Here is a 144,179-nt window from a genome sequence, read left to right on the forward strand (position 1 = left end):
ATGATATGTAAGCTAAGAAGCCTGAAATTTCAGATATATATTTGTAATTCTTCAAGATAACATTGCTTAATTTTTTGCATGGCTTTCTTTTGATTCTGAAACAAAATATCAACCTAAAGTTGTTGTTCAGGTTCTGGTCAAAAATAAAGTTAATCTTGAAATTATATTTCACAAGGCCACCAGTGAGCTACTGTGAGTACAAACAGAGCAGAATGTCCCCTGCATTGTGCCTTGTTAATGCCACCACAACATTTATATTGAATATTGTTGATAATGATAGTATCTGGAGAGCTCTGGAGTCAATTCCCAAGGTACATTACTTGGCATGATTCCAGTGTTGAAAGATTCAAGGACTTACTGTTTCATGTTATGTTAGTAACAGAGGTGAGTTCCCCACAGAAATCCATAACATTGGGCAACATATCTTGGATTTCTTTCCCATGCTGTAATTATGGCTGGGTAATGAGGAAAATATTTGTAGAGAAATACTTAATTAATCTTAGCACATGTTTCAAAGTGACATATTTTTATATTTAAAGGTGTGATGTAGACATAGAATACAATGAAATTCAAATAGGAGAATGAAATGTTAATCTTCAGATATATTTTCTTTCCATGATTTTCCTATTTATGTGTAATGCTTGTTTTTACATATATTTAAGAATTTACGATAATTTTATTGCAGTTTACTTTCAGCAACATTTGATTTTGTTACTAAATATTTATGATACAATTTGACCTATGTATAAGAGGCTTCTATAAATCCCACAATTACATGTTCTTTGCATTGGCTGGTGCAGCATAACTAACTACTTTCTAGGGGTGTGTACTAGCTGATAAATGGGTGTTTTTGAGGCATGGAAAGGAAAACATGGTGCAGTTTCGCCATTCGGTTTTGCCAGTGTGCCCTGTTTCATCTATACAGCAGATGTATCATATTCAATCGCAACAATGTTTACACAACTTGGTTTCATTATTTTTGTGTACTGTCTTTTGATGTATTTAAAGAATCATGACACAAGAAAGTAAAAATCAATGCTCAGTTGAGTAAGAATTTATAGTTAATTTAATGGCCAAAGCCTCACTTCCACTCTATATAACTGGGTGAATTATGTTATGAATCTTGCATTAATTGATGATAATATAATTGATTCATATATATCTGTGAAGGTTTGAAGCTGTAAGTAACCCAGAAGAAGACTATGTTCTTAAAACTAATCCATTCCTGTGAGTGTATATCTATTATAAGTTGGATCTTTTAGAGAGTAGGATATTAAGTTAAGTTGAGATATGACCCATGCCATTCTGAATCTTCTTGGAGCCCTTTATAAGAGGATAAAAGGTAGAAGGAAGACACAGGAAAAGCTCCAGAGCAATTGAGGGATAAGGACAAACACAGAGGTTCAGAGATGAAGCCACTGACCCAGAAGATGGAAGCAACAGAACTTGTGGGAAAAGGGAGTGACTTTTAGACATCACCATGTTCCTGATCATGTGACAGAGGAGTTGAGGATCACCAGAAGCTGGTCTTCAGTGAAAAGGTAATGTCCTGTTGATCCTTGATTTGGACATTTTCAAGGCCTCAGAATTGTAAACTTGTAAGCTAAGAAATTCCATTTCGAAAAGCTAACTCATTTCTGGTATATTGCATTTCATCAGCTTTAATGAACTAAAAGGGAATTTGGTGTTAGAAGAGTAGGCTACTGTGATTGCAAATACCAAAATTGCAGGAATGGCTTAATAACTCATTAAGGGGAAGATTCTGGATGATTAGTGAGTTGCCTGAAAGAAAAGACCAAAATTGCTTTGCAGAGACAGTTGGTAAAAATATGGATGCCCAAGGTTCTAAACAGGTCTGAGACAGAAATGATGAATGTGTCATTGCAAACTGGAAGGAGGGGACCCTTGTTTGAAAGTGTGGATGAATTTGGCAAAATTGAGTCTTGATATCAGTTGAATAGCAGAATTTGAATGTGATTATCTTGGATATTTGACCGATGAGAGTCCCAAATGATGTGGCAAGTGCACCCTGGCTTCCTCTTGCAGCTTATAGTAAAGTGTGAGCAGAAGGAGATAAGCTGAGAATTGAACCCATGAGACTGCAACACACACACACACACACACACACACACACACACACACACACACAGAGAGAGAGAGAGAGAGAGAGAAATTGATTGAAATCCTGAGGATATGGAAAAGGAAAGTTCTGAGAATGGGAGCGCCCAGGGAATATTGCTCTCTGAAGATTTAACTGAACATCATCCAGTCAGCCACTAATGTATGAGTAAAGATGGGAGTTGCAATGACCCAGGAAATATCTGTGGAAGATCTTTCTCCATGATGGGACCCCTCTATAATGCATTTGAAACAACAGGATTTTTGCAAGATCTACTTGTATGGAACCACTGTCATTCTAAACTAAAATGAATAGGAAAAGGACAGATTAATGGGAAAATGACTACAATGGCAGAATCATGGAATCTGAAGCCAGGAGCCAAACACATCTTTTCAGGCTGTGACTGTGGACCCACCAATATATGTGGACAAGGTGATTATGACCAAGTCCTTGCAGAGGGAGGGCCTTCCACCCCATTATTCAGATAATCAGGAGACCTTGTCTTCTTGATTGTTCAGAAAGAGGTCTGGTGCCCAGAATTCAGAGAAGGTGGGGTATACTCCCCAGGAACTGGGGAGAGGCTACCATACCACTGTTCTAAATGGGTTGAAATGTGTCTTGCATTGTGAAGTGTCCAATCACAGCCCAACCTTTTGAGAATGATGGACCACAGATTCTGGCCATCACCCCAATGCTTGGAGATGTAGCAGTCTTCAACCCCGTGTTGAGAGAGAGCAATACCACTGAGTAAGTCATTGGAAAGTTGGGGGTCTGCCACTCTATCAATATTTGAAGACAAAGGGTATTCTAAAGATGATTATCACTTCTTGAAATCAAATGGAGTTCCCCCTGCAAGATTTTGGAACTCTTTGGGACTGGTGGTCATTGTTTTCTTTAAAAATTTTCCCTATGGCAATGGAATGCTTACTCTGTGGCTTCTATGTTGGAAGAAGAGAACTTTTTCTTAGCTTCCCAGGTCTACAGCATGACGGGAAATTTGACCGATGACAGGTCACACCTGTAAATGATTTAGATGAGACTTTGTACTTAATATTATTACTTAAATTATTTAAGGATTTTTTTATATTGTGGTTGAATTAACGTATTTTTCTTATGGAAAAAAAGTCTTTTTTTGAGTCCAAAGGATACAATGTGATAGCTCGAGGTTTTATACATTCCAGAAAAGATTGTGTTCTTAAAATTCATTCCCATGGGTTTGGACCCATTGTAAGATATTTTAGTGAGTAGGGTTGTGTTTTAGTAAGTTGCTAATTTACAGTTCTATGGCTGAGAAAATGTCTCAATTAAAACAAGTTTGTAGAAATGTCCAATCAAAGGCCTCCAGGTAAAGACACCTTGGTGCAAGAAGGTCAATGAAGTTCAGGGTTTCTCTCTCAAGTGAAAGGGTACATGGCAAATTCAGTTTCTTTCTCATCTGGAAAGGCACATAGTGAACACTGTCAGGGTTTCTTTCTCATCTGGAAGGGCATGTGGGGAGCATGATATCATCTGCTAGATTACTCTCCTGGTTTCCTGTTCCTGGAAGCTCCCCAGGAGGCATTTTCATCCTTCATCTCCAAAAGTCACTGCCTGGTGGACTCTGCTTCTTGTGTCTATGTCATTCTGCTCGTCTATCTCTTAATCCTGGTTTTCTCTCTTGTTGTTCCCTTTTATAGGGTTCCAGTAAACTAGTCAAAGCCCCCCCCAGACAGATAGAGACAAGCCTCCACCTTATCCAGCTTAGCAAGTTTAAATGAATAATATTTTGAAAGAAATATAGAACTTATGATGCAGAAATCCATAAAGAATATTTCTTCAAACCTGATAATTTTATAAAAGCAGTGTCTTAAAATCCATAACTTTTCATGTACACAGAAGAAAGTTAAGGCTGGAAACATAAAAGAAATCAATTATCAAGGAGGGTAAGCCCTTCAAGAAGATGGGATTGGACAAATGAACTGTTTTCCTTTTGAGGGACAATGGGAGAAAAATGTGGCTACCATATTAGCAGATAAGTGGAATATTCTGTATACTTATTTTACAGAAAGAATAAACATTAAAGATTTGTTAAAGTACATGTTAGATTTATTAAAGCCAAGTGTCATTTGTTTGTGAAAGCTGATGGAATGCAATATACAAGAAGTGGAACTGCATTTATAAAAGGGATTTATTATGTTACAAGTTTACAGTTCTAAGGCCATAAAAATGTCCAAACTAAAGTGTACAACGATTTAAGGAGGGCTTATGTGTCTGGAAAACCTCCATAAGCTGGTAAAGCATGTGGCTGGTGTCTACTGGTTCTTTGGCTTCTGATATCAAACAGTTTCTCTGGGGACATTTTCTTTCTGCCTCCCTAAACATCTCTGTCTGTGTTCAGCACTGGTACTTGTCTATCTTCCTTTGCATCACTTAATTCCTGCCGTATCCTGTGGCTTCTGTATTTCCAAACAGCTGTGTCCGTGTTTTGAGACAATTGTTCTCCAAGTGTCTGCATATCAGGTGTTCTGGTTTGTTAGTTAACTGCTGCAGTGCAGAAATACCAGAGATAGATTGGCTTTTCATAAAAGGGGATTTAATTCATTAGTTCTTCAGAGGAAAGGCAGTTAACTTTCAACTGAGGTTCTTTCTGTGGGAAGGCACAGGGTGATCTCTGCTGGCCCTCTCTCCAGGATCTGGGTTTGAACAACTTTCCCTGAGGTGATTCCTTTCTGCATCTCCAAAGGCCTGGACTGAGCTGTGAGTGCCAAGATGAGGTATGCTGAGTTGCTTGGGCTGTGCTATGTTGCACTCTCTCATTTAAGCACCAGCCAATTAAATCAACCATCAGTCATTACAGTAGCTTAGCCAATTGCAGTTGTAATGAGCAATAGGTAAGATTCATGCACCATTAGCTTATTTCCACAGCAACAGAATTAGTCATGTTCACCTGGCCAAATTGCCACCTGAACTGAACTACCAGATGTTTCCAATTTTAAAGAACTCTAGTAAACTCAGTAATTCCTGCCTTGAATGGATAGAGTCACATATCCATTCAATCAAAAAGTTCACATCCACAATGAATGGATTATATTTCCATGGCCACAATCTAACCAAGAGGTCCCACACCCAACTGAGTGGGTCAATATCCACGAAAACAATCTAATAAAAGATTTTCACCCTGAAGCAATATGTGTTGCCCCTCAAGATTAGATGTGGATTAAACCATGGCTTTTCTGGGGTACATAATAGTTTCAAACATCACATCAATTTTAGGGCTACAGTTCTATTTGTGTAAATGATAGAGCTCTTGAATCAAGGGTTTTACATTCACTCTCATGATCTTCTCTGTATGTCTTCATCAAATGCTCAGAAGAAAATGTGGGCATGGCTAGAAAAACTTCAGACAACTTCACTATAGTCATGGTCAGGTTCATGTGTCAACTTGGCCAGATGGTGGTACCTGTTTGTCTGGTTGGGCAAATGCTGACCTGTCTGTTTCCATGAGTACATTTCATAGAATTAAATCATGATCATGTCACCTGCATCCACAGCTGATATCAAGTGTAATCAGCCAAGGGATTGTCTTCTACAATGAGTGACATTTAATCTAATCAATGGGAGGCTTTTAGGGAGGGTTCCAAGGGGATATCTCTCTTCTTTTCCTGCTTTGGCTGATGAGCCTCTACAATGGAGTACATCCAGACCCTCCATCAGAGATGTCAGTTTCACAGCCTGCCCTATCGATTTTGGACTCTACAGTCCCATGGTTATGTGAGATACTTTTGTAAATTTTCTATTTACAGATATTTCCTTTTGATTCTGTTTCTCCAGAGAACCCTAATGCTGTGGTGTACACTGGAAGAGAAACCACACAATTCAAAATTGCATGCCAATTTGGAGACTTTATTAGATGGCCAGGAATAGCCTCAGAAACCTCCAGGAAAGAAGATTCAGAGAGTAGCCCCCAGAGGCTTTCAAGGTGAGCTGATAAAGGCTAAAATCATGCTGTGGTTTTGCAGTTGCTAGCCAGCAAACATAATCATAGAAGCAGAAAAATACCATTAGCTGTGGCCAAAACATATCCCATTCCCCCAGTTCCCTAACATTGTTTATAGTTTAATTCTTTGGTGCTTTCCCTGCTTGGGCCTGATTTATTGTTCCTGGCCATCCACACCTAACTAATACAGCTTGGTACAGGAGTGCTTCTTAAGAAACAGAATCTTAAAAATAAGTTATTATGATTGGTTATCTACTCTGACTGGACTCAGAGACATCAAAGACTCTGATTCCTGTAATCAGAATGATGCTGACAATCCATGGAGTGAGTTGGCCAAACGGATTGTCAAAATACCATAATTTGATTTTTCCAATGATTTGCTTACATGAAGCCAGCCAGGCTCTGGGGATAATGTTCTTGACACCTTCATGAAGTTTTGTGGAAATAGGAGGTACAGAGATGTTGACTGTTTGTTGTTAGTTACACTGTATACATTAATGACAGAAAGGGATGCACTTAAGGCTTCAATTGAGAAGCATACGCACTGTCTGAGAGATGTAAACACTTCTATGAGTGTCCTCAAAGAAAATCTTACCTCATGTAGCTGTAGCCTGGAGAGCTCTGAAAACAAGACTCAGAGTCTTATTGTTAGAGTAGCAACTTTACAATATAACCTGAAGTCTCAATCTTGTATGGTGTCTGTGGTTAAAATGAGGACATTAATTGGAAATGAATGGAACCCTGAAAAATGGGATGGTGACAAATGGATTGATAAAGATGACAGGGGTGAGGTTGGAGCCCTAGTTCATGCTGAGTCTTCTCTAGATAGCCCTTTAACAGTCTGCCCAGAGGACATAGCTACCCCACCTCCAGCCTGCCATGAGGTATTGGCCACCCAACCAGTGCCTGAAGGGATAAGACCTAAAATGATTAATCCTGTTTCACCAGATGAATCTGTAAGTAAATGTCCTGAAGCAAATGGCTTGAAAGATATTTCTGATTCTTTTCATGACCCACCCCCACCACCTGTCCTTTATTCCAGACCTATAACTAGACTAAAGTTCCAACAGGCCCCTAACGGTGAGGTACAAAATATCACACTTGAGGAGGTATGTCATGCTCTAGAAGAACTGTGTGAGCTGTTAAATTTATGTAGACAGAAATCTGAGGAATATGTGTGGTAAAGGATTCTAAGGGTGTTGGATAATGATGAGAGTAATATAAGGCTGAATCAGGCTGAATTTATTGATATGGGCCCACTAGGCAAAGATTTGGCATTCAATGTTATAACTGGAGGTGTTAGAAAAGGTATTAACAGTTTATTTGGATTGTTGGCTGAAACATGGATCAAAAGGTGGCCAACATTACCTAAGATTGAAAGACCAGAACTGTCCGGTATAATGTAGATGAGGAGATCCAGAGGCTTAGAGACATTGGAATTTTAGTGTGGATTTATCGTGCAAAGCTTGCTCTTACATGCCAGGAATGTTCAGAGGATGCACCTTTTGCCAGGAGAGTGAGAAATAACTTTGTGAGACTAGCACTGTCATCACTGAAGAGCTCCGTAGTTGCTCTTCCCTGTAGAACAGATATTACTGTGGGGACTGCTGTCACTGAACTAGAATCCTTAAACATAAAGTGGATGACTGGATCCTGAGTTGGAATAAGCCAGGTGGCAGCGTTGCCTAATTTTAGTCACCAAAGACAGGGTTGGTGTGGCTGTTCTAATAGACAGCAAACTCAAAGCAGGAGTCAAAATAAGCTGACTTGCCGAGATTTGTGGCATTGGCTAGTAAATCATGGGGTACCTAGAGGTACAATAGATGGGCAGTCAATGAAACTCTTGTTTTAGCTGTATAAACAGAAGAGTTCTAGGTCATCTGAGCAGATTTCTAACTAGAACTGCAAAAACACAGAGTCATGGTGCCTTAATCAATTTTCAGACCTGAAATCTTTTGCAGACCCAGAGCCCCTTGAATGAAGGGGTGGCCAGATCCCTTTTGGGGAGAACCCCGTTACACTGCCACAAATTTATACTGTTAATCTTCCTCCAAGCCTTCCCCAAGAAGACTGATGGACTTTGACCAGGGTAACTGTGTATTGGGGAAAAGGAAATGATCAGAGTTTGGAGATTATTAGACACTGGTTGGGAAATGACGTTAAATCCAGGGGACCCAAAACATCACTTTTCTCCACCATTGAGAGTTGTGGCTTATGGAGGTGAGATGATCAAAGGAGTTTGAGCTCAGGGTCATCTCACAGTTGGTCCAGTGGGCCCCTGGATGCATTCTGTCGTTATTTCCCCAGTTCCAGTATGTATAATTGGAATCAACATACTGAGCAACTGGCAGAATTCCCACATTGGCTCTCTAACGTTTGGAGTGAAGGTATTATGGCAGGAAAGTTGAAGTGGAAGCCACTAGAACTGCCCCTACCTGGCAAAATACTAAATCTGATGCAGTACTCAATTTCTGGGGGGATTGCAGAGATTACTGCCACTCTTAAGGACCTGAAGGATACAGAAGTGGTGATTTCCACCAAATTCTCATTCGACTTTCCTATTTGGCCTGTCCAGAAGACACTTGGGTCTTGGAAGATGACAGTGGACTAATGCAAATTCAACCAGATGGTAACTCCAATTACAGCTGCTGTTCTGCATGTGGTATCATTGCTTGAGCAAATCAGTACATCCCCTGGTACCTGGTATGCAGCTATTGATCAGGAAAATCATTGTTTCTTGATAGATGGTAGTAAAGATCACCAGAAACAGTTTGCATTCAGCTGGCAATGTCAACATCATGCTTTCAGTGCCATACCTCAGGAATACATAAACTTTCCAGGCCTATCTCATAATCTTGTCCACAGGGGTGTTGATTGCTTCTCCCTCCCACAAGACATCACACTGGCCCATTATAATTATGATATCATGTTGATAGAAACTCATGAGCAAGAAGTAGCAACTACTCTACACTTACCGGTAACGCATTTGTGTGTCAGACTATGGGAGAGAAATCCGACAAAAATGCAGGGGCTTTCCACCTCAGTGAAATTTCTAGGTGTCCAGTAGAACATGTTGAGGTATCCCTTCTAAGGTGAAGTTTAAGTTGCTGCATCTGGAGTCTCCTGCCACCTAAAAACAGCAACAGTGCCTTGTTGTTCTCTTTGAATTTTGGTGACAACATATTCCTCATTTTGTCGTGCCACTCCCACCCATTTATTGAATGGTGAGTTATCAAAAAGCTGCTAATTTTGACTGGGGACCTGAACAATAGAAGGCTCAGTAACAGGTCCAGACTGCTGTACAAGCTGCTCTGCCACTTGTACCATATGATCCAGCAGATCCAATGGTGCTGGAAGTATCAGTGGAAAAGAGAAATGCTGTTCGGCGCATTTGGCAGGACACTATAGGAGAATCACAATGCACATCCTTAGAATTTTGGAGAATAGCCTTACCATCTGCTGCAGATAATAACTCTCCTTTTGAGAATCAGCTTGACCTGAGTTGCTTATCATAAGTTGGGTGTTGTCTGAACTATCAAGTCGTAAAGTTGGGTGTGTGTAGTGGCACTCCCTCATTAAATGGAAATGGTATATATGAGATAGGGCCAGAAGAGGTCCTGAAGTCACAAGTAAATTAAATGGGGCAGTGGCCCAAATGCCCATGGTCTTCACTCCTGCCACATTATCTTCTCATTCCCAGACAAGAGCTATGGCCTCTTGGGTAGTTTCTTACAGTGCATTGACAGAGGAAGTGAAAACTTGGACCTGATTTACAAATGGTTTGGCATGATATGCAGGTACCACTCAAAAGCGCATGGATGCAGCACTGCAACCCCTTTTTGGGGTGTCTTTGATGTAAAGTGGTGAGATGAACTCCTCCCAGTGGGCACAACTTTGAACACTTCTCCTGGTTATTCATTTTGTTTGGAAGGAGAACTGGCCAGAGGTGTGTTTGTATACTGACTCATGGGATGTTGCTAATGATGTGGTCTCAGACTTGGAACCACCATAATTGGAAAATCGGTGACAAAGAGGTCTAGGAAAGGGGTATTGGATAGGATTTTCTGAGTTAGCTAATCACATGAAGATATTTGTGTTACACGTGAATGTGTACCAGAGGAAAACTTCAGCAGGGGAAGGTTTTAAGAATCAAGAGGATAAGGTGACCTTTTCTGTGGATACCAGTCAGCCTCTCTCCCAAGCAACTCCTGTCATTGTCCAATGGGCTCATGAACAAAGTGGGCATGTTGATAGAGATGGAGGTTGTGCATGGGCTCAGAAACATGGACTTACTATCACCAAGGCTGACCTGATGGCAGCCACTGCTGAGTGCCTAATCTGCCAGCAACAGAGACCCACACTCAGGCCCAAATATTGCACTATTCCCTGAGGTGAGCAGCCGGCTACATGGTTGTAGGTTGATTACATTGGACCCTTCCCTTCATGGAAGGGGCAGTGATTTCATCTAAGTGGAATAGACACATACTCTGGATATGGGTTTGCTTTCCCTGAACACAATGCTTCAGCCAGAACTACCATCCATGGGCTTACAGAATGCCTTATCCATCATCACAGTATTCCACACAGCTTTGCTTCTGATCAAGGAACACACTTCACAGCAAATAAGTGCAGGAATGGAAATGCACTCATGAAATGTTCTGCTCTTACCATGTTCCCCATCTTCCAAAAGCGGCGGATTGATAGAATGGTGGAATGGCCAAATGAAAATTCAATGATGGTGCCAACTATGTGGCAATATCTTGAAAGGCTGGGGTAATCATCTCCAGGAAGCTGTGTATGCTCTGAATCAACGTCCACTATATGCTGCTTATTCTAGTTTGCTGGCTGCCAGAATGCAACACACCAGGGGTGGATTGGCTTTCAATAAAAGGTGAATTATTTAGTTAACATACAGTACTTCAGAAGATAGGCAGCTAATTTTCAACTGAAGTTCTTTCTCACATGGCAAGGCACAGGGCGATCTCTGCTGGCCTTGTTTCCAGGCCTCTGGGTTCCAACAACTTTCCCTGGGGTGATTCCGTTCTGCATCTCTAAAGCATGGGCCGAGCTGTGAGTGCTGAGATGAAATATACTGAGCTCCTTGGGCTGTGCTACTTTGAGCTCTCTCATTTAAGCACCAACCAATTAAATCAAACATAATTTATTGCAGCAGACATGCCTCTTAGCCATCTGCAGATGTAATCAGCAACAGATGAGGTTCACATGCCATTGGCTCATGTCCTCAGCAACAGAACCAGGTGCCTTCACCCGGGCAAGTTGATCCCTGAACCTAACTGCCACAATGCTGTTTCTCCCATAGCCAGGATCCATGGGTCCAGGAACCAAATGGTGGAAACGGGAGTGGCACCACTCACTATTATCCCTAGTGATCCTCTAGGAAAATTGCCACTACCTGTCTCTGTGACCCTGAGCTTTGCTGGTCTACAGGTTTTAGTTACAAAAGGGGAGTGCTTCCAGCAATAGAAACAACAACAATTCCATCGAGCTGTAGTCTAAGACTACCGCCTGGTCACTTTGGGATACTCTTGCCCCTGGATCAATAAGCTAACAAGAGAAATACATTGCTGACTGGGGTGATTGACTCTGACTATCATGGGGAAAAAAGCTTGCGATTACACAATGGAGGTAAAGAAGAGTTTTCCTGGGATATAGGAGATACCCTAGGGCATCTTTTAGTACTACCATGCCCTGTTAAAATCAGTGGAGAATTGTAGCAACCCAATCCAAGCAGGAATACCAATGTCTCTGAAACTTCAGCAATGGAGGTTTGGGTCACCCCACAAGGCAGAGAACTATGGTCAGCTGAAGTGCTTGCTGAGGGTAAAGGGAACATCGAATGGGTAATAGAAGAACATAATGGTAAATATGATCTATGACCACATGATCAGTTACAGAAACAAGGACTGTAATGCTGTTTTGCTAGTGCTTTAATGTGTTTCCGGTTATACACGTGACAGTTGAATATTGTTAGGTGAAAAAAATGTCTTTCATCTTTTTCTATATAGAAATTAGATATGGTTTAAGGTGATGAGTGTAGCTGCCAAGTTGACAAGAGATGGACTATCATGATCAGGTTCATGTGTCAACTTGGCCAGGTGATGGCAACTGTTTGTGTGGTTGGGCAAGTGCTGGCCTGTCTTTTACTATGAGGACATTTTATAGAATTAAATCATGATCATGTTGGCTGCATCCACAGCTGATTCCATTTGTAATCAGCCAAGGGAAGTTTCTTCTACAATGAGGGATGGGAAATCTAATCACTGGAAATCTTTTAAAGAGGATTTAGAAGAGACAGGCTCACTTTCTGCTTCAGCTGGTGAACCTCTCCTGTGAAGGTCCTCCAGACCTTCTATTGGAGTCATCAGATTCATAGCCTGCCTGTGCATTTGTAGTCTATGTTCTCATGGTCATGTGAGATGCCTTTATAAATCATATATTTGTGAATATTTCCTGTTGATTCCCTTTTGATTCTAAACCCTAATACAGAACGCATAATCCCTCATTCTAGGAATCAGGGAACAATTCTGGGGTTTCTGCTAATTGCTAAGTATGTCTCTTCAATTTTTCCATTCCAAAACTTGGAAAATGACCACAAAATGTGTATGGGAGCACACTGGAACCTCTGTGAGAAGCACCAGAGCTAAAAATCCATAAATCACCTGAGTTCCATAAGCCAGTACTTTGAATCATGAATGAGACTGATGATTTGGGTCTCAAGGCAATAATGCCACTTTGGAGCCAGTATCCATGAAATATCTGATTACCTCCTTTCCCCCAGTGTACAGTTATCTTGGTAAGATGCTGCAGGTATCCTTGGGGTAGGATGGGAGAAACAATAACAGTATAAATTTTTGAGAGTTGAAACAGGTTCATTCCACGAGGGTACCTGGACTTCTCCTCATTTAAGAGGGTCTGCATCTATGAACTGTCTCTTGTATTAGAACTGATTAAGGGCTTGTGACTCTATTTCTGCAATTTGAGTTAGACTTGGCTTATCAGGTTTAAAACTCCTCTACTTATGCAACTCAAACAAGAATTCAGTAGACTTGTCCTCCATTTTCCTCCTAGGTACTGGATGATCTACTAACGAATGCTGTGAGTCTGTTAGTCAGATTATTTTGACTGCTGCTTTGAATCTTCTGTCATAAAATTATGGTAGCCACACTTACTCTGTCTCTAGCAATTAAGTGCTGCAATGTGACTTCTGCCAACTCAGGATCTGAGCACCATAATTGTATTGCAGGATTCCAGCTCAGTGACAGGAGTTCCACAGTAATAAGTGACCTATTGAAAAGGCTGCACAGATAACTCTTCAAGAAGGATGAAGCTAGGTGCACAAATACATTCATCCCCGTCTTTGTAAAAGAATGCAACCACTAAACATTCTTGGGCTATATGACCAAGTTTTCCATGATAAATCCACTCTAACATCCCAATCATTCTAAGCCATTGGATACCCTCCTCCATATTATACCAGGACAATATTTTCAATCAATCTCCAATATTATATCAGGATGATATAGACAAAGTCAACCACCTATTGGTCCATGTTTCAACAAACCACCTAAACAGATTGCTAATACATTTTCTAACTCCTTATGCCACAACATTGAATACATAATCTCTGCTAACTGGGGCCATATCAATAAATTAAACTTGATTTAACTTCATAGTCCTTCCACCATTATCCCATGCCCTTAATCTCCATTCCCACATACATTCCTGATTTCTGTCTATCTATATTAGAAAACTCTTGTCATTAATTTGGAGTGTAGCCTACTTCCTCATGGGTCACACTTTGTACTTCACATTCGAGGGCCTGTTGGGACTTTAGTTCAGCTATAGGTCTTGAAGAAAAGAGTGGTGCAGGGTTGGGTAATTAAAAGAATTAAGTTTCCTTCATAAAAATTACCTTAGGGCATTCTATTGGAGTTTTATTTGGTAAAAGAGGGCAAATCTTTCCAGGTAGAGAAGTGAGGGCTAATTCCCAGGGAATATGGTTACAGATTTAGCAGATACTGAAGGGTTAATCTCTTTAACATAAGTTGGATGGAAGGCTCCTCAGGTCAGACTGGAGGTCAGAAAGCTATTTTCCCAACAGAGGCTGTAGGTTGTGTAGCTGTTTTCTCAGGGAAAAGCTAGAGAATGTGTGGTTATTTCCTTAGGGCATGGTGGATATGGGAGTGTTGTTTCCTCAGGGAAGAACTTTAGAGGCTTATCTAGCAATGACTCAGCAGAATCCAGTCTTCCAATGTCTCCACTACCATCATTATCAATCCATATTCCTCATCTCAATTTTCAAGAACACATTCTTTTCTAATCAATGCCTTTACTTTAATAAGAGACACTCCACAAGGTTAAGATTTAGTTGACATTGTAAATTTGCTACTCACATAGTGAGACTCAGGGTCTGATTTTCAGAGATCTCATGTCTGTGGCTGCAGGAAATAAAATTTTCTTTCAGGACACGTGTAGATTTTTTACATCTTCCATATGGCATTTAAGTTGCAAATTTGAAGCCTTCAGCTCATCCCTTTCTCTTATAACAGTATCCAGCCTATTCAAAACCAGCCAACATCATTATATTTCTTAACTCCACAAAATTTTTAAGATGTCCAAAACACTTTCACACAGAGCCTTGGCTCATATCTCCTAAGTGTACGGTTAAGAGAACCAAAGGGTGATATTTTGTGTATCTGTTTTCCTAACTCATGCCATGGACTGTCAGTGCCATATTGGTTATTGGGAATAGAATCTTTGGAGCTTTTGAATCTAATATGAGTGTAAAATCAATTGTAAAATCCCATTTCTAAGATTCTGTTTCTCAAGAATCACTCCACATGCCAAGCTGTATTAGTCAGGGTTCTCTAGAAAAACAGAACTAACAGGAGATATTTGTCAAAGTGAGATTTTATAAAAGTGTGTCATGCTACTGTAGGTATGAATGAGTCTGAATTCTATTGGGGAGACTATGAGCTAGCAAGTTGTATGGAGACCTTTGGTAAATTCCCCAGGAGAGACTGGCTTGCTGAAATAGAGATGAAAGTTCTTTCTCCAATGTCTGCTGATGTCAACAACTACCCCTTAAAACTCTGACTGACTTCTGGAGAAGATGGCAGCTTAGTAAGGTGTGCGCATCTTAGTTCCTCCTCCAGAACAACTACTAAATAACTAGAAAGAGTACAGAACAGCTCCCAGAGCCACGACAGAGACCAGACACACAGTGTACCCCAGTCTAGAACGGCTGGACCGGCTACAAGACTCTGCTGCAGTGAGGTCCCCAAGCAGTGCGCGCTTCCCCAGGCCACAGTGGCTGGTGGTGGGCCACCCTCCCTCCCTTCTTTCCGGTCCGGCTGAGAGACTAGGATCAGCGTTTCCCCAAGCTGCGGCAGCCGGTGACCAGAGCCCCTCCCACACACATGGCTTCCCGGGCCAGCTAGGAGCCTCAGATTGGTGGTTCCCCAAGCCGTGGCACCCAGCAACCAGAGACCCTCCCACACACGTGGCTTCCCGGGCCAGCTGGGAGCCTTGGATCAGCGGTACCCCAAGCCACGGTGGCCAGCAACTGGAGCCCCACCCACATACACAGTTTCCCGGAACAGCTAGGAGCCTCGGATCAGCGGTTCCCCAAGCTGTGACACCCGGCAACCTGAGACCCTCCCACACACGTGGCTTCCTGGGCCAGCTGGGAGCCTTGGATCAGTGGTTCCCCAAGCCATGGCAGCTGGCGACTGGAGCCCCTCCCACTCATGCAGCTTCCCGGGCCAGCTGGGAGCCTCAGATCAGCAGTTCCCCAAGCCGTGGCAGCCGGCGACTGGAGACCCTCCCCCACAGATGACTTACTGGAGGGAAAGGAAAAAGTCTCCAACAGTAGAAGAGACTGAGTCCAACCTAACACTCAGTAGTAGAGATTGAGTCCAACTTAACACCATTAATGAACAACTTCTGACTACTAAAAATAAGCCCTCAGGTCAGGCAAAACTGATCAAGGCAGAAGTTTCCTATTGGGCAAACTGAAAAAGAGGAAAGGGGGTGAAACAGAGCCTTCTGCAGCTGTTTCTGTGGAAGCTTGGCTACCTCTGGGCGAAGCTCTGGGATTACACAGGTTGCAACTGCCCTGAATGCAGAGGCAGGCTGCCTTCAGGGCTCTCTACCACCTGAACCTTCCCGGCGGGAGAGGTGAAACACAACTCAGGTGGAATCCCTCTCTCAAGGAATTCAGATCCCAGGACTTCACAACTTGAAGTCATTAAAACCAACCTACAACCTTTCCTCTGTCTCCATCACACACCCATCAATGAGAGTCTTCCAAAGTTAAAGGAGCCACAACATTCTTTGCTGGTGGGACCAGCAGACAGAAAAGCGCCACCTACTAGGCAGGATAAGAAAAACAAAGCCCAGAGACTTCACAGGAAAGTCTTTCAACCTGCTGGGTCCCACACTCAGAGAAATCTGATTAAATGCCCAGACACCAGCAAAAAATAACAAATCACACCAGGAAAATTGAAGATATGGCCAAGACAAAGCAACAAACCAATAGCTCAAATGAGATACAGGAGCTGAGACAACTAATTCTGAATATATGAACAGAAATGGAAAACCTCTTCAAAAACCAAATCAATAAATTGAAGGAGGGCATGAAGAAGGCATAGGATGAACAAAAAGAAGAAATGGAAAGTCTGAAAAAACAAATCACAGAACTTATGGGAATGAAAGTACAGTAGAAGAGATGAAGCAAACAGTGGAAGCCTACAATGGTAGATTTCAAGAGACAGAGGTTAGAATTAGTGAACTGGAGGATGGAACATCTGAACAGAAACTATAGGGAAAAGAATGGAAAAATTTGAGCAGGGGCTCAGGGAATTGAATAATAATATGAAGGGCACAAATATACGTGTTGTGGGTGTCCCAGAAGGAGAAGAGAAGGGAAAAGGAGGAGAAAAACTAATGGAAGAAATTATCACTGAAAATTTCCGAACTTATGAAAGACCTAAAAATACAGATCCAAGAAGTGCAGCGCACCTCAAAGAGAATAGATCCAAATAGGCGTTCTCCAAGACACTTACTAGTTAGAATGTCAGAGGTCAAAGAGAAAGAGAGGATCTTGAAAGCAGCAAGAGAAAAATAATCCATCACATACAAGGGAAACCTAATAAGACTGTGTGTAGATTTCTCAGCAGAAACCATGGAAGCAAGAAGAGAGTGGGATGATATATTTAAATTGCTAAAAGAGAAAAACTGCCAACCAAGACTTCTATATCCAGCAAAATTGTCCTTCATAAATGAGGGAGAAATTAAAACATTTTCAGACAAAAATTCACTGAGAGAATTTGTGACCAAGAGATCAGCTCTGCAAGAAATACTAAAGGAAGCACTAGAGTCAGATATGAAAAGACAGAAGAGAGAGGTATGGAGAAGAGTGTAGAAAGAAGGAAAATCTGATTTGATATATATAATACAAAAGGCAAAAATGGTAGAGGAATGTATTACCCAAACAGTAATAACACTAAATGTTAATGGACTGAATTCCCCAATCAAAAGACATAGACTGGCAGAATGGATTTAAAAACAGGATCTGTCTATATGCTGCTACAGGAAACACATCTTAGACCCAAAGATAAACATAGATTGAAAGTGAAAGGTTGGGAAAAGATATTTCATGCAAATAACAACCAGAAAAGAGCAGGAGTAGCTACACTAATATCCAACAAATTAGACTTAAAACGTAAAACAGTTAAAAGGGACAAAGAAGGATACTATCTACTAAAAAAAGGAACAATTAAACAAGAAGACATAACAATCATAAATATTTACACACCGAATCAGAATGCCCCAAAATACGTGAGGAACACACTGCAATTACTGAAAAGGGAAATTGACACATCTACCATAATAGTTGGAGACTTCAATTCCCCACTCTCATCAATGGACAGAATATTTAGACAGAGGATCAATAAACAAACAGAGAAAATGAATATTACAATAAATGAGCTAGACTTAACAGACATTTATAGGACATTACACCTCATAACAGCAGGATACACCTTTTTGCCAAGTACTCATGGATCATTCTCAAATATAGACCATATGCTGGGTCACAAAGCAAGTGTCAACACATTTAAAAAGATTGAAATCATACACAACATTTTCTCGGATCATAAAGGAATGAAGTTGGAAATCAATAATAGGCAGAGTGCCAGAAAATTCACAAATATGTGGAGGCTCAACAACACACTTTTAAACAACCAGTGGGTCAAGGAAGAAATTACGAGAGAAATAAGTAAATATCTTGAGGTGAATGAAAATGAAAACACAACATATCAAAACCTATGGGACGCAGCAAAGGCAGTGCTAAGAGGGAAATTTATTGCCCTAAATGCCTATATTAGAAAAGAAGAAAGGGCAAAAATTCGGAAATTAACTGTCCACTTGGAAGAACTGGAGAAAGAACAGCAAACTAACCCCAATGCAAGAAAAAGGAAAGAAATAACAAAGATTAGAGCAGAAATTAATGAAATTGAGAACATGAAAACAATAGAGAAAATCAATAAGACCAGAAGTTCGTTCTATGAGAAAATCAACAAGATTGATGGGCCCTTAGCAAGATTGGCAAAAAGAAGAAGAGAGAGGATGCAAATAAATAAGATCAGAAATGGAAGAGGAGACATAACCACTGACCTCACAGAAATAAAGGACATAATAACAGGATACTATGAACAATATTACACTAATAAATACAACAATGTAGATGAAATGGACAAGTTCCTAGAAAGGCATGAACAACCAACTTTGACTCAAGGAGAAATAGATGACCTCAACAAACCAATCACAAGTAAAGAAATTGAATCAGTCATTCAAAAGCTTCCCAAAAAGAAAAATCCAGGACCAGACGGCTTTACATGTAAATTGTACCAAACATTCCAGAAAGAATTAGTACCAACTCTACTCAAACTCTTCAAAAAAATCGAAGTGGAGGGAAAGCTACCTAATTCATTCTATGAAGCCAACATCACCCTCATACCAAAACCAAGCAAAGGCATTACAAAAAAAGAAAACTACAGAGAAATCTCTCTAATGAATATAGATGCAAAAATCCTCAACAAAATTCTAGCAAATCGAATCCAGCAACACATTAAAAGAATTATACATCATGACCAAGTAGGATTTATCTCAGGTATGCAAGGATGGTTCAACATAAGAAAATCAATTAATGTAATACACCATATCAACAAATCAAAGCAGAAAAATCACATGATAATCTCAATTGATGCAGAGAAGGCATTTGACAAGATTCAATATCCTTTGCTGTTGAAAACACTTCAAAGGATAGGAATACAAGGGAACTTCCTTAAAATGATAGAGGGAATATATTTAAAAAACCACAGCTAATATCATCCTCAATGAGGAAAAATTGAAAACTTTCCCCTAAGATCAGGAACAAGACAAGGATGTCCATTATCACCACTATCATTCAACATTGTGTTGGAGGTTCTAGGCAGAGCAATTAGACAAGAAAAAGAAATACAAGGCATTAAAATTGGAAAGGAGGAAGTGAAACTATCACTGTTTGCAGACGGTATGATACTATACATTGAAAACCTGGAAAAATCCACAACAAAACTACTAGAGCTAATAAATGAGTACAACAAAGTAGCAGGTTACAACATCAAAATTCAAAAATCTGTAGTGTTTCTATACAATAGCAATGAACAAGCTGAGGGGGAAATCAAGAAACGAATTCCATTTACAAGTGCAACTAAAAGAATAAAATACTTAGGAATAAATTTAACTAAAGATACAAAAGACCTATACAAAGAAAACTACAAGAAACTGTTCAAAGAAATCACAGAAGACCTAAATAGATGGAAGGGCATACCATGTTCATGGATTGGAAGACTAAATATAGTTAAGATGTCCATCTTACCTAAATTGATTTACAGTTTCAATGCAATACCAATCAAAATACCAACAACTTACTGTTCAGAAATAGAAAAACAAATAAGCAAATTTATCTGGAAGGGCAGGGTGCCCCGAATTGCTAAAAGTATCCTGAGGAAAAAAAACGAAGCTAGAGGTCTCACGTTGCTGAACTTTAAGGCATATTATGAAGCCACAGTGGTCAAAACAGCATGGTACTGGCATAAAGATAGATATATTGACCAATGGAATCGAATAGAGTGCTCAGATATAGACCCTCTCATATATGGACTTTTGAGCTTTGATAAGGCAGTCAAGCCCACTCACCTGGGACAGAACAGACTCTTCAACAAATGGTGCCTAGAGAACTGAATATCCATATACAAAAGAATGAAAGAGGACCCGTATCTCACATCCTATACAAAAGTTAACTCAAAATGGATCAAGGATCTAAACATTAGGTCTAAGACCATAAAATAGTTAGAGGAAAATGTAGGGAGATAACTTATGAAACTTACAGTTGAAGGCGGTTTTATGGACCTTAAACCTAAAGCAAAAGCACTGAAGAAAGAGATAAATAAATGGGAGCTCCTCAAAATTAAACATTTTTGTGCATCAAAGAACTTCATCAAGAAAGTAGAAAGACAGCCTACACAATGGAAGACAATATTTGGAAATGACATATCAGATAAAAGTCTAATATCCAGAATTTATGAAGAGATTGTTCAACTCAACAACAAAAAGACAGCCAATGCAATTACAAAATGGGAAAAAGACTTGAACAGATGCCTCTCAGAAGAGGAAATACAAATGGCCAAAAGGCACATGAAGAGATGATCAATGTCCCTGGCCATTAGAGAAATGCAAATCAAAACCACAATGAGATATCATCTCACACCCACCAGAATGGCCATTATCAACAAAACAGAAAATGACAAGTGCTGGAGAGAATGTGGAGAAAGAGGCATACTTATCCACTGTTGGTGGGAATGTCAAATGGTGCAACCACTGTGGAAAGCAGTTTGGCGGTTCCTCAAGAAGCTGAATATAGAATTGCCATATGACTCAGCAATACCATTGCTAGGTATCTACTCAGAGGACTTAAGGGCAAAGACACAAATGGACATTTGCACACCAATGTTTATAGCAGCATTATTTACAATTGCAAAGAGATGAAAACAGCCAAAATGTCCATCGACAGATTAGTGGCTAAACAAACTGTGGTATATACATATGATGGAATGTTGTGCAGCTTTAAGACAGAATAAACTTATGAAGCATGTAACAACATGGATGGACCTAAAGAACATTATGCTGAGTGAGACTAGCCAAAAACTAAAGGGCAAATACTGTATGGTCCCACTGATGTGAACTAACATTTGAGAATAAACTTGGAATATGTCATTGGTAACAGAGACCATCAGGAGTTAGAAATAGGGTAAGATAATGGGTAATTGGAGCTTAAGGGATACAGACTGTGCAATAGGACTGAATACAAAAACTCAAAAATGGACAGGACAAAACTACCTAATTGTAATTTAATTATGTTAATACACTGAATGAAGCTGCATCTGAGCTATAGTTTTTTTGTATGTTTTTTTCTGTTTTTTATATATATTTTTATTTTTATTTTTTTTCTATATTATCATTTTATTTCTTTTTCTGCTGTCTTGCTATTTCTTTTTCTAAATCGATGAAAATGTACTAAGAAATGATGATCATACATCTATGTGATGATATTAAGAATCACTGATTGCATATGTAGAATGGAATGATTTCTAAATGTTGTGTTAGTTAATTTTTTTAATAAATAAAAATAAAAAAACTCTCTGACTGATTCGATTAAATTCAATAGATAGGATTTTGTCATTGTGGAAGATACTCTTCTTAGTTGATTGTAGATGTATTCAGTAATAGATGTAATCAAATGGCTGATGATTTAATAAACTAGCTTTCTGGCTTATTAATTTCAGTCGTGAAATGCCTTTGCAGTAACAATTATACCAGTGCTTACAAGTTGACCTCTTCTTGGCAAGTTGACACATGATCCTACCATCATGGTGATCACAAGCTATTGCAACCAAGAGAAATCATTCTGTAGTCTGAAAAGTATCTGCATTGCACATCTGTTTTGGTTTGATAAAGCTTCCAGAATGCAATATACCAGAAATAGGTTACCTTTTTATAATGGCAATTTATTAATTTACAATTTATGGCTCTAGACCATGAAAATGCCCAAAATAAACATCAACAAAATAACACTTGGCCTATGAAAAAAGGCTGCTGGCATCAGGGATACCTGTGTCACATGGGGAGGCATATAGCTGTTGTCTGCTTGTCTTTGATTCTGAGTTTTGCTGCTTTCATCTTCTTCCAGTGACTTCCTCTTTGCATACTGAAGGTCTTATCTTAGGTTCCCTTGGATTTTTCTCTCTGTGCATCCTTGGCTTTTTTGTCCTTCATCCTTTCATAAATGACTCCAGTAAAAAGGATTAAGGACCACCTTGAGTGGAATATGTCACAAGTCAATTGAAATCCAACAGACAACAGGTCTGAACTTTCAGCAATGGATTAAAAGAACATGGACTCTTCTGGGATACATAAGAGCTTTAATGCAACTCAGTGTCCAAGAATTGAAAATCTCTTATATTCTTTGCCAGGAATTTGACTGACATTTTTGGTCTGAACAACAGTAGGCATCCAACAATAACAACACACACAGAATATATTTCATGGAACTTTGAAGTCAGGAAAGGTACAGTAGAAGAGATGAAAAAACAATGAAAACCTACAATGGTAGAATTCAAGAGACAGAGGTTAGGAGTAGTGAACTGGAGGATGAAACATCTGAAATCCAACAAGAAACAGAATCTATAGGGAAAAAAATGGAAAAATTTGAGTAGGGGCTCAGGGAATTGAACAATAATATGAAGCACACGAATATACGTATTGTGGGTGTCCTGGAAGGAGAAGAGAAGGGAAAAGGAGGAGAAAAACTAATGGAAGAGATTATCACTGAAAATTTCCCAACTCTTATGAAAGACTTAAAATTATAGATACAAGCAGTGCAGCATACCACAAACGGAATAGATCCAAATACCCTTACCCCAAGACACTTACTAGTCAGAATGTCAGAGGTCAAAGAGAAAGAGAGGATCTTGAAAGCAGCAAGAGAAAAGCAATCCATCACATACAAAGAAAACCCAATAAGACTATGCGTAGATTTATCAGCAGAAATCATGGAGGCGAGAAGACAGTGAGATGATATATTTAAATTGCTAAAAGTGAAAAACTGCCAACCAAGAACTCTATACCCAGAAAAACTGCCCTTCAAAAATGAGGGAGAAATGAAAACATTTTCAGACAAAAAAATCACTGAGAGAATTTGTGACCAACAGACCAGCTCTGCAAGAAATACTAAAGGAATACAAAAACACAAAATAAAGAGGTGTGGAGAAGAGTATAGAAAGAAGAAAAATTAGATATGACATAAAAAATCCAGAAAGCAAAATGGTAGAAGAAAATACTACCTGTACAGTAATAACAGTAAATGTTAATGGATTGAACTCCCCAATCAAAAACATAGACTGGCAGAATGGATTAAAAAACAGGATCCTTCTACATGCTGTCTACAGGAAACATGTCTTAGATCCAAAGATAAACATAGGTTGAATGTGAAAGGTTAGGAAAAGCTATTTCATGCAAATAACAACCAGAAAAGAGCAGGAGTGGCTATACCAATATCTGAAAAATTAAACTTCAAATGTAAAACAGTTAAAAGGGACAAAGAAGGATACTATCTACTAATAAAAGGAACAATTCAACATGAAGACAATCATAAATATTTATGCACCAAACCAGAATGCCCCAAAATACATGAGGCAAACACTGAAAACGGAAATAGACACATCTACCATAGTAGTTTGAGACTTCAATTTCCTATTCTCTTTAATGAACAGAACATCTAGACAGAGGATCAATAAAGAAACAGAGAATTCGAATATTACAATAAATGAGCCAGACTTAACAGACATTTATAGGACATTACACCCCACAACAGCAGGATACACCTTTTTCTCAAGTGCTCATGGATCATTCTTAAAGATAGACTATATGCTGGGTCACAAAGAAAATCTCAACTAGTTTAAAAAGATTGAAATCATACAAAACAATTTCTCAGATCATAAAGGAATGAAGTTGGAAATCAATAATAAGCAGAGTGCCATAAAATTCACAAATATGTGGAGGCTCAACAACACATTCTTTTTTTTTTTTTTTTTTTTTAAAGAGAGAGGGAGGAAGGGAAGGAAAGACAGAGAGAAGGAAGGAAGGATGGAAGGAAGGGAGACATCTTTAAACATTTTCTTGTTTTATTATATTTTGTTTGTTTGTTTGTTTCTTACATGGGCTGGGGCCGGGAATCGAACCGGGGTCCTCCGGCATAGCAGGCAAGCACTCTTGCCCGCTGAGCCACCGCGGCCCTCAACAACACATTCTTAAACAACTAGTGGGCCAAGGAAGAAATTACAAAAGAAATCAGTAAATATCTCGAGGCAAATGAAAATGAAAACACAACATATCAAAATTTATGGGATGCAGGAAAGGCAGTGCTAAGAGGGAAATTTATTGCCCTAAAGGCCTATATCAAAAAAGAAGAAAGGGCAAAAATTCAGGAATTAACTGTCCACTTGGAAGAACTGGAGAAAGAACATCAAACTAACCCCAAAGTAAGCAAAAGGAAAGAAATAACAAAGATTTGAGTAGAAATAAATGAAATTGAGAACATGAAAACCATTGAGAAAATCAATAAAGCCAGAAGTTGGTTCTATGAGAAAAACAATAAGATTGATGGGCCCTTAGCAAGATTGACAAAAAGAAGAAGAGAGAGGATGCAAATAAATAAAATCAGAAATGAAAGAGGAGACATAACCACTGACCTCACAGAAATAAAGGAGGTAATAGCAGGATACTATGAACAACTTTATGCTAATAATACAACAATGTAGATGAAATGGAAAACTTCCTAGAAAGGTATGAACAACCAACTTTGACTTGAGAAGAAATAGATGACCTCAACACACCAATCACAAGTAAAGAAATTGAATCAGTCATTAAAAAGCTTCCCAAAAAGAAAAGCCCAGGACCAGATGGCCTCACATGTTAATTCTACCAAACATTCCAGAAAGAATTAGTACCAACCCTGCTCAAATTCTTCAAAAAAATCGAAGTGGAGGAAAAGCTACCTAATTCATTCTATGAGCCAACATCACCCTCATAGCAAAACCAGGCAAAGTTATTACAAAAAGAAAACTACAGACCAATCTCTCTAATGAATATAGATGCAAAAATCCTCAACAAAATTCTAGCAAATCGAATCCAGCAACACATTAAAAGAATTATACATCATGACCAAGTAGGATTCATCCCAGGTATTCAAGGATGGTTCAACATAAGAAAATCAATTAATGTAATACACCATATCAATAAATCAAGGGAGAAAAATCGCATGATCATCTCAATTGATGCAGAGAAGGCATTTGACAAAATTCAACATCCTTTTTTGGTGAAAACACTTCAAAGGATAGGAATACAAGGTAACTTCCTTAAAATGGTAGAGAGAATATATGAAAAACCCACAGCCAATATCATCCTCAATGGGGAAAAGCTTGAAACTTGCCCCTAAGATCAGGAACAAGACAAGGATGTCCACTATCTCCCCTGTTATTCAACATTGTGTTCAAAGTTCTAGCCAGAGCAATTCAACAAGGAAAAGAAATACAAGGCATCAAAACTGGAAAGAAAGAAATAAAACTATTACTGTTCACAGATGATATGATACTATATGCCAAAAACCATGAAAAATCCACTGCAAAACTACTAGAGCTAATAAAGGAGTACAGTAAAATGGCATGTTACAAGTTCAGCACTCAAAAACCTATACTGTTTCTACACACTAGTAATGAGCAATCTGAGGGGGAAATCAAGAAATGAATTCCATTTACAATTGCAACTAAAAGAATAAAATACTTAGGAATAAATTTAACTAAAGATACAAAAGACCTATACAAAGAAAACTACAAGAAACTGTTCAAAGAAATCACAGAAGACCTAAATAGATGGAAGGGCATACTGTGTTCATAGATTGGAAGACTAAATATAGTTCAGATGTCAATTCTACCTAAACTGACTTACAGATTCAATGCATTACCAATCAAAATCCCAACAACTTACTTTTCAGAAATAGAAAAACCAATAAGCAAATTTATCTGGAAGGGCAGGGTGCCCCGAATTGTTAAAAGTATCTTGAGGAAAAAAAAACAAAGCTGGAGGTCTCACGCTGACTGGCTTTAATGCATAGTATGAAGCCACAGTGGTCAAAACAGCATGGTACTGGCATAAAGATAGATATATTGACCAAGGGAATTGAATAGAGTGTTCAGATATAGACCCTCTCATCTATGGACATGTGATCTCTGATAAGGCTGTCAAACCAATGCACCTGGGACAAAACAGTTTCTTCAATAAATGGTGCCTAGAAAACTGGATATCCACATGCAAAAGAATGAAAGAGGACCCATATCTTACACCCTATGCAAAAGTTAACTCAAAATCGATCAAAGATCTAAACATTAGGTCTAAGACCACAAAACAGTTAGAAGAAAATGTAGGGAAATATCCTATAAATCTTATAATTGGAGGCAGTTTTATAGACCTTACACCCAAAGCAAGAGCTCTGAAGAAAGAAAGAAAGAAATGGGAACTCCTCAAAATTAAACACTTTTGTGCATCAAAGAAATTCATCAAGAAAGTAGAAAAACAGCCTACACAATGGGAGACAATATTTGGAAATGACATATCAAATAAAGGTCTAGTATCCAGAATTTATAAAGAGATTGTTCAACTTAACAACAAAAACAGCCAACCCAATTACAAAATTGGAAGAAGACTTGAATAGACACTTCTCAGAAGAGGAAATACAAATGGCCAAAAGGCACATGAAGAGATGCTCAATGTTCCTGGCCATTAGAGAAATACAAATCACAACCACAATGAGATATCATCTCACACCTACCAGAATGGCCATTATCAACAAAACAGAAAATGACAAGTGCTGGAGAGGATGTGGAGAAAGAGGCACACTTATTCACTGTTGGTGGGAATGTCAAATGGTGCAACCACTGTGGAAGGCAGTTTGGCGGTTCCTCAAGAAGGTGAATATAGAATTGCCATATGGCCCAGAAATACCACTGCTGGGTATCTACTCAGAGGACATAAGGGTAAAGACACAAATGGACATTTGCACACCAATGTTTATAGCAGCATTATTTACAATTGCAAAGAGATGAAAACAGCCAAAATGTCCATCGACAGATGAGTGGCTTAACAAACTGTGGTATATACATATGATGGAATATTATGTAGCTTTAAGACATAATAAACTTATGAAGTATGTAACAACATGGATGGACCTTGAGAGCATTATGCTGAGTGAGACTTGCCAAAAACTAAAGGACAAATGCTGTATGGTCTCACTGATATGAACTGACATTAGTGAATAAACTTGGAATATGTCATTGGTAACAGAGACCATCAAGAGATAGAAATAGGGTAAGATATTGGGTAATTGAAGCTGAAGGGATACAGACCGTGCAACAGGACTCGATATAAAAACTCAGAAATGGACAGCACAATACTACCTAACTGCAATACAATTATGTTAAAACACTAAATGAAGCTGCATGTGAGGATGATAGAGGGAAGAAGGCTGGGTACATAAATGAAGTCAGAATGAAACATATGTGTTAAAGATTGAGATGGTATAATCTAGGAATACCTAGAGTGTATAATAATAGTGACTAAATTAACAATGTATAAATTTAAAAGATGTTTTTGCATGAGGAAGAGAAAAGGAATATCATTATTGCAGGGTGCTGAAAATAGATGATAATTAATATTTTAAAATGTTATGTTATGTGTGAGATTAAAGCAAAAATGTTTATTTGTTACACAGTTTATATTTTGACTAGTGTATTTCCTAATATAACTTATGTAGATAGTTTGATTGAACACCATAAGTACTTGGAATCTCAGGTAGGTCATGAGATTTTGTAGGTTTGTCCAGAGTGATGCCCCGATGAATCCCAGAGTGATTTGATCAGTCAGTGGAAAAGTGTTTGCAAAGCCCCTTTTGGGGATTGGTGAAAACGGGTAGAAATTCAACTTCCCCAAGTTAAATTCTTGATATTCTCACAAGCAGTGTGGACAACCAAAGCTGTAGACTGAGCCCCCAGTCTTGGGGTTTGTTCATATGAAACTTAACCCCACAAAGTCTACTTAAAATTTAAGCCTAAGAGTCAACTCCAAGAGAGCCTCTTTTGTTGCTCAGATGTGGCCTCTCTCTTCAGCCAACATGACGAGTAGTCTCACCACCCTACCCCTCTCTATGTGGGACATAGCTCCCAGGGGTGTGGACATTCCTGGCAACATGAGACAGAGATCCTGGAATGAGCTGAGACTCAGCATCAAGGGATTGAGAAAAACCCTAGAATGAGCTGAGACTCAGCATCAAGGGACTAAGAAAACCTTCTCCAACAAAAGGGGGAAGAGTGAAATGAGACAAAGTGTCACTGGGTGAGAGATTCTGAACAGAGTCAAGAGGTTATTCTGGAGGTTATTCTTATGCATCAAGTAGATATCATCTTGTTATTCAAGATGTAATGGAGAAGCTGGAGGAGACTGCCTGAAAATGTAGAGATGTGTTCCAGTAGCCATGTTTCTTGAGGATGACTGAATAATGATATAGCTGTCACAATGTTACTGTGTGATTGTGAAAGCCTTGTGCCTGATGCTCCTTTTATCTACCTTGTCAGCAAAGGAGTAAAACATATGGAATAAAAATAAATAATAGGGGGAACAAAGGTTAAAATAAATTTAGTTTGAAATGCTAGTGAGCAATGAAAGCGAGGGGTAAGGGGTATGGTAGGTATATTCTTCTTTTTTCTTTCTTGTATTCGTTTTATTTCTTTTTATATTGTCTTTTTATTTCTTTTTCTGAATCAATGCAAATTTTCTAAGAAATGATGAATATGCAACTAAGTGATGATATTATGAATTACTGATTATATATGCTGATGTTTTATTTGGCTTCTTAATTTTTTAATTAATAAATAAAATTTAAAAACATGTTCAAATTAAGGTACCAATAAAAAGATGTATTCTTGGAAGAAATGCATCCTACATCTAGGACAACTCTGTCAGCTGGGAAGTCACATGGCAGGCATCTGAGGTCCTTCAGTTCTCATGATCCATTGCTTCTAGCTTCTGATTACACTGGCTTCCAATCCAAGCATCTATGAGTCATTGCTTAGCATCTCTAGGAAAAACTCTGGATTTCTTCTCTTAGCTGCCCATGACTCTCTCCAGGTTCTGGCTGTTTCTGTGAATTCTTGCTTAGCACCCAGGGTATTCCTGTCTGGCTCCTCACAGCTACTAGAGGAGACTCAGGTAAATGGATTAATTAAATGGATTATTTTTTCATCTTTATTTTTTGAAAAGGCATACTGAAATCCAACACATTGATGTGATCAGTAATGGCAAAGTAATTGTGTCCAATTGGATGAGTTTACTTTATAAATTAATGGAAGAATTTCATTTATTTCTAAATAAGTCTTTAAGAAAAATCTGACAAACTAAGTCCTAATTTCCACCTCATTTCTCGTAAATTTTTGACATCATCTTCTCATCATATTATCTTCAAATTTACAAATAGAAATGAATATTTGGATTTTTAAATCTGAAAGTGTTACAGTGGACAGGACAAATCTGAGTACTACTCATTCATTTGCTACAATGCACATAAAATGTCTGTCTTTAAAGGCTGTAAAAATAAATTTTGCAACCATAGTCACATCACAATATTATATTAAATTTAAAGAATTAAATCATGCTATTTTTCACAAATAGTATTTTATTTCTGATATCCTTCCCCTGTCATCAAGACTGTTTCTCATTTAGTGGAGTGTGAAGAAAGGAAAAGTTATGTATTGGTCAGGGTTCTCTATAAAATAAGAGAATCAGAATTGATTCTAAAACATATATATGCATATATATGTTTCTAAAATATATATATACTCTAAAAATATATTTTTTATTCAAATTGATTCACAAAACTGTGGGTTGGGTAGTCCAAATTTTAAAAGGCAGAAATAAGCTAGGAACTCCAATGAAAGATTGTGATGAATTTCCCAGGAGACTAAATAACTGAACAGTGTAATGTGGACATGCAATCAGTCTTATACCATCAAATCCTAATAAGTATTAACCAGACAAACTTGTAATCTTCATGAAACTCTATTATTTGGTCTATGCAGAAAACCCATGGATCTTGGAGAATGACAGTAGATTATCAGAAACTTTTAACCAGGTAATGACTCCTATTGCAACTGGTCCTCCAGAAGTGATATCATTGCCTGAGAAAATGAACACATCCACTGGTACCTGGTATGCAGGTGTTAAAATCAAACTTTTCTCAAGTGTTGTTATTCGGAATGTCAGAGACAGTTTGCTTTTAGCTTTCATGGTCAACAATACACCTTCATTGTCCTAAACCAGGGGTATATCAATTCATTAACCTAATGTCATAATATAGATTTAAAGGCCCTTTACCATCTCTTACTACCATAAGACATCACACTGGGCAATTTTTTTGGTAAACATATTGCTTAGAACTGTGTGTAATAAGTAGCAACTACTGTAAATGTACTGGAATGGTATTTCTTGTCAGAGGGTGGGAGACAAACTTCATAAAATTTCAGAGTCCTTCCACCTCAGTGAAATTTCTAGATATCTGGTGGATTGGGCTTGTCAATAAATTCCTTTTAAGGTGAAGAATAAGCTATTACATCTGGCCTTTCCTACAGCCAAGAAAGAGACACAATGATGAATTTGCATTTTGAGGTTTTATAGAAAGCATAGTCCTCATTTGGGGTTACTACTCTGGCCCATTTCCCAAGTGACCAAAAAAGGTACTGATTTTCTGTGGGGACGATTAGAAAAAGAGGTTTGGCAACAGGTCCAGGATGCTGTGTAGATGCTCTTCCACTTGGGTCGTATGCTCCAGCAGATTTAATGGTGCTAGAAGTGTCATTGGTAAATATAGATGTTATCTGGAGCCTTTTCCAGGTCACCATATGTTCTGATCTGAATGTGTGGTGGACCCCAGAAAAGCCATGCCTTTTGATCCTCATTCAATATTGCAGGGTGGGAGCATTTTGATTGTTTCCATGAAACCACCCAATTGTGGGTGGTTAACTTTTGATTAGATGATTTCCATGGAGGTGTGTCTCCATCCACTGAAGGCATAGTTGCTTACTGGAATCCTTGAAAAGAGGAAACATTTTGGAGCGAGACCCTTTTTGATAGAGCCACGAGAAAATGCCAGCAGACACTACCATGTATGCCATGTGCCCTTCCAGCTGAGAGAGAAATGTTGAATGTCGTTGGCCTTTCTGAACCAAGGTATCATTCCCCAGATACTTTCAATTGGACATGTCTATTGACTTGTTTTAATTGGGACATTTTCTTGGCCTTAGAACTGTAAACTAGCAACTCATTAAATTCCCCTTGTTTAAAGTCATTCTGTTTCTGGTATTTTGCATTCCAGCAGCTAGCAAACTAGAATACCATAGGAGAATCACAATGTAAAACCTTAGGATTTTTTAGAGAAAAGCTTTTTCATCTTCTACAGATAACTACACTCTTTTTGAGAGACAGATTTTGTCCCACTATGGGACCTTAATAGAGATTGAATATGTAACTATGGGTTTAAGTTACTATAATATTAAATTACTTATCAGGAGCTTGGTGTTCTCTAACACACAAAGCCAAAAAGTTGGGCACTCAGAGCAGCACACCAGGACAAAATGCAAATTGTATGTACGTAATAGGCCTTTTTGGGAGCTCCTGAAGGCACAAATAAGTTACAGGAGTAAGTGGCCCAAATGCCAAGCCTTCAGTGTTACAATGTTACTTTTCATCCCTGACAACAACTAAAGCCTCTAGTGTAGTTCCTTATAATCAATTGACTGAGGAAGTCAGAATTTGGGCCAGGTTCTGCATGATATATAATTATCATCTGAAAGTGGGCAGCTAAAGGATTACTAGAGTCTTTTAGGAACATCCCTATAAGACAGTGTTGAAGGGAATTTCTCCAAGGGTTTAGAATTTTGAGCAGTGTGCCTGATATATTTTGCTTTTAAAGAGAAATTGTCACAATTCTGTGAAGGGGAAAATAAGAGAAGTCAAAGCAACAGCAATATGAGTAGACATGGAACACTGAAACCTGTGGTTTATGACAGAATATTAACTTTAGAACACTAAGTTGAGAAACATCCACTTGGTTATCATTCTAGTAAAGATAGAGCAAAAACATGCTCTTTGTACTGTAGTCATTACCCAAATAATGGAGGAAATGGTACTCTGTCTGCATGTACTGTTAGAGAATATGCATAAACAAAAAATATATTTCTGTGCACTCCCTGCTTTACTGAGGAAATAAATATGGTGCTGAACAAGCACCAAGGGCTCTTGTCCTTTGAGACATAAGTCCCCTGCCCTCATCTTAACAGACTCTTCTGTGTGAGTGTCTGTATTTTTCAGATTCATGGGGCCTCCTCAACCCCTCTTACTGACCTGGTCTTAGCAAGTGGTGCCCAACATGGGCACAAAGAAGATTTGCTGGAGCAAAAATTGAAATTGTCATCACGAATCCCCAAGTGGATTTAGAGGCCTTTTGCACCTGGAAAACAGAAACTAGAAGGCACAGATACTTTCAGGTAAAATCAGCAGTGTAATAATGGTAAATAATGATAACACTACTAAGTATCACCCCTATTTCTGTCTTATTAAATAATTACTTAAAGCAGGAGAAACAAGAGCCAATGAGGTTCAGTTTTTAGAACTTTTACCATTAATAGAGAAATATTGTTCCTGGTTTCCCACTCTTGGCAGTTAGAGTTAGGTGACCGGGAGTGATTAGAAAAAAGAGCTTAATAAATTACATGTACAGGGTGTGTCAGTTCCTGTAGCCTTCTGGCCCACTTGGACCATAATCAAGTCAATCCTTGAGACTTTTGCAAACTGAATAGGAGAAGGAAGATGAAGTAACTGACAACTTAGACAAACTAAAGGAGAACCTGGATGATTCTCTAAACCTCCCCTCTGTCCCACTATGAATTTTAAGGAAATTAAAGATGGTGAACTTGGTTTCCCTTCTCCTTTTCCTTCTATGGAAGCAAGTAAACATCAATTGACACCTGTTCAACAGGGAATTTTGCAAGCCCTCAAGGAAGGTGATTTAGATGATCTTCAGATGGTTTTCCCTGTAACAATCGATGAAAAAATTGCTCCAGGGCTAGATGCTAAGAATCCTGATGGGATTTATGAACTCAGGCATGGGCTCTTTCCTTTTAAGACTTAAAAGGAACTGAAGTGCAGTAGAGCAATATGGACTAATTCTCCATTTACTTTTGGATTGATACAAGGATTAGCTGAGGTCTCTCACTTGCCCATCGCTGATTTGGATAATCTAGCAAAAATCACTCTTGCAGCAGGAAAATATCTACAATTTAGAACTTGGTGGGGAGAACATGGAAATGATTTAGCTAACCAAAATTTAGTACATAATATTCTAATTTCTTTAGAACAAATTGCAGGGAGAAGGCCCTGGGGAAGAATTGAAGATCAATTAATCATGACAGATCAGGCCATTGACCAAGTGTGTAAATGCTGTGCGAAGGCATGAGAAAGAATCAAAAGCAAAGGGGAAACTTGGAATATGTCATTGGCAACAGAGACCAGCAGGAGTTAGAAACAGGGTAAGATAATGGGTAATTGGAGCTGAAGGGATACAGACTGTGCAACAGGACTAGATACAAAAACTCAAAAATGGACAGCACAATAATACCTAATTGTAATGTAACTATGTTAAAACACTGAATGAAGCTGCATCTGAGCTATAGTTTTTTTGTTTGTCTGTCTGTTTGTTTGTTTGTCTTTTGTTTTTTCTTTCTTTTTCCTTTTCTTTTTTATTATTATTATTATTTTTATTTTTTTCTCTATATTAACATTCTACATCTTTTTCTGTTGTTTTGCTAGTTCTTTTCCTAAATCGATGCAAATGTAGTAAGAAATGATGATCATGCATCTATGTGATGATGTTAAGAATTACTGATTGCATATGTAGAATGGAAAAATAAATAAATAAATAAATAAATAAATAAATAATAAAAAAGCAAAGCGGAGCATAAAGCCTATTTTCAAAAAATAGTTCAAGGAGGTAAAGAGCCTTATACTGAATTCATAGCTTGATTACAAGAAGCTATCACAAAACAAATTAGTACCTGAGAAGCAGCAGATGCTGTTCTACAACTTTGTGCTTATGAAATTGCAAATAAAGACTGTCAACAGTCTATAAGTATAATGAAAGGGAAAGTGGATTGAACAGGCTATATTAAACTTTGTCAAGATGTTGGGACAGAAAGTCATAAAATGGAAATGATGGCTGAGACTCAGGCTAGTATGATGGCTCAAGTGGTGGCAAGGTTAAAACTGAGTATTCCCTTCTAGGGAAAATGTTTTAATTTTGGAAAACCTGGCCATGTTAGGAAAGATTGTAGAAAGAAAACAAACAAGGGATTTGCTACAGAAGATAAGACAAAAATTCCAAACCATCTGGACCATGTTTCATATGCCAGAAGGAAAATCATTCATCTACTCAATGTAAATCTATATTTCATAAGGATGGTAGATTACTGCAGGGAAACTACCAGCAGGGCACACTCCCAGAACAGAACAAAAAGAGGGTATCTTCAGTTTAAGTCAATGATCAAAAGGTGTGATACTCAGCCAATACTTCGACACAACCTGGGCTTATCCACAGCCACTGTGCAAAGCACAGCAGCAGACCTCCCTGTGCTGAGCCTGTTATGTTATTCCCCAGGGAAGCACCTGTTTGTGTTAAAACAGGCATTGTCAGTCCTTTGCCATCAGAAACTGTAAGCTTTATATTAGGAAGGAGTTGTCTCAACTCCCAAAGGGTAAGATTTCATACAGGGGTTATTGATTCTGATTATGAGGGAGAAATCTTGGTTATGATGTCATCATCCACACTATGGAAATCTTCACCAGGTGAAGGTGTTGTCCAACTTCTTATTCTCATTTATGTGCCTGTGGGTAACAGTGGTCGGATACATAGTAGTTATGGCTTTGGAAGTATGGGGAAGGCTGGAGTGTTTTTAAATGAAAAAACATTTAGAATGTAGGCCCTTATGTGAAATAATTACTCAGAATAAGGAATTTAAAGGTATTATTGACACTGGGGATAATGTTTCTATTATTAATACTAAACATTGGCTATCTTTTTGGACACTACAAGAAGCACTGGTTTCCTTATTAGGACTAAGAACTCCAAGAATTGAAACAAAGTGTTAATATTTTTAATTGCCAGGGACCTGATGGACAAGCAGCTAAATTACAGCCATATGTTGGTGACTTACCTATTAACTTATGGGGCCATGATTTGCTGAAACAATGGCAATCTGAGATATAAATTCCTAAACCTAATAATTATAGTGAGCAGTGCCAACACATAATGCAAAAACAGGGGCATATTCCTGGATTAGGGTTAGGAAAACCTCATCACAATATAGTGGACCCTATTTCTCTCCCCTCTTATAAAAACCATAAGGGCCTAGGGTATTCACCTTTTCCATAGTGGCCACTGCTCTCACTAGCCTCTTAAATCCACTGTGTCCATTGCCACTTAGCTAGACAACCTCCACTCCTGTATGGGTTGAGCAGTGGCCTTTGTGAGCTGAAAAATTAGAGGCACTTCAGTTACTAGTTAAGGAACAATTATGCAAAGAACATATTGAGGAGTCTTTTAGCCCATGGATCTCTCCAGCTTTTCCTATTAAAAAGAAATCAGGTCAATGGAGGTTATTAACTGACCTCAGGGCTGTAAATGCGGTAATTCAGTCCATGAGTGCCCTACAGTCAGGGTTGCCCTCTTCCAATGATTCCAAAAAAATGGCCAATAATAGTTATATATTTAAAGGATTGTTTTTTTACTATACCTTTAGCTGTCCAAGATAAGGAGGAATTTGGCTTTTCCATCCCTTCTTTTATCAGTAAAGAACCTATGAAGAGATTTCAATGTTAAGTTCTACCCCTAGGGATGATGATCAGTCCTACTTTGTATCAGATCCGAACTATGCCACTAGAATTTTGAGTCCAGTAAGACACCAATATTCCAGATGTTATATAATCCATTATATGGAAGATATATATTCTTTGTGTGGCAGAAACAACTGAGGAGTTAATATCATTACATAAGGATCTAGAGAAGCATCTGACAACTGCTGGGCTTAAAATAGCCCCAGAAAAATTTCAAACAGTCACTCCTATGTCCTATTTATGATATGAGGTAGATGGAACAACTATAAAACCACAAAAGGTGCAAATTAGAAGAGACTCTATAAAAACTCTAAATGATCTACAGATGCTTTTAGGTGATATTAATTGGCTTAGACAAAAAGTGAGTATTGCTACTTATGAATTGTCTGATCTCTTTGCTTTACCCTGAAGAGATTCAAGCTTTAATAGTCCTCATTCCTGAGTAAGGAAGCCAAAAAAGGAGATAGAACTAGTTGAGCAGAAAATTCAAAAAGCCCAGTTAGAACACATTCACCCTAATGGTTCATTGCGATTTACAATCATTCCCTCCACTCATTCTCCAATGGGATTAATCATGCAAGGTGATGGATAGTGGAATAGGTTTTTCTTCCTAATGATGTGTTAAAATCTTAACTCTATATCTTGATCTTATTGCATAAATAATTCTTAAGGACAGAGAATATACTGTTCTTTACTAGGAAAGAATCCTTCTCAAGTGCTACTTCCTCTGACAAGGAGAGAATTAATGCATGCTTTCAGAACCATTTGCTATGGCAAATTGTTTTGCTGACTTTGTGGGAAAAATTGACAATCATTTCCCCAATAATCCTGTCATACATTTTCTTAAAAGAACTCAATGCATATTACCCAATATAACAAAATAAATCCACATGTAGATGCTCCTATTATTTTCACTGATGGGTCTAGACATGGCACTTCAGGATATTCAGGTTTTAAAGCAAAGAAAAATTTGACCCAAGGACATTCAGAACAACAAGCTGAACTCCTAGCAGTGATTACTGTCTTCAGTTCATTTCTCAGCCAGTTAATATTTTATGATTATTCATATGTGGTGTTTATGGTGCAATTAATTGAAACTGTTGTTATCAAGCAAAACCTAACCTACTTTATTTCAGCTATTTCAAAAATTGCAATCTGTTGTGTACCTTCATAGCCACGTCTTTTATATCACTCACATTTGGTCTCATATGACTCTTCCTGGCCCTTCAGCCCAGGGAAATGCATTAGCTGATAAACTAATTACACCAGTTTTAAGTGATGCCATACATTTTTATAATTTGACACATCTAAATGCTGCTGGACTTACAGCCCATTATCCATTAACTTGGGCTCAAGTAAAAAATATAGTCCAAACTTGTTCTTCTTGTCAAATCTTGAACAACCCAGTACAAACTGAACCAGGAGTTAACCCTAGAGGGTTAAAACCAAATTCTTTGTGGCAAATGGATGTTACCTATTTTGCTTCATTTGGAAAGCTAAATTATGTCCATGTAACTGTGGATACTTTTTCTGGCTACACATGAGCTACAGCACAAAAAGGGGAAACATCATGACATGTTAAACAACATCTTCTAGCTTATTTTGCAGTTATGGGACTCCTGCAGAACTATCAAAACTGATAAAGCCCCCAGTTACTCAGGTGCAACTTTTAAACTGTTCTTGCAAAACTGGAACATTTCACATTGTTCCAGTATTCATTATAATCCCCAAGGACAAGATATAGTTGAAACAACCAACCAGGCATTGAAGGTTATGCTCAGAAAATAAAAATGGGGAGATAAGGAAATTCCTCATACTCATTTACACAAAGCTTTATTTACCTAAATTTTTTAAATCCAAAAATTGATGCTACTGCTGTGGAAAAACAATATAAGCAGAATGAAGCAAATACCCAGAATGTTAAGGACACCATATAGATCTGGTGGAATGATCCTTTAACTAGTACTTGGAATATGGGTAAACAGTTAACATGGAGATTAGGGTTTGCTTGTGTCTTACCAGAAACAGCAGAGAAATCTGTGTGAGTGACTAGATGAAGAATAAAACAGTACCATGAGCAACAGGAAAAAGAGGAAGTTCTGGGTCAAAGGATAATTCTGTTCCTGATTCTGGGACAAGACCCCTCCAGCCATACAGATGGAAGGACTAAATTTGACCACTACACGACTGAAACTGACTCCAGGCACTAGAAATACAAGTCCACCAACATGTGGACAAATTCAGAATCTATGCCAAGATGCTGAACAGCAGTTTAAGAATCAAGGAAGCCTGTAACAGCACCTAACATGCTTATCTCTATGATGGTTATAATCACTGTAACTGTAAGTTTCCTACCTGTTGTTGCTACAACTAATAATACCTATTGGGTTGGTATTCCCAATCCTGCTCTGTTACACCATGTTTCTTGAAAAGAAAGCTCTCCTTTAATTTATATCAATGATTCCTCTTGGATGCTGGGACCTGAGGATTCTCAGCTCCTACCACATCCTGATGAAGAAGGAACACTATTTTATTTGTCTTTAGGTTTTTCCATACGGCCTATGTGTGTGGGTCTGGTGGAGGGTTGTATTAACTTGTCACCCCAAGCATGGCTATCTGTTACTCCTAAACATGGCAATGTTTTAGCAGCTCAGTCGTATATGCTGTCTGGTTTGAGCTTAAAGTTTTCTCTGAGTAATTTAACTAAGAATCCTTCTGATAGACCACCTTGTACTTATAGCCATGTATGGACACCTGAAAATGAACACATACGTTGGAAAAAATGTAGATGATCTTGTGGGGTGCGGTTACTTAATGGTTCCTAAGGAATTGTTTTGGACTGGTCTCCTAAGAGGTATGCAGCCCAGAATTGCAACCACACATCTAAATGTTCTTCTATAGAAGCTTTAAAGTGGCATGTGTCACAATATAGCGTATTTTAATCTCCACACATGCAGATCACCCCGTTACTGACATTGTATGGGTATGGTTTCTCCATTACCTCAACTAGAAAATGGACCTACACAATCTTCTTTATGTAAAATTCCTTTACGCTTACAGTCCATAAAAACTTTGGAATGGAAAATATTTTCATAATGAACAGTACAATTTGTCCTTTAAAAGTAACAAAACCATTTATTTATCAAGCTGTGGTTGGGATCCTTTTGTATTCTCTTTTTTTAATGTCCAATGTAATATTTTAATATCTCTTCAGGATATTTCCCCCTCACTACTTTCATTTTTGTCAGCATTTCATGGAGATTTTCATGAGTTTTCTCTCAGATGAATTCTAGAAAATGTATTTTGTATTCTTAACAGGAGAGTTCTATCTCAATGAAATTTCTTCAGAGGTAACTTGTAATTCTTGCAAATTGTATACTTGCCTTAATAATACCATATTCAATGCTAATAGTAGTCATATGATCTTGAGAAAACATGTTGGATTACAGATTCCTGTGAATCACACATGATCATTAGAATCCTCGCCAGATATGCAGGCATTATTATCTGTATTGCATCAAGTTTATTAGAATAGCCAATTTATAGGGTTACTAATTGCACCTGTTTTGGGTATTATAGCTTTAACACTGTTGCACCAGCATCAGCTGTTGCCTTACAACAAAGTATTTATACTACTAAATTTGTAGAAAAGTGGTATCCAAATGTTTGCTTGCATGGGGAAAGCAAACTAAAATTGAAAAAGAGATTAATGATCGATTAGTTGATGCTGAAAATGCTGTAATGTTACTAGGAGGGGAAATGGAATTCATAAAGCTACAAATGCACTTGAAATGTAACTGGAATAGATCTAGTTTTGGGTAACTCCGTATGTATATAGTGCTTCTGATATTTACTGGGAGAAAATTCACCATCATATAACTGGATATTATGATAATTTAAGCTTGAATATATCTTACCTCCAAGCATTGGTCTCTGATATACAACATGCCCATGTAGAATTTCTGTCCTCCTCAGAGGCTATTAACAGCATAGCAGATGGACTTCAGACTCTTAGTCCACTTACATGGATTAAAGGATGGGGAGGTGGGTTACTAAATAATATTGTAATATTATTTCTTTTTTTATTAATTAAAAAAAGAAAAGAAATTAACACAACATTTAGAAATCATTCCATTCTACATATGCACTCAGTAATTCTTAGTATCATCACATAGATGTATGATCATCATTTCTTAGTACATTTGCATCAATTTAGGAAAAGAACTAGCAAAACAGCAGGAAAAGATATAGAATGTTAATATAGAGAAGAAAATTAAAATAATAATAATAATAAAATATATATATAAAAAGGAAAAAGAAAAAAACAAAAACAAAAGATACAAACAAACAAACAAGTAAACAAAAAAACTATACTTCAGGTGCAACTTCATTCAGTGTTTTAACATAGTTACATTACAATTAGGTATTATTGTGCTGTCCATTTCTGAGTTTTTGTATCTAGTCCTGTTGCACAGTCTGTATCTCTTCAGCTCCAATTACCCATTATCTTACCCTGTTTCTAACTCCTGCTGATCTCTGTTACCAATTATATATTCCAAGTTGATTCTCGAATGTTGGTTCACATCACTTTACAATTAGGTATTATTGTGCTGTCCATTTTTGAGTTTTTGTATATAGTTCTGTTGCACAGTCTGTATCCCTTCAGCTCCAATTACCCATTATCTTACCCTATTTCTAACTCCTGCTGGACTCTGTTACCAATGACATATTCCAAGTTTATTCTCGAATGTCAGTTCACATCAGTGGGACCATACAGTATTTGTCCTTTAGTTTTTGGCTAGACTCACTCAGCATAATGTTCTCTAGGTCCATCCATGTTATTACATGCTTCATTAGTTTAGTCTGTCTTAAAGCTGCATAATATTCCATCGTAGGTATACACCACAGTTTATTTAGCCACTCGTCTGTTAATGGACATTTTGGCTGTTTCCATTTCTTTGCAATTGTAAATAATGCTGCTATAAACACTGGTGTGCAAATGTCCATCTGTGTCTTTGCCCTTAAGTCCTTTGAGTAGATACCTAGCAGTGGTATTGCTGGGTCGTAATCCATTCTGCCAGTCTATGTCTTTTGATTGGGGAATTCAGTCCATTAACTTTTAGTGTTATTACTGTTTGGATAATATTTTCCTCTACCATTTTGCCTTTTGTATTATATATATCATATCTGATTTTCCTTCTTTCTACACTTTACTCCATACCTCTCTGTTCTGTCTTTTCATATCTGACTCTAGTGCTCCCTTTAGTATTTCTTGCAGAGCTGGTCTCTTGGTCACAAATTCTCTCAGTGACTTTTTCTCTATAAATGTTTTAATTTCTCCTTCATTTTTGAGGGACAATTTTGCTGGATATAGAAGTCTTGGTTGGCATTTTTTCTCTTTTAGTAATTTAAATATATCATCCCACTGTCTTCTAGCTTCCATGGTTTCTGCTGAGAAATCTACACATAGTCTTATTGGGTTTCCCTTGTATCTGACAGATTGTTTTTCTCTTGCTGCTTTCAAGATCCTCTCTTTCTCTTTGACCTCTGACATTCTAACTAGTAAGTGTCTTGGAGAATGCCTATTTGGGTCTATTCTCTTTGGGGTGCACTGCACTTCTTGGATCTGTAATTTTAGGTTTTTCATAAGAGTTGGGAAATTTTCAGTGATAATTTATTCCATTAGTTTTTCTCCTCCTTTTCCCTTCTCTTCTCCTTCTGGGACACCCACAACACGTATATTTGTGCACTTCATATTGTCATTCAGTTCCCTGATCCCCTGCTCAAGTTTTTCCATTCTTTTCCCTATAGTTTCTGTTTCTTTTTGGAATTCAGATGTTCCATCCTCCAGTTCACTAATTGTAGCTTCTGTCTCTTTAAATCTATCATTGTAGGTATCCATTATTTTTTCCATCTTTTCTGCTTTGTCCTTCACTCCCATAAGTTCTGTGATTTGTTTTTTCAGATGTTCTATTTCTTCTTTTTGTTCAGCCCATGTCTTCTTCATGTCCTCCCTCAATTTATTGATTTGGTTTTTGAAGAGGTTTTCCATTTCTGTTCGTATATTCAGTATTAGTTGTCTCAGCTCCTGTATCTCATTTGAACTATTGGTTTGTTCCTTTGACTGGGCCATATCTTCAATTTTCCAAGTGTGATCCGTTATTTTCTGCTGGTGTCTGGGCATTTGATCAGATTTCCCTGGGTGTGGGACCCGGCTGGTTGAAAGGTTTTTCTGTGAAATCTCTGGGCTCTGTTTTTCTTTTCCTGCCCAGTAGGTGGCTCTCGTGGTGCTTGTCTGTCTGTGGGTCCCACCAGTAAAAGATGCTGTGGCTCCTTTTACTTGCAATCCGAATCTCACAGTCGGCCTGGGAAACCGCGTGTTGGGGGGCGTCGCCGGCCACCGTGGCTTGGGGGAGTGCCAGTCCAAATTGCCCAGCTGACCCAAGGCACCAAGCGTGGCGGGAGGGCCCCGCTATCCAACGTTCCCAGTCGGACCGGGAGGCCACATGTGTGGAAGGGGCCCCGGTCGCCAGCCGCCCTGGCCCGGGAAAGTGCGCAACCCTTGGGTACCTCACCGCAGCGGATTCTCTCTGCCCGTTCAGCCATTCCAGAATGGGGTACGCTGTCTTTTTGGTCTCTGTCCTGGCTCCAGGAGCTGTTTCATATTGTTTCTGTTTCTTTAGTTGCTGTTCTGGAGAAGGAACTAAGACCCGCGCGTCTTACTAAGCCACCATCTTCTCCAGAAGTCTGAATTTATCTACTCTTAATGAAGTAGCTGGAGAGGGAGCAGGGGGCCCTCAATGCCCTTCTGGCCCACAGTTATCCCGTCAAGCCTCTGCTGTGCCTCCGGCGGCAATCCAAGGCGGGCAGCGGCCTCCACATGGCCTCAATTGCCTATTATTTCTTTTTCACCTTTTAACCTGCACAGTCTTCTGATGTGTGCAAAGTGCCCTTGAAAGAATATTGCAGAGAGAGTTCACTAAAACTGCCTTCCAGATCCATCAAAAACAAAAAGGAGGAAATGAAGGGAAAATAAGAGATGAAGTCAAAGCAAGACTCACAACACTAAGTCCTGTCATTTATGGTGGAGTGTTAACTTTAGAACACTAGTTAGGCACAGTTGAGAAATATCCACTTGGCTATCATTCTGGTAAAGATAGAGCAAACGTATGTTCTTTGTCCTGCAATCATTACCCTGATAATAAAGGAACAGGTCCTCTCTCTGTCTGCATGCACTGTTAGAGAATAAGCATAAACAAAAAAATTATTTCTGTGCACTTCCTGTTTTACTGAGAAAATAAATATGTTGTTGAGCAGGCATCCAGGGCTCTTGTCCTTTGAGACATACTGAGTTGTTCTCAGCAGTTGTGTTTGTATATTTATTCACAGACTGTCACCAATGATTGGCTGGATGATCAGGGATTTTAAAGGACCATGAATAGACAATTGGTGGCATAGAAGTCAAGGAGGATATATGTCTGTAGCAATTTCTGAGTGGGAAAAACATGAAGATATTAATGTTCCATGTGAATGCTCGCCAAGGGGCATTTTCAAATTAAGAAAATATTAACAATCAAATAGATAAGAAGGCCCATTCTACGGATACCAATCAGACAATTTATGCAGACATTCCTGTAGTTGCCCAATGGGATCATGAAAAAGTACCTGCAATGGTGAGGATGGAGGTTATGCATGGACTTAGTAGCATGGACTTCCACTGACCAAGACTGACCTAGGTATAGACACATTAATTGCACAATTTGCCAAGAGAATACTGTATGACTCAGTCCATGCTATGGCACTATCCCCAAAGTGGTCAAGTTGCTACCTTCTGATAAACTGATTACATTGGCCACTTGCATCGTGGAAGTGGCAGCATATTTTTCTAACTGGAATAGACACAAAAACTGGATGCAGTTTTACCTTCCCTGCATTCAATGCTTCTGTCAAAATTACCTACCATGGGATTACAAAATGCATTATTCACCATTTCAGTATTCCATACAACATTGCTTCTGATCAAGGAACCCACTTTACAGCTAGTGAAGTACAGCTATGGGTACATGCCATTGAATACACTGTTCTTATAATATACCCCATCATCCTGAAACAGCTAGCTTGAGAGGACAGTGGGGTACTGTAATTAAAGACTCAATTACACTACCAAATATTGGCAATACCTTACAGGCCTGGGACAATGCTCTTCAGAAAGCTCTTTATGCTATAATCAATATCCATTCTATGACACTGTATATCTATAACCAAGACACAGCACCAGAAAACAAGGGGATGAAATTGGAGTTTCATCAATCACTATTGTGGCTAATTATCACTAGAAAACTTTTGCTACCTAAATCTGGTGTACAAGTCCTAGTTCCAAAAACTGAGTGCTTCATTAGGACACATACTGATGATTCCACTTAACTCATAGTTAAGACTGTCTCCTGGCCACTTCAGGTTCCTCTTGCCTCTGAGTCAGAAGACAAAGAAGAGAATTACTGTACTGTATGAGGTTATTGATCCTGAATATCATGTGGAAACAAGACTGTAATGCAAATACACATAATAGGTAAATAGTTTGTCTAGAATACAGGAAATCCCATAGTGTGCTGCATACTACAACCATACCCTGTGATTAAAGTCAATGGAAAACTGCAACACTGTAATTCAGACAGGACTACTAATGATCCAGTAACTTCAGAATGAGTCAAAGACTCAAAGCCAGATGAGTGTAAAGGGAAAGTGAAATAAATAGTAAAAGTAGGTAGTTATGAATATGATATAAGACCATGTGGCCAGGTACAAAACTGAGAATGATCTTTTTTTAAAATTTTTTATTTGTTTTGCTATAACTATGTATGTATACATGCATAAATCAAATATCTTTGTTTTCTTCCCTATCTTATCCCCTTACATGACATGTGTTGTATTAGATTCTTGTTTAAGTTATAGGATTTTATGTTAAAGAATGAATGTTATAAAAGGATTTTCATCCTGCCTTGGGTAGAGTTAGCATTTCCATTTGTATGCAATTGGTTGTGTACTGTTAGGTGGAAGTATGAATGGTATGGCTTTTACTTAGAGATTACATATGATTTAAAGAGAAGGGTATAAGTTCTCAGTTGAGAAGGAGTAGACTGTAATGATTAAGTTATTTGAATGATATGCAAGAGTAATTTATTTTAATATGGATGAAAATATCCACATTCTTTCTGTATTCTACGTCCATCATTTAAATACAAGGCCCAGGAAACAAGCTCCATTGATCCAGTAGTGGTGGCTAAATGAATGAAAATAAATCATTGTTATTAAAAATCTACATATAGTCCTGAAGTAACCCTCTTATTTTGGTAAATATTACAATATTCAATAGATATGGCTAAGCATGCTTTGTGAGTTGTCTTTAGTTCTGCAGCATTTCATTAACCTTTTTAATTTTGCTAACTGGGCTAGCTCCCAAACCTGAAGCTTTCTTATGCTGATTTGGGAGATAACAGAGAAACACAATTGATGTGGGGCATCTCTGAATTTAATCTCTAGGCTTTCCAGGTAGGACATGTCCTACTGAATAATCAGAGCCACTCACTTCATGGCCAGCCCCTACTCTAATTGGGTATTTCCTTTTGAGAAATACAAGTCATGGATGCAATGGAGCTAAAAAATATCCTTATACATGTTTTATCATTTCATGTATATAATTAGAGAAAAAGATATTAAAAATATCCCAAGGTTTTATGGATTTTTCACTTACCTCTTCCAAACGTATTTTTCTTTATTCATTAAGGATATGTTTTTAGGTTTTTTGAAATCATTAAATTCTATTGGTCATTTTATCATTGTGTAATTTCCATCCTATCTTTCATAATGATGAAAGTGTGAACGTTTATTTTATCTAACATTGATAAATAACAATGCTTTTGCTCTTTTGGATTATCAGTGCCTATTTTATGTAGTTTCAGCTTTTAATTTTTATGCTCATTGTTTGCTTATTTAGTAAGTTTAATATTTTATCATGAAAATTGATACTTAGGACACTTTTTACCAGCTTACATTGTGTTTTTAAAGATTTATTCTATGCTTTTAATCCCTTTTCTTTACAGAAATTAAATCATGCTTTTGCTAAAATTCCTTTTTTATACCTCTTTTTGATAGTTATATATGATAGTACTCGTTTTAAGATTACTTCATGTTTACAATACATATTTGACACATTTAACCAAACTTACATTAATCAGTTTTCCTTGTTGTGCAGTTGTGAAAGAATTTGGAAAATTTTTACTATGATTCCTCTTCACTTTTATATTATACACTATTGTCTTGAAGTACAGAATAAATTATTATTCTAAAGTTATTATTTACCAATAGACATTAAATCTTATTATTTTTATGTTATATGTGATTCCACTGTTAATTATGTTAAATATTTGTTTAAGATCAATGTTCTTTTAAGTTTACCCCTTTTGTCAATGATTCAATGACTCCCTAACTTTTCTTTTTTGCATCCTTCTGTAGTAGTGACCTTTAGGTGTAATCTTAAAACTGTAAGAGAGCTGTGATTGTGTGCTTTCAGTCTCACAGAGGAACAATATGTAAATGTGAAGTGTGCATGCACCCTGATATGAATAAAAATTCATCTTCTGCCTCAGATCACCCAGATATGAATAGAATTTCATCTATTACCCCAGACTTGGAGGCACAATGTGGAAGTTTCATAGAGGATGTAGATTCTAAAGAAAGTAGTAATCAAATGAGATAAGGAACTTTTCACCCAAGATGATTATCTTTCTTTTTCTCCAATGTAAAAAATTTTCAATTTCTCAATATAAAAGCCAATTGAAATATCACTAGGAGGGGAGACATTTGAGAATGTTCCCCTGTTCTCCCACTGGTGTAAATAAATCTTTTTCTCCTTTTTAGTCCATTTCATATGTCACACATTATCTGAACCCAGATTTGGGGGAGGCTTATATACAATTTGGCACCCATCATGGGACCCAATGTCTGAATGATGTGCTGCTTGGTGGAGTTCTGGATCCCCAGTAAAAAACATTTATGAATCTTACCTGGATGACTGGTAGAGAAACTTTTCTCCAAGAGCTGGATGAGAAAGTTTCTTGCCTGGTGTCTCTAGGATGCCAGAAGAGGCTGACTGTGGAGGAAAACAGGACTGATGTGTAAGTGCAGATTGCAAATTGTACATACAAATATACACATTTGTATGGGCCTGGTTTGTTTTGTTATTCAGTGACACATGAATTCCTGCCAAAATGTAAGTGGAAACTACATTTGGAAATTCATTTCTGGAAAGGAGAAATCCCTGGTATAAAGGGAAAGTCACTGAATTTAGTGCCTATTTTAGATTTGATTATTGAGGTGTTCAGTAGCACATAAATTCCTGCCAAAGCTGTTTTTGGAGGATATAGCCCTGGCATAGGAAAAGATATTGAAACTTGATACTTACATTTTGGCCTCAGTTCTTGCTTTTTAGTTTTTTTGGCTTGTGTTTTATTTTGTCTTGTTTTGTATCAAAAGTTGCCTAAAGAGTATTTTAAAAAGAAAAATATAAGAACAATCTGAGTGAGAAATTCTTGGAAAATAAGAAGGTTAATCCTTTAAATTTCATTCTAGAGAATTGGGAGCAATTTGGGGGTAAGTGTTTGACAGAGAAAAGCATGAAACTTTTGTGCAAATTTGGCCTTAGTATGAAATAGAGGATAAACAAAACTGACAAATTAAGAGGACAACAGATTATAATACTATTTTGCAGCTAGATTTATTTTGTAAGAGACTGAACAAATGGGACAAAACTCCATATATTCTGTGTTTATGGCTCTAGCTCAGAATGGAAAACTGAAGGGAAAATTTGGGGGGCATGGCAGTTTACCTACCAACCAAGCTCGTAGTCTCTTCTGCAGAGATCCTGAGCATTCAACTGTAGAGGAGATAAAGGAAAGTGCCAGCTCCCAAGTTAGAAAAATGCTGGTTGAGATTCTCAGCCCACAGATGATTAAGGCTTTTGAACTACAGATTGAAAAAATGGTGACCAAGAGAACCCATGGGCTTCTTGATCCAAAAAGTAAGAGCTAAAGTCCCTGTGCAGTTCCTTCTGACTCCTGCACTTCCCCTCATCCTCCTGTTAGTCAGCCACATTTGTACTCCCTTATTCCTTCTCACCTAAGTCTTTGACTTTAGACACTCCCTCCTCTTCCTCTCTTTCTGGCTCCTTGTTAAAAAGCTAAGGCCAGTGAAAGAAAGAAATAAAATGATGTAAAATACATTAATATTGGAACAAAATAAAAACTTTCTCACATTGCTTTGAGTTTCCAGCTTGTTATTTGCTATGTGGAGTTTGGGTATTACCATCCTACAGTCATGTGAGACAATTCTTATAAAAATCTTATAATATTTACATATACATTGGTTCTGTTTCTTTAGAGAACACTGACTAATTTACAGGGTAGATTGTGGTGTTTTGAAGCTGTATGTATCCCAGAAAAACATGTTCTTAAAGTTAATCCACTCCTGTATGTGTGAAATCATTGTAAGCAGGACATTTACCCACCTCAATCAGGATGGGACACAATCCTATTACTTGCAGCCAGTATAAATGAAATTAATTCAGACAGTGACAGAGAAAGCAAAAGACAGAGAAACCAGAGGTTTAAATGAAAAGAACCCAGAGGAGAAGTGAGATACCAGGAGACACCACCATGTGCAATGTCATGTGCTATGCTAAGGACCAGGGGTTGTGGTCAGCTAGCCTCAGAGTGCCAGAGTCTTGTGGAAAAATCATTGTCTTATTGAGGACTTAATTTGGACATGTTCTTGGCATCAAATCTGGCTTAAATTCCTTTTGTTTAAGCCAAACTATTACATGATATATGCTTAAAGCATCCTAGGAAACTAAAACATATTTGAAGAATGCATACAAATAAAATATTACAACCACATTATATTTATGTAAAATGAATAAATAAGTTATGAAATCAATTACTTTTTATCAATGCATGAAGTAACAAATGTGCCTGTGATAGTAAGAACCTGTTATACACCATAGGAAAACATAAATTATATACCACAGAAAAACATGGTCTTAAATTTAATCCACTCCTGTGGGTATGGACACGTTGTAAGTAGGATTTCTTTTGTGAGTAGTATCTTTACTGAAGGTCTCACCCACGTTATTCAAGTTGGGTTTTAAATCTCTTTACTGAAGTCCTTTATAAGAAGATGGAATTCAGAGAAAAAGACAGAAAGTTTTGTTTCTAAATGAGATCATGCAATACTTGCTTTTTTGCTTCTGGCTTTTGTTTTTACCTCACCAAATGTCTCACAGGTTCAGTCACATCATTGCATGCCTCACAACTTTGTTTCTTTTTGTAGCTGCACAGTGTTCAATCATTTGTATAGACCATTGTTCATCAATCTTCTTCTCAGGCAGTGCATCTTTCAGCCAACTCCATCTACAAGGCCTCATATATAATGTCCAAAGTTAACAGTCCATCAACAGTCTAAGTTCTCAATAATTTCATTGTTCTCAAGAGAAAGATAGCCAATAAACACACCCTCACCAAATAGAAAATTCAAAACTCCCCCTAAATCTTGCCCTTCCCTGCATTATATATATCCTTGATATTGCTGTGGCACTGTTGATGCTTTCCTGTTAAACATAGCTCATAGCATACAATTTTCTTCCTATACCCTGAAATCATACACTATTTGTACAAGATTCACATCTTTACAGTAGTTCATACTAGAAGTCATTTATATTTGTAATGTTAATCTGTGGGACACATGAGTCTATATAACCCCTTTCAATCATGTTCACTTTCAATATGGTAATATTTATAGACCCACCATTGAACTACCTTCACTCCTATCTATTCTCTTACAGACAAATACATGATCATCATGGGATATTTTTACATATTTCTCACAGTTTTTATATATGAAATAATAAAAACATTATCTGAGAAAAACAACCAAATTGTTCTAATAAAACTGTGCTTGGCACAGGTGTATCATTTCTGAAAATACTTGTAACACCATTGGATTCCACAACTTATATGTTACAGGAGGAAATTCCAAGTTGAAGCAGGGATTGGGGCCATAAAGTGGCTGGCTATGAAAATGGTCCATCAGGAAATTTATTACCTAAAAATCCTAGAGATTAAAAAAGTGGAAGTCACACATGTGTTTTCACAGTGAACTCCCAGGTCAGGTATGGATGCTTCAGGTTTGAGAGCTGACCCTGTTTAGGTAAGAAAAAGCATGATGAAAGCATGTAGAACTGATGGCAACTCACAAAGCATGTTAAGCCATGTTTATTGAACAGATGTAATGTTGATGAAAATAAGAGAATTACTTCAGTACCATATGCAGATTGCAAATAATACTGTTTTCTTTTCATTCTCTTAGTTACTACTACAGGATCAATAGTAATGATTTCCTGGACTTTCTCAAGAAATGATGGAAATAGATTCTGGAGGGAATACAGACATTCTATTCATTTTACAGTCAACTTCTGTCGGAGACCCTTCAAAAACCACTCAAATGTTCCAAACTTCCAAATAATGGATGGTAGATTTATTACGAAGCTCTCTTATTAAAAACAGACTATTATAATGTAGGGACTGAAGAGTTGACTCTAAAATAAATAACAAAAATAAGTCCTGCAACATAGAGGGATCAACCTATCCAGAACATCACCTAGTTACAGCTCCTTACCCCTTATTATTGACAACCCCTTCCAACATGAAAAAGTTAGAATAGACATAGCCCAAATACCCCTAAAGAGTAGAAAAATGATGAAAGGTGATGGTGGAGTTATACAGAGAAGGTTGGGTTTAACAAATGAATATGATTGCTGAATCATTATATTTATATTTCATTTAGACTTCTTTATCTTAGAACATCTAGAAGTAAAAACTTAATATTGTGGAATTGTAACCCATACCAAACTCTGAAATCTGTTCTACAACTAATTGTTGTGCTGTGCTTTGAAAATTATGGTTTTATTGTATACATTATCTCTCACAAAAAAAAGAAAAAAGTGATGATAAAAAATATGTATTCCTTCTAGCTTTCAATGTTCTGGAGCAACTAGAAGAAAAAATCTGAGAAGATGTTATGGTAGTTCATGATTAACTTTATAATCTTTCCTGTAACTACTTGTTGAGGAGTACTTTGAAAATAATTGCTTTTTTCTTTCTTTGCTTTGTATATATGCTAAAGTATACAACAAAAAAGTTTTTAAAAATCCAATTATTTAAGCTTTCTATCACCTTTCATCTTTAGTTTTTATTTATCCAGACCTCATATAGGCAGAAAACAACTTGATAATAAATTCATAAAGCTTTTTAACCTGTGTATTTCCTTACAATTACAGTATTCATGAGGGGAGAAGAGACAAAGATTTTACAAAATAAAGGAAAAAGGAAGAAACTTATGCTTTGGTTTAGATCATAGCCAGACATCTATATATTTTATGCTCAGAACTCACAAGTGATTACTTTAAAATATGCTCAGGTGGACCATGGTGGCTCAGCAGGCAAAGTTCTCACCTGTCAGGCTAGAGACCTGGGTTCAATTCCTGGTGCCTGCCTATGCAAAAAAAAAAAATATATATATATATATATATATATATATATATATATAATACAAAATAAATATATGTTTAAATATAATATATACATATGTATTGAAATATATATTGAAATGTATATATGTATATTGAAATATATACATATGTTGAAATATAATCAGCTTTTTGATATTTGAGGGATTCATATCAGAAAAAGCTCAAATTTTCAATAACATTATTTTCAACTACTAAATAATACCAGGAATATGTTAGTTTACACAATTAAGTTGTAGCTTCTAAAATCTAGTTCAAAGTTCTACTTATTTAAATGTAGCTTTTTAATTTAAAGTTACTACAAATGTCATCTCTTCTCTGGCATCTTCTTAGGTCATACTTTATCTGTTTGCTCTTTACATTTTTCCAGTATTTATATTCCTTCATTACCACTGTCTTATACCATGCCCTAGTACATTCATGTTCCAACTAGAATATAAACTTTTTGAAGCTAAGAATTAGGTTTTCCCTATTTATGATAGCATTTACTAGCAGAAATACACTGACTGTCATTAATAAAGCCACTACAAATTCAAATTCTTCTGCACACTGAGGTAACAAATGACCAAGTAAAAAGTACAGATTCTTTGAAATCCAGGTAATTAAGGTTATTAAAAAATCCAGTTATATTTCTTACTGAACTTAACTGATTTCTTAAATAGAGTATACTTGAAACATCAGCATAGTCTTAATTTCATGTACTTTATGTAAGTATTATTATTAGGTACATTGTTTAGTTTCTGTAACTTAACTTGTTTAATTAGGCTACCTTATCAGTAAACTTGTATAAATTTAGGGAGAACATATTCAAACAGAACAAAATCACATTTTTCAATTAAAAAGGCATCATAAAATTCCTTTTATTGGAGGTTGAAAAAATCTCTTTATTTTCATAATATCTTAAATATACAGACAAGTTTAAAAGTACATAGGCTATTAAGTTCTGGAAAATAAACTGCAATTGTTTAGATTGTTCCAAACCTAACCCAGAAACACTTTCCCATATCTTTCAAAGATCTTTCATTTTACTTACTGAAATTTGGTAATCAGATTTCATTCACTTACTCCTATTCCACAGCTATTTATATTTTAATAATGATCTGATCATTAGTTACCATTGTAAAGGTATTATTGGAAAAAAATGTTAACAAACCTTAGCCTGTTCTGTAGCATTTTTATGCTTACCATTTCTAATCTCCAGACCCAGTGGAAAATAAATTCTAAACCACAACCTACCATATCTTTCCATGCCTATCCCTGTACCCATAACTGCTTTAGGTGGCTAGGCCTTCAGACAGGGTTATGTTGGGCAGAAAGAAACCAGGCTTGATTTTGAGCATTGAATTGAAAGTTTTAGGTGATGGTTATGGAATTTTGAGAGTTCCATGAGAACTAGAGAATAATAGTTGTTCTTTAACTATTCCCAATTATTACATTTATTTTAATAAAAGCTGTGACTAAGACCATTGTAAAAGGTCTTTACTTTTTCCAGAGACAGCCATTTGACATTTTTCTTCTGCCTTAATGAAATTCTAGGGGTGGTTTCTTTCTAATGTCCAGGTTTGCTTATAATAATTGTAAAACTAAAGCTTTGAATCTCGCCATTCAGGGAATTTTTTCTTTTTTTACTTTTTTGCTTCAGAAGTAATAATTTGCATATTTATATATTTGTATCAGGCACCTAATTATTTCCAAGAAATTCAAATACAGCTTTTTACAAATTTTCTTATTTGTTATTACTATCTGGAGGAATGAGATTATACATTGACTAAGCAAACAGACACAAATAGAAAAAACAGAAATTTGCAGAAAAATTTTAACTATAATATCTTCAATTTTACTGAAAATCTAGTATTTTCATTTAAGTCTTTTTGAGCCCAGATTATGTTATGTTATGCTATGTTAGAAATAAACCTTTTTTTAATAGACTCAACTAAAATATTTTAACATTTCAATACAGTCCAGAGTCCCTTTTTTTAAAAACAGAATTTCTGTAATCAGTAACCAATTAGGAACATTTAACCAATACAAATGCAGGAACATACCAACCAACAAATTCAAACAGACATTTAATACTTATTATATTTAAGTTACACACCATTTAGTAACTAGACCAAACATGCCAACTAACAAGTAGGCATCAAACAGTTAACACACCACTTAACAATTAAACAAATATTAATTCTTACTATACTAGGTAACACACCAGCTAGTATTTAAACAGACCTACTTAATTTGATTAAATACCAATTAATTGTTGAATTACATTCTTTAAGGAGTATGGTCGACATAAAAAATTAGGTCAGGACCTCAAACCCTTTACAGAACATGCACCAAACACATCAATTAATTAAACAGACATTAATCATTTAGCACACTAAACTTACAATTAAACAATACTTAGGTAACAACACACTAGCTAACACTTAAACAGACCTACTGTTTAAATTTCATTTGAAACCAATTACTTGTTGGAATAGATCAGGACTTTAAGCACTGTATAGTATGGTACCCCAAAACAGAAGGTGTAGAGGTCAGAGCAAAGGGAATAGTTCTGGAAGCATGACCCAGACCTAGGTCAAGGGGACTCAAAGTGCCCACTTTTTTCCCAATCCATTTTTACCCTGATGAACCACTTACCCAGTCAGATGTCTGGACATGTAACTGGAGACAGTTTCTGTCTTTGGAGCTTTCAAGGTGCCAAAAATCTCAGGAGTGCTGACAGAACAGAGAAACCCGGTTGATGAGCCTTTAGACTGAATTCAGTCCAGCAGCCACAGAAGTCTTGATTACCTGACTTCCCTGCTCTCTTGGGGCTCCAGACCCTTGGGCATTCACCCCGTCTGGGTCATCAAACTGTTACTGGAAAGAGTCCATGTATTCTTTTACCTGAGGCACTCAATACCCAATTCTCAAGACACTAGGGATTCAAAGAGAAAAAAACTTTATTACTAGACATATGTTAGAAAAGTAGATGGCCTATCAGCCCAAAACATGTCTCCCTGAATTGGAGTAATTCTGATGGTTTTATGAGAGAAAGGATGGGCAGAGCTTAGGATAATGAGTGCAGTGGTTCCAGGTGATGTTGTTAGAAGTGATCTAACTATGCATAGATTAATTACATACTTAGTCACAGTATGTATGTAAGAAAGTGGTGGAATGAGGTATAGGTGAGTTTTAGGTTAAAGTCAGCTTCTGCTCATGTCAGGGGCATATTTTGGTTAGATCCACTCTTGGTTATACCCTGGATTTGGGGTTGGTTAGTTCTGGGCTGACCCAAGACCCATCATTAATAAACATTAGGGGCTGTCTTCAGTGATTGCAAGACTCTAAAGTTGAAAAACTGGATAACTGGGTAGAAATGAAGGTTAGCCATAGGGTTTCTACAATCAAAGTGACTGAAAATAAGGGCTATACCATCATTATCAGAGACCAAGGCAGCTGGATTACAATTTAGAGATTGCAGTAATTTCCCTCTGTCTACCCCCAATACACCAGAAAGCAAAAAGGAATAACTATATAATGACTATTTAAACAAAATCATTCTTTAATTCCTGATTTCTTGGTTAAAAAGTGAATAAGGCAGTTGATTGTGAATTGTTATGTATTGATCATAAGCCAATGTTACCATCAGAAAGCACAGCCCTAAACAATCAAGTCCACCTGATACCTCATCAAACAGAGAAACAAGTCTCTTTATCTTGGTGAGAAGGTGAGTTTATTTAAGATGGATTATCAAAGAACTGAAGGAAAATTTTCCAAGGCCAGTTCTGAGTGGGAAAGCTAAAAAGTATGGTTTTTATAACCCCAGTCAGACAAAGAAATGAAGAATGTCCAGAAGAAAGCAAAAGAGGAAAAAAAAGTAGAACAGCAAAAACTGTTTGGTCAACAGATCCTGCTATCTTGTAAGCCCCTCTTGTTAACTATTTGGGTTCTTTATTTTGTCCTTCAAAAGAAAGGAAGATGCTGATATTAGCTCATGTGATGTTTCATTCCCATAAACATAGCAAGGGAGGGTTTCAGGGAATGAGGGTAAAGTTTTGAGATAAGACCAACAGCAAAGTATTTCAACAAGTGCTTTTTTATGTTTAAAATTACTTCAAGGCTGCTTGCATGGTGCGATTATGAAAAAAATTGTAGGCACTGGAGACTATACTAAACATTTTAACTAATGCATTATATGGAATATTTTCTATCTATCCAGTTATTACCTATCCCATTTTGTGTGACATTTTATTATTCTTAATAAATGGTATTTTGTAGGCATTTCTTATAAAAGGGTAGTGGACTGAGATCCATTTTCTGTAACTGCTTCTTTGCTCAGCAAGGGCAAATTTCTTAGATTAATCTGGAAGATGCTTTGGACACAAGCCCACAGATACAATACCAGCAATAGCAAAACAAACTTACGGCAAACAAAATAAAATCGAAACTGTTAAGAGTTCTCTTCCATTTCATAGGTAGGTTCATTAAGCAGCCAGAAAATGAATTCAGTTTACTATGATCTTTAGCATGATCAGAATCATCCTGCATATGATCTAATATTGAAGAGGTTTTCTTATATTCATTTGGTATATATGTACAGTTCTTAAAGCCAATGAAAGCACAGTTTCCTTCTTGACTGCAATCTGTAGATCTAAAACCATCCTATTTTGAAGGACAACTTTTCTTATTTGGGTGACTTCTTTATCTAACACACTCAGGCCTTTTTTGGTGGTATGCATAAACTGAGCTGTAACTTTTGGGAGAGTATTAATCTGTGCAAGGGCATCTAATTAATGCATCCCTCCTGGGAGGAAGATAGTCAAAGGCTATTCCTCCAATCATAAAACTCTCTTGGCCTGGCTTAAGTATAAAGCTTTCTTATGCAAACTTAAACAAGACTCTTAAGGTTTTACATTACTCAGTGTTTCAGGTAGGTGTTTAAGCATTTCCCTAGGCATAAAGGGTATCCAATAATGTATCTCCCTATCCAATTCAAAGGCAAACATTTTCAGCTTAATCATTATACCATTTTAGGCAATTTATGGAAGAGTAATTTTAAATCAGCAGGTGGGCTACTTGAGTAGGAGGCATCTTCTTTCATCTCTGTCTTCTAGGGCTGGCTGTAGCTCTAAAGAAGAGTAAATGATTAGCAACACAATGTAAATTCCTCTCATTTAGGGGTGGCTTTTTACCAGAAAAACCTGTGGATTCTTTTGACATTTGTGCTCAATAACAAATTCCTGAGACATTGGGGTTTCAGTGTGAGAGAAAGTTCATTACTAGGCATGTAGTAGGAGAGCAGATGGCATAGAGATTCAAAAACTGTTTTAGAAGTTCAAGGATTTTAAGGATTTTAGTAAGGAGAAATGGTGTCATTTCAGATAGCAAGTTCAAAGCAGAAAAAAAGACAATATTATCATTGCAATTTCATTAAGAAAACACAATTTGTAAGAAGGGAAAGCAGAGCTATCACTTCAATACTAAAGGTACAAACTGAAAGGAAGGGAGACAAGCTATATTTCAATAGCAGAGTCTAGTTGATGACCATTTACAAATGTCCAGGGTTGAAGGTAGTTCGTGGCTGACTTCAAATTCTTCATTAACATTAAGTTTCTGCCTTAACAAAAATAGGACCACATAGAGGAAATAACAGCTGTTACATTCACAAAGGCATGAGGTAAGTATTTTTTTACAATCATTTCAGATATTAGGGCAGTTGAATTATAATTTAGGGATTTCAGCTATTTTCTTCTATCTTCTCCAATTTAACAAAAGATAAAGGAATTTCTATGTATTTATGACATAGGGCTGGAGAGTTGATATATCCCTGAGGTAGGACAGTGAAAGTATATTGCTGACCTTGCCAGCTGAAAGCACTGTTTTTGGTGGTCCTTACTAATAGCTATTGAGAAAAAAACATTTGCCACGTCAATAGCTGCATACCAGGTACCAGGGGATGTATTGATTTTCTCAAGCAGTGATACCACATCTGTAACAGCAGCTGCAATTGGAGTTACCACCTGGTTGAGCTTACCATAATCCATTGTCATTCTCCAAGACCCATCTGTTTTCTGCACAGGCCAAATAGGAGATTTGAATGGGGATGTGGTGGGAATCACCACCCCTGTATCTTTCAAGTCCTTAAGAGTGACAGTAATCTCTGCAATCCCTCCAGGAATATGGTATTGCTTCTGATTTACTATTTTGCTTGGTAGGGGGAGTTCTAGTGGTTTCCACTTGGCCTTTCCCACCATAATAGCCCTTATTGCATGAGTTAAAGAGCCAGCGTGGGGATTCTGCCAGTTGCTCAGTATGTCTATGCCAATTGTACATTCCAAAACTGGGGAAATAACTACAGGATGCGTCTGGGGGCCCACTGGAACCAGTGTGAGATGAACCTGAGCTAAAACTCCATTGATCACCTGGCCTCCATAAGCCCCTACTCTGACCGGTGTTCCAGAATGACATATTGTGTCCTCTGGAATTAATGTCACTTCTGAACCAGTGTCTAATAATCCCCGAAATATCTGATCATTTCTTTTTCCCCAATGAACAGTTACCCTGGTAGAAGGCCATCGGTCTCCTTGGGGAAGACTTGGAGGAAGAATAACAGTATAAATTTGTGGCAGTGTAACAGATTTCTCCCCCAAAGGGACCTGGCCTCCCCTTCATTCAAGGGGCTCTGGGTCTGTAAACTGTTTCAAGTCTGGAAACTGATTAAGGGGCCATGACTCTGTCTTTTTGTAATTCAGGTTAGGCTTCTGTTCACTTGACCTACAACTCTTTTGTTTATAGTGCTCCAACAAGAATTTAGTAGACTGTCCTTCTATTGTATTTCTAGGTGCCCCATGATTTAATAGCCAATGCCACAAATCTCTGTATGTCATATAATTTTGATGCCTCCTTTGTGTTTGCTGTCTATTATAATAGCCACTTCTACCCTGTCTTTGGTGATTAAGTGCTGCCACCTGGCTTCTGCCAACTCAGGATCCTGTCATCCACATTGTGTTTAAGGATTCCAGCTCAGTGATAGCAGCTACTACAGTAATATCTGACCTACAGAGAAGTGCAACCACAGAGCTCTTTAGGGAAGATGGTGCTAGTCTCACAAATTTATTTCTCACTGTTCTAGTAAAAGGTGCATCCTCTGGACATTCCTGGGGTGTAAGAGCAGGATTTGCATGATAAATCCACTCTAACATTCCAATCTATCTAAGCCTCTGGATCCCCTCATCTACATTATACTAGGGCAGTTCTGGCATTTCAACCTCAGGTAATGTTGGCCACCTTTTGATCCATGTTTCAATCAACCACCCAAACAAGCTGTTAACACCTTTTCTAACCACTCAAGCTATAACATTGAATGCAGAATCTCTGCTTAGTGGGCCCATATAAATAAATTCAGCCTGATCCAGCCTTATATTCCTCCCACCATTATCCCACACTCTTAAAATCCACTGCCACACGTATTCCCTTGATTTCTGTCTATATAAATTGGAAAACTCACACAGTTATTTTGGAGTATAATATACCTCCTTATGTGTGATACTTTGTACCTCACCTTTAGGGGCCTGTTGGGACTTTAGTCTAGTTATAGGTCTGGAAGAAATGGGGTGTGGTGGGGGTGGGTCTGAAAAGAATTATAAATATCTTCCAAGCCATTCACTTCAGGGCCTTCATTTGCAGATTCATCTGGTGAAACATGATTAATCACTCTAAGGCTAATTCCTTCAGGAGGAGGTTGGGTGGCCAATTCCTCAAGGTAGGCTGGAGGTGGGGCAGCTATGTTCTCAGGGCAAACTATTACAGGGTTATCTAGAGAACACTCAGCATGGCCTAGGGTTTCAACCTCACCCCCAACATCATTATAAATCCATATATCACCATCCCATTTTTCAGGGTCCCACTCCTTTCCAATCAATGTCCTCACTTTAACGACAGACACCATGAAAGACTGAGATTTCAGTTTACATTGTAAAGTTGCTACTCTAACAATAAGATTCCGAATTCTGATTTTCAGAGATCTCAAGTCTACACCTACAGGCAATAAGATTTTCCTTCAGGATACTAATAGAAACTTCTACATCTTTCACAGGGCACTTAAGCTTCTCATTTGAAGCCTTAAGCCCATCCCTTTCACCCCTTAATGTAGCTGGTGTATCTAACAACAACCAACCAACATCTCCATAACTCTTATTTCTACAAAGCTCTGTAAAGGTGTCAAAAACATTATCCCCCAGAGTCTGGCTTCCTGCAAGCAAAGCATTAGGAGAATCGAACGATGATATTTTGACTATCTCCTTTGCCAACTCACTCCATGGATTGGGAGTGTCATTCTGATTATGGGAATCAGAGTCCTTAGTGTCTTTGAGTCCAGTCAGAGTAGAAAACCATTCATAAAAACCCATTTTAAGATTCTGTTTCTTAATAACCACTCCCAGTACCAAGATGTATTAGTTAGGGTTCTCTAGAGAGACAGAATCAACAGGGAACACTTGCAAATATAAAATTTATAAAAGTGTCTAATGTGACCACAGGAACATAGAGTTCAAAATCTGCAGGGCAGGCTGTGAAGCCAATGACTCTGATGGAGGGTCTGGATGAACTCCGCAGAAAAAGCTTGCCAGCTGAAGCAGGAATGGGGCCTGTCTCCTCTGGTTCCTCCTTAAAAAGCTTCCTGTGATTAGATTTAGCATCACTAATTGTAGAAGACACACCCCTTTGGCTGATTACAAATGGAATCAGCTGTGGATGCCACTGACATGATCATGACCTAATCCTATGAAATGTCCTCACTGCAACAGACAGGCCAGTACTTTCCCAATCAGATAAATAACTACCACAACTTGGTCAAGTTGACACATGTCCCTAACGATGACATACCCTAAATACCTTATACAGCAATTAATGATTTGAACCTTTTTGAGACATTTTATATCCCTAGTATTAAGAAAATTTAGAGTTTTAATAGTAATTGCATCTAAATCTTTTACAGTTTTTCTGGCTATCAAAATATTGTCTATTTTTTGCAAAAGGGCACATTGTTGCAGTTGTAGTACATGCACATCTTTTGCTAAGAATTTTCCAAAGAGCGTGGGAGAATTCTTAAATCTTTGTGGCAAAACTGTCCACATAAGTTGCTCCTTAATTTTAGGGTTTGGGCCCTCCCATTCAAAAGTTAATATTTCTTGTGATTCAAAAGCCAGAGGTATGCAAAAGAAAACATTTTTTAAATATAATGCAAGGAACCGTTTGAACTTACAAGTCAGAGTCATCATTAGAGTTTAAGGATTAGGCATAACTGAATAAATGTTGTTCACATTTATGTTTATAGCCATAAAATCTTGGCCAAACCTATATTCTCAGTTAGTAACAGGTTTTAAGATTGGGAGTATAGTCATGTTATATAGACCCTGGCAATGTCAGATGAGGCCAATTTCTTTTAAAGTTTTCATTACTGTTTTAATGCCTTTCTTCACTTGTAATGACAAAGGATATTGCCATACCTGAGTTCAATTTGTTTCTACCCTGAACTAAGTCTTTCCTGGATGAGCAGTTATACCTTTTCCCACACTGGCTGGTGACCATACCTCAGAAGAACACATTGTATTATGTAAGTTGGTACCTGCATTTTACCAGATTTTTCAGGTTATAAAAGGGTAGCCAGCAGATACAGTCTTTTTTATCTGGAGGCACTTGGATTTGTATTTCTCCTTTTTAAAACACAACCTGAACATTTAATTTAGTTACTAAATCCCTTCCAGCCAGTGTGTGTCAGTTTGAATCTGTTATGTACTCCAGAAAGACCATGTCTTTTTTCTTGATTCAGTCTTGTGAAGGCAGCCATGTTTCTTTTAATCCTGATTCAATATTGTGAATCATAAACCTTTGATTAATGGTTTCCATGGAGATGTGACACATCCACCTGTGGGTGGACACTTTTGATCACATGGAGATGTGACTCCACCCACTCAAGGTGGGTTTTTATTAGTTTACTAGGGTTTTTAAAATAGGAAACATTTTGGAGAAACCTCAGAAGCAACAGAGCCAACTAGAGATCAAGCACTTGGAGATGCAGAAAGATAATGCTCCTGGGGAAGCTGTTTGAAACCAAAAGTCAAAGGATGAGCAGAGGCCAGTCACAGGCCTTTCCAGGTGACAGAGGTATTCTGGATCCATCAGCCTTTATTGAGTTAAGGTATCTTTACCTGCGTGCCTTAGTTGGACATTTTTTATGACTTTTAGAACTGAACACATAGTTTATTAAATTCCCTATCTAAAAGCCATTCTATTTCTGGTATAATGCATTCTGGCAGCATTAGCAAACCAAAACAAAGTTTATAGAACATCCAGAAACATACAGAAATCACTGCAATACTCTTTCCCAATTTTACAATATGAAGGCATCAGAAGCACCCTAGGTGTATTTTGGCCATACATTCCAACTATCATAATTTTCTCATATGTCTCAATGACCATTTGCTGGCTTATCACAGAATAAATTGATTCTATATCAATGACAGAATACACTAATTTGCTTCCCATGCTAATCTTCACCTGAGGTTGCTGGTGGGAAATTGTTATAGCAGAAAGAAGTTCTGCCATTGCCCTTGGGCACCCTTAATCAGAGTTTTCTAGTTCAGATCCATAGGCTATTAATGCCATTGCATTTTTCTTCTTCTTTTTTTCTTCTTTGTCAGTTTGGGACAGTTTTTTTTCCAATATCTTTCCTCCCTGAAGTAAGCACATTTATCTTTACCAGATTTCTCCTTCTTATTCTACCTGCTGTGATTTCCTTGTGACAAATTCCTACTAAGGACAGTTTCCACAAGGTCAGTTTGTTGCATTGTTTGCCATTTTTGCTAAGCTTGTTCCCAATAGTTGAATATCTTGAAAGAAATATCTTTAAGCATTGACATGGGCATTTCAAGCCCACCTGCTAAGTTCTGCAATGTATGCTGAATATCTGGAGCACTCTGAGATAAAGATCATGTTAATTATTCTGGTATTTTCTGCACTTTCTGGATTCATATCACAAAATCTGTGATATTCTTCAAAGGTTCTTTTTTTTACAAAAACAGAGATCTGCATTATTCTCCCACTGCACCTCCAATGTTTTGTTCAGAGATTTCTGTTTTAGGGTCCCATTCTAAGGCCGATAAAAATGCAGGTCTTATAGTGCTCTAAGATAATTCATTCCCCAGGGTCACCAGGATCCAAGCAAGTATCCATCTCAGGGATTGCAGAATTTGCAGAAGCTGTGTTAACAGATTCCTGAGGTTATGCCTCTGCTAAGCTGTCTGCTACCTGTCTTGCTTTATCTATCACCATTTATCTTTCTTCCAAGGTCTGTAACACATTCATCAATGTCTGATACTGGCTAATTTGGGGTGTGTGACAAAGATGTACAGTGTTTTTCTTTTTTGGCTTTGATCAATCCTGTAAGCAGGCATGCTATTTCTCCAATTTGACAAGTCTGATGTTTAAGGAGTGTGTAGAACAACATTGTTCTTCAAGAGTGTCTCACCTCATCAACTCCTATAGGACCTGATATATTGAAAATTGCCCTATCCCAGAATTCATCACACCTTGACCAAATTGTACACCACTATGGGTGTGAGAGGGGGTCTCACTCATCTAACAGGATGACATAGGGGTGCTAGGAGGCTCAGACAGGCTCATAGATGTCAGAGGGATATGTACTGCAATGCTGTCAAACCTAATAAGTGAGGTGTTGCTCCACCCCCAGTTGCCAAGACTATGGGAAAGATGATGTTTCTGCACCCACAAGACTATGGGAAAGATAGTGTTTCTTGCACCAAGCAAGACAGGTGGAGAAGGTAGAGGGAATGGGTTAAAAAGAAAGTTATCCAATGGGTACATTTCACAAGTGAAGATTTCATGGAAGACTTTTAATACCTGTTTCTTTTCCCCTTGGACCTATCTCATCTCAGAGTTTCTTTTTCAAAACCTCATGATGTTTTAAGGCCTCTTATATATTTCCTTTTATGTTGTATCAGGCTCCTTCCATACAGCTCTTACTTTGAATCTCCAATGTACAGTAAATTAGATCTTTTTACAATGTCTTTATCTTTACACAACCCCATAAATGGTTGAATATATGGCACTTCCTCTAATCTCCTTTATTTCTTGCAATACATTTCTAATTGATAATCATCTGGAGGCCAATTCTCTGGCCACCCCATCCCTTTGCTTACTTTATATTGTGGCCACACAGAGATGTACAAATGTACTAACAATTCCTTTTTTAAATGATATTCTTCAAATTTAGATCAATCATTAGAAACAATTCCTAAGGAAAATATAGCTGGCCCACTCTGAAAGTTTCCCATGCCTGGACAATACCAACAGAAATCACAAGCTTGAGTAGGAACTCCATAAACACAACTGGTTCCCTCACACAAATGTAATATTCACAACTGTGCAAAATCTAAAGAGGAACCACAAATCCAGGGTCATGGATAGTGAAGCTCAAACCCACCAAATCCATTTGCATTATCTCTGGATCAACTTATGCAAAATCAAAAGGATAATTACAAATTTGGGCTCATGGAGAGTGGGGCTTAAACCCACTGAGTCTACTTGCATGACCCCTGGATCAACTTAATAGCCTTTTACATAAAAGCCTAATTGAAACAGAAGAAAGCAAACATGACAAACAAAACATCACACACCTAGCACAGGGAAAGTATTGATTGCAAAGTCACCTTCATCTAGATAAGTCTTGTGTCCATTCAGGTCAGGTGTCTCCACCCAGTCCCTCCAGTCCCAGGCCTCCAAGAAAATTTCCTAGGTAGCTGGTAGTACTGAGCCAAGGGACCCAGAAAAGAGCCCTGTGGCTGGCAAGACATGGATCAAGGTTGCACCTAAAGCAGAGAGGCTCCTGCTCCAGTCATCAAATTGTTACCATCAGAGAAACATGTTGCTAATTAGCCAGGCCCATCTGATCCTGAACAAAACAGAGGAACAATTATTTTTATCTTGGTGAGGAGGTGAATTTGTCAAAGATGCATCATCAAGGAACTGTTGGAAAAACTTTCCAGGGACAGTTCTGAGTGGGAAGTGTGGTTTGGGCTTTTATAACCCCAATCTGACAAAGAAATAGCCAGGATCCAGAAGAAACAAAAGAGGGGAAAAAAGTAGAAGAGGAAAAACTGCTTGGTCAACATGTCCTGTCTCTTTTAGGCCTCTCTAGTTAACTGTTTTGATCTTCTCCTTCACAAGGAAGGGAGGTGCTAATATTAGTTCATATGATATTTCATTCCTGCAAGCAGACCAAGGGAGGGTTTCTGGGAATGAGAGTGAAGTTTTGAGATAAGGCCAACAATGAAGCCCTATTTCAACAAGGGTTTTTCATGCTTTAAATGACTTCAAGGTGGCCTGAGTGAAGCGACCATAAAAATAACAAATACTAAGCATTTTCACTAAAAGATTTTATTGTGTACTTTTAAAAATTCCTCCAGCTTTCAACTGCAGCCATGAATAAGAATTCTTTGGTCCCAAAAGTAATAAAAACAGAGGGAGCTGGTGTCATAGGAAAAACAGAGGTGCCACTGTTGTGGACCTACCTCTGGGGGAAGTAACTGCTTCCACTTAGGACTAGGCCCTTAAGAAGGAGGAGCCAAGAAGTTGGTGGATGACCACAGTGCTGTTGACAGGGACCTGTTTATCTGGAAGACCAAGAAGTTCATCAAGAGCCTGGAGACAGCCTGCAGCAATGGAACAAACATAATTTTGTTGATTATTCCTCTCAAAGACAGTTTCTCACAAGTGGCAAAAATGTTAGTAGGTAAGTTGTGAACTACATATAACATTAAATCACAGGTAAATTGCCTTTCTGTCCTCAGAGCCTTTACATTTGTAAAAAAGTCTAAAATTTTATGACAACGTATTTCCAAATGATCTGCTTATTTACTGTGGAACAATTATGATGGAAGAAGGAAAAGGAAAAAAAGTCAACACTGACTTTTGCCCTTTCAAACCAAGTAATGGGCCACTGTATTTGTGTGACAAAATCCAAACAGGAATTCTTACAGTGCTACTTTCAGATATTAGCAAGTTTTACTTCATTGTAAAAGCTGATAATGGTGCACTTTTTGGCACACACCAAGTAAACACAGGAAAAGTCCTGCACAAATTCACTGTGGATCTCCCAAAGAAACATGGTAAAGAAGGTCAATCTGCCTTGCATTTTGACAGTTTAAAAATGGAAAAAGAACATAATTATTTTTGGAAATTAACTGAGACTGTTGTGAAGCTGTTTTTTTTCTAAAAAAATGAATGTGACTCGTCTCATTTTTGCTGGGTCAGTTGACTTTAAAACTGAACTAAGTCAATCTGACATGTTTGATCAGATATTGAAGGAAAAGCTAAACATTGTTGATATCTCTAGTGGTAGTGAAGTAGGGAAAACTATGAACACCACACAAGAAAGCACCAGAGCCTCTGAGAAGTGGAAACGCTTTTTATTGCTGACAGGCTCAGAGGACTTCTGTCCAAAGTCTGAGTGCCAAATATCCTTTGTCTCCAGATTATACAGGCTAGCAAGCAGGAAGTACAAACCAAAACTTACAGGACAGGAATTACCATGGGAATGGACAGGGATAGTGTTATAAGCTCTGGGTCAGGGTTGATTTTTCTTCTTTGGAAAGAAGATTTCATCTTGCTATGTAGGTAGGCCTAGACATTCCTGGACATGACTAGGCAGGTGCAGCAGATATTTTGTTTCACTAACACTTTTAGAAAGCATGTTTTTATATATTTTTGAGAGTACACAAATTCATAAAATCATTTCAGTAAGGAAATACAGCAATAATACTGAAATCCCTCTTATGAATTACCTCATTACCCCCTTTTGATGATATCATTCATCACATTTACTTCATTGATGGGTTGGGAGCTTTGTAATTTTCACTTGATCCCCATCATAAGGTAGCATTTTTAGTCTGATTATTATGCTTTGCTCTAGATAGATGAGATTCCCAACTGGGACTGGGAAGTTGCTTCCCCATCTAGCTATTCAGTTTTTATCCAATTATGGAAGTTGTCAGGTCCCATCTGCTAGGTCTGGGCTAAGAGGTGGTTGCATTTACTTTTTCTGTTGGCATCATTTCTCTTGCTTCCCATGGCCATTAGTCCCCCATATTTGTTCCTCTACAGACATAGCAAAAGGAAACACTTATGGAGGAGCCTATCTGTTCTGCCAGCTGAAAGAACAGATTTTGTGTGTTTACAGGAATTACTGGGGATTGTTCTGCATTTTGTTACAGAAAGAATGGAACACCTGTAATATGTATAAATTATAAGAGCTCTTGGTTCTTTTTATATAAATGGTGGGACCATTGATGGCTTTAGGGGACCACTTTACTATGGACTTCTTTTCCCTACTGGGAATCATGAATATTTAAACTGGTAAGATTAGTGAGAGTGCAGTGTCCTGCCCTGCAACTGGGGGGTACTTGATGTTACTTGAAGATATCTCAGGGGGGTTCTATTTGGTATAGCATACAGCAACTGGTGGTACTTAGTGCTTTGTGTAGGAAGGTACCTCAGGGGCCTCCTCTTCATTGTAACACACAATGTGTAGCCAGGTGAATGGCAGGACAAGCAACAGAAACATTGAAGAATAGAGATACTACTTGTTGACTTTTGGAGCAGTGGCTCTACTTACTTTTGTTTCTTTTTCCCATTCTCAGAATTTTAATTCTACCACAGTTTTGTGCTTGGGTTTCTTAAGATCTTGACAGATGCAGTGATGGTCTTCCCCAGGGTCACAGATGAAGTATGTGGTCTGATTGTAGGTACAGAAGCCCTTGGGGATACCCTGGAAAGTGTAATGGGTGTGGAATACTACGGTGAAAGTGATTGGCCACCAACAAGCAGCATGGATGCACTCATAGCAGGAATCCAGGATGGTGATCCTGAAGGGACAAATGGAAAAAGAAAGAAGGTTTAGGGATAAAAACAGTATTCTGTAACTTATATAGGAAAGGAGGAGTCACTTGGATATGGATAATACCACAAAATTAAAGTGAAATTAGTTTTGGGGAAATAATGAAGATGGATTTCTTCTGCAAGTGCTAAAATTGCTAGATGCCTGACAAATGCAAACATAAGGATAAAGAATGTTAAATTACAGGCATAAAAACTATATCACTCATTTCATGAGAGACTAAGTAAATACATGACTACTAAAACAGCTTCTCAAGCTTCAGGCATGTATAGATCAGTCAGCCCTGGAGTGACTAAAGCAAGGCTCAGTCAGAGATTTCCTCATGTTTTGGCTGTGCATAGACCAGCCAGTTCTGAAGTGACTGGGGCAGAGCAGGTGGGTTCTTTATGTAGGGTCAGACATAACCGGTTTTCTGTGTTAGCCTGGTACTTCAAAGATGAGGTTGAGCTGTTTCCAGGTTTAAATTGGAAGTGGTGAATCCAGAGGACAATCTCAGCAACGTTGACAGCTGTAGGGCTGGAAAGGAAGACCATCTAGGGCCCTAACCAGGTGGGTGTTAGTACCTCATTTTTCCAATCTTTTACCCAGACTAGTGCCCTGGGGAAAAGAAGGGCACAGGGGGTATTAATTGTAGTGTGAATCTTTCATTTACCCAGGTGTACAGCTGAGACATGGTGGAGCTTAACCTCTGGAGTTGCTTTCTTAAGGTCAACTCTGAATTGTGCAATATTTCCTGAGAGTTCTTTTATCAGTGGTGGAGGCTGTCTGAACAAAACTTCAAAAAGGAAAAATCTGTTTTGTTTCCTGGGACTGCATCTTACTCTTAACAAGGCTATAGGGAGAATATCAGTTCATTTTAGGTTGGTTTCCTGACAGTTTCTTCAGATGTGATTTCAGGGTGCAGCTCATTTGCTCCACTTTTCCTGAAATTTGCAGCTATATGCTGTGTGGAGATTCTACTTTGTGTGGAGGATTTTGCTGAGATTTTTGTATAATTTGGGCCCCAAATGCCTGTCCATTGTCAGAGCTAGTGGAGCTCAACAGGCAAATGTGGGTCCATTGTCAGAGTCCATGGAGCTCAATAGGCCATTCCGTGGAATGATTTCCTTGAACAAGAACCAAATTATTTTCTGGGCTTTCTCTGATTTAGTTGGAATGGCTTCCATCCATTCTGAGAAAGTAGAGATTCCTACTAACAAGTAATGGTATCTCCTTGCCCAGGGAAACTCTGTGAAGTCTACATGGCAGTTGTCTCATGATTTGAATTCTGGAGAGGGGGGTTCCAGTCCTTGTTACAGGTTGTTTTGAGCACAAGTTACACATTTATCACAAACTGCTCAGGAGAGTTGATGCAGTCAAGGAATGTAAAAAGTACCATTGAAGAAACTGCTCCAAGGTTGCTTTTCCATATTGACTATTTTCATGAACTTTGCAAAACCACCACTGGGCTGAGTGCCTCTGGTATTGCTAATCAACCATCCTTGAATTTCCCCATCCATTCAAAAAGTGGATACCTCCTTCTTGGTTTAGCCAGGTATGTTCAGCCTTGGAATATTTTGGCTGTATGCCACTTATAGGTTCAGGCAGGAGTACTGCTGTTAAGGAGGAGTGGGTTCCCTTAGGGCCACTGCCTTGGATATTTTATCAGCCAGATTGTTCCCATGGGCTTCTATTGTGTTTCCTGACTGATACCTGTGGCAGTGGGTGATGTCAACATTGACAGGGGCCCATGCTGCTTCCAGGAGGGTCAAAATCTCTAGCGTATGCTTTATTTCCTTTCCCCCAGCATTAATCAATCCTCTTTCTTTTTCTTTACAGGGCCCCATGCACCTGAGCAATGTTGAAGTCATACCTCAAGTCAGTGTAGATACTGATGATGGAATTTGATCCTAACAGCAGGGCTCTGGTGACTGCTATGAGTTTGAATGTTTGAGATCAGGTGCCTACTGGGAGGGGTCCAGATTCTACCATTGAGTTCAGGGTTACTACTGCATATACTGCTTTTTACATTCCATTTTGAACAAAACTGCTGCTGTCCATATAGTATTCTATGTCAGGGTGGGATAATGGCTGGTCCTTTAGATCTATTCTGCTAGAGAACACTTCTTACAAAACGTTTATGCATTCATGCTTAGACAGGCCTTCTCCCATTGGTAGGAGTGCAGCTGTGTTTAGGCTGTGTATGTCCTCCACTTGAATTTTTGGGTTGTTGCATAAAAGGGCCTGATATTTCAGCAGCTGGGAAGTGGAGAGCCAATGCTGTAATTTTTGTAGGAGAACTACTTTGGCTGTGAAGTCAGATGTTGGCCAAAAGCTAATTTTTCAAATCATCGGTTAGGATAACAGTGGTGTCTATGGCCCACAGACATGGAAGCCATCCTTTGGCTACCAAATCTAACTGCTTCAACAAGTAAGCTACCAGACGACCCCAAGAGCCTAGTTTTTGGACGAGGACCCCTGTGGCTGTTCCCCATCATTCATGAATGTACAGGGTAAAATATTTGTCAATGTCTGGGAGACCCAAGTCTGGGACTTGCATGAGTTCCTTTTTTAGAGTTTCAAAGGCTTTCTGTTGTTTGGTTCCCCAGGGCAGGGGTGAATTTTCAGCAAATCATATAGCCTCATATAGAGGATTGACAACTCCAGCAAAGTTAGGAATCCAGATGTGGCAGTATCCTGTAGTCCTTAGGAACTCATGGACTACTCACCAAGATGTGGGTGTAGATATTTGGCAAACAGCTTGTTTTCTTTCAAATTCCAGGTGCCAGGTATCTTGGGCAATGGGAGATCCAAGGAACTTTACTCATTTTTTGCAAATTTTGGCATTTTTTCTAGAGGCCTTGTAGTCTGTACGATTCAGGTGGACCAGGAGTACCTTTGTACTTTCTAGACAGTTTTGTGAGATTGTGTTGGCTAAGAATAGGTCATCCATATATTGGAGCAAAATACTATTATAGTTTTTTGTAATGAAATTCTTGCAAGTTATTCCCTAGGGTTTGGCTAAATATAGTGGAAGAATTTTTAACCCTTGAAGCAGACATATCCAGATGAATAATTGTTTTCTTCTAGTGCACGGATGTTCTCATTCAAAGGCAAGAATGGATTGGCTAACTAGTGCCAGATGAATGCAGAAGAAAATGTCTTTAAGGTCAAAGCAGGAGAAAAATGATGTTGTTGCAGGAATTAAGCTCAAGAGGGTATATGAGTTTGGTGGTATGGGATGTAAGGAAAGTACTTTGTTGATGGACCACAAGTTTTGAACAGGGCAGTAATCATTGGTGCCAGCTTTTTGTATTGTTAAGAGTTGTGCTCCACAGGGACTGACATTCCCACAGAATACCATGAACAAGTAAGCAATCAATATGTGCCTGAATTTCCACTGGGGCTTCTTGGGAGACTGGATATTGTTTAAGATGCACTAGGGTAACTCCCAGGAGGAATTCCATGAGGGACAGAGAGGCATTTGATGTTAGCCCCGGTGAGCTGTTTTCTGCCCAAACAGAAGGATCAACTCCTGGCATCTGTGGATGGTCAGGCTGGTTTCAGTTTTCTTTGGCAAGAAAAGGTGTCACTTTTCCATCTGGGGGCTGTCAGGGTCACCATGGTCTTTCTCCCTGGGTCCTGGGCCCTTTAGCATTAAGAGATATTCCCCTTCTGCATTGAAGCTTATTTGTGCCTGGGATTTTATCAGGAGATTTCAACCCAGTAGGGCACTGGGCAGCCAGGAAGGTAAGTAAATTGATGAGAAACTTCACTGGGTCGTACAGACACTTACAGGCTGTTAAGAGGAAATGTTGAGCCGAGCCACCAGTGGCTCTAACAATGGTGGCTTGCCTATTAGTTTTTTGCCCAATTTTTGTGTGACAACAGAATGTTCTGCACCTGCATCTATCATAAAGTCTATCTTTTGGCCCCCTACTGTCATTATGACCATGGGATTTCCAGGGCTGAGTGTGAAGGGGCCCAGTCTGTCTCAGTCTGAGTTTTCTTCAAGGGCTGCTAGACTTACAAAATCAGTAGCACTGGGTTCTCCATTGCTACTGGGATCTTTGTCACCTTTCTTCCCATCATTTGTTGGGGAAGTCTGCTTTCCAGTGTTATTGTTCCTTATAGTAAGCACATGGCTTCTTCCCAGTGGAACTGCTCTCCCATGTTCTCTGGATGACCCCCAATAAGTGGGTGTTTTATCTTCTGACTCTGGTCACTTGAAGATTGTGGATTTTGAGAATGGGGCTTTCTGGTGCCCTGGGTGAGCACCACAGCAAGCAGATCTGCTTTTTGCTTTAGTTAGCAATCTGCTTTTCTCCATACCTCCTGATCTCAGTGCATGTATACTTTTGCAACTACCTCAAGGAGCTGAGATATATCATTCCAGGAAACCCTTTTAAATTTTGCAGCTTTCTCCAGATGTTGGGTTGGGCTTGCCTGACAAATGCAGAGTTAACAAGTCTTTAGTTTTCTGGTACCTTGGAGTCAAAAGTATTGTACAATCTAAAGGCTTCACAGAAGCATTCACAGAACTGGCTAAAGGCTTTGTCTGACTTTTGCAGGACTTCAGTGGTTTCTGACCTATTTATTGCTTTTATGCTCCCATTTTTCATGCTTTGAAAAGTGCATCTTGATAGAGATTTAAATTGCTTTTGCCAGCTTCACTGTTTGTGTCCCACTGTGTGCCAATATCTGAGAAGGACTTTTGAGCATATTGGGATCTGTTCATCATCCTTGCAGGAGCAGTTTCTTCTAGCCACTTCAGGGCACCTTGTGAAATCTCTCTCTGCTTTTCTGTGTTGAAGAGGGTAATGTAGAGCTGATGGCAATCTCGCTACATTGGCCAATGGGTCTGTATAACTGACTGACATAAGTCGATCATAGCCTGAGGTTTCTCAATGTAGGAGGGAGTGTGTTTTTTCCAGTTGATGAGGTCAGTGATTGAGAAAGTCTAGAAGACAAGTATTGGCTGACCTTCCTGCAACTGGCCAACTGGATTGTATTAAAGTGACCCTAGAGTTTCTTGCAGGGGCAGTTACAGAGTTCCTGAGGTGCCACACATTTTGCCAACTCAGTATCAGAGGTTCCAGGTATGTGGAATTTCCTGGAAGGGATTCAGGCAGACTTGGACCAGGAGAGATGGGAATCAATAGCAGAGAGCTGGCTGGCGTCCCTGATGAGATGGAATTTTCAGTAGAGGGCATCAGGGCACTGACATTTTTTCTGGAACCACAGCCAGTGCTTGAGGCAGAGGTCAGGAAGCTGGAGCTGAGTACAGCAGGGGTAATGGTCTTCATTGGCAGCAGGGAGGAATGGAAGTTTTTCTGGGGTTGAGGATTTAGGAAAGAGGGGGTAAAGAGTCTCTGTCAGTGATGGGGAGGGTGGCCTCTTTACCCCTTTATCTTGGCAGCCTGAGGGTGGATCTTTCATTGTTGACAGTGGGGAGTTCTCCAAGGTCAGGAGTTTAGTGGCAGCTCAGACTAATTGCTTTGTGACAACTCCTTCAGGGAGTGGGATGTCCAGGTCGGTGCAGGCTACCAGGACTTTTGCATGGCTTTCAATGCAAGCTTTTAGTTCTGGTGGTGAATTATAAAGAAATTGGAGCCAGTAATCAATGTACAGAAACTGTCAGGGTGGCCAGGTTGTGCTGTGGCAACTTAGCAGACAGCTCAGATAAGTTGGGTGTCGAATGACCCCTCAGACAGTCATTCAACTCCAAAAGTGGGCTAGTTCAATTGGCAAAATTTGCACAACTCTTGGGGCTTAAGCTTTACTCCATAGTCTTCAGTGAATCCTTTTTTGAAATTCTTAAAGAGGCAGGCTAAGGGGTGTTTGTTTCTGTACCATCCATACTGATCCTCCCAGGGCACCAGACAACAGATGACTAAACAAGATGACAATTGCTTCATCCATCTCTGACTACTTTCTTGGAATTTAGGGAATTTAGGGTTCTCTTGGCATGGGCCAGGTTGGTATAAAATCCCAATCAAGACTCTGTTTTTGAGATGGCCACCTTAAGAGCTAAATGAGGACACACAGACCTTCAGATTGGGACATGCAATTTGTTTTATGGGTGACACAGCACTGAAGCCTCAGGACAGAGCCATGTCTCATTCACATGCTTTCACATACCAGGCATTCAAAAATATGACAAATTATGCTGCCTCCCAACATCAGAGTGTATCTAACTGCCTCAGCTTCTCCTCTGTCCAAAGGGAGTTCATCCCAGTTAAGGAGGTTCAGTCTCCTCTTCTGCCTGAAAGGCAGGACCTCTCTGTCTCTATACATGATTGAACACCCATTCTTACCAATCCAATGGGTGGAGTTCCAGTTAAGTTCTCAGGGCTGCTGAAATCCTTCCTGAGTCCAGGAAAGCTGGCATCCCATTTCAATCAAGTGATTTTGAACCAGAAGAAAAGTTTCTGGGGATGCCCAGGGATGATCAAGATCAGTCTATGGCTCGGGTCTCTCTGTAGATGGGGAGGGGACACAAGAGTGTCTCTTCTTTGGGGTATGGAGCTTCTTGGCCAATGCACCAGGAATGTAGTAGGTAAAGACTCTGAACAACACATAAGAAAGCACCCAAGCCTCTGAGAAGTAGACAAATCTTTTATTACTGGCAGACTCAAAGGACTTCTTTTCAAACTCTGAGCATCAAATATCCTTTGTCTCCAAATTATATAGGTTAGCAAGCAAGAATTGCAGAAGCAGAACTTGCAGGATTGGATTTACCATGGGAACAGACAGGGGCAGTGCTATAAATTCTGTGGCTCAGGGCTGATATCTCTTATCTGAAAAGCAGACATTTTGTCTATTCAGGCAGGCCTGGACATTCCTGGGCATAGCTAAGCAGATACAACAGACTTTTTTTTCACTACTTCTTCCAGAAAGCATGTTTTTACACATTCTTCAGAATACACATATTCATGAAGTCATTTCAGTAAGGAAATACAGCAATAATACTAAGGTCCCTCTTATGAACTACCTCACTAGTGAAAATAGTTTCAACCAAGCTACTGAATAATAGACTGAAGCTCTCTTCAACGTGAAAGTTATTTGAAAGAATAAAGTATCAGGATGATATTATGAGGAAATCAGCCAAGATGCAGGCAAGTACTGCTTGGGAGTTGAATATACACTAAAGGCTTTGGAAATTGGAGCTGTATAGATTCTAATAATCTGTGAAAATATGGACATAATGAGATACTTTTTTTTTCCAAGGCACAGATGAAGAGAAAATTCTCTAACTCCAGAGCAAAAGAAGGATAAATATCATTTCACAAAGTTACAGGACAGAAATAAGAGCTGATTGAGAGCATGCCTTTGCTGGAATGTTTTTAAGCTATAAAAAATTTGGAGCTATGTTGAAAACTGTCACAGACAGGTCATGAGAAGCACCTCTGTTTATGAAAGGATTTGATGGAATTGGAGGTCTCTTGTCATACTGACTCTATACTAGGGAATGAAATACCAGGGAAGGGACATTTTTTTTTGCCTTCATAATTACTAGATAGTCAACAAGGGTCTAGCAAACCGTGTCTCACACTCCAACATCCAATGTAAGGAGCATTCCTGTAATGGAAACCAAAAGGATCCCTGTCTTAGAATGGGAATATTTCCAGAATTTAATCCATGAACATTCAATAGTGAAAAGAAAACCCAAGAAAAATTATACCCAACCCTACACTTTGGTTTTGTCATGATGCAAATGCAATAGCATGCAACTAAATTCCTAAGATGTCACTTGGGAATAATTTTAAAAAGAATCCAAATGTTTACATTTAATATATCATAAAATTTATTGCACTTGTATTTTACGGAAAAACTAGTTTTTAAACCTTCATACATAGAAACAGAAACCTTAATTGCTCTAAAGCTTCAAAAGTTAATAGAACTGCAAACATGCTGGTTTGCTTATTTTGATTGAAGGAAAATTAAATTAATGCATCTTACAGTGAACCATTTACATGACATTCTCAGTTTAGACTGCACAAGAAGAAATATATGTAGGGAAGCATTGAAACTAATTCTGTCTGGGTCTCTGTTTAATGTTGAAAGGGTGAGCTAAAAGGAGGCAATTTGAATTTCACTCTCTTACACCACCTTACCCTCCAGAGCATCAGTTTCAAGGATATAAATTGCATTTGCAACTTAAATGACTTCTTGATTATTTGGGCCAGTGCAGTGTTTCCTCTATCTGTTTTGCTGGTGACTTTGTGCCTAGGGGTTGGAGCCCTTAGTGTCAATTGCTTTGTCAAGTGGTCCCATAATCCTAGAATCTTAGAAACCAGTTTGAGATGGGTATGATGGGATTTCTGTGCTTCCACTGGGATTGTGAGAAATAAAACATGTAATTTAAACTGAATTAAAGGAAATTAAAGAAAATCTTATTTTACTTTGCTTGGGTCTCTCCTTGGTAAAAGGGAGGTAATGATTTTTTCCCATGTGTTGGATAGCATGAGAATATGTGACTGTTTTGATCTTGAAAACTGAACTGCGAGGTTTTCAAAAAAAATGACACAGAAGACATGTAGTACTGTACATGTAATATAAACTGTGTACTGTTTGATTTTGCTAGCTGCCAGAATGCAATATACCAGAAACAGAATGACTTTTAAAAAGGGGAATTTAATAAGTTGCTAGCTTACAGTTCTAGGCTGAGAAAATGTCCCAATTAAAACAAGTCTATAGACATGTCCAATTTAAGGCACCTGGGGAAAGATACCTTGGTTCAGGAAGGCCAATGATATTCAACAATTCTCTCTCAGCTGGAAGGGCACATGGTGAACATGGCAGCATCTTCTGGCTTTCACATGGCTCTACCAAAAAGGGACTCTCTCCAAAATGTTTCCTCTTTTAAAGAATCCCAGCAAGCAACTCCACTTTCAGTGGGTGGAGACACACCTCCATGGAAATCATCTAATCAAAAGTTACCACCCACAACTGGGTGGGTCACAACTTCATGGAAATAATCAAAGTGCTCCCACCCAGCAATATTGAGTGGGGATCAAAGGGCATGGCTTTTCTGGGGTCCACCACAGACTCAGATGGGCACAGTGGGGTTGGAGATTCTGTTCAAATATGAAACTTATAAGGACCTTTCATGAGAAATTATGGGAAGGAGTGGTGGAAAAGGGAGGAGTGGGAAGGGATGATGCACTGCTTTTCACACCAAGGAACTAACCATATTGGATACAAAAATGGGCTTGAAAACCTGAAGCTTATGCTTCATGGTCAGCCTGTAAGTTGGACTTGAATTCAGAGGATATGCAAGGTCATGACATGGCTGAGATAATGACAGTGAACAGTGTATATGGTGTGCCCAGTGTTAGCAATAGAAAACCCTACCAATTGGACTTTGAAGGGCCAAGAGTTTAAAAAGTCAATTGGTATCACCCCAACACTGACTAAGATAGTGGAGTTTATTTGGTTCTCAAATTGTGTACTTTTAACACTTTAGTGCTTGACTACTCTTCTTAATTGACTCTTGACTTAGAAATTTGTAGATTTACTGGTCTGAATCAGCTCTTTTATATCAGGTTAAAGGTATGTTATCATTCCAATGACCCACTGCACTTGAGTGAAGGGAGTATGTTTTTATATGTAAACATTTTCACACTGTATTCTGAGGACCAAATGACTTTTTGTCAAAGTATTATAATCTGAGGTCTTAACCCTTAATGTGGAAAATCAATTCTTTGATATTCACTGATGCAGGAGACTTCACTGGAACATGCTTTTGCTTTAGATTCTGCTGTTTGCTTGCAGAAAAACCAAGAGCATGCAAACATACTCTCTTCTCAGCAGTATGTTAAGATCTTGCCATTGAAAATGGTCTAACATGATATGACAAGACCAGATAAATTGGATGTAAAGTTACATTTTTAAATGTTTGTATATTTAGGGTATGTAGCTCCTTTTGTAGTTTTAATTTTTACTATTTCAGTTTGGAAAAGATGCCAAATTTTGTATTTCTTAAAGTATTCTTTTTGGTGACATATTTTGCATTATATATTTATGTGTATGTCTATATATACTAATAAGTATTACACTTAATGGAATGAAAATGTTACTTTGCCTTTGTAGCCTCTGCAGAGAGATCCTATGCAGTGAAATCTTGGTGTTGTACAGAAATGAAGAAGCATGTTAAACCATACTTAAGAATAAAAAATAGCAATTAAAATAAATACCTTATGATACGTCCAATAAATTGAATAGTTTTATTCACTGCCAGGAAATTGATCAACATTTTGAGATGAGAATTAAAGAATAACAGATATGCAAGAATTACAGCACATTCAGAAAATAGTACATGGCATTAGAAGGACATAATGATATGCTAAGCAGTGATGAGATAGGAAATTATAATGAGGTTAGACTGAAGTGAAAGCATATTTCTGTGTAAAATTAATGAAGAAATGTTCATTCAATTTTGGCTTAAATGTGACATGTAATACAAAGAAACAAACAACCTGCAATTTACATGAGTTACTTTCCAGTTAATCTTATGTTTAAATTCTTATTATAGCTTTTCATATTATGTAATATTAAAATTGACAAAGATAAATAAATACTGTGATATTTAGAATCAGAAATGTTCTAATGCAAAATACACACCTCAGTACTCATCTTAAATTTGCTATAATGTTCTTAAAATGCTTTTCTTTAATAGACAAATCGTAAAGTGGGAGCAATTGCATGTCAGTACTAAATATGAGAATTAATGGAAGAACTGTTAAATTTAAAATGTTTTCAGATTGCTCAAGCATTGGTTAAGCTAGACACACATTTCACTTGTCTCATAGGACTTCCTTTTTCACACCAATCTATTTTGTGTTCTTTTCTAGCAATGATCCCATTCCAGTAGTCCTTTGGGAGCAGAGACAAAAAGAACAGCAGGAGGTATGCTTGAGGTAGGTATAGCTTGTGTGCCATCAAAAACAGTGCTGCTGTTCAAAGGCTTGGAAAGGGTGAAGCTGCTGATCCATCAGGCACTGAGGAGAAAACATTGCTCTAAAGATCAGTCTCTCCTCTTGAAATATAGTGAAGTTTTCCCTGCTTGCTTTCAGAATTGTATGGGGACTTTGATTCTTGTTTTCTTTCCAGGTTCCCCCTATTGGTATAGGAATGGTCATCCTTTGCCTGTATGTTTTATTGGAAAAGAAAGCTTGCATGCCCTTTTAGGGTCCAAACAATAAAGCATGGTGGTGTGGAGCTGGATGTATCACCAAGAAAACACATTCTTAAACTTTATCCAGTCCTGTACGTGTAAACCCTTTGTAAGTAAGACGGATAAAAGAGATTATTTCAGGTGAGGTGTGGTCTACCTCAATCAGGATGTGCCTTAATTCTGTTATGGGAGTCCTTTATATGCAGAATGAAATTCATACAGCTCCTGGAAGCAAGAAGCTGAAGGTAAAGTGAACCAAGAAGGTAGAGCCCAGTAGAAGCTGTCGTATGTATTTTCATGTGACAGAGGAGACCAGGACTAAGGTGCATCAGCAGTCAGACATAGAACACTACAGTCTAAGGGAGAAAGCTTCACATTGATGACACTTGATCTCAACTTTCTCCCAGCCAATACATTATATGCCTTTTTCTTGACTAGTCAAAGAAATTAAATACACTTAAAATTTTTTATTTTAACCACATTCAAACCTACAAATCAATGGTTTAAATTATATTCATAATGTTGTGTTGCCATCACCATCATCCATTATCACAACTTTTCCACCATTTTGAACAGAAGCTCTGCTCCAGTTAAGCATTAACTCCCATCTTTATACCCAACTCAGCTCATAGTTACCTGTATTCCATTTTCTGACTCCATAAATTTTCATGTTCTAATTGTTTCATATGAGTAAGATCATGCAATATTTGCAGTTTTGAATCCTGTTAATTTGAGTTAGCATGATGTCATCAAGATTCATCCTTGCTTAGCATGTATCAAAACTTCATAATTTATTGGTTGAATAATATTTCATTGCATCCATATACTATATTTTGTCTATTCATTCATTTGATGATGGACACTTAGGTTGCTTCTATCTTTTGGCAATCATGTATAGATACCTTTTCTAGTGCTTACTTTCAATTCTTTATAGTACGTACATAGTAGTGAGATTGTTGAGTCATATGGTCATTCTATAATTTAACTCTCTATGAAACCACCAAACCATTTGCCATGGCAGTTGAACCAGCTCTATTTTGTATTCCCGCCAATAATGAACAAGTACTCCCTCACTTCCTAAAAAATTGTCATTTTCTGTTTCATCATAATAGGCATTCTAGTGGGTGTGGAATGGTGTATCTCTGTACTTTTGATTTTCATTTTTATAATGGTTAATGATCCTGGACATCTTTTCATGTGGTTATCAGTTATTTGTATCTTTTCTATGGAGAAATATTTATTCAAGTTTATTGCCCATTTTTAATGATTTTTGTCATTCACCAAAGCCAAAAGATTCACCAAAGCCATTTGTTAAATGATTCTTTCTCAATTTAATGAATTTGGCACCCTTTTCAAAATTAATTGACCATAGATATGAGGTTTTATTTTTGAATACCCAATTGAACTCCATTCGTCTATATGTCTGCCTTTGTGCCATTTCAATGAAACAAACTGAAATCATATAGCTTGCACTCTAATCACTGTGGAATTTATTTAGAAACCAACATCAAATATAAATTTCATATTCTTATATAGATTTTCAGATAAAGTACAGGATATCATTTAGGCTTTTCAGGGTAATTTGTAACATGTAGCTAAGCTTGCATAAGAATACTCTCCAGAGTGACTTCCTGACTCTATTGGAAATCTTAGTCACTAAAACTTTATTTTGTTTCCTTTCTTTTTTCCCTTTTGTCCAAAGCATTGTCAGTCCCATGATGCCAGGGAGACTTACACCTGTGGAAATCATGCCCATATAGGGTAGTTACTAAATTTAATTGCAGAGTTTGGCTTAGAGAGAGGCCATATCAGAGAATCAAAATATTATCTGGGGGTTTCTTGGGCATAAATATAAATCAGCTTAATTTTGCCATTATGGAAATAACGAGATAAGCAGTTTTTAAAATTATCATTTTAAAAATTATACTGTAATTTATCAACACATTTTCATATAAAGATCCCAAGTATTTCTACTTTTTTTCAGGCTCTGCACATGATCCTGATGTGCATTCAAGTTTGAAATCCTCAGAGTTAGTCACCTACTTTCTACTGAATTATAATTTTCCTTGTATTTTAATTCAGAAATGATCCTTCTAATTAGAAAACATAACAGTACTCTCAAATATTTTAATAAATTGGAACTTTTTTAAGTGACATTGAAGGTTCACACATTCAAAGTTTCCATTTCTCAATATGAGAAGAAAATCAAGGATCACCACACATCTGAGGAGTGGATCTCTGACAGGTAGAGACTGGTTCAAGAATACAAGAAAATTGTGTTATGTGCTTGGTCTTAGAAAAATAATTCCAAAAATCTTTTTGGAAGATTAACATAGATAAGGTTTTTCATATATTCCTGTGTGGGATGGATGAAAAGATAGAAATTCATATGCCTTAAAACAGAAAAAAATACCCAAGGGAAGCAGCCAATGTAGTTGGAAATGGATAATTCTGAGGAAGGAGGAATGCAGGTTGTTGCTAGAAAAGAAATATTGCTCACTTTTACATTGAATATTATAAATCATTTTAGTACCTTTTGTTTGGATAATTTTATTACCATTTAAAAGAGATAATGGAAGTAGTACAGAATGCAATTATATGGAGTAGGTGGTTTGATTACAGATAATTAGTTGTATCTGCAACATTTCTGAGGGAAACATCCCCTTACCCTTTCCAAACACATTCATCCATAAAGGGCAGCAGAACAGAGTGTTCACTTTCTCTTGTCCTTTCTTCAGTTGTCTTGACGGTGGAGGAGATCCTTCCTTAAACAGATCAGAGGGAGCACAGAACATAAAGAGCATGACTATGATCATGGGAATGATACAATGCTCTGTGAGTTTACCTGGTTAGGGTCATTGCTATACCACAGGAGATAGGCTTCGGCTGGTCATTCCCCTATGAGGAACCAAACGTGTGAATGGCTGTGTTACTTCCTCTTCTTTGGCAGAGAAGAAAATACCTGAGTCTTTTAGTGCTGAGCATGCATTTTTCTCTGTCCTTAGGCAGATACAGAACCTATAATGATGGTTTTTATTTAGGTTTTGAGTTTTGTTCTAAAACAAAGCAAGTTTCCTCTCAGGCTTATGCCAACTACAGAAAACATTTGTCACATTTCAGCTTCTTTAAGGGTTCATTTTCTTACATGACCCCTCCATTCTCTTCTGTGGTTGAAGAGGCCTTAATTATTTTCAACACCATTAAAGAGTTAGTTTGAGAAATATCCGTCATCTGTAACTTTTGAGGTTTTTAATGTCCTATGTTGGTGTTCTGCCAACAAATTGCACTGCATAGTGCACTCTCTGAAACCTCATTTCTATTCTATTGTCAGCTCTGGGTCACAAGATTTTCTGGGATTCCCATATTATTCATTAGGGTCACTGAGCTCCTGAGGTTGCTTATTCTTGTAATTTTCTCCCTATTGTCAGTGCTAAAAGCATGAGAATTTTGACATTTCCTTCCTAAACTCAAAATAGTTCCTTTCTTCTTGAACTACCCCAAGAGTATAGAATGTGGATGTAGATTGGAAGCAGGAGACCCAAGTCTGCCTCTGAAAACCAGGAGAGGCATGGTAGAAACCACTTCCTCAACAGGTCAATGTTGAAGGCTAAGTGAAGGGGACAGCAGAAAGGGAAAATCCAGAAATCTCTTCTGTGTGCCCAGACTAAATTTTCTACATCAGACCTTACATCCCAGGCTTTTAACTCTGCCTCCACCCTCCTCGCCAAACCCTGCCTGCAATTCAGTTTGCATCACAAAGGGGCCTCTGTAACTTTATGCTAATTCCATAACTACAGGACTGGCTTCTGACATCCTGCCTGGAAGGCATTGCCCACCAAAAGTATCCCTCCATCTTACTGATATTAATCCCTGTAAAGCCAAGAGATATTAACAGTTTGTAGGCGAATTTATTTGCCTCATGATGTTTTGATTATTGTAGCTTTGTAATAAGTGATATGAGTCTCCCTATATAAACTCATTATAAGTGGTTTTTCTATTTCTACAAATTCTTTTACAGCTCAGCAATTATTTCTACCTTCTTTTTTCTTGCATGCTTGCTGCAATAAAATATAAGCAAAGAACACTTAAAAAGTAAGTTGCACAAATATCTTCACTGATTAATATAGCTTTACAACTGCTGTGTCAATGGAATTAGTTGAAACTACCAAGGCTGAATGGGGAAACTCTTCTATATGTTTTGATGTGATGCCTTGAAATGCCCTGTTATCAGCTGGTGCATACTCCTGAAAAGAAAACAGTTATGCTTCACAAGCCAATGCAAAACATAAAAGTGTGGGTTTTTCAAAATTCTATTATGAATTTGTTCAAGGTATGTGATAAATATTTAGTGATAAGATCTGAATGTTACAGAATAGATAGCATAATAAATATTATGGGAACCCATACATATACATATAAATAATTAGTTATGCTCAAAGGAAAATTATTGGATGAAAATATATGTCAAGATTAATAACAGGAGTGAGTTTCATTTTCTTCTTTGAATTTTGCTGTTTTCTAATTTTTATAATGAACAAATACTTAATCCTATGATAGTGTCATACTTTTAAGTATAAATTTAATTTTATGGCAAAAAATGTGCTTTTCCATTCCTGGTCATTAAAGATCTTAATTCAGCACAGGGTAATCTGCATATTTCTCTATAAGAAATAATGTCTGTATTACCCAGTCAAATATTACCAGCCCTCAAAAAGGAAAAAAAAATATTGTCAAAATTTTGTGGTTTCTAAGAGAGAAGGAATTCTCTGGTTCAAATGTAACATTCATACATTAGTCTTTGAAATCATGTCAAATAACCTTAGAAATCAGGCCCAGAGATGGCTGACTGGGGCATTATAAGCAGTCGTCAATATAAGAAGTTCTTTGGTATTATCAGAGTTAAAGGCAGGAAAATGTTTCTGTTCTTTTGTTCATAGAAGCTCATTCATAAATTTGTGAGATGTGATTTCAGAGAAATTGTCCTTTTGATCAGGATCTGAACAAATTTGGGATTGATTTATTTTACCTTACCAAAATACAAAACTATTTGTACAAAAATTTAAAATAATTTATTTTAAAGAAAACTAATGTTATAGCATAGAAATGAGCAGTTTCTTAAATGTTTACATATTGGATATGTGGGACAAATTTGATGTTGACAAATTTCTTAAACAGAAGATATTTGAGGAAGATTTTTACCTATTGCATTATTTTTTCAGTTAGAAGGTATTAGATTTGAACAAATAAATGAGGATAATATTAGAAGAATATCTATATCCATAAACATATCATTTAGGGCTTACCTAAATAATACCAAAATTAAGGAAAGAGTGATGTAGAATTTGTGAAATCAGAATGTATCAGGAATGCACATATGTTGAAAATATAATTTATTGAAGAAATTTGACTTTAAGCAAAGTTAAAACACACATAATATCCTTTGAAAACTAATGATAATATGTGGACTATAATAATAATGAATTAATATACCCAGTAATGTGGTGCATTAAATTATTATTATCTTTACTTATTTATCAGTTTTTTTGTGAGAGTAATTTTAAATAGGAATAGAGGATGATGAAAATATTCTTTGGATTCAACCAATTATTGTAGAATTAAAGAGCCAACACAGTAGTTCACAGATGTTTGAAGGTGCTTACAGTGCTGACAGAGAGAGCAGATGCCTAAACATGGGCAGAACCCAGATGATGCAGATGTTTCCATGAGGCACTAAGCAAACTGGAACCCAGAGTTACTTCACAGAGGAACTAAGTGAAGGCCCACAGATGCTTAAAGAGGAAACCGTTGGCATCAGAAGCTGGAAGCAATGAATCAGGAATTGAATGTTTGACTTATTTGTCTTCAAATTTTTAATAGACAAAACTTGTAAAGCTAAGAATTCATAATGAGTCTTACTTTTGTGAAATCTCATAAATTTTCATCACGTATTGTTGCTAATATTTCCTTTAAAAATTCCTATACGAAATTTGGGATTGTGACGTTACCTCTCTCTGCTATTCAAAGTTTATGTAAGAAAATAGTTTTCCCCACTTTTCAGGTATTTGATTATATAAAGTTCAACCTATGTTTTAGGCAAGACAATGCTTAAAAACTCTTCTTAACTGACTCATCATTTTTCATTAATTTATTCATATATAAATTAAAATCTTCATTATTTTTCTTTATAGTCCAAATTTATGTGAAAAATTTAACAGAAGTAACAATACTGTATACATTATTTCATTATTGTATCTTTATTTGAAATGTATGTTTCACAGGTATCTATATTTTTTGTAATTACTCTGTGTTAATATTGCAATGAGACACATCTTTGACTAGCATTTATTTTTAAATCATACACTTTGTAAATATATGTGAAATATAACATATATACAAAAAAGCAATAATTTTTCAAATACATTTTAACAGGTAGTTACAGAAAATATTTCAGTTTGGTATGGGTTACTCTTCCATATTTGTATGTTTTTCCTTCTACAGCTCCAAAACACCGGTAATTAAGTGAAGTATCTTTAGTGATTCAGCTGTCATATTTGTTAAATTTTATCTTCCCCTTATAACTCCTGCTTCTCTTCTGAGCATACTTTCAATCTACAGGGGTCTTTAGGTAATGCCTACTAAAGTTTCATTTTGAAAATGAGTGTCAACAATATTCTAGAGGTTGGTGAGGCTGGCTCCTCTGGTTTCATAATTTATCTGGCTTAGGAACTTCCTGTAAGTTATAGGTTTCAGGAAAGTAAATTCAGTGCATGAAACTTTTATAGAATCTCAGTTAAAGCCCCAGGACTTCTTTAGGGTTAACAGGAATGAAGTTAGTTGGGGTATGGCAAACCATAACAATTAGCAATATAACTTGAATAAAAATAACCTCCAGAATAGCCTCTCAACTCCATTTGAACTCTCTTAGCCACTGACACTCCACCTTATAACATATATTTACCTCCTTTTAGTTTGGAAGGCATTGCCAGGAACAGAGTGTCAGGGCAAGACTATCACTGGGGGTCATGTCCCATGTTGTCAGGAGACTTTCACCCTTGAATGTGATGTCTCACATAGGGGGAAGGTAATAATATCCTTGCAGAGTTGGGTTTATAGAGAGTATAGCAATAAAAGAGGTTTTCTGGAAGCAACTCTTAAGCATAATCATAGGCAGTTTGAGCTTTTCTGCTACCAAAATAAGTTTCACAAGGGCAAGCTTCAAAATCAAGAGTTTGGTTTCTTTTCTTGGGAGTTCCTACTGTTTGAGAGACTATCAGGAGTTTCCCAGGTGGAAAGACTTAACATTTCTTTATTTTTCTCCAGTCTTTCAAGGGACTGTAGCAATACTTTTTAATTATCAGCCCACCATAGTCTTAGTTGTCTCCAGGTATTACATTAAACTAACCAGGATTACCAGGCTTTGTACCTGTTTTAGGCTACAGGTGTAAGGTTAGTCAGAATACAGGACAAAAGATGATAATGCATGTATTCTAGAGCTTCAGCTACAATATCAGACCAAAGATAGGGAGATTTTTGTTTCTAGAACTTAAATTTTCTGTAACACACAATCTAACTCACCCTGTATAGACCTCATTTAATCAATCTAATCATACACATTTTAACTAATTTTTCATCTTGTACATTTATTGTGCCCATTGTTATATATTTTAGGCTTCACATTTTCTGGCTTTTTAATGCACTGCACTGACCATACTTTAATTATGTACATTTTATTGACTTAGAAAATGTATCTGATAGTCTGTTTTTGCAGTGATGATCAACATATTCTATAATTTAGCAGGCAATACTAAATTCAGGAAATGTTTAATTTTTCATTAAATTAGAATATCCCACCATTTTATAATATATGCCAGTGAACAATTATGTTGCATGCAACATAATGTTGGAAAAATAAAAAGCTAGACTATTTGTATTTTCCCCCTTATCTCTATATGAATTCAGAAAATATTTTATGTAAAATATGGTCTGAATTATTGTTGTATATATAAATACATATATATTCATTTATTTTTATTAGATATGTTAAAGTTTAGAGAGAAGTCACGTGTAAATTGTAGAGTTCCAATAAATCCTCTGTTAACACATTGTATTATTGTGATAATTGGTGTGGTAATATTATTTCAATTGTGACATTAATTGCAGTCCAATGGATTACCTTAAGATTCAATGTTTGTATTGTAAACTCCTAGTGATATATATATAAAACTGAAAATTTCCTCTATTTACATTTGAAATCTTTTTCATAGTACTATATCATAAGTCTATATATTGCAAAATTCCAACTCTTTAAATAATGACAAAAAATAAGTACTGTATGACAAAATATGAACAATAAGTTTTGTTTGCAGATGACTGATTTTCCATAATAATGATAAAAATTAAATTGTGTTTACTGAGTATCTAGTGAATGCCAGATATATTCAAATGGTTTGAGGTCTATAATTAACCTGGCTTATTCTCACAAGATAATTCTCAGGTATCGGCAGTATCTAAAATTTAATCTCAATGAATGGAAATCCATCATCCTATTTGTTCAGGCACAGACTTAAAGGTAGTCCTGGTATTTTTCCTATGCCATACATCTCACATTCAGTCCATCAGCATATCATTGATTGTCTCTATAGAATGTATTTTGAATGTGACTATTTCTCAACATCTCCTTTGCCACCACCCTGGACAAAAGAGCCAATATCTCTGCTTTTAATTATTAATGATGTCTTCTAGATTCCTGCTTTCCATTTATTTCCCTTGTGCTTAATCTTACTGTAGGAGCTAGAGTGACAGTAACAAAAAAACTAACTTGGATCATGTCACATTTCTTCAAAAAGCCTATAAGATTTGCTATCACACTAAAAGTAAAATTTACTATTTTGACAAGAGCCTCCATACCTAAAATTACCTCCCCCCTCCTTGCTCCTATCAACTCATCCTTTATCACTGAATATCTTACTCTCACTTTGCAGCAGCCACATTGACTTTCTCAGGCTTCCTGAGATGTATGTTAGTTCTCATACTACCTGGAATTTAAAAAAAAAACTCCCTGAAATTCACTTCCCCCAGATAACTGCAAGGATCTTTTCTCATTTTCTTTCTCTTAAGGCCAGGCCTTACCATCTTATTGAAAATTGTCCTTGCTCATATCCCTCAGCCTTGTTGTATTTGTTTTCTGTAGCAGTTACCCCATCTAATATTCTATAGATTTTGCTTATGCCTTTTGTTTCTTCTCTGCTTTTCTCCACCTATGAAAGCCCTATTAACCCAAGATTATTGCCAATTATTTTCAGTTCTGTATCCCTGTTCTAGTTTACCAGCTGCTGGAATGCAATATACCAGAAACAGAATGGCTTTTAAAAGGGGAAATTTAATGAGTTGCTAGTTTACAGTTCCAAAGCCAAGAAAATGTCCCAACTAAAACAAGTCCATAGACATGTCCAGTTTAAGGCATCCAGGGAATGATATCTTGGTTCAAGAAGGCCAACACTGTTCAACATTTCTCTCTCAGCTGGAAGGGCATATGGCAAACATGGCAGCATCTGCTGGCTTTCATGTGGCTCTACCAAAAAGGGACTCTCTCCAAAATGTTTCCTCTTTTAAAATATTCCAGTAAGCAACTCCATCTTCAGTGGGTGACGACACACCTGTATGGAAATCATCTAATCAAAAGTTACCACACACAATTGGGTGGGTCACATCTTCATGGAAACAATCAAAATGCTCCCACTCAGCAATATTGAATGAGGATCAAAGGGCATGGCTTTTCTGGGGTCCATCACAGATTCAGATCAGCACAATCCCCAACATCTAGAAGGATGCCTCAATAAAAGTATTTGAGTGGCTAAATTTTACAGATGATAAGACAGGCAGAGAGAGATTGCAGAATTTGTTCATAGTCAGGCAACAGCTTCAAGAACATAATCACATTATATCCCAGTCTGTTTTTAGGGCTCAAATTCTTCATCCCCACTCCATGGCATGACATTTTTCCTATAAAAAACACTCTTATTAGAATATTTATGTCAGTGCATACACTACATTATGTAAAATTGGGTCTTCATTTAAAAAAAAAAATTAAACAGAAGTCCTCAAAGAATGCTTGTTTGTATATGTTTATTTTTTTGGTGAACTTAAAGATTTAGGGAGCAATCTTGAATAATATGCAGATTTCAAAAAAATCCCCTTGTTATTAACACCATGCATTAATATAGTAACATTAATTTTAATTATAGTCCATGGTTTACATTACAATCAATGTCCCTACTGTACACACCTCTTTTTAAATTTTGTATATAAGTATAATCTTAAATTCTCCTTTTCAACACATTTGAAATCCTTTTGTTCATGGTGCTATGGTACAATCTTTGCATTGTAAAATTCCAACTATTTGAATAATGACAAACAACGTAAGACTGGCATATTCTATAATAAAATATGAACAAGAGCATTGTTTATTGCAAAGGATTGATATTATATAATAATGGTAAAAATATATATTTATTGGGCACCTACTGAGCGCCAGGCTATATTTAAAGAGTTTCAGATATGTAATTATCCTGGCTTATCTTCATAAAATAACTCTCAGATAGGTACTGGTAGTATCTAAAATTTAATTTCAATTAATGGAAAGTCATCCTCTCATTTCAGGCAAAGACTTAAAAGTAATTTTGGCATTTACTTTATGTCATACACCTCACATTCAGTCAATCAGCATATCATATTGATTCTTTCTACAAAATGTAATTGGAGTGTGACTTTTCTTTTCTATACCTCCTCTGTGGTGTACACAACATCTTAAAATGGAAGTAGCAATATGGGGAATTCTTTATTATCAGTTGAATGAGGAAAAGAAAATTCAAGCCTGATTTATAAAGGTAATAAAGGTATCACTCATAAGTTCACTGATGCAGCATGTGGCTCTTCCTGGGGTACCCCAGAATGAAAATTGTGAAGACGAATCTTCCAAGTTGGTAAGACTTTGAGGAGAATAACACACAGTTCACTCTTATTGTAAGGTGTAATGTCTGGAGGTGCATTTGTTTGCTGATTCATGATCTGTCTCTAATGGTTTGGCTTGACTGTCACCAACATGGAAGCAACATGATTGGAAAAGAAATTGCAAAGAGATTTAGAGAGAGATAAGTTAATAGATTTCTAAGTCAGAAATAAACATGTGGATATTTCTACCTCATGTGAAAGCTCAGTAGAGAATGATATCAACAGAGAAAGACTTTAATGATTAGGTGAATAAGATGGACCATTCTGTGGATACCAGTCTGTTTTTTTTCCCCAGCTCACTCCAGTCATTGCCCAGTAGGCTCATAAACAAAGTAGCTATGGTGGCAGGGATAGAGTTTATGCATGTGTTCAGCAACATGGACTTCTACTCACTAAGGAAGACCTAGCTAAAGTCACTGCTTATTGTGTGATCTGCAATAATTAGAGACAAAAAATGTGTCCCCCGTATGGCACCATCCCCCCAAGTGACCAGTTTTTTTAGCTTTATTTTTTGTTTTTATTATTATTTTTTATTAATTAACAGGAAAAAAGAAATTAACACAACATTTAGAAATCATACCATTCTACATATGCAATCAGTAATTCTTAACATCATCACATAGATGCATGATCATTTGCATCGGTTTAGAGGAACTAGAAACACAACAGAAAAAGATATAGAATGTTAATATAGAGAAAAGAAATAAAAGTAGTAATAATAGTAAAAAAAAAAAAACAAAGAAAATCCTATAGCTCAGATGCAGCTTCATTCAGTGTTTTAACATGATTACTTTACAATTAGGTATTATTGTGCTGTCCATTTTTGAGTTTTTGTATCTAGTCCTGTTGCACAGTCTGTATCCCTTCAGCTTGGAGAGGATGCAGAGAAAGAGGCACACTTATCCACTGTTGGTGGGAATGTCAAATGGTGCAACCACTGTGGAAGGCAGTTTGGCGGTTCCTCAAAAAGCTGAATATAGAATTGCCATACGACCCAGCAATACCATTGCTAGGTATCTACTCAAAGGACCTAAGGGCAAAGACACAAATGGACATTTGCACACCAATGTTTATAGCAGCGTTATTTACAATTGCAAAGAGATGGAAACAGCCAAAATGTCCATCAACAGACGAGTGGCTAAACAAACTGTGGTATATACATACGATGGAATATTATGCAGCTTTAAAACAAGATAAACTTATGAAGCATGTAATAACATGGATGGACCTAGAGCACATTATGCTGAGTGAGTCCAGCCAAAAACTAAAGTGACCAGTTTTTTAAGTGGTGGCAAGTTGATTGCATGAGACCACTTCTATCATGGATGGGACATCATTTTATTTTAACTGAAAAAGAAAATTGCTCCAGATAGGGGTTTACTTTCCCTCCCCAAAACACTTCTGCCAAATTTACTGTCTTATTCTCTATCATACTATTCCACACAGTATTTGTTTCTGACCATTGTACCCAGTTCATGGCAAATAAACTGTGGTAAGGGCATTCAGTCATAGAATTCAGTGGTCTAACCATGTTATCCATCATTACTGATAGATAGAATTATGGAATGACGTTTGAATACTCAAATACAGCACAAACTGGGTGGACATAGCTTTCAGTAATGAGAAAATGTTCTCTTGAGGCTGTACATGCTCTAAATCCACATCCACTTTATGGTGCTGTTCTCCCATAGCCAGAATTAAAGGGTCCAGGAATCACAGGTTGGAAATAGGAGTGGCAGCACTATTACCCTATTCATTCACTAGAAAAATATTTGTTTCCTACCCCTGTAACCTTAAGCTCTGTTGGTCTATATAGGTCTTACTTTCCAAAGGAAGGATGTTTATGCCAGAAAGTACAACAATAATTCCATTAAACTGGAACTTATAACTGTTATCCACTCACTTTCTGCTCCTCTTGCCTCTGAATCAATAGGAAAGGAAGGGAATCAATGTAATTCTTGGGGTGATTGAATCTTATTATCAACGGAGGTAAATAAGAGTTGGCTGGACTATAGAAGATCGCTGAGGGTATTTCTTACTATTGCCATGCCTTGTAGTTAAATTCAATTGAAAATTGCAACAATCCAATCCAGACAGGACTTTTAATGGTCCACATATTTTAGGAAAAAAAGGTTTGTCAGCTCTCCAGTAAAAGAACTACTTTCAGCTGAGGTTCTTGCTGAGGGTAAATAGGAATCATGTAATAAGTAGCAGAAGAAGGTAGCTATAAATATTAGCTACAACCGTGTGACTAGTTATCAATAAAAGGATTCTAATGTTTATATTTCTTCATTGTTTTGTTATAAGTTTGTTCATAATTATATATAAAGAAAATATATTTGTTTTCTTCCTTATCTTATCATCATATCACATGACATAATTGTATTAACCTCATGTTGAAGTATTTAACTTATAGAATATAAAGTTTGAGTGAATATTACCCAAAGCCTTGCACCTTATTCTGAGAAGGTAGTGTATTTCAGCCTTTAAGGAATACAGTTAAATATTGTTAAGGAAAAATATGACTGTTTTTATTATTCTTAGTTAGATAGATAGTTTTAGTTATATAATCTTTTAGTTAGAAATTATGTATGAGTTAAGGAGATGTGGATGAGTACCAACTTGTGAAGTGAGGGACTTTGATGGTTAAGCTTATGTGTCAACTTGGCCAGGCCATGGTGTCCAGTTGTTTGATTTTAGTGAGCACTGGCCTGATTGTTCCTATGATAACATTTCATGGACAAAATGATCAGTAAGTTGATTGCATCTTTGGCTGATTATATCTGCAATCAAATGTGGAGATTACCTTTCACAACTAGAAAAGTCTCATCCAATGAATTTAGGGCTTTAAAAGGAAAGGTGGAAAACTTCTGGCAAAGATGACAGAGTAGGGAGCTGAAGCACTTACTTTCTCTTTCCAAACAGCAAGAAAACAGGCAGGAACTGTCAGAAAACAGTTCTGGATCTAGATGACAGAGTAGGGAGCTGAGGCACTTACTTTCTCTTTCCAAACAGCAAGAAAACAGGCAGGAACTGTCAGAAAACAGTTCTGGATCTCAGAAGGGGATGAAAATATTGTGAAACATCCAGGGAAAAGCAACAGGAAGAGGTTGAGAAGCTGTGGCAAAGAACTGTGAGTAGCTTCTTCTGCAGGAGCAGCTGGCACTCTTCCTGCTCTCTTCAGGCAGATTACTTTTTGGTCCAGTCCCTGATTGCTTACTGCAGACAGAAAAGGATACAAAAGTTCTCTTCCTCTAGAATTGGAGTAGGACAACTGAGCAGGGAACACAGCTTCTGATTAGCAAATTCAGAGCACTAGGCCCTGGCTCTGAGCCACTATTTCAATATGCTCTGGAAAATATGAGCTCAAGCCATTGTTTTAACAACACCCTCAACAAAGGTAGTCAAGAGTTAAAGAATCAGTACCTCTGTAGGGCTGTGATGAACAGTTTTCTGAAGGGCACCATCTTTAGGGCAGGCCACGAACATAAACCTTTGAATAGCCTTTACAAGAGCTTTTTCGTTTCTTTCCTGACACTCTTCCCAGGGCTCTCTGAGTATGATCTACACGCCCTTTATGATTTCCTAGACTGCATTAGTAGGGAAATCCTAACTTGGGAAAATTTTTTCCAGGGTGATTCTTTTTCCAGAATTTGCCCTCCAAGCAAAAGCAGCTAGAGGGAATGAAAGGAGTATAAAAAAAAATTTATAAAGGGAAAACCAAAACAAACAGGAGAAAGATTTTCAGAGAAGGGACATAAGAGAGGATGATTCAATTGAACAAATAGCACAATCTTAAAAATTGTACCACATATCTAGAGAAAGAATCAGATGAAGAGCTGAAAAAATCTGAACAGTTAAACATGGGCAATTTTAGAGGTTTAGAATAATTTTAAACAAGTGCAAAATAGAGCTTTAATGCAAATCCAATCAACAGCAAAACCCCAGGTAAGAGAGAAACTGACCTTCAGAGTTAACTCATCAAGATAATCAGATACCTAAATTTCAACAAAAAGTCACAAACCATACTAAGAAACATGGTGACATGATCCAAATGAACAAATTGTAACTTCAAAATTTGGAACAACTAATCAAAGTTGTTCAAACAAATGTCCTAAACCAATTCAAGGAGACACTATAATATATGGTTAAAGAGAAAAGTATGTTAAGAAGACATATGGTAAGCATAAAGAATGGCTTGAAAGTATAATAAGAAGTACAACAGAAATTGGAGAGTGAAATGTACAATAGACAAGATTAAAATGACACTAGAGGAATACAATACCATAACAGATTTGAATCCAGGCAGAATAATTGGGAGACAAGAAGACAGGGCTTCCAAAAACTTACAGACAGAAGAACAGATAGAGAAAATAGTAGAAAACAATTTTAGCAGGGTTTCAAGGATTTGGATGACAGCAAAAAGTGCATAAACATATGCATTGTGAGTGATCCAGAAGAGGAAAGGAGAAAAGGGGAAGGAAGAATGTTTGAGGAAATAATCACTGAAAATGTACAAACTCTTATGAAAGACATAAATATTCATGTCCAAGAAGTACAACATACTCTAAACAGAGTAAATTATAATAGGCCTACTGTGAAACATTTATTATTCAGCACGTCAAAAAAGAAAGATAGAGAATCTTTAAAGCAGTAAGAAAAAACAGATTCATGTACAAAGGAACAACAATAAGACTATTGATTTCTCGTCAAAATCTATGAATGCCAGAAGCCAATTTTATGATATATTTAAGATATTGAAAGGGGAAAACTGCCAGTCCAGAATTATTTTCCAGTAAAACTCCCTCAACAATGAGCAGGAGTTTACAATATTTACAGATAAACAGAAACTGAGAGTTTCATCAAGAGTACCTCCCTACAGGAAATGGTAAAGGAAGTTCTCCAGGCTAAAAGTAAAAAACAAGAGAGAGAGGTTTGGAGTTGAGTGTAGAAATGAAATTTATCAGTGAGGGTAAGTAAAAGGGTGATAAGAAAGAAGAAAATAGGATATGGCATAAAAATCAAAGGATAAAATGTTTGAGGTACTGCCTTTACAATAAAAACATTGAATATTAATGGATTGAACTCCCCAATCAAAAGATACAGATTGGTAGAATTGATAAAAAAAATGATCCAACTATTTACTATCTAAAAGAGACCAGCCTTAGACCAAAAAACACACTATTCTGAGTAAAACAAGTTATACACATAAGGGAAAATATTATGTGATTCCACTTTTATGAACTAATCATAATAGGCAAGCCGATAGAGTCAGAATTTAGAATATGAGTTACCAGAAGATATAGATTTGGATGAGAGAATTGTGAGTTAATGTTTAACTTGTATAGAATTTCTATATAATCTGATGAAAAAGGTTTTGAAATGGATGGTGGTGATGGTACTACATTATTTTTCATGTAATCAACAGACCTAATCTATAAAAGTGAATATGCTTGAAAGAGGATACTTTAGGATATATATGTTCCTAGAATAAAAGTTAAAAGACAAAACATAAGACTGCACTGCACAGTGCACTCTACTGTAGATGATGGACTATAGTTATTAGCACAAGTTTAAGAATGTTCTTTTATGAATTATATTAAATATATAATATTAATACAAGGTTGTTATAATGAAGTGGTATATGGGAAAACATCTACCTAAGGTAAACAATGAATGATATAACTAGTTTAATAACTTTTCATCAATTGTAACAAAGGTTACTACTGTTAAAAATGAGCAGTTATTTTTAAAGATGTTATAATTAACAGTAGCAAATGATCCATACTGATGCAAGTTGTTCTTTGTGGGGTAGTGTAGGAGAATCCTGCATTTCATGCATTATTATTTTTGTAAATTCACAACTTCTCCAATAATAGAAAAAAAAATAGAAGCAATGAATTCAGTAGTCAGCAAAAGAATTTCCATCTCAAATTCGGTCAGTTTTTCTCCTGGAGAATTAATCAAAGATCTTCATTGCCATTCCCATTAGAAGAGGAGGAGAATCAGTATGAGCAGTAGGAGGAGAAGGAGAATGACATGGTGTGGATGATGATGATGGGGAGGTGATAGAGGGAAAAGTGAAGGTTCAATAAGAAAATTAATTAGATTAGCTATATCTATAAGATTCTTTAGTTCCATTATATTTTCAAGGCACAAAATTTGAAATTCAGTGACATAATATACTGGCAACTGTAGAGTTAGTTAGAAAGAAATTATTTGGAGCCACTGTAGTGAATAAGATTTAAAAGGATATATGGAACTTCCATTTCTACTTAGAATGTAGAAATCTACAAAGAATGTTTCCTTAACCTTAACAATTTTAAAAAGTCAGATCATCTACAAAATTAAACTTTCCATGAACCCACAAGAGAAATGAGGTTGAAAACATCTAAGAAATCAGGATACCATTGAGAAAAAATATGTCATAGAGGAACAGTCAAATGAATTGTTTCATCTTTGGCAGATGGTGAAAGAATGTAGACAGTACAAGAATATAGACAATACAAGCCCATAGGAAGAATGCAGATAATTATAAAGTATACTAAAGACAAGTGAGGCCTACAGTGTCAGTTGCATAAAGCAGATATTCTTAGAACCAAGGGGTTTGCTTTCATTCCCAGTATATTTTCTGTAGCTCTCTATCAAGTGCTCATAAATAGGACATAGGGTAAGTTGGGAGTACTTCAGTCAAGATCACTGTACAACCTACAAAATAAAAAAAAGTCTTCATCCTCTCTTATTAAATGAGGAACTGCTATTAATTTACAAATTATAATTTTATTCTGCCCTAATAATAGGTAAAATTTATTGAGATACACATCATAGAATAGTTTCTGCTTTCTGAAAGCATCAATGTAACATTAAATATTAACATTATTATACCCTTTCCCTAGTTATCCAACCAAAGCCTAAATTCTGCAATAGATTCTTTGCAAACCCACTTACTTACAAAATACCTATTTCTATATAGCATGTGTTCTTTCTCTCTACAATGAGAAATGAAACCAAATTTTTCAGCTATATGTGGCCCTGAGGTATTTTTCTAAAGAGCATTGACCATTACTAGGCCAAAAGATCTAGTGGAAAGGACAAAATCACCTACGGATACATGAGATATTTCATCTTAACGACATAATCTATTAGTTGGTGCACAAAGTAATTCTATAAATATAACTTTTAAAAAGCACAAAACACAATATAAGAAAAAAAGAATCCCATCAACAGGGTTATTAGTAGAGCCAATATACATGAGAACAGATTTATTGAGCTTCAAGATAAACCAACAGGAATTAACAAAACAGAAAAGACTTTTTAAAAAATTGTGGGGAATAGCATCTGAGTGCTGTGGGACAATATCAAACATTTAATATTCATAAAGACAGAAAACTATAATAAGAATAAAGAGGGGCATTTCCAGGCAAAATGGCAAAGTATGTAGTTCCAGGACTCAAGTTTATTAAGCAAAACAACTATAATAGTTATGTAATAACTATTCTGAAATTCTAGAGACCAGAGCCAGAATACTGCACAGCATATAGTGAAGAGGAAGAGGAAATGTCTGATAAACTACAGTAAAGGACAATAAAGTATTCTCTCTGTGCAGCAGCTATAAGCACCTGATCCCCACTATAATAGCAGGCTGACTTGGGATCCACTCTGTGTCTAACTCACTGGTGACAGAAAGGGACATAAAAACCCTCTTGTTTCAAAACAGGTGTGGGCACAGTTTTTCAGGTTCTAGTTTTTTATTAGTGATTTCAGATCACTGGGGATTTAGCTCTGATGGCAGCAATTGTTTCACCCTTGCCCCAAGGAAAGACAGAGACTCTCTTGTTTCAACCTTCCCTGGATGCAGCATTGGCTACTTCACCTCAAACCTATAAGAGATGATTAAGTGAGAGACTGCATTTACTGGGCAGATCAGGAAAGTCCAGCCTTGGGGAGCTGGTGGAAAACCTCTTGGAGTCCTTTTTGATCCCATCCTGGGGTATTTGGAGCTAGTCGGTGCACCCTTCATGAGTTTCTGATCTTATTATGACTGGGAAATACTGACCTGGAAAATCTTCTCTGAGTTGACCCTCAAACAAAAGCAGCTTTAGATAGTGAAAAGAGAATAAATTAAATCATAGAAGCAGACACACTTGAAAAAAAGCCTGCCAGCTTCAAACAGAGAAGGTAGGCTGTCTCTCAAAGAACAGAGATGACAACAAAACTCCTGTAAAGAGAGGAATACAAAGGAATTAGCAAGCAAAATCCTAAGACATTGCAGAACCTCAGAAAGGCAGTTGAAAACCTGCACTTTGCATTCACCACAAGCAAAAGCTCATCATTAGCTGGCTAGAAAACCAAGTAATAGACAACTAAGAAATAAATTCTAGGGTTAGCATTTTTAAACATTAAAAATGTACACTGTGCAATAAAAGAGTGTAAAATAAATAAAGAAAAAGAAATCCTTTGGCCCACTCAAAGGAAAAAGATAAAAATAGAGAAAACCCAAATGAAGAAATTGAAAATGTGGATATACTGAAAACTATCTTTAAATATTTATCTTAAAAATGCTTTAAGAGGACATCTGGGAAGATGGTAGAATAAGATAGGTCAAGTTCACCCTTGCTCCAAGGAAAAGCTAGAAAAGTGACTGAAAAATAAATGAAAAAGCAATTCCAGGCTGTGAGTGACCTGTGAGGGTCTTCTACCACATAGTGATGCCTTAGCTACAAAAGCTGAAGTACTGAGATGCTGAGAAACAAAGACCAACCAGCTAGTACCAAAAGCCTAATGCTCCCCTTTCTAAGTGTAGGCCTCAAGCCCTGAGGAGTACACAGACAAGGATATGGGGACTAGGAAGTAAGCAAAACCATGTTCCTTGAATGTATCCTACCCATACATACCAATCCATTCCACGACCCATGACCCATGACCCTCCACACCCCATGCAAATGAACCCCACCTACTGCCTGTTCACTGCACCCCATGCACCCAAGCTCCACCTCCTTGCACTCTAAGCACCCCACCCTGAATGTTTCAGTGTATACTCATCTCAACCCCCTGCCAAGCACATGTGCATATGTGTCCTGTGCATGCACAAAACCCCAATCTGGCATGTCCCTGCCTTGTGCATAACCACACCTTTGTCCTGTTCCCCCCAACCAGCATGTCCCACACTGTCATTTTCCTGCACTGGTTTGTTCTACACTGTCACTTCCCTGCACATGTGCACACCCTTGACCCAGTCTCCCACAATTCCCATTATATGTGCACATGTGCCCCACCCCAACCCATATCCTGCAAGCACTATGAACTGCTCCCCACCTATGCACACACCTGCATCCTCATCCTGGATCCCCTGGACCCACTTCCCCTGCAAAAACTTGCACCTATGCCCTGATTTCTCTGCAGCTGCCCTCTATCTGCTTCCTGATACCTGTGACCCCTGTACTACATACACCAACCTTCAACCTCTTCACACAACAGTCTCTGCACATCTGCACAGCCCCTCTAATCCACCTCCCACCATGTCCCCCCTCTATGTCTCCAATATAGTGCCCTGCTCTTGTTCTCCAGGCCCTGCCTGAGCTACCTCCTAACTCCACAGTCCCAGTACAGTGTCTGTGTACTCCCACAAGCACATACCCCATGCTCCCAGGCACCAATGCTGTACACTAGACCCATGCAAATTCCCATACAAGTTTTCACATGCCACACAATCTGCACCACATCAATCCTGCAAATGCAAAACTTTAAACTACTGAAGGACATCCCAAAGTAATCTTATCAAGATACTTAACATGCCTCAGAGGCAACAGAAAAGTACAAAGCATATAAAGATGCAGAGAGATAGAGACCAGCTTAATGAACAAATTAAAACACTGAAGGAGACACAGAATTTTAAACAAACTAGTCCAAGATGTTCTTATATCTCTATTAAATAAAACCAATGTGTTGGTTAATGACATAAAGGATATAAAAAAGACACTAGAAGAACATAAAGAAGAATTTGAAAAAATAACAGAAAAACAGAAAATCTGACAGATATTAAAGATGCTGTAGACCAAATAAAAATATATTAGAGAAATGCAACAGCATATTTCAAGAGGTAAAAGAAAGAATAAGGGAACAAGAGAACATGACAATTTATTTTGAGTATACAAAAGAGCAAATGGCAAAAAAGATGGAAAATTTGAACTGGATTTCAGGGAAGTGATAGACAAAGTAAAGCACACAAATATAGGAATCATCAGTGTCCCAGAAGAGGAAAAGGAAAGTAAAGGGTCAAGAAGATTAGTTAAAGATATAATGGGGGAAACTTTCCAACCCTTATAAAAACATAAATATGCAAATCAAAGAATCCAAACAAACCCCAAATAGAGTAAATCCAAGTAGGCCTACTCCAATACACACACTAATCAGTCTGTCAAATGTTGAAGAGAAGCAGAAAATCCTGGAAGTGGCAAGAGAAAAATTATCAACTACGTACAGGGAAATCATATATGAATGAGTTCAGATTACTCAACAGACACTATGGAGGCAAGAACACAGTGGCATGACATATTTAACATACTGAACAAAAAAAACATTCAAACAATAATTCTAAACCAAGCAAAATTTTCCTTCAAAATTAAGTAAGAGATTGCAATTTCCACAGTAAAGCAAATGCTGAGAGAATTTCTCAAAAAGTAACTGACCCTAGAAGAAATACTAAAGGGAAATTTGTCACCTAAAACAAAACAAAACAAAACAACAACAAAAAGACAGGAGAGAGAAGTCTAGAAAAGAGCACAGAATTGAATAGTACCAGTAAGGGTCACTTAAAAGACAAAAAGAGAAAGAGGGGAAAAATATAAAGATTTGACAAATAAAATCCAAAGGATAAGATGGTGGATTCAAGAGCTACATTTACAATAATAACTTTGAATATTGGCAGAATAAATCCACTAATTTAAAAATGCAGGTTGTCAGAATGAATCAAGAAATATGATACAGCTGTATGCTGCTTACAAGAGACTCATCTTAGACCCAAGGATATAAATACATATAAAGTGAAAGGATGGAAAAAGGTATTCCATGCAAGCTATAATCCAAAGAAAGCAGGAGTAGTTATACTAATATCAGACAAACTAGACTTTGTATGTGAAGAAATCATAAGAGACAAAGAAGAACTCCATGTATTAATAAAAGGGACAATCCATCAAGAAGGAATAACAATCATAAATGTTTATGCTCCCAATCAAGGAACTCCAAATTGCATGAGGCAAACATGGGCAAAACTGAAAGGAGTGATAGACATTTCAACAATCATAGTAGGAGAATGCTCTATCTCCTTTATAGATAGAACAACCAGGCAGAGAATTAAGAAGAAAATAGAGCACCTAAAAATTTGATAAATGAATTAGACCTATCAGACATCTATACATTGTTACACCAGGATACACATTTTTCTCTAGTGCTCATGGAATGTTCTCCAGGACAGATCATATGCTGGGACAAAAACAGGTCTTTCAAAGTTTAAAAAGATGGAAATTATTTTAAAAAAAACTTTATCTGGTCACAATGGAATGAAACTGGAAGCCAATTATCAGCACAGAACCACAGCTTTCACAGAAACGTGAAGATTAATAATTCACTCTTAAAATAGTGGGTCAAAGAAGAAATTGCTAGAGAAATTGGTAACTATCTGGAGGCTAATGAAAATGAGGATATGATATAACAGAACTTATGGGATGCAGCAAGTGCTGTGCTGAGAGGGAAATTCATTGCCCTAATATGCCTATATTAAAAAAGAGGAAAGAGACAAAATTGAGGGCTCCACTGCTCACTTGGAGGAACTTGAGAAAGAACAGCAAACTAAACTGAGAGCAAATAGAAATTAAAACAGAATTAAATAAATAGGAGAGGAAAAGAACAATAGAAAGTATCTATAAAATCAAAAATTGATTCTTTATTGAAATGAATAAATTGATGGAAACATAGGAAGGTTGACAAAGACAAAAAGAAAGAGGACACAAATAAACTAAATCAGAATGTGGGGGTCATTACCAAGGACACTGAAGAAATAAAAGAAATCATAAGATGATACTATGAGCAACTACATGCCAACAAACTAGACAACTTAGATGAAATGGACAAATTCCTGGAAACACACAAACAAGCTACACTGACTCAAGAACAAAGAGAAGATCAAAACAAACCAATCCAAATGAAGAAATTCAATCTGTCATAAAAAAATCTTCCTGGAAAGAAAAGCCCAGGACGAGATGGCTTCACAGGTGAATTCGCCTCAAACATTCCAAAAAGGACTAACACCAATTCTGCTCAAAGTTATCAAAAAAAAAAAAACAAAAACGAGGCAAAAGGAACATTACCTAACATATTTTATGAAGCTAACATCACTTGAGTAACAAAAATTGGGTAAAGGTTCTATTAAAAAGAAAAACTACAGGCCAATCTTCCTAACAAAAATAGGTGCAAAAATTCTTAACAAAATACTTGCACATTGTATACAATGACATGTTAAAAGCATAATACACCACAACCAAGTGGGGTTTATACTAGGAATGCAAGGGTAGTTCAGCACAAGAAAATCAATTAATATAATATAACACATTAACAAATCAAAAGGGAAAAAGTGATCATCTCAATTGATGCTGAGAAAGCATTAGACAAAATTCAATAGTCATTCCTGATAAAAACACTTCAAAAGGTAGGAATCAAAGGTAACCTTCTCAATATGATAAAAGGCATATATGTATGAAAAACCCATAGCCAGCATCATACTGAATGGTAAGAGACTGAAAAGCTTTCACCTAAGATTGGGAAAAAGATAGAATGTCCACTGTCACTAATATTATTTAACATTGTACTATAAATTCTAGCTAAAGCAATAAGGAATAAAAGAAATGAAAGGCATCCAATTTGGAAAGGAAGAACTAAAACATTCGCTATTTGCAGATAACATGATCCAATACTTGAAAAATTCTGAGAAACCCACAGCAAGGTTATTTGAGCAAATAAATTCAGCAAGGTGGTGGGATATAAAACTAATGTACATAATTCAGTTGTTTCTGTACATAACCAATGACCTAACTGAGGAGACAATTAAGGAAAAATTTCTATTCAAAATAACAACTGAAATAATCAAGTCTCTAGAAAGAACTTATCTAGGGATGTAAAGGACATGTGCATAGAAAACTACATAACATTTCTAAAAGAAAGAAAAGAAGATATAAATAGGTCAAAAGACAACCATACATGTGATTCAGTGGTAGAATGCTCACTTTCCATGTGGGAGACCTGGGTTCAATTCTTGGACCATGCACGCCCCCTTCCCAGAAAAATACAAAACAATTATACAAAAGTTAAATATAGTTAAGATTTCAATTCAACCTAAACTGATCTATAGATTTGCTCCAGTAAGAATAAAAATTCCAGCAGCTTAATTTGAAGACTTGGAAAAGCTAGCTTTCAAATTCATTTCAAAGGGAAAGATAACATGAATAGTTAAAAATATCCTTTAAAAGAAGAATGAAGAGGGAGGATTGACATTTCCTGATATCAAAGCTTACTATAAAGGCACAGTGGTCAAAACAGCATGGTACTGGCACAAAGATAGAAGGATTGAACAGTGAAAGTAAATAAGAGTGCAGAAATAGATAACCAAATCTATGGTTAACTGATCTTTGACAGGGCCCCCAAATCCACTGAACTGGGACAAAATAGTCTTTTCAATAAATGGGCAAGAGAGAATAGGATATCAATAGCCAAAAGAATGAAAGAGAAACATTACTTACACCCTGCAAGATTATCTCAAATTTGAACAATACCTAAATATAAGAATCAGTAATATAAAAGTCCCAGATGATAATGTGGGGAAATGTCTTCAAGACCTAGCAGTAGGAGATAGCTTCCTAAATTTTCACCCAAAGCACAAAAACAGAAAGAAAGAAAGAAAAAAAATAGATAAATGGGAACACTCAAAATTAAAGTGCTTTTGTGTCTCAAAGGACTGTCAAAAAGGAAAGAGGCAGCCAACTCACTGGGAGAAAATATTTGGAAATCACATATTGGATAAAGGTTTTATACCCTGTATATATAAAGAAATCATACAATTCAACAACCAAAGAACAAGAACCCAAGTATAAAATGGACTAAAGATGTAAATACACATTTTTTCCAAAAGGTAATGGCAGTTGGCTAAAAAATAGCATATGAAGAGATGATCATTGTCATTAGCTAAAAAGGAAATGCATATGAATACTGCAATGAGATACCACCTGTGCCAATTTGAATCAGTTGTGAACCTCAGAAAAGTCATGTTCTTTAACGCTCCTTCAGTATTTCTGGGTAGGAACTTTTTTATTGTAACCATGGAAATATCACCCACCCAGTTGTGCGTGGTAACTTTTGATTAGATGGGTTCCATGGAGATATGTCTCTGCCCATTCAAGGTGGGGTTACTTACTGGAGCCCTTTAAGAGGGAACCATTTTGGGAAAGCTTTAGAGCTCATGCAGCCAGAGACCTTTGGAGATGAAGAAGAAGAATTCCCCTAGAGGAGCTTCATGAAATGAGAAGCTGAAAGAGAAAGCTAGCAGACTTCATACTGTTCCCTTCTAGCTGAGAGAGAAACCCGAAACTTCACTGACCTTTCTTGAATGAAGGTAACCTCTTATTGGTGCCTTAATTTGGACATTTTCATGGCCTTAGAACCTGTAAACTTGCAACTTAATGAGTTCTATTTTTAAAAATCTGTCCTGTTTCTGGTATCTTGCATTCCAGCAGCTAGCAAACTATAACACCCCTCACACCTATAAGAATGGCTGCTACTAAACAAACAGGAAACTACAAATGTTGGAGAGGATGTGGAGAAATTGGGATCCATATCTACTGCTGATGGGAATGCATAATGGTACAGCCGCTATAGAAGATAGTCTGGCAGTTCTTCAGAAAACTAAATATTGAGTTTCCCTATGACCTAGAAATACCACTACTCCAGTAAATACCCAAAAGAACTGAAAGCCGTGACACAAACAGACATTTATACACCAAGGTTCATAGCAGCATTAGTCACAATTGCCTAAAGATGGAAATATCCAAGTGCCCTTCAACAGATAAGTGGGTTAAGAAAATGTGGTATACACTTATGATGGAATATTATGCAACAGTAAGACAAAATGACATCCTGAAGCACATGACAAATTGGATGAGCCTTGAGGACATAATGCTGAGTGAAACAATCCAGACTCAAAAGGATGGCTACTGTATGAGATCACTCTTTTGATCTTCATAAAAGTAAAACCCGGGGCTTACAATACAAAATATAGGGGACCTAGAGACACGTGGAAGCTTGAGATGGGTTAGCAGTAAGCTAATGAGGTTGAATGTAATTGGGAATTGATAGAAGTGAAGGCAGTTCACTAGTTTAAAATAATGTTAGCACAGTGAAGGTGAACATGATTGAAAAGGGTTGTATAACCTCATGTATCTCTCCAATTAGCACTACAAATATAAATACGTTCTTGCATGAAGTATTGAAAAGGTATGAGTCTTGTGCAAAGAGTGTATAATCTCAGGGTATATGGAGAAAAATGCTATCGTATGCTGTGTTTGCATGGAATGTGTTTAATACATTATGGGCTGTGTTTAACAGGAAAGCATCAATGGTACCACAGCAACACCAAGGGTACCTAATAAGGGGAGGGACAAGAGTTAGGGGAGGTTTGGATTTTCTATTGGTAAGGGTGTGTTCATTGATTATCTTTCTCTTGGAAACAATGGAATTATCAGAAAATTAAGAGTGTTAATGGAGAGTGACTTTTTGACGTTATACATGAGATCCAGTAGTTGGAGGTGGTTGAAAGATGCACTGACTGAGAAGTAGATTGGTGAACGATGGTGTATACATATAATTAAACATTCTGCTAATACAAAAATGAACGAAGTTGTGAGGCATGCCACATTGTGAAAGAACTTGTAAGACACTTAGTGGGGCAAAAAAAAGGCAGAAACAGAAGACAAATATTGTATGATCTCATTTAGAAAATACTTATAAGGAAACTGGACCTTGTATTCTAAGGTCTTATAGGAGTCACACTTAATCCAGATCGGTTATTGTTATATATGGATTTTTGAGTCTGTTTTATATATGTAGAACCGAGTATAAAGAGATAAGAATTAAGCCAACCAGGATGGGCATAAGGTAATTCAGAATTCAGGGGTAAGGTAGGCATTGTGTGCATTTTAGACCCTCACCTACTCTTTGAGAACAAAGGAAGAAAAGTTTCTTTGGTCAATAACCTAAATTTTCTGAAACATATAATCTAACTTAACCTGTCTCATTATCCAAACACAAGGAGCCCAGGATAAAACGGGAGCCTTTAATCCTGTGTAGCTTAATGTAATGGTTGGATACATCCCAGGGTATATTAAGCAGATAATCAAAAAGTATTGGCAAAGTCCCTTCAGGGATGGGAGAAAAATATGTAACTATTGAACTTTACCACCAGGGAAATCCAAGGTACTGCAACAAATATTAGGGACATCCAAATCAATAGGCCAAACCATTGAACTTGAGGCTTTTTCTTGTGAAGCTTATGTATGTTGCAGAGATCTGAATTAAACTCTTTAATATTTAGAATTATACTTACTATGAGCAAAGCATAGTAAAAATTGTCTTCCAAGAGCATATTCTAGAAATTTGACACCCTCAATTCTTTTTTCACATGTAAATATGTAAACCATGGAAGGACATCAAAACGACTGAGAAAATATTTGTTCTCTTTCAGATAAATTAGCTTTAATATACTTATAAGGAAACTGGACCTTGTATTCTAAGGTCTTATAGGAGTCACACTTAATCCAGATCGGTTATTGTTATATATGGATTTTTGAGTCTGTTTTATATATGTAGAACCGAGTATAAAGAGATAAGAATTAAGCCAACCAGGATGGGCATGCTCATGCATTTTCGTTGTATCCTGAGGTAAAATAAAGCAACCTAAAATTTTTGCTCCAGTCCTGTTTAAATGGAAATTTCTCTCAGAAATTGCATCTCAAGTATTTCAAGGGCCTCATATAATCGCAGGGAGATGAGACTATTTCTTGCCTTTCATCCTGATAATGCCACAGCACCTCTTCCATTGAGGATCACTGATAATGCAACATTTGGTCATCCTTAAGGAACAATTTCCAAGGAAGATTGCTTGGCATGATTCTAAGGATAAAAGTTCAAGGACTAATACAAACATGTTAGGTTTGTAACAGAGAATTGCCTACCCCTTAGAAGCCACATATATTTTGACATGCTTGTTTATAATTCCTTTGTGAGGCTCTTTTTTTCTTTTACTGGATAACAGAGAAGGTATTTCTAGTGAAATACTTAATTACTCCATAGCAGAAAGTCCAAATTGTTAACCACCAGGGATAGAATAGAACATTTTTCATAATGATTTTTTTATATAATCAAAAGAACGACATGATCTTAGGAGTAAACATTACTCACTACACAAAAATTAGAATTCAACATAATTCAAAGAAGAAAATAAAAGTCATTTATAATTATCAATCTTTACATGTCTTCCAACTATTTTCTTTCCTGTCTATGTTTATTTATATATAAGTAAGTATGCATTTGTATAATTTTATCATACTGTATTTTCAGTAACTTATTCTGATTTTGTCACTAAATAATTATAATACCTTACCTAAGTTCGATTAGGCTTTTTAAAATGCACAGTTACATGTATTTTGCATTGGGTTGGTGCTCTGTCACTCACTACCCTCTAGGAGGGTAGTACTGATGAATGGGTGCTTTTAAGTTCAGGAGAGAATTTATTGGTGTGTATAAAGAAGTAAGAAAATAATATCTATGATTTGCATAGACAAATGTTTGCTTTTTTTTCCAAAAAGTTAGTGAAGCTGAGAAAGGTTTATTTGAATATTAAAATGCCAGCATTGATTTACTTGGCAGAGATAACCTTGATTCAAGCAAAATGTTAAGTCTAAAGTGATAATTTAATGCCATTTTAGAAGGTACTGCTTGCTACTCACAAAATCACCATGAGTGAATTTTTCTTCTCAATATTGAAATTGGTTTTATAACCATAAAGTGTAATTTTAAATAATATACATAAAAATTGAAGAAAAATGATTTACAAATGAAATTTTATCACTTTTTAAATTTTATTACTTAATCTTCATTGCCTGGATTCCAACAGTACATCTCTAAGAGTAAAATGATTTTTGTGGAGGATTGGAAGTGAGAAACAGCAAGTGAACTTAAACTCCTTGCCTTATTTAAAGTAGGATAAGAAAACATTTTATTAAACACTTTATCCCTGTCCAATATTCAATTTGATTATTATTTTTGAAGTTTCTATTACTCCCTTTACTTTTTTCAATTTTTGATTCTTGTGTTTTTAAGCTCTATCAAGAATTTTCATTTCTTTCTGACAAATTGGCTCTAGTATTATTTTATACTAACCATTGTATCTATGGAATGTAGAGGTCTTCAATGTCTAATAATATAGTCACAGTTTTTATATACTTATATTCAGAAGATATATATCTATTCATCCTTGTACTTTTCACTTGTCTCATAAATATTGCACAATTGGTTCAAACTTTTAGTTAATTCACAATAATTCTGCCTTTTATTGAAGTGTTTAGTCCATTTCCATTTAAAATAATTATTGATGTGCTATTTTTAATTTATGCCATCCATTTTTAGCCCTTTGATCCTTCCCTTCTGGCTTGTTCTGTGTTAACAAAAATGTAGTATCCAATTTTGTATATTGCATTTTTGAAGCCATACTTCTTTTTATTATGTTGTTAATAATTACTCTAAGGGATAAAATTCCTTATATTAAATTATTTTAGTGTACTTAAGCTCAATATTGTACCACTTCACACAAAATATAAGAACACTAAAACATTTGACTTCCATTTATTTCTTGTCATCTCTGCCATTGTGCCATTTATTTTACTCTCATATAAATTACAGATGTGAAAGTATGTTATTATTATTGTCATACATGCCTAGTTTTCTTTTGCTGAATTTCAAAATATTCCCAATGCCTGATGCTTTTCATTTCTTTTGGCAGAGTTTTTCGGTGATTTTCAGAAATTTTTCTTCTGAACATCATTTCTATCTATCATATCATAAATTTTTCTTCTGATTTTATTATTTTTCATCCTAAAGAATTTCTATTGGCTCTTCCTCTACTGCTGGATTTTGGCAGTGAATTTTCTGAAGTTTCATTTATCTACTGTCTCTATGTCACCTTGTTTTTCTTTATCCTTGCTTTTTAAGAATATTTTCATTAAATATGGAATTATTCTTCTTTTTCCTTTAGACACTTCTTAGATTTTCTTGTCTTCTAATCTTATAGTTCCTTATGAAAAGATCATCATAACTGATATATTTTCCCCTGTAGGTAATATGTTCTTCCTGCCACATGTGGCTGCTTTTAAGTGTTTCTTTTTTATTCTCATTTTTTTATTAATTAAAGAAAAAAGACATTAAGTCAACATTTAGAAATCATTCCATTCTACATATGCAATCAGTAATTCTTAACATCATCACATAGATGCATGATCATCATTTCTTAGTACATTTGCATCGATTTAGAAGAAGAACTAGCAAAACAACAGAAAAAGATATAGAATGTTAATATAGAGAAAAAATAAAAATAATAATAGTAAAAAAAAAGACAAACAGACAGACAAAAAAAACCTATAGCTCAGATGCAGCTTCATTCAGTGTTTTAACATGATTACTTTACAATTAGGTATTATTGTGCTGTCCATTTTTGAGTTTTTGTATCTAGTCCTGTTGCACAGTCTGTATCCCTTCAGCTCCAATTACCTATTATCTTACCCTGTTTCTAACTCCTGCTGGACTCTGTTACCAATGATATATTCCAAGTTTATTCTCTAATGTCAGTTCACATCAGTGGGACCATACAGTATTTGTCCTTTAGTTTTTTGCTAGACACACTCAGCATAATGTTCTCTAGGTCCACCCATGTTATTACATGCTTCATAAGTTTATCCTGTCTTAAAGCTGCATAATATTCCATCGTATGTATATACCACAGTTTGTTTAGCCACTCGTCTGTTGATGGACATTTTGGCTGTTTCCATCTCTTTGCAATCATAAATAACACTGCTATAAACATTGGTGTGCAAATGTCCGTTCGTGTCTTTGCCCTTAAGTCCTTTGAGTAGATACCCAGCAATGGTATTGCTGGGTCGTATGGTGATTCTATATTCAGCTTTTTGAGGAACAGCCAAACTGCCTTCCACAGTGGTTGCACCATTTGACAATTCCACCAACAGTGGATAAGTGTGCCTCTTTCTCCGCATCCTCTCCAGCACTTGTCATTTTCTGTTTTGTTGATAATGGCCATTCTGGTGGGTGTGAGATGATATCTCATTGTGCTTTTGATTTGCATTTCTCTAATGGCCAGGGACATTGAGCATCTCTTCATGTGCTTTTTGGCCATTTGTATTTCCTCTTCTGAGAGGTGTCTGTTCAAGTCTTTTTCCCATTTTGTAATTGGGTTGGCTGTCTTTTTGTTGTTCAGTTGAACAATCTCTTTATAAATTCTGGATACTAGACCTTTATCTGATATGTCGTTTCCAAATATTGTCTCCCATTGTGTAGGCTGTCTTTCTACTTTCTTGATGAAGTTCTTTGATGCACAAAAGTGTTTAATTTTGAGGAGTTCCCATTTATTTATTTCCTTCTTCAGTGCTCTTGCTTTAGGTTTAAGGTCCATAAAACCACCTCCAATTGTAAGATTCATAAGATATCTCCCTACATTTTCCTCTAACTTTTTTATGGTCTTAGACCTAATGTTTAGATCTTTGAGCCATTTTGAGTTAACTTTTGTATAGGGTGTGAGATACGGGTCTTCTTTCATTCTTTTGCATATGGATATCCAGTTCTCTGGGCACCATTTATTGAAGAGAGTGTTCTGTCCCAGGTGAGTTGGCTTGACTGCCTTATCAAAGATCAAATGTCCATAGATGAGACGGTTTATATCTGAGCACTCTATTCGATTCCATTGGTCGATATATCTATCTTTATGCCAATATCATGCTGTTTTGACCACTGTGGCTTCATAATATGCCTTAAAGTAGGTAGCATGAGACCTCCAGTTTTGTTTATTTTCTTCAAGATATTTTTAGCAATTTGGGGCACCCTGCCCTTCCAGATAAATTTGCTTCTTGGTTTTTCTATTTCTGAAAAATAAGTTGTTGGGATTTTGTTTTTTTTATTGCATTGAATCTGTAAATCAATTTAGGTAGGATTGACATCTTAACTATATTTAGTCTTTCCAATCCATGAACATGGTATGCCCTTCCATCTATTTAGGTCTTCTGTGATTTCTTTTAACAGTTTTTGGTAGTTTTCTTTATATAGGTTTTTTGTCTCTTCAGTTAAATATATTCCTAGGTATTTTATTCTTTTAGTTGCAATTGTAAATGGGATTCGTTTCTTGATTTCCCCCTCAGCTTGTTCATTACTAGTGTATAGAAATGCTACAAATTGAATTAGTCATTCAAAATCTTCCTAAAAAGAAAAGTCCAGGGCCAGACGGCTTCACATGTGAATTCTGCCAAACATTCCAGAATGAATTAGTACCAACTGTCCTCAAACTCTTCAAAAAAATCAAAGTGGAGGGAAAACTACCTAATTCATTCTATGAAGCCAACATCACCTTTATACCAAAACCAGACAAAGATATTACAAAAAAAGAGAAGTACAGTCAATCTCTCTAATGAATATAGATGCAAAAATCCTCAATAAAATTCTAGCAAATCGTATCCAATAACACATTAAAAAAATTATTCATCATGACCAAGTAGGATTCATCCCAGGTATGCAAGGATGGTTCAACATAAGAAAATCAATTCATGTAATGTGCCATATCAACAAATCAAAGCAGAAAAATCACATGATCATCTCAATTGATGCAGAGAATGCATTTGACAAGATTCAACATCCTTTCCTGTTGAAAGCACTTCAAAAGATAGGAATACAAGGGAACTTCCTTAAAATGATAGAGGGAATATATGAAAAACCCACAGCTAATATCATCCTCAATGGGGAAAAATTGAAAACTTTCCCCCTAAGATCAGGAACAAAACAAGGATGTCCATCATCACCACTTTTATTCAACATTGTGTTGGAGGTTCTAGCCAGAGCAATTAGACAAGAAAAAGAAATACAAGGCATCAAAATTGGAAAGGAAGAAGTAAAAATATCACTGTTTGCAGACAATATGATACTATACGTCAAAAACCCAGAAAAATCCACAACAAAACTACTAGAGCTAATAAATAAGTACAGCAAAGTAGCAGGTTACAAGATCAACGTTCAAAAATCTGTAGCATTTCTAAGTGTTTCTTTTTATCTTTCATATTTTGTAGCTCGAGTATGCCATTCCTTGGTGCATGAATGTGCTTGTGTGTAGGAGTTGGTTTTCAAGTGCTTTGGCTATTCAGAATTTCATGGATCTGTACATTGATATTTTTCTCAAAAGTTTTATAAAATCTTATCCATGTTTAAACTTTTTATTCATTTACATAGGCTATGTTATTGTTCACTTTTCATCAGTTTGAAAACATTTTTTGACCTTGCTTCAAGTTGACTAATATATTCCTCTATGCTTCCAACCTGAAGTTTAGTCCTTTCAGATGATTTTTCATTTCAGATATTTTACATTTCATTCTGGATCATCTTTAAAACTGTTTCCATTAACTTCTTTTATTTGCTAATATACTTCATATTTTCTTGCTTTGTCGTATGCTTAGTTTTTATTATATAGTATATTTTCTGAATGATAGATTTTGGAGGATTTGGACTATCTGTCTTCCTTTAAAGGTTATTCAGTTTTGTTCTGGAAGGCAACAAATTAATGAAAGTGTGTTTTTGCTCTCTATGCTTTATTTTATTCTTTATAAGGAATTTCTAATTTGTAGTTAAGGTTTTCTCCTTAATCTTAGTTTAGTATTAATTTCAGGTGTCCACTTGGCTGGGTGTTCATCCCCTATTGATCTGCTGTTGTGGGCTTAAATCATCAAATTTCAATATTTACTTGACTGTTCAAATACCAATGAAAAATATAAACATAAATACAATGGAGTCCTTGGCCTTAATGAATTATTACTGTTTCCAGAAACTAGGAAAAAAACAAATAAAACTATTGTTTATTAGCTTGTGGGTATAAAATAACACATCTATAAATACAACCTCACACATACAAAAATGCAAACAGTATTTACTTGCTAGATGCTGAGAAGAAAAATATGAGTAAGCTATTCTTTCTCTCAAGGAACTTCCAGTCTTCATCTTAGTGGATAGAGAGAAATGTTATACACCCACTCATTTCATTTAAAAAAATCTCATCCAATTAATCTTTGATTCCTTTCAACATAGATCTTAAATGCAATGTCCCCATTCATTTCCGTGATTGCTACAAATGACTCATGCATAGTAAAGGCAGTATGGAAGGATTTTGTAACAATGTCTGGGAGAATTCATTTATCTGGGTTTTCATTAAAGAATATTCAGCCCTGTAATTCTCTGTTCAAGGAACAAAAAGGCACTTTCTTTTTCCTTTTAACACTGCAGATTCATTATTACTGAAGCTTTCTGCTGAATTTGGAAAATAAGTATATCTCTATGTATTCCAAAACTATTGGAGGAAATATGTTACAGCTAGTGCTTCATTTGCTAACACACACACACACACACACACACAGTTTATTAGGTGTGTTTATTAGGTGTTTGGCCTTAGAAAGGTGCCATAAGGTTACCTGGAAATTAAGCTCTGCTATTCTTAATGGAGGACACACTCAACATCATAAACTGATTGTTTTTCTATGTAATCAACAATCAAACTCATCACAGATAAGTGATCAAAATTTTAATTCTCTTAGCAAAACAACCCCATGTCATCAAGAGATTTCTCCATATTACTTGAGTGCCCCATTAGTGCTTGAACCTCATTGAACTGACCCAATCTTTTCACTGGGCTGATATTTACTCTTATTAGTTCTGTACTCTTTCCTGCTTTGCTCTCAGGCTATCAACTACCATTTCTTGTTTTACTAGAATTTAGCAATCCTCTTGTCTTAACATCTTAATATTCTACTCTCAATTTACTAACAATTGAGAAAGCAGAACATCTAATTATATTAAGCCGCAATTTAATATTTTCCCCCTGTTTACTATGCATGCTCACATATCAGTGGTAAGGCAATCATTTCAGGTGTTGTTCAGATGCCTCTCTACTTTTTTTGCATATTATAGTTCATATTACAAATTTCAAGTTTCTAAGTCAGCATTTAATCTATATTATGCCATTTGAGGTAACTAATGTTTTCTCAATCATTGGAGTAATTAAATGATTAAAGTCATCCAGGTTTGTTTTAATGGTAAGATACATAGATTAGTCATGGAAATAATTTTCTCTGTATGACTTTTCACATCTATCTTTCTCATACTATAGATCAGAAGATTCAGCATTGGAATGATAATATAGAACACAGATGCCACCTATGCCTGGGTCTAGGAAGATATTTTATCAGGATACAAATATGTGAAAATCAGGGACCCATAGAAGATGGTTAGACCCTGGAGGCAGGACACACAGATGGGGAAGATTTTCTGCCAGCCGGCTGCATACTGGATTCTCAGGATGGCTAAGATAATAGCAGTGTGAGTGACGGTGAAAATGAGAGGAGAAGTCATCGTGGAGAACTCAGCTAAGACAAAGATCACCATCTCTAGGCTGGATGTATTTATACAGGACAGGGCTAAAAGAGCTGTCATGGTCACAGAATAAATGATTGATATTAGAATTGCAGAACGGTAGATGCTTATCAGCTAGAAGGAGATCAGAAAATTTTTGAAGCCTATCACATGCAACATTCCTCCCAAATAGCTCCACACATTCTGGGGCATGACTACTGAGTAGAGTCAGGTATTGCACATTGCTATGTAGCGGTCATAGGCCAGCAATCCCAGAAGAAAACATTTACTACACACCAAACCCACAAAAAAGTACATTTGGGCAAAGTAGCCAATAAATGAGATGGTTCTCTGATTTGGATGGGAAGTTGACCACTGTCTCGGTTGTCACAGAAGAGGAATGAAATATTTTGAATGATAAATATTCATTCAAAATGAATGAATATTTGGAAAAAGTGCATAGGTGCATGAAATTGAGAATCAATTCTGTTTAACATGATTAGTACAAAGCGCCCCAAAATAATTAATAGGCAAATGAAGAGGAATAGAAGAAAAGGCTAACTTGTAGTTTAGGGTAATTTGCAAATCCAAAGAGGGTGAAGAGAGTCAGCTCAATGAAGTTGGATCCAGCTGACTTGTCCTAACTCAAGACTTTGACTTACCTGTTTGAATAGCAATAACAAAAATCAGAGAAGGATTCAAGTCTACAGACCAGAGCCTCCTTAAATGCAAATAATGAGAGGGCAATAATTTAATGGCCTAAATTTACTTGATAATTTATGTGTGATTTTCATTTTTTTATATAACAATATGGAGGCTAACAATATTTCCATGTTCACAATTGTGTGAAATTGGTAGCACTTATAAAAAACTATGTATCTGAAATGATTTGAAGAGATTCCTACTCAGACATTCTATTCTTTACCACTATTATTAGGTCTAAATTGATTCACTTCTGATACCATTAGAAAATGTAAAACTCATTTGGGAAAGGAAGCTCCATAGTTTGTGAGTTTAATGATACATTGTTATGGCAGTCTTATCTTCTCAACACTTAACTGCTACTTCCAGGATTATTTTTGAAGATGAATAATACTTAAATTGGCACAGATAATAGTTCCCTACACTTAATTGAGTTTTATTAGATTTTGTAAAAAATATAATAACACAAGCAGGAATATGCTGCTTGCTTTGCATTTTTATGCCAAAACATTTAATGCACTTTTCTAACATATGCTCTTCCTCTCTGTGAGCTACAGATAAATAAGGAACATGAGCTATGATATATTTCAAACAGTGTGTGTGTGCACACTGTGGTTAAAATAATAAAGACATAGTTACCTATGATATCAAGCAAGAAGCAATTATTTTCCCAATAGTGAATTTCAATGCAAAGATAAAAAGCCTAAACACAGTAAGAAAAATATGATTTGTTATACAGAAATCATAGAATTTAAAATATAACACTACTTCTCATTAAAAATTAGAGACTTTATTTTCCTAATGATTGACATTGTGTATCAGAACATTGAATTTTAATTGTGAAATAAACTCATTTCGATTGAAAATTATAAATTCTGCCACACATTAATACTCTCACATTATTAGTTTATATTCATATTATTTATATTTCATATTCATATTATTTAATTGTATACATACTTACTGGATTTTGAGAAAATTAAACAGGTTATGTTCCCAGGAGGAAGCTGGATTTCAGGAAATTTATGTCATTAACCCAATGTCACCTAGCTCAATAATATTATAGTTAAGATATGTTTTACACAATTGGGTTTTTTTCCAATTCTATGTCATCTATTTTTCCAGGGATGGATATCTTTTACCAAGGGTCAAAGTTCATTCATGTCTTCATTTTTTTTATCATAGGGTCTGTTATTCTAGAACCATTCACTTTTTTCTACAGAAAAAAAATCAACTTGTGCTTTTATGTCCCAAAAGAGGGCTAGTGTGGATTCTCCTGGGAACATCCCTATGCACTTCAAGAACAACTCAAGAACTAATAAAATAATCCACATGCTTAATATTCAGAGCTTACTTTGAGTTAGCAGTTCAGTTTCACAGGTAAAAGATTTATTTTTTCTTATCACTTATGAAATATTTCAGAAGCTGTAATCAGGAATCTCAAACTTTGTGCTTTAATATATTAATGTTGCATGCCTTAATATTTACATTTGATATAGTTGATTCTAGTTAACTTACTGTTATACTAAAGCTGTAACGGCATTCCTTCCAGGCAACATAATAAAGAAAATAGGAGGGACATCCTCTGTATTTAGGTAAATAGATCTATAATAAGAAATTTGCTTTAACTTTCTTGTTGAAAGTTAATAGTCAGAATAGGGGCAGGAGGAACAAGACATTTTATTAAACGAGGAGAAAATTAGTGTGTAACTAGTCATTGAATATATGCCACATTGAGCTCTTTTTTTCTAATGGAGGAATAAAAATTAATTTGAAATTTATTTTACTAGTTGGCTAATTGATCTAGCAGTGATTTTAATTGGTTTGTTTGCTTTTGATTTCATGTTTGTTTTTTAGGATTGATGGCTTTATGAATGAATACAAATAAGTGAGGATTGTATTTTGTAAATTGTCTAAGCAATGACTCCAGAATTTTGGTATGTCTCAATGGTATTGTAATATGGCCAAGTGGAAATAGCATTGAGAGTGGACTCAGAAAAATCTGAGCTGAATCCTGGCTCTCTGAATAGCTAACTGTGTGAGCTTTATCATGTTCTACTTCTAATTGGGTCTGAGAATCCTCCTCTATGGAAGGACCCTAATATTTTTAGATTGTAGGTTGCTATGTAGATTGCACAAGCCAATGTACACAAATTTCCCCACCCTCAGACTCCTAATAATATGTGATAGCTGTTATCAAAGCTTTCCTTCTTCTCAAATTGAATGTTTATAAAACTCGTGTCATGGACGTCTGTTACTTTAAGTTTTCTACCTAGCTGAGAGTTGCAGAAATGGTTTTGAGTCTTACAAAATGATCATATATATATTTTCTTAAATCATTTTAAAAAATGATTTTTTAAGTGCAGTATCATTTCCTCAAATATTGCATCAGAATTGCTTGTTTGAAGATCAGCTTGATGAAGTAGCTAAATCTTAACTTCTTCTCTGTCATGTATCCAGTTCCTTGTAGTGAAGTAAGAGAAATTCTCTAATGCACTTCATTTGATATAAAATATACCTTCATTCATAAACCATCTTCTTAATCTACAGATGGAAAACAGAAGATATCAACAGTTGCCAGAAAATTATATTAGCAAGATTATCAGGGAAATTAAGGGAAAGCACTATTATTTACTGACAGGGCAAAGGCAGATTGTAGTGAAATAGATGAATTTTACTGGCAACTCATGCATAGAATAATGAGATGCATTGCATTTAATCTTAATAGAATGTATTTTAATATCCAGATAGTGTCATATAACAAACATATGTAATTAAAAGAAAAATACTTTATGATTTGAAGCACATTCATTGCTCAATGCTTTGATGAAGAAAATTGATTATCTGTCTCTCTATTCGTTGTCTCCCACATAAATAAAATTTGGGTGCCATGTTTCAACTGTATGTATCCTAAACATAAAATACACATTTAATTTAATAGAAAATAATTTAATGCAGTTCATAAATAATATTTTGTCATCATAGCATGTAAGTGTAGTTGAGCAAGTTAGGTCTGAAAATTTTAGTCAGGTTTATTGTTCTTTTTTTTGGAAGAATGAAGCTACTTTTTCAAGCTCATACTATCATTATGTATTAAATCAGAGATTTTAATACCTTAGGGACCAAATATAATGTTTTTACTCTAAGTGTTGTCTTGTGTCACACATGACAAAGAAGTCACGGTTAGAATTATAACATAGCTGAGATTTTTTCTGTGTATGTCAGCCAAATGTATTTTGTAATGAGTTCATTTTGTAGAGTATTATATTTTTTAAAGCTTGATTGAATATTTTTAGTTCATTCACTATAGGGTTATGGGAGGGTAAAAGAATAGAGGGATGAAGGTGGAGGAATAGAGAGAATGAGGTTTAATGTTAACAGAAATATAGTTTTATGATACACAATGTATTAATATATTTATATTATAAATCAATTTGTTATTTTATTAATATAGCCATTTAAACTACATTAGTAATAATTATATTTTTGTGTGGGTATGTGTGTGGGCGTTCTCTACATATGCTTGGATTTTTACAGAAATCAGAAATTGCTTTGATTATATACTTTTTACTTCTGAATTTTCTAAGTATCAAATGAGTTGTTTTTGTTCTCTAGTCCTATATTTATGTTGCTATTTACTCTTTTTAATCATCTTCCACATGATTCTGTCATCAACCTTTCTTGATAAATAATGACATATGGCATTCGTCTCTTTACAATTGCAGTTTTAAGCTGAGTGGCACTCCCGCCGCCATCTAGCCCTCCTCTTCCTCTTTCTCCACCGGCGGCGCTCCCTCCACCATCTAGCCCTCCTCTTCCTCTTTCTCCACCAGCGGCGCTCCCGCCACCATCTAGCCCTCCTCTTCCCCCTTCTCCACCGGTGCTCCTGCCACCATCTAGCCCTCCTCTTCCTCTTTCTCCACCAGCAGCACTCCCGCCACCATCTAGCCCTCCTCTTCCTCTTTCTCTGCCAGCAATCCCACCACCATCTAGCCCTCCTCTTTCCCCTTCTCTGTCGGCGCTCCCACTGCCTTCTCTTTCCCCTTCTGCTCTGGTGGCTCTCCATCTGCCATCTTGTCCTTCCCTTTCTCCTCCTACTCAAGTGGCTCTCCAACCACCACCGTGCCCTCTTCCTCCTCCACCGGCTCTTCTGCCACCGTCCTTGACAGCCTTGCCATCCCCACCTTTCCTCCTCCAGAACAACTACTAGGGGAGTAGAAACGATACAGTACAGCTCCTGGAGTCATGACAGAGATGAAGAAGACAGTGTACCCCATCCTGGAACAGCTCACTGGCTGGGAGAACCCCCTCCAGTGAGATTGCCAAGGGGTGTGGGCTTCCCTGGGCGGGGTGGCAAGTGGCCGGAGTCCCTCCCTTCCTCCTTCCTGGGCCAGCTGGCAGAATTGGGCAGGCAGTCCCCTCAAGCCGCAGTGGCTGGTGCCCCCCACCACGCATGGCCCCCCGGACCAACTGAGAGAATTGGATCGGAAATCCCCAGGCCACGGAGAATGGTGACCGGGGTCCCTTCCAAACACGTGACTCCCCGGTTCGGCTGGGAATGGTGCACTCTCCCGGGCCATGGCAGCTGGTGCCCTCCCGCCATGCTTGGCACCCCGGGCCGATTAGGAAATTCAGATGGGCGCTCTCCCGGGCTGCGGCGGCCAGTGACCCTCCCCGCGTTCAGACCCCCAGGCTTGCTGGCACTCTTCCAAGCCACTTCGGCTGGTGAACCTCCCCCACGGTGAGAGTTTTCCAAAGTTAAAGGACCCACAGCACCTTTTACTGGTGGGACCCGCAGACAAACGTGTGCCATGAGCGCCACCTACTGAGCAGGATAAGAAAAACAGAACCCAGAGATTTCACAGAAAAATCTTTCAACCTGTTGGGTCCAACACCCAGGGAAATCTGACTAAATGCCCAGACGCCAGCAGAAGATAACGGATCATGCTCAGAAAATTGAAAATATGACCCAGTCAAAGGAACAAACCAATAGTTCAAATGAGATACAGGAGCTGAGACAACTAATGCTGAATATATGAACAGAAATGGAAAACCTCTTCAAAAATGAAATTGATAAATTGAGGAAGGACATGAAGAAGACATGGGCTGAACAAAAAGAAGAAATAGAAAAACTGAAAAAAAATCACAGAACTTATGGAAGTGAAGGATAAAGTAGAAAAGATGGAAAAAACAATGGATACTTACAATGATAGATTTAAAGAGACAGAAGATAGAATTAGTGATTTGGAGGATGGAACATATGAATTCCAAAAAGAAATAGTTTTAAGCTGATTTCCTTATTTTCTTCTTAATGTACACTCTAAATATGACAAAATTCTATTGTGTTTCATGTTGTGCATATAAATAATTTGTAAGTCATGGAATACAGCCTAGTCCAGAGCATAACAGATATTTCATTCCTTTCAACCCCAGAAAACTTGCCAATTTCTTAAGAATGAATTAACAATCTTAGTCTATATCATTCTGAAGGAAAGACAGATATCACCATGCTGAAATCTCATGCTTAACTATGGTGGGTTCAGTATTGTGCTTCAGTCACTGATACATCTGGTACCCAGATGCAGATACCTCTTTCATGTTTTGCTTTTTTTTCTGCTTTTTGCTTTTAAACTTTTTTTGGTCATACACTTTTCTTTCCTCATAATCCTTTAATGAAACACTCTGATGGCATAGGAAAAATATCAGAATTAAAATTTTGCACTGTAGCAGAACAATAACTGTAGATTTATGCAATCAATTTATTACTGATTATTTTATATTTATTTTAGAAGCTTTGTAAGCAATGATAACATATTTAATCTATGGCTATTACTCTCTTTGATAGAATTATGTCTGGAAACCCAGCCAAGGACTTCACAGAAATAATGAGCAAGTGCACAGAGAGATATCTTTCACAGTTATTGTTAATATTTGAAAAGCAATTACAATGGTACAGTAACTTGAAGAGGCCAAAAATGGACAACTTAATGTCAGTTTTTGAAGAAAGAAAACTGAAAAAAAAAGATTTCACTGTTTTTGATGGCATACTAGGTACCTAAACTTCCAGAATTACTTCTGCTGTTTTATTCACAACAATTCCAAAGGAACTAAAACAAAAGGATCATTGCCAAGAAAGAGTGGATAAAATATTTTGGTGTAAAAAGGTTGTCCTGTAAGATAAATTGAAACATAAATCTAATTTGTTCTAGTTTTAGCCATCTGGGAACATTTTAAAATTAGGTAATTTTCACCCTGTTTTCCTTTTTTAAGTTCAACACAATTATGTGAGTTAAATATGGTTTCTCTACTTTTATAATCATGATCATCAAAGAAAAGATTTTCATATATGTTGTAGCAACTTTTGGACTGATACTCAAGTGTTACCCTCCACTGTAACATTTTTGCATGTAAAAATCCAGACATTAATTGCTTTAGTGACTTTTAAGATGTGATATAAGTAAAGGCAGTAGAATATTTAAGAAAAAATAACCCACTTAAATTCAGTTTTTAAATTTTTTTCATATGACAAATTTGTAAAAATATGAATGAAACCATGTCTTTCTTTTATTTATGCAGAGAAATGCATCCATTTGGGCCCCATTTCTTCATCAATGTCTGTCCTTTCACTGCCTAGCTTATCATATGCCCTTCTAAGAAAGAGACATGGAGATATAATTGGGTGAACCCTATTTCACCAGATATTGCCTTGCAGCCCTACATAAAACACAATGCCAGAGTTACCATCACATTTGGAGTTATGCAATATTAAGTTGAAAAATTTGACAGAGATCACCATGTTTATATTGAGGGGTTTCACAGATGATATTGAGCTAAATGTCTTCCTGTTTTTCCTATTTCTGGCAATCTATCTTTTTACTCTGATAGGAAATTTAGGACTGGTTTTATTGGTTATTGGGGATTCCCGGCTCCACAACCCCATGTACTATTTTCTGAGTGTGTTGTCATTCATGGATGTCTGCTATTCTTCAGTTATAACTCCAAAAATGTTGGTAAATTTACTGGCAGAGAATAAAACCATTTCATTTCTTGGATGTGCAACACAAATGTTTCTGTATTTTACTTTTGGAACCACAGAATGTTTTCTCTTGGCTGCAATGGCTCATGACCACTATCTAGCAATCTACAATCCACTTTCCTATTCAGTTAAAATGTCACCTCCTGTCTATGTGTCACTCATTATTGCTTCCTAATTTGGTGGGATCTTGCATGCTACTATACACACAGTGGCCACTTTTAGCTTATCCTTCTGTGCATCCAATGAAATTAGACATGTCTTTTCTGACATCCCTCCACTCCTTGCTATTTCTTGTTCTGACACTCACATCAACCAGCTCCCACTTTTCTACTTTGTTGGGTTAATTGAGCTAATTACTATATCAATAGTCCTGATCTCATATAGTTTTATTCTATTGGCCATTCTGAGAATGCATTCTACTGAAGGGAGGCAAAAAGTCTTTTCCACCTGTGGATTTCACCTGACTGAAGCATCAATTTATTATGGGACACTCCTCTTCATGTATGTGAGACCAAGTTCCAGCTATGCTTTGGACCATGATATAATAGTGTCTATACTTTACACTGTAATAATTACCATGCTGTATGTATCCTGTCATCTACAGTTTGAGGAACAAAGATGTTAAAGAGGCAATGAAGAAACTGTGTGAGAAAAATTGGTTCATTAATAAAGTTCATTTCTTGCACTGAGTCAAACTGAAAAGAATGCTGGGGGTTAGTCCATATCTTTATGGTCAAGAACTAGAGAAGAAATTGGCTTGTTTTTAGCTGATATACCTGTGCTTATTTGAAGCTGTAATGTTCCCCAAGAAAGGTCATGTTCTTTTAATCGATTCTTATGGGTGCAGACCAATTGTGGGTGGGACCTCATGATTACATTGTTTAAATTGAGATATGACCCAGCCTATTCAAGTTGGGTCTTAATCCTTTGCATGAGTCCTGTATGAAAGGATAAAAAACAAAGAAAAGCTGAGAGAGCTTAGACAGAGAAAAATGCCCAGATAAGTAAGAAGGATCCAGAGGAGCTGAGAGAGAAGCTACTGAAACCAGAAGCTAAAAGCAATGAATCCCTGGAATGAATGACAAACAAATGATGGCCATGTGCCTTCTCATATGATAGAGGATCCCTGGATGCCAACAGCCTTTCTTCAGTGAAGGTATCTTTCTATTGATGCTTTAATTTAGACATTTTCATGGTCTTAAATCTTTAAATTTGTAACTAGTTAATCCCTGTAGTAAAAGCCCACACATTTCTGGTATGTTTCATTCTGGCTGCTTTAGCAAAATAAAACACTACTTTAGAATGTTGAGAATGTTTCCAAATAAATAATTAGCTAGCCCTCCTATGCGGCATTAGATTAACCATGTCATCTATATGGCTATGAATATGTTCAAACATATCCATATCAAACATTCACTGATATACATATATTGTCTTTAATCATTATGTAACTTGATTTTCACTTGTTATAGAGTTAATGTCTTCAGGATTTGGTGGCTTCATATATTTTCACATTTTTCATAGTACTTTCTCTGTACTTATAATGAAGTGAATTCCCCTTCAGAAATCCATGAAAAGACTTCTCTGTGCTCAACTCACTTGCTCCATGTATCCTTCTACCCAGGCCCCTAGATGTGTCTTTCACTCTTTGGCCCAAGACCATAGAATTTTATTACATCATTAAAGTGTTTCTTTTCCACATCCCAATTACATATATTTATTATATCTATCCTGACATTTCTCAAAATATACTGAAACTACATGATGTGTATATAGAGTACATAAGGATCAGTAAAGACAAATAAAATTGCAGGTTATGAAGAATCTTCAACTGACTATAGTTATAGATACTCCAACAAGCTAAAAAATATTAGTTCATATTTGAGGATTCCTAGAATGCAGGGTACTGGGCTCAACTTCTACCTGTACTTTTACTCTCTGTGTATGAGGAATGACTTTCCATTTGTTATTGCTCCCCAAAGTTACACCTACTGAGCAAGGCATATAAAGGAAATATTTTCCTTTCAAGGCATCCATGCTTCTACCTTATTTATTTTTCTGTATTTACTTTGGTTCCAAGTTTTGTTCATTAGCTACAGAAACTCCCCTTGAGCCAGCTCCAGACAGGAGTACTCAAAGGGGATAGATTAATTTTTCCTTGAATTACAATTTTAATATTCGATGTGACTGCTGAAGATTGAGGGTGGACTAACTTCAGAAAGAAAAAAAAAACCTAGAGGCCCAACCTTAGGAGCATCCCCTCACCTTCTTGAGTTTTACTTCTAGGAGCCCCGACAGGTTCCCACTGAAAACTTCCTTTGTGCCTCACCAATACGAAAAGAAAAATAGTCACTTGAAATATTCCCATGGCATACTTTTCTCCTTAAGAAACTCCTGCCCTTAAGTGATGCTATTTTATCATAGTCTAGTCAACCTAGATTTATCAGAGCTTAGCTTTCCTGGAGGAAGACAGAAACCCAAATCCAGGTGTGTCTGTTCCCCCTGCATCAATTAGTGGGTAAAAAAAAAACATTCATGAAGGTCACAGTCCAAGGACACAGACTTGCTAAAAGACTGAAACCTTATGGGATTATAGAACATATACCTCTCTCCACATCTTATCAACACATTAATAGGGTTACTGCACAGAAGAATGCACTACAACAGTTAAGAATTGAAAGGCTCAGACCAAATAAAGAAGGAATCCCTCAAGAAAAACAAGGACAAAAAAGGAGAGAAAAACAAGAACAGAAGAAATTTAACTGCTGAAATTCACAACTACAGGAAACAATAAATACAGCCTAAGTCCCAACCAGATGAACATAAGACCTCATGCTAAAAGTCATTTACCTCAGTTCCCATTACCTAATACACCATGTCTGCCTTTAAACAATAAAACACAGGGCATGCTAAAAGGCAAAAAAAATCTGAAAATACACAACATCAGTACCAGATTTAAATTTGGCAGAGATATTGGAATTATCAGAGGAATAATTTAAAATAACTGAGATTGATATGTTGATAGCTCTGAAGGAAAATATGGACAACATACCAAAACAGTTGAGTAGGAGGTGACATAAGCAAGATTGTGGAATTAGACAGATCTGGCACAAAGGCCCTGAGATACAATGAAAAATGGGTAGAATTTGACAGGATTAACTTTTCCCAAACTCTGCAGGACAATCAAGGCTAGACAATGACTCAGCAAATAACTAATGTTATTTTCTGAAAATAGGAAATAAAGAAAAGCAAGTAAGATATTTCTCAGAGCCCCAAGGCAGTTTGTTTACCCTAGGTCCCTGCCCCTCCCTTAATTCTGCCTGATGGCTTGAATGGCCCACACTGGTGGCCTGTCCACATTCAGGTGAGGGTTCCTGGGGCCTGATTGTTGCTGCCCATTAGTGAAAGCCTTGGATTTACTTGAGCCTAAGGAGTGGCACAGAAAAGTACCAATTTCTCTTATGAATACAGATGCAAAATCATTAAATTCTATCAAATTGAATGTTATAGCATATTAAAATGATTACCCACCATGAGCAACTACTAAGAGTTATCCCAGGAATGCAATGGTGGTTCACATAAGAAAAAAATGAATGTAATACACAAGGCTAATATGTGAAGTGTATTATATGAATTTTTGTAGGAATTTGTCAAAATCAAACACAATTCCTTAATGTAGTCACTTGGTAAAAAGGGATGGATGGGATCTTCATCAATATGATATGAGACATATACAAAATATTCACAGCTATCATTTTATTTTTACTATTGAAAGACTGAAAACCTCCAGCCTCAAGTCAAGGACAAGACAAGAATGTTTGCTTTCCTCACTGCTACAAGAATTATAGCATCTGATACATGCTATAATGTTGTGTGGATGAACTTGAGTGAGATAAACCAGATATAAAAAGGCAAATTACAGTATATTCAAATATATGAAATAATTAGAACAAACAAATTCCCAGAGATAGATAGCAGATTACAGGTTACGAGGGGCCAGGTTGTGAAGGAATTGGGGAGTTATTGCTTAATTGGTGTGTGAAGTAATAAAAAAGTTTGAATTAGCATGATGGTAGCACAATAACTAATGTAAATAATACCAGTGAATTGTACATCTGAAACTGGTTAAAATGAGATGTATTATTTTATAAGTATTGCTATAATAAAAGGTCAGAAAAAAACAGAGTGGGTAATGTCAATAGAGATAGAGATCATTAGAAAGAATCAAGAGGAAATGCAAGATATCAACACTGTAAGAGAAATAAAGAATGCCTTTGGTGAGATCATCAAATGATTGAATACGGCCAAGGAAAATATCAGTAAGTTTGAAGATATGTCAATAGGAACTTCCCAAAATGAGAGAAAATGAGTAAAAAATAAAAGAATTAAAGATGGAACAGAATATCTGAAAACTGTGGGGCAATAACAAAAGGTTTATATATGCATAATGAGGAAGACTAGAAGGAGAAAGAAATCACCAGAGGAAATATTAGCATTAATGGTTAATATTATTGACACTGTGGTGGTGTTTGCTCTAGAAAAGACCATGTTCTTTGAATCCATTTCCATTTGTGCAGACCTGTTGTTGATGGGACATTTTGATTAGGGTATTTCAATGGTGATATAACCCATTCCCTTCCAGGTGAGTCTTAATCCCCTTAATGAATCCCTTATAAGAGGATGTAGGACACACAGAAACAGTACAGAAAGGTCAGAAATGTCCCAGAGAAGCTAAAATGTAATTAAGAGAATTTCATACAGAAAAGCCCTGGAGAAGGACCCACAGAAGCTTAGAGAGGAAGTCACTGGAACCAGAAGCTGAAAGCAATGAAACCCAGGAGCACGAGACCAGCAAACACTGGCTGCATGCCTTCCTAAGTGACAGAGGTGTCTCAGATACCAGCAAACTATCTTCAGAGTCCAAATATCATCCTGTTGATGCCTTGAGTTGGACATTTTCGTGGCCTAAGAACAGTAAATTCTAAGTCAATTAATCCCCAATGTAAAAGCCAACCCATTTCTGGTATATTGCATTCCAGCAGCTTTAGCAAACCAGAACACTGTATCTCATATCTTTGTTTGAGGGACTTGGGGTAGGGTGGGAACTATGGTGGGGGAAGATACAAAGAAGTAGAAGAAAAGACTCTTGCTCTTAAAGAGGTTATTTTAGATGTAGAGTTTATAATCTATAACAAATGAACATTTGCAAGTGTGACACATTGAGTCTCTAAGTATCGACTTTGGGGTGGAGTCCAGATTGATTCATCTGACTTTTTTCTTGTCCTTTGGCTGCAAGACTAAAAGAGTTGGGAGATGGGAATGGCCTCCTCCCATGTGAGAATGAGAACTGTATAGGAGGTACCTATGGCACTTTCATTTAAGGTTGCTTCATGTAGTTTTGCTTGGCTGGTGGCATCTTTAGCCCAAATGAGTTTCCAGTCCTGGTACTTGTGCTTAGGTGAGAGTAATTTAGGAAGTCCTATTTCCTTTTTTTCCCTGTCCTCCTTGCCTTTTCTTCTTACTTGAACCAATTCGTGGTATATACATATTACTATGATTCTTTCTACATCATACTCTATTTAAAAGATAGACTTCAGAATATGCTTTCTTGAAACTCTAAGTTTTGTTTTGAGAGAAATAGATAAAGACTTTGGCATTTAATTCACTGGTATAAACTGTAGAAAGAGGGTCCACTTCATATTATTTTCCTTGCTTCAAAACTGAATGAAGAATTCTGTGACAAACTTGAAAGAGGAATCTAGAACAGATTTAGAGAACACACTTCTGTTCCTATCACTTAATCCTCATATTGTAATTTAGTTCTTACTTGTTAGCTGTATTATCTTGTATTCTGTTTATTTCAGTTTTACAATAAGTTTGAAAATAGTATAAGAAAATCTTTTATGAACTTGTATCATGGACTTCATCATTGTATATGTGTCTTTTTGATTGTTTGTTTGTTTTGGTTTGCTTATGCAAGAAGTAATAAGTTAAAATTCAGGATACAATACAGTTGTACTCCAGGCCCAAATGATTTTTTCATGGGAGGTTCTGGAAATCCCATATCATACCTACATCCGGTCTTCAGAAGTACTGGCATTTTGAATAATCTTGTGATACATATGATACAATTATGTTGTATGATTTTTCAGTGAGCAGGAGATCCAGACTCCAGAGAAACTCATTTGTGCTTGGGGTAGTCAAGGGACAAAGGAAACAGTGTCCCATAACTGGAATAATGAATCTCTGGATTATGAAGTCATGTCCACATTCCTTTTTCTTTGACAAATTCAGAAACCATTCAACAATTGTTGAATGTTGTCACAAAACTTGATAAATTTACTAGCATTTTTCAGTATGCATTTTGACTTGTTTGCATTTTTAATATTTTTATATTTTAAATATATAACAATTAAGCCAGGTTGAAACATTGTAAGGGTAGTTCTCTGACTTTAACCTAGGTGGGCATGGACATCAGAAATATGTCTAGGGATTTAATTTAGAGCCACAGTGTCCATAAGACTGTCTCTGGCAGGTTCAGCATGCTGACCTGTTGACAGACTTTTGTAGGGTCATATAGTAACTGATTGACAAGTTCTGATAGGGCCTGTGTGTTAACATTTCTGCCTGTTTTCTGATTGATAGTGTGTGCCCTTTATTGCAATCTGGTCTGCAGCTTGTGTCCTACAAAGGCAGGAAATAAATATTTCACTTTTCCTTAAGAGGAAATCATGTACACTAAGATTTTTAATAGACATTTCTTTCAGAGTAATGACCAAATTCTCGTAATTTTGTAAAAGAAGAAAGTTGTAAATTGCTTATGGGGTAGTTTTTGAACTCAGTTAAAACAATAGCTATTCAAAGCCTGGAACTGTTAACACCATTTGAAATGATCTCACTCAAACCCTTGCTTCTAAGTGAGATTTCACACTTGCTATCTGCTTTCAAGACTTTCCTTCCTCAGCTTTCCCAGTTATAGAACACAGTGTAACATTAAATAATACTGCTGTTTTTAGTCTGTCATGCATTTGGCTTTTATTCCTAATCTAACAAATAAAAATGCAAAGGAAATGTTGCATTAAAATGATTTTGAGTTGACAAATATTTTCTTTCCAGTATGTCTTTAGCTTGATATCTGTGACAGTATTTACCTTTTCAATGTTTTTGCATCTGAATTGCTTCTGTACATTTTTTATTGTGCTGAAATAACAAGATCAACTTATTCTGATATAGTGATGGTTTTGGGGTGGCAAAAGCAAAGGATTGATCACAGGCTGTGCCCTTTGGAGGGGAGCAGGGGTTCTGAGCACCACTCAACTGACTGAAAATGAGCTGAGTTGGGAAGCCAAGCAAAATAATTTTAGTACAGATTTCCTATGCACAGCTATGTTGAATGAAAGAAAATAAGTTAAGTATTTAATAGAATTCTGATTAAATCCAGTAATATATGACATGCCACTCAAATCCACATAAAGTATGTATAACTGTACTTGAAATACATTTTTATGTGTGCATAGAATGGGTAGATAACATGAGTAATTTGAACCTAAAAAAAGGCACACATCTTCATAAAGTAAATATAAGGTAGATTTTAATGAGCATATGTATGTTATATATCTCATGTTCATCTCTAAGGTCTTCAACCAACTGTTTTTGAGATGTATTAATTTTACTATACATATGCATATTCTTTGCTTCTTTCTCCACTAATAGAATAATATTACCATATTGCTTTTTTTACTATATTGCTTTAATGTGTATCTATCCTGTGCTGGTTTGAAATGATGTATGAGCCTTAGAAAAGCCATGTTTTAATCCTAATCCCATTTTGTAAAGGCAGTAGTTTCCTCTAATCTTCTAATCTAATTTACTAGTTTGATAATTAAACCAGAATTCTTTCTTTTTTGCTATAATTTATAAAATTCCATAGTCTTTTAAGCTTCATGAATTTATAAAAATAATTCAAATAGAAGAGGATATAGTGTGTATTGTTTCTAGGCAATAATGATTCCAGAATTTTACATGTTATTGGATAGTGTACATGGTCCAGTAGCTTAGCAATTAAAAAAAATAAACTGTTGGGTTAAAGAAATTTCAGCTTAAATTCTGGTTCTGCTAACTACCTGTGTGACTTTGTCAATTATATAGCTAGTTTGGTGTGCATTTTCTCATGTATGAAAAGACATTATTTAGTTTGAAGATTGCTATTTAGATTATGTAAAATAATATCCACAAAAATCCACTAACTGTTATCATAGTTTTTCTTTTTCTCAAATTTAATGTTTGCAAGGCTGTTTACAAAGATATCTGTTACTTTGTGACCTCAGATTGTATGAGAATTGAGTAAATGGTTTTATTTGAGTTTTTCAGATTGATCATGTTTTATTAAAAATTCACGATCTAAAGGTTTCTAGCCTCTGTAGTCTCTTTAAGAGAAATAAGCTATGCATATGCACAACAAGCTAAATAGTCCTGAGGGAATGATATTTAATATATATAACTGTCATAGAATAAATGTATATATATATATATATATATATATATATATATATATATATATATATATATATATATGAAGTAGAAATACTGAGCCTTTGATTAAGGTCCAATTTATTTTTCAATGCTTTCATAAAAATAATTGATCTTTTTATGACTTCATATTTGTTTTAGATAAATAAATGTAGACATGCTATCTCAATTTTGTTCAGCTTTCACATGTAATCAAAAATTTAATTAAGTACATATATTTCAATGCATCTCAGAAATAAGCACTTTGCAATGGCACTATATTCACGAAGTTGAATAGGACACACAAAACTTTTGGCATTGTTACTTATTCTTTGGTTTGAAAAAGTGAAGTTACTTTTCCCAGTGCACAGGATCAATAAGTGCTAAATCAGACGTTGCTATACAAGGTTAAAGAGGCAGACTTTTAATCCTCCATAATTGTTTCTTCTCAGTCATGCTAGTGAACTGAAAGTTAAAGTTGTATTGTTGCTGAAATCTCTCTGGCATAGTCAAAATATATTATGTAATGGTCCTTAAAGGACTACTTATTGACAAATTTTTCAAAATTTGTTTGCATAAGTTTATTTCCATTCATGGTGTTCCTTCCTACTTTCCTAAGTCTTATTTTGTCCATTATGTTCTTCAGCAAATATTTCTGTATCTAGTCCATAGGTTGTCATAAGAAAGACAGAGAAATAAGTAGAGAAAAATTAGAGTAGAGAGATAGAATGAGAAATTTTTTTTAAAAGTTTTGATTGTCATTATGCTCAAATAATATATCAATGTATAATTATATTAATGGATGCCTTTATACGTTATTTTATTACTTAGCCACTTAAACTAAATTATAAATTATTATAAGGTTTCTTTGTGTGTTTTCATAAAACAATTTAAACTGTTATAATTTATACAGAAATTAGAATTTAGCTTAATTATATAATTTACTCAAGAATTATCTGAGTTAAATAAGCATATTTCTTCACTAATATCATAAATATGAAACCATTTTTCATTAGCAAAATCTTTGATCTAGATCTCAGAGCATTTCTAAGAAATTTTAAGAATGTGCACTCTCTTCTTGACATATGAACATCTCATATGTGTTTCATGTTATGGATATAAAGCATTTGTAAGTCACTGAATGCAGCCTAGCCAATGCATGGAGCATGGTTTACCCTTTTAAATACAGAAAAATGCAGTGGCCAATTAATTAAATGGGGTCACACACTTTGATCTCTGACATGCTGAGTGATAAAAATGTTACAATGATGAAATCTTGTTCCTATTTATAGATAGGGAATTAAATTGTGTTCAGTCACTGAGGCTTTCATTTCATATACATATAACTTTTTAATGTTTTCTTTTGTTCTTATTTGCTTTTTGTTCATGCGTTTTTTTTTCTTACACTCCACCGAATGAGAAACAGTATGATGGCATAGGGTAAAAAAACAGAAATCAAACACTACTTGTAGTAAAACATCATGATTAAATTATTCTGCAATGGCTTTTAAAAATATTTTAATAGTGATTGTTTGATGACATTTATTTCATAGTTGTTTTAGAGACTATGTGAGCAAATATAATATATAATAAATGGCTATACTTTCCTTTTGACTAAGAGGTGTCTTGAAAATCCATGCAAGAAATTGCAGTAATAGTTACCATATGAATAGAAAAGCACCGAGTGTTATCACGAAGTTAAAATTTGAACAACCATAACAATGGCACATCAAGCTGCAAAGCCCAAAATGCCAGTTTATTGATATACATCTCAAGAAAAAAAAACTGGAAAATAAAAAGACATTTTAACCCTTTTCTTTGCAAACAAGGTGCAACCACCTCTGGAATACTTCCTGCTGTCCTGTTCACACTATTATTGAAAGACTATTGGAACAACATCATTGGTGGAAAAGAGCCCAATTTCATTTGGTATAAAGGACTTTCTTATAATACAAGTGGAAATGTGAGACTAACTTATCCTGATTGGTAGTCATCTGGAAATATTTCTAAATTACATAATTTTCACACCTGCTTCACCTTTAAATTAACACAATCTTGTGATGTGAATGTGGTTGTTCACCTTTAAAATTATGACCATTAAGGAAAGATATTTTATACATATTGTAGCAAATATCTAACAAGTAATCAGATTTGTGCTTTCCACTGACAGGATCTGTTTTAACTGTACAGACTACAACCTCTCCAAATCGAGAAAAATACTTAGATCTTTCTTGCTTGCATCCCATCTCAAGCCTCCAGTAAACATTTTACTGTCATCCTGCTGATTTTTGCTCACATTAATCTTGGATCCCTCTGCAAATTATTCTATATATTATTGCATTCATTTGTATTCTCCATGGTGATGGAGTTGTGGTAGTGGTGGGGTGCTGGTGTGCAGACAGTCACAGTAAGAATGGCCCATAATTGGATCTTTAAAATGCCATTCCTCTGTTCTATCTACCCAGCTGCTTCTCTCTGGATGATGGGGAATGTGCTGGTTTAAAAAGATGTATGCCCCCTAGAAAAGCCATGTTTTAATCAAAATCCCATTTCATAAACATAGAATAATCCCTGTTCAATATTGTATATTTGAAACTGTAATCAGATCATCTCCCTGGATGATATGATTTAGTCAAAAGTGGTTGTTAAACTGGATTAGGTGATGACATGTTTCCACCCATTTGGGTGGGTCTTGATCAGTTTATTGGAGTCCCATAAAAGAGGAAGCATTTTGGAGAATGGGAGATTCAGAGAGGGCAGAGAGTGCTGCAGCACCACGAAGCAGAGAGTCCGCCAGCCAGAGATGTTTGGAGATGAAGAAGGAAAATGCCTCCCAAGGAGCTTCATGAGAAGCATGTGCCCATCTCCACACTTTTTGCTGTGAAGTTCATTCCTTGATCAGAAGCAATGTTGTGTGGCATATTATGATAGTGGATAAGGCATTCCATAAGTCCATGGATGGTAGTGTTTGCAGAAGCATTGTGTGCAGGAAAGGCAAACCATATCTGGAGTATGTGTCAATTCCAGTTAGAATAAATTATTGCCCCTTCCATGATGGAAGTTGCCCAATGTAATCGACCTGCTGACATGTAGCAGGCTGACCGCCTCAGGGAATGGTGCCATATTAGAGGCTGAGTGTGAATCTCTGTGACTGGCAGATGGGGCACTAAGCAGTGGCCATAACCAGGTTGGCCCTGGTGAGTAGAAGTCCATATTGCTGAGCCCATGCACAACCTCCTTCCCTGCCACCATACCCACTTTGTTCATGAGCCCATTGTATAATGGCAGGAGCAGCTGAGGAAGGAGGATGATTTATATCCATAAGATATGTCGTCTTATCCACTTGATTATTAAACCTTCCTCTTCTGAAGTCACCCTCTGGTGAGCATTCACAGGGGGCACACATATATTCATGCCTTTTGTTCACTCAGAAAGATCTATCCACATACCTCTTCTCAAGACCTCTTTGTCACCAATTTTCCAATCATGCTCCATCCAAGTCTCTGACCATCCAGCCAAACCATGAACAACAGCCCATGAGTTAGTATCCAAATGCACCATCTGGCCAGTTTTCCTTTCAAGCAAAATTAACAACCAGATGCACCGTTTGTAGTTCTGCCCCATGGGAGGATTTTCTTACACCACTGTCCTTTAAGGACATCCCAGAAAAGAGTTATAGTGTTGCTGCTATTCACTTACAGTGGTCCCTGCATATCATGCAGAACCATCTGTAAACAAGGCCAAGTGTTCTTTACCTCAGTCTACTTAGTCTAAGGAACTCCCCAAAAGGCCACAGCTCTGGGCTAAGAAAGAGAATGTAGTGTGGGAGGAGTGGGCCCTTGGGCTTTAGGGACCCTTCCTCATGTAACTTACTTCTGCCTTCAGGACCTACTCAAACCCTGTCTCTTATGTAATAATTTCCATTTATTGATTGATTTCTGCTGCATATGCCCCAATTTAGGGCTTGGTTGTTCAGAAAACTCCCAGCTCTTGTTAAGCAAGTCAGGTCTCATGGTAAATTGGCAGCCTGTAGTTAATTGATCAGCCTTTACTAAAGCCCAGTTACAAGCTAAAGGCTGTTTCTCAAAAGGAGAGTAGTTATCTGTAGTGGATATTAAGCCTTTGCTTCAAAATCCTAAGTATCTGCATTCTGATTCTCCGGGCCTGTCAAAGGCTCCAGACAGCATTCCTATTTACCACTCACACTTCCAGCAGCATTGGGTCTGTTCAGTCATATGACCTAAGTGGAAAAACCACTAGTACAGCAGCCTGGACTTGTTTCCAAGCCTCCTCTTATTCCAGTCCACACTCAAAACTAGTAGCTCTTCTGGTCACTCAGTAAATGGTCTGGAGCAGCACACCCAAATGAAGCAAATGTTGTCTCCAAAATCCAAAGAGATCAACGAGATGTTGTGCCTCTTTTGTGGTCATAGGAGGGCCCAGATCTAACAGTTTATCCTTCAGTATAGAAGAGATATCTCAATACATCCCACACCAGTGGACACTTAGATATTTCACTGAGGTGGAAGCCCCCTGTATTTTTATTGGATTTATCTCCCATTCTCTGACACAAAGCCCTTATCAATATATCTAGAGTTGTTGCTAATTCTTTTGCACTAGGTCCAATCAGCATGACATCATCAATATAATGTACCAGTGTGATGTCTTGTGGGAGGGAGAAATGATCAGGTCCCCTGCAGAAAAGATTGTGACTTAGGGCTGAACAGTTCATATACCCCCAAGGCAGCACAGTGAAGGTATACTTTTGGGATTGCCAACTTAAATGTGAACTAGTTCTGACCCTTATTGAGAAAAACACATTTGCCAGATGAATAGCTGCATACCTGGTGCCAGGCAATATGTTGATATGCTCAAGCAATGATACTACATCTGGAACAGCATCTGCAATTGAAGTCACCACCTGGTTTATGTTTATGATAATTTACTGTCATCCTCTAAGACCTATCCATTTTCTACACAAACCAAATAAGAGAGTAGAGTGGGATGTGTTGAGAATCCACCCATGCAACCGTTCAGTACTTAAGAGTGGCACTAATCTTTATAATCCCTTCAGGAAGCCTGTATTGCTTCTGATTCACTGTTTTGTTAGGTAAGGGCTGTTTTAGTGGCTTCCACTTGGCCTTTCCCACCATAATAACCTTTACTCCATGAATCAGAGAATCAATGTGGGGATTCTGCCAGTGGCTGAGTATGATGATTCCAACTATGCATTCTGGAGCTGGGGAAATGACCAGAGAATGAGTCTAGGGACTCATTGGACCCACTATGAGATAGAGATGAGCTAAAACTCCATCAACTACCTGACCCCCATATGTCCCTCCTCTGACTTGTGGAACAGAGTCATGTTTTGGCTTTCTTGGAAGTAGTGCTACTTCTGAGCCAGTGCTAAATAATCCCTTTTATTAGGATTTCCTTTTCCCCAATGCAGAGTCACCCTAGTAAAGACTGTAGGTCTCCTTGGGGAGGCTTGGAGGATGGTTAACAGTGTAAATTTTGGGGATTGCAAACATGTCCTTCCCTAAGCATACCCAGTCTTCTGGGTCTGTGAAGTGTCACAAGTATGGGAATAGAATAAAGGCTGTGCCAGTTTGAAAGTGTTATGTGCCCTAGAAAAGTAATGTTTTAATCCTGAACCAATTTTGTTGGAGCAACCATTTCTTTTAATCCCGATTCTACACTGTAGGTTGGAACTTTGTGATAAGGCTATCTCCACAGAGATGTACCAAACCCAAATATGGATGTTACTTTTGATTAGATGGAGGTGTGACTCCACACAGGGCAGGTGGGCCATGATTAGTTACTGGAGTCCTTTAAAGGAGGAAGCATTTTGGAGAGAGACAGAAATGACAGAAGCCTCAGAGCTGAAGAAAATTTACAGCAGAGCTGACAAAGATGTGGATATGGGGAGAATAGAGACATGGATATTTAAAGATGCTTGTAGCCCAGCAGCCATTGCAATGAGATGTAAAGCAAACCAGAAACTGGATAGAACCAAGGTTAAGCCAAGAGAGGGGGGCCACATCCAGAGAAGCAAAGTGAGGAGCACCCACAGGAACAGAGGCTGAAATCAATGCAGCCCAGGGTACGGGACCAGTAGGTGTCAGTTATATGACTACCCAGCTTATAGAGGTGTTCCTGAACCATCGGCCTTCCTTGAATTAAGGTAACCTGTTATTGGCACCTTAATTTGGACACGTTCACTTCCTTAGACCTGCAAACTTGTAACTTATTAATTTCCCTTTGTAAAAGCCATTCCATTTTTGGTATATCATATTATGACAGATTCCAAACTAACTCAGGGGCCATGACTCTCTGTTTTAGTATTTCAAGTTAGACTTCTTTTCTCTTGACCTAGAATTCTTCTGCTTATACAACTCAAACAAGAATTTAATAGACTGTCCATCTATTTTCCTTCTAGTACCCCATGATTTAGTCTCTGGATTCAGATTATTTTGACTGCTGCTTTAGACTACACTCCATAATGGTGGCCATGCCCACATTGTCTATGGTTATTAACTCTGAGCACATGGGTTCTGCCAACTTGAATCATTCCCATTCTGTTTAAGAATTCCAGCTCTGTGGCAGCAACTCCCACAGTAATATCTGACTTACAGAGAAGGCCATCTACAGAGGTCTTCAGAAATGATGGAGCTGGCATCACAAATTCGTTCATTAAGTTTATGGTGAAAGATCTGTCCTCTGGAAATTCTTAGGATGTGTGAGTAGGTCTTCCATGAAAAATGCACTCTAGAATTCCAGTCTCTCTAAGACTCTGGATCCCCTCCTTTACATTATATTAGTGAAGTTCTGGCATTTCGATCTCAGGTAATATATCAGCCATGTATCAGCCAACCACCTAAACAAACTATAAATGCCATTTTTACCCCCTCTTGATGTTTCTACTCAATGGGCCATATGAACAAATTCGGCTTGATCCAACTTTATATTCCTTCCACTATTATCCCACACCTTTAATGTACATTTCCACACATATTCCCCTGATTTCTGTATATATAGATTGGAAAACTCATGTAGTTCTTTTGCAGTATAGAGTACCTCCTTATGGGTCATATTTTGTACCTCACCTTTCAGTGCCTGTTGAGACTTTAGTCTACTTATAGGTCTTGAAGAAAAGAGGGTTCATGGGGTGAGTCATGAAAAGAAATAGAGGTCTCTTTCAAGACAATTACTTTAGGGCAATCCATTGCAGTTTCATATGGTGAAACATGATTTGTCACTCCAGACAGAGGAGTAAGAGCTATTTCTCCAAGAGAGGTGGTTACAGGTTTAGCAGAAACTGAAGGGTTAAGCTCCTTAGTGGAGGTTGAATGGCAGATACCTCTGGACAGACTGGAGTCTTGGAAGCTATTTCCTCAGTGCAGTCCATTACATGTCTATCTAGTAAAGGTTCATCATATTGCAGAGATGCCATCTCTCCATCACCATCATTATAAAGTCATATGTCATCATCCCATATTTCAGGATCACATTCCTTTCCAATAAAACCCTTACTTTAACAGCAGCCATCCTACAAGGCTAAGGTTTTAATTTATGTTGTAAATCTGCTACTCTCATAATAAGGCTCTGTTTGTGTTGCTTTCAAAGATCTCAAGTATGTGACCTTAGGAAATAATACCTTCTTCAAAGCACACATGAGAACTTTTATATCATTCATACAGTACTTATGTTGCAAATTTGAAGTCTTCAGCTTATCCCTTCCTTCATCACTGTATCCAACTTATATAACAGCAACTAGCTAACACCATTATACCTCTTAATTCCACAAAACTCCATAAAATTGTCAAAACACTTTCACTCAGAGCCTTGCCTTATATAAGCATGCAATTAGGAGAGCCTATTGGTAATAGTTTGAGTATCTCTCTTGACAACTCACTTCATGGACAGTCAGTGCCATTTTGATTATTTGAAACACAGTCATTAGTGCCTTGAAAGGTAATCAGAGTAGAAAGACAATTGCAAAAACCTATTTTTAAGATTCTGTTTCTCAGGGACCACTCCTGCCAACAAACTGTATTAGTCAGGATTCTCTAGAGAAATAGAACCAACAGGAGATATCTGTAAATATGAGATTTATAATGGTGTTCCATGCAACTGTTGGAAAGAAACTGTCCAAAATATGTAGGGCAGGCTGTGAGCCTGGGGCTGCAATGAAGAGTCTGGATGAACTCCATAGGAGAGGGTCACTGGTTGAAAGAGACAGTGAAAAGTTCCATTTCTCCCTTAGAAGCCTTCGACTGATTGGATTATCTCATTGTTAGGAAGCACACCTTAGTTGATCACAGGTGTAATCAGCCACAGATACAAAGAAATGACTTATGATTTAATATACCAGTCTTCAAGTTTATCAATCAGTCATGAAATATCCTTGCAGCAGTAGTCAGAATGGTGCTTCTCTGACCAGATAACTGGGCATCAACACTTGGCCAGGTTGACACCAGAACCTAACTATCACACCCTCAAAAATTGACTGCAGATTTCTCAAAAATTAATTAATTAATTACTTAAAGCATGCAGGCATGAAGACAGTGGGAGGAAATATTTAAGTGAGGAAAGAAATTAATTTCAACAAAGAATTTTATATACAGCAAGACTTTCTTAAAAATAAAGGAGAGATTAAGACTTTACCAAATAAACAAAAGCTAAGGGAGATGATCACTGTTAAACCTGTCTTACAAGCAATGCTAAAAGGAATCCTTCAGACTAAAAGTCAAGGACAGTACATAGTGTCTTAAGCATTACAATGAAATAAAGATTTCTGTAAAGGTAACCACATTGGAAAACATAAACAACAGTATAACATTGTATTGTATTTTTACATGTAACTCCACTTCTTATTTGTATGGATTTTAAAAATCATATGCTTAAAAATGATTATAGATATTGTTTAGATGATATCATCAATATGGCAATGTAACAGCTAATGGTAATTTTCTGTAGAGATGCAGTGTGAAAAAAGGACTAGTCCCATTATACAAAACTCTCAAGAATGTATAAACATGAGAAAGATTATACAAAGGCTGAATTAAAGAAAAAGGAAAACATCAGGTTGTAAACTTCAATCCTAGACTGGCTCATCATCTCCCCCCTCCTCTCACTCAGTCTCTTATACCATTGGATGTTCACAGAGACAGCAACCAGAATCCTTCTCCTAGTCTACCAGGGACATAGATTTAAAAATTTCTCATATCAATGAGAGACTGCTCCCCAAATATATTCAGATGCAGAAACTCAAGTCCACACAGACACACAGCAGGACTTAAGCCATGGGGAGATCAGAATACAAAAGAAGCAAGGAGGAATTTTACAAAATAGAGGGCTAAGGAGGGAACAACAAAATCTTCCCTAAAAACAGCAAATAGCCAGGCTGAACCTAAACCAAATGTTTGGGGACATGGGTAACAGAGGAGGATATTTCAAGACCCAGGTCAGTGGGGGAGAAAGAGTCTGAGAAAATATGGACAGTGTTTGTGCTTTTAGCCTCGGGTCCTGCTGTCCCTCTCCCACTCATGAAGAAAATAGCAGCTGGAGGCTTGATACTGGCCTGGACGAAAGTAGTTGACTTGGGCAATAGAAAGAATCCTTTGTCATAGGTAAAGTGGGGGACATAGCCCCACACTGAGACAAATTTTGACAGGTGATATGAGGGCTGTAATCCTACAGCACTACTCAGTCAGATGCTTCTGAGCTTCCAGGAGGTAATTCATCCACACTGGGACAGAGGTCCCCAGGACTCATAGGTAATCCAGCCCTATCCATTCAGACACAGCAGGGACTCAGAAGTAATAATTCAGCCTCACCCAATCAGAGGCACCTAGGCTCAGAGGTAATTCAGCTCTGCTTGGTCAGAAACAGTTGGTTCTTGGAAGTAATTCAGCCCCACCCAGTAAAACACAGGTGTAGCTTGAAAGTTATTTAGCCTCATATGGTCAGATATTGCCTAGGCTCAGAGGCAAAAAAGCTTCTGAGGATGATAAAGTCACCAAAACATTTCCATCTTCTTATTAGGCTGGAAAGTTCAAGGAAATTATAGGACTTACCAGAGCATCACCAGCCCCTACCCTAGGTGCAGTCAGAGCTGGTCTACACATCCTGCACAGGTACACAGCCCTGTTTCAACAGAGAAATATGGGCTACCCAACTATCAAAACAGTGGCCTAATATAAACTTAGGATTTGGTTAATAGCAATAAACATATCACTCCTGGACCAGTTGTTGTCTGGTGAAGTGGAAATTCTCAGTCTTGCAATCTGAGGCCTTTCCATGTGGGAGCCAGGGAAACATCAGAAATAAAATATTATACCCAGAGGTGGGGAATCACTCAAGGTGGACAATGCCTAATTGCTACCTCCAGAGTAAGCAGCTAACAGCGCACCTGGAGAGTTGTGGCCTTGGCTGGATTTTAGCCTGTCTGTGGCCCAGCCCAGTGCCCTGGTGCAGTTGGGAATAAACTGGGTTATAGGGAAAAGGTTATTCAAAAGTGCCATTTTCTGGGAAGACAGGCAAAGATCGCTATAGCATACAGCTTTTCTGACCTTCAATGCAAACTCAAACAAATATACAATCTTAGGTAAACAAGGGAAATCAACTTTCAAAATAATCATTACAAGATAGTCAAATGCTTAGAATTCACCACAAAATCACAAAGCATGTGAAGATCCAAGAAGTGATGGCCAAGCCAAATGACCAAATTTAAAAGGTGGAGGAGACACAGAATTTGAAGCAACTAAAAAATAAGTAAGTAGAAATCTCTGAAATAACTTCAATGAGGTGGGCAAAGACATAATGGAGATCAAGAAGACATTAGAGCATAAAGAAAAATTTGAAAGAATAAATAGAAAAATAGCAGACCTTATGGAAATGAAAGATACTTTAGATCAAATTAAAAACATAACAGAAACACACAAGAACCAACTTAAAAATTCAGAAGAAAGAATATGTAGAAATAGAGGGTAGGACAATTGAATGCAAAGGCACAAAAGAACAAAAGGCAAAAATGATGGAAAAATTTGAATTGGATTTCAAGTGCACAAATGTAAGGACCATTGGGATCAGAGAAGGAGAAGAGAAGAGTAAGGGCTAGGAAGAATATTTGAAGAGATAATTGGGGAAAACTACCCAACCATTATAAAAGACATATATATGCAAATTAAAGAAGCCCGATGAACTCCAAATAGAATACATCCAAATAGACACGCTCCAAGGCTTAAAATAATGAAATTGTCAAATATTGAAAAGGAGAAATTCCTGAAAGCAGCAAGAGAAAATCAATTTATCACATACAAAGGAAGTCACATAAGACTAAATTCTGACTACTCAAAGGCCTCTATGGAGGCAAGGAGTGGTATGACATTAAAGATTCTGAAAGAGAAAATTGTCATCCAAGAATTTTTATTTGGTAAAACTATCCTTCATAAGTGAAGGAGAGTTTTAAATCTTCACAGACAAACAAATGCAGACAGAATTTGTTAAGAAAGACTTGCCTTGCAAGAAATAGTAAGAGAGTTCTGTTGACTGAAAACAAAAAGACATAAGAAAGAGGTCTGGAGAAGGACACAGAATTGAAGAGCATTAGTAAGGGTAACTTAAAGAATATAAACAGAGGGGGGGGGAAATAGATCTGATAAACAAATCTAAAGGATTAGATGGTTGATCCAAGCATTGTCTAAACAGTAATAACTTTGAATGTGAATGGATTAAACTCTTCAATTAAAAGATAGAGATTGGCAAAATTCATTTAAAAGTATTTTAAATATGGTATTTAGAAGAGACTCATCTTATACACAAGGATACAAATAAATTGGAAGGAAAAGGACAGAAAAATAAATTCCATGCAAGCTCTAACTAAAAGAAAGCAGGGGTAGCTATATGAATATCAGACAAAGTAGACATTAAACACAAAGATGTCATAAGACATAAGGAAGGACACTAACTTTTAATCAAAGGAATACTTGAAGAACAAATAGCAATCATAAATGTTTATACACCAAATTAAGGAGCTTCAGTGAGCATGAGGCAAACATTGGTAAAAATGAAGGGAGCAACATACTTTTCTATAATAATATTGGGAAACTTCAATATACCACTCTCTTCTACAGATATAACAATGAGAGATGGGAGCAATAAAGAAATAGAGAATGTAAACAACATGATAAATGAATTAGTCCTAACAGACACAAATAGTTCACTGCATCCCAAAACATCAGGGTATGCATTTTTCTCTGGTGTTCATAGAAGATTCTTCAAGATAAATTACCCATTGGGGCACAAAACAGGTCTTAATAAATTTAAAAGCATTGAAATTATTCACAGCTCTTTTTCTGGCCATAACAGAATGAAGCTGAAAATAATAACTACCAAAGAAACAGAACTTTCACAAATATATGGAGGTTAGACAACACAATTTGAAACAACCTATGGGTAAAAGAAGAGATTGCATTAGAAATTGGTAAATATCTGGAAATGAATGAAAATACAACACATTAAAACCTATCGGATGCAGCAAAGGCAGTGCTGAGAGGAAAATTTATAATCTTAAATGCACATATTAAAAAGGAAGGACAATCAAGTCACCAAAGAACTAACTGAACAACTGAAGAAGTTATAGAAAGAATAGCAGAATAACCCTAAAGCAAGCAGAAGAAAAGAAATTACAAAGATTAAAGCAGCAATAAATGAACTTGAGAACCAAAAACAATAGATAGAATCAAGAAAGCCAAAATTATTTCTTTGAGTAGATAAAAGAGATTTACAAACACTTAGCAAGATTGACAAAGTAAAAAAGAGAAAAGATGCAATAAACAAAATCAGAAATGAAAGGGAGATCATTTTATGAATCTCAAAGAAATAAAAATAATGTAAGAAGATATTATGAATACCTGCACACCAAAAAACTAGGCAACTTAGAGGGAATGGACAATTTCTTAGAAATCCATGAACAGCTCACAATAACTCAAGAAGAAATAAAATATCTCAACGAGCCAATCACTTGTAAACAGATTCTATCAGTCATCAAAAACCTTCCTCCAAAAAAAAGACCAGAGTGGGAAGGCTTCACAGAGGGATTTTATGAAATATTCTGAAAAAGAACTAACCTTACTCTT

General features: G+C 36.9%; 2 pseudogenes; both read left to right on the top strand.

Moving 5' to 3' along the window:
- The first annotated feature begins 6,592 nt into the window (after positions 1 to 6,592).
- On the top strand, positions 6,593 to 75,359 carry LOC143645612 (eukaryotic peptide chain release factor subunit 1-like; annotated as a pseudogene).
- A 46,862-nt stretch (positions 75,360 to 122,221) lies between these two features.
- Positions 122,222 to 123,218, top strand: LOC143645613 (olfactory receptor 5T1-like; annotated as a pseudogene).
- Positions 123,219 to 144,179: the final 20,961 nt, after the last annotated feature.

This window comes from Tamandua tetradactyla, chromosome 9 (assembly GCF_023851605.1).
Source record: "Tamandua tetradactyla isolate mTamTet1 chromosome 9, mTamTet1.pri, whole genome shotgun sequence".
NCBI lineage: Eukaryota > Metazoa > Chordata > Mammalia > Pilosa > Myrmecophagidae > Tamandua > Tamandua tetradactyla.